Source organism: Cornus florida, unplaced genomic scaffold (genome assembly GCF_030987335.1).
Source record: "Cornus florida cultivar Cherokee Brave unplaced genomic scaffold, ASM3098733v1 CherokeeBrave_3.0.0_Hap2_Chr04, whole genome shotgun sequence".
Classification (NCBI taxonomy): domain Eukaryota; kingdom Viridiplantae; phylum Streptophyta; class Magnoliopsida; order Cornales; family Cornaceae; genus Cornus; species Cornus florida.
Window position 1 is genome coordinate 34,782,123 of NW_026775574.1, and position 144,179 is coordinate 34,926,301.

The window sequence follows — 144,179 nt, forward strand, 5'->3', positions numbered from 1 at the left end:
TGGATGAGGTGAAATATTTAATATATGGTATTTCAAGAGTTAGAAAACCATAAGAAATATATCGTATATAAAACTTCATGATTATCCAAAAGTTATAGGAGGATATTATCCATAGATGAAATTTGCTGCGAGTCACCTCATCTTAAGAGAAAAACTTATAAATGTGGGGGGTTTCGAGACCTAAGAGCTTTAGGATGGAACCAAAAATCATTTATAGTATTATATATAACAATAGTGCATGTTATATCCTATGAGGAAAATATTATGAAACAACTAGAAGAGTTCTTTTTCCAGCTGAAGAGCTGAGTTATTTGTTCTAAATGAAAAGTCAAGTGTGCAAACTTATAAGTCCTTGAGTGGATTAAAGCTACTACCAAGACAATGACATAAATGTGATGCATAAGTCATTGTATGCTTAAAAAAATTAATAATTTCCTAATTAGTATATTTGATATGAAAGATTTAATATCTGATGACATATTATATTCTCAATAGAGTGAGATTGAGATAATACTAGTTATGATAACAAAAGCTTAGCTAACTTTTGTACATGTAAATCTCAAATATAAATACTAGTCAAAGTATATCATTAGTTGAGACTGCAAGGCATCTTAATAGCTATGTTTAATTGCACATTTTCAATTCAAGATAGGATCACTGAAAAACAATAAATTAGGTAGTTGAGATACACCCTAAGTCCAATATTGCAAAGATCGAGGTATTTAACTAAATTGGAGGTGTAACAGTGATACAATCTGGATGAGGCCTTCAAATCCAAGAGTGGATAAGTCTTTAATATTAAAGGTGTAGTTGTATGTTCTTTTAAAGAATCAAAGTTAGAAACTTTAAATAATAGAAAAGTCAATAAACTTAACTTAGAGGACATTTCAAAGTAAGTCTACACCTGTGCCACTAAAGAAAACGATATTGCTAATAATAAGCAATTTTAGGGCACAAAGTATACATTTGCTCTCAACTGGTGAAATCTCTGCAGAGTATAATATATCTTTATACAACCTTGTGGCCACACATAAAATTGAGGGTTGTACTAGAGAGTAATTGTACAGATCATCGAGGGGAGTGCGATTAAAAGCTGAACGCTAATGAGTCATCTTAATGGAAACCCAACCTAACTGACTAGAGATCCCAAGATCTAGGTTCAAAGGGACAACAGATTTTTTGAATGACTCACCAGAAGCACTGGAAGATATAAATCTTCTACCAATTCCTATGATGAGACAATGCTACCTACAACGAGGATTAAGATAAGCTACGCTTTTAATAACTCTTATACCTTGAAAATTCAAGTAGGGTATGGTAGGATACTCTTAATAAAAAGTCACCAATATGAGTGTGAAGTGGGGTCACTTTATGAGAACTATAAAGGCTAAGTTTTCTAGAGCACTCATGAATATTAGGAGTTGTTCAAGGCCAAAATGAACACAACAATGAGAACCAACTCTGTGAGGAAAGGTACTATATGTTTACTATTGTCTTGGTTTACACAAATGGCTGAACATGTAATGACCCTGTCATTTTCCTTCCTAACTTTTTCTGAGTTTTCTTTATCCGTCACTTTTTCACTATCTTTTCATTTTGCGTAACCTATCGGGTCATGCTCGGATTTGATTCCGACCTTGCATGCATTCATTTTACTTGATTTCTATGTGACCCACCTTTTTTTCTTTTGTAGAAAAGAATACTAGATGTTTACTTTTGCCCCGTAGGAGTATAAATGCAAAGATTCTTGAAAATTATTTTCTTTACTTAGGGTGTTTCCGTAATTATCTTTTGATGAAATTTTGTATTTAAGGTTCCTTTAAATGTATCTTTTGAATGACACTTCATTTTGGGCTTTCTGAGAAATTCACTTTTTAAGTTATTCAGTGGGGGGCATTTATGTAATTATGGAAAGTTTTCAGAAAAGTTTCTCGTTTTGCGTTCAAACTTTCATGAGGGGTTTATATTCACTTTTTATTGACTCTGGCACTTTCGAAATTTTTTTTTGAACTTTTTATTTCATTTATTTTGAATTTTCGAACCCCGTTAGTTGTAATTTTGTCTAGGGCATATCTCCTCGCTCAGGATTAAGTTTTTGACCCTGTTTCTTCCGTTGACCTTAGAATTCCATTTATAAACTTTTTCGTTCATGGATCATCTGCATTTGAGCGCGTCTTCACAGATTTCACTTTTTGGACCTACACGGGGCCCGTTCAGACTGTTCGGGACACTTTTTCGACCTATTTAGGGTAGGTGGATGATAGAGAAAGTCATTTCACTTTTTCTTCCATATAAAAATAGACCTAGCCACCATTGAAGAAGCTTGAAGGCTGCCTTTTTTTCTCTCTTCTTTTCATCTATTTCTTCTTTAATTTACCTCTTCGCAGTTTAAACTTTTTTAATGTCCTCAACGACGCGGTGATTTTTAACCGATCGGTTTTCAATTTGTAGCACTTTGACTTTTGGGTTGGGAGTTCAAGCTTGGATTTGGGTCTTGTCTCTTGAGGATTTCTTGCTCTCCTTGTTGTCCCCGTTAAAACCCCGAAGTTTCATCGCATTTTGTAGAGTTTGATTTTGGTGGGATTTGAGATTTCATCCCAAAGTGAGGTAAGGGTGTTTCATGTTTATAATCTTAGTGTTTTATATGTTTTTGAGATTTATATAATTTGTATGCATGTTTAATGTTTAGATCTAGAAATGGTTTTTATTTTAATTAAATGATGATTTAATTTCATAGTTGAAGCATGCTTAGATTTAATTAATAATATGATATTTGGAGCACCCATGACTTGTTGTTTATCATATATTATTTTTGAAATTTTTGGATAACTTTTGAAATCCATAGATTTTTAATTTATTAAGTTAATTAAAAATATTAACTAAGTGTTTTAATGACTTAATTAAACTTTTGACTTGATATTTGAGTTATTCATGGTATGCTGCTCATTATGTGTTAATTTTATATCATTTGGTGATATTTTGATATCTAGAGAAATTAATTAATTCTTATTTAATTAATTTCTATTTAATGAAATTATGATTTATTTGCACCTTTGATGTTTTCAAGGTCTATTATGTTACATGCCATGGTAGTTGAGGACCTAGGGCATGTCTTGTGTGTTTTCACAATTTCATTGTGTATGATATTTGATTAAATGCATTTAGTATATATGTATATACTTATTGTGCACTATTTGTTGATTTTGGAAGCTTGGGGATGTCGTAAGATTGACTATGGCTAGGGCCCGACTCTAGTACGGGGGATTTGAGAGTCCTCTATTTTTAGTGCGCACTTGGGGGCAAGCACCCACAGGCTAGTAACCCAAATGATGCTTGGTATCAGTTTTATTCTGGCGTGATGTCCAAGTTTCCGTTTGTTTGATTTCACATTTTAAATTCCAAGTTGTGTACCTTGTGAATTTATATTTTGTTATTTGGAATTTGATGTTACAATGTTGTTTAATTGCTTATATATTATGGTTTATGATGTGGATGTTATAATGTAGCTTATGATGATCCTTTAGTCTCACCTTAGACTTAGACGTTAGGTAGCTTAAACCATATGGATTGATTTATATCAACTTATAGAGAATTACAAAACTTTAGGTTATACGCATGTTCATTTCCTACGAGTAACTTATTTACTCACCCTTATTGTTTGGGATATTTTTCAGGTAAAGAACCATGTACAACATCCTTGAGTTTGCTTGTGGCTTGATGAGATTGGAGTATTTCCATTCATGCACTTACTAGCATGATATTGCTTTATTTTGGGTTTATTATGTCAAGACTTGAAATTTCTATATGGAATATGTAATAAGTGTATTAAGACATCCTTTGAGACTTATTTGACATGTATGTGATGGGGCCAAAGGCCAATGACCTTATGCTTTACTTTCATGCAACTTGAACTTATGTTTAATTATGTGAAAAATAGAAAAATGCAAAGTTTTAGCATGTCATTTTTAACTTGGATGGTGGGAAGTGTGTTTTATCATTTTTTTATAGTGTTCTTATATCATATGTGACGTGTGGTCAAGGGTCAAGCGGTCTTTTGAATGCATCTATGATGATTGACTTCACAAAGTGCTTAAAAATGGTATTTTTCATGAATTTGGGGTTCAAACATATCATATTTTGCATTTGGAGTATTTTGAGGCCATGGGCCATTGGAATGCATTTTATTATATATATTACACTTGCTAGAATGTTCATGATGCATAAATTATCATGGTTGCATGTTATGCTCAATGGTAGGCTTCAAATTTTCCATTTTAAGGCATTTTTGATGTTTGATAGGTCGGATTTTGCATTGGGCATAATTGGGGGTCATGGATCATTCCCGCATATTTCAAAACACTTATTATGCTTGCGTGCACAATCGTTTGGCCCTGGTGCCCTTTAGCCACGGCGACGCCCATTTTTTTTTTCCGCCCGTTCTCCTCCGTCCGGTTTCCTAATCAAGTGATTTTTGAGGCTAACTTCGTTAATTTTTTGTTGTCTATCCAATGGTGTGCTCGGTAGCACCCATAACTTTTTAAAAATTATAATTTTGCCCCTAGGTCTAAACTTGTCCATTTTTAAAACTTCGCTTCCACATTTTGTTTTCTTTTAAGTTTCGTGGCTTCATGGGAAGCCATGTTTGTGTCTTAATGATAATGTATATCTCTTGAGACTTTGTTTGCATGTGAAATGACCATCTTTCCCTTAGGGGTATACTTGGTCTATTTTTGCCATTTTGCTTCCGCATTTGTTTTCATTTCACCGACTTTGTGTTTTATTTTCACTTCCGCATTCCAGATCCGTGATCGAGTCAACTTTCGAGTCACAATGACATATCCAAGTTGTGCAAATTCAGAACATCACAAGTGGTATTAGAGCGACCGGGTTCGAAAACTTTGGACGATGGGTTTTGGTGCATATCATGTTTTTGTTGCTATACTGTGATATGCTTACTAACTTTTATCTGTTTAGAAGTTTTATTTTAATGACATATATGCCTAGTTGCCTTAACATGTTATATATGGTTCCTTGTTTTAGCATGACTTATATGTTGCATATTGTGACGGCCCTGGTTTTTCAAGCCAGTGCGTTCTGTGATGAACCGGAGTTTAACCCGATAACAGATCCGAATGCGGAAGCAAAGACATAAAACAAGACTCTGGAGACGCAATGTATCTTTAAGAGGCCAAATTAACCTTCCATAAGGCCACGGATCTCAACGAGAACAAATGCGAAAGCAAAAGGTTAGAAAAAGGACCAAACAAGCCCCCAAGGGTAAAATCTTCATTTTACATTAAGTGGCGTCTTTAGGAATGTACATCATTCCCAAGACACATGCGTGACTTCATGGGAAGTCACGAAACTCAAAGAAAACAAAGCGGAAGTGAATTAAAATGAAAACCGGACAAATTTAGCCCCAAGGGCAAAATGGTAATTTTCTAAAAATATAAATTCGGGTGCCACCGGGCACACCACTGGAAAGATAGCAAAAAAAAAAATCAAGATGGATTCAAGAATTGCATGATTCGAAATCCGGACGAAGAAGAAACGGCAAAACAAAGGAAAACGAAAAAATAAAGCTAAAAGGGTAAACTGATAATTATCCAGAAATATCCAGGTGCAACCGAGTACATTGTTGGATAGATGAAAAAAATAATAATAATAAGATTCAAAAAACGAATCACCCCATTCGGAGTTCGGATGAGGGAGAAAAGCCCAAACGAATAAATGATGTCACGGCGGCCCGACGAAGGGCCATGACAGGTACTGTTGCTGTCAGCCCACTGCTGCTGCAACTGAAAGCAAAAACAGGCATCGAAACGGACTTATTTGGAAAAACTCAAAGAAGAAATCCCCCCTAAAATAAATTTTTCTGCCCGGCATTGTAAAAGAAAACAAAAAAAAAAACACTCTGTGAAATCCCTAAAATGCCTCTAGATCAGAATAGGTCAAGAGAGTTAAAAAATTGCTACATGCATAACAGAAAAGCTGAACTTCACAAGTGATTTCTGGTACCAAGATGACATTTTCTGGTAAAATACAAAGAAGAAACCCCCCCCCCCCCCCTAAAATCACGTTTTCTACCCGACCATGTAGAAAGAAAAAAATAAAACTGCTGTGAAATGTCTAGAATGCCCCTAGAACGGATTGTGAAGAAAAATTCAAAAATAAATCCATAGAGTGCTTATTTTATGAAATATGACTCTAAACCTGAAAACAATCATGCACGCAAACGTAAATAGTGATTTTGAGCGCACGGGAATGGTCGGCAGCTCCCGAAAATGGCCGATGCAAAATACGACCCCCTGACGGCCAAAAATGAACTAGAATGGAAAAATTAAAAACCAAATTAACAAATGATTTCAAATTACCGTTTGGCCCTTGGCCACACTTCATACATGATTAATGAGACTCTACGAAAGAATAAAAATAGAATTCCCACACCCGATGCAAATATGGTAAAGCAATGACTTATCATTTTTCAATATTTTCATAATATTTCATGAAGTCAAAAGTTACATGGGATACAAAATAAACGTTATTGGCCTCCGGTCTCATCTTATACATGTCAAATACATCATAAAAGGTGTACTTATGTACACGTTACATATATGGAGTCAAAGATACAAGTTTTAACATATAAAGCTACAAAATGACATTTCATGCTAACATTTGCATGAAATGGAAACTTAAAAGCTACAAGTCATCAAAGGAATGATGTGCATCTCGAACCAAGTCTTTGTACCTGAAACAGGTCACGTTCAGTGAGGGGTGAGTATCATGTGGTACTCATAGGGAATGAGCATGCATAGACCTAACATTTTACAATATTATCACCTTACGGTGAAACATGTCAAAGGGGCTCATGCCACCTAACGTCTATGTCAAGATGAGACTCAATGATCATTCTAAGTTACTTTAAAGCATTTCTAATAAAAACCATAATATTTATGCAAGTAAACAACATAGGAGCGTAGGGCGTAACGTAATAGAACATAGGTATCCAAAATTGTCAAATTGTAACCTAGAATGCGTTAATAACCAAAACGGTTTATGCCACCTAGAATCTAAGTCAAGATACTTGTGTAGGATCATTCCATATGACACGAAAATGTTTTAAATCATAAGGAATGCAACACTTGAAATTTAAAGGATGAAATCAATGACATGAAAAGGTTCTTAAGTCTTTAAGGAGTGGACACTTGAAACTTAAGGATGAAATCAATGACACGAAAAGGTTCTTAAGTCTTCAAAGAATGGACACCTTGAAACTTATGGATGAAATCAATGACACGAAAAGATTCTTAAATCTTCAAGGAATGACACTTGAAACTTAAGGATGAAAGCAATGACACAAAAAGGTTCTTAAGTCTTCAAGGAATGGCCACTTGAAACTTAAGGATGAAATCAATGACATGAAAAGATTCTTAAGTCTTCAAGGAATGGCCACTTGAAACTTAAGGATGAAATCAATGACACGAAAAGATTCTTAAGTCTTCAAGGAATGGACACTTGAAACTTAAGGATGAAATCAAACAATGTGGATACTCGGATATCGCCCGGATTAAAACCGTAATCTGTTGTAGGGAGCTCTCTATCTCCCATACTAGAACCAAGTCCTGGCCATTTCAATTCTTGTTTGATATCCCAAGTCCCAAAATCAATAAGTTGTGAAAATCAAGATATAATATATATATTCAATGAACTTAGTTAAGTACCATGCACAAACAAGTCATAGAGGTCACACAAGGTATACCCTAGGCATTCAAGCTATGATGGCATATTAAATGTCATATAAGTAAATGTGTATGCTAACAAGTCAAATCATAACTTCAACTCATAGAATACTATCATGTGATCATATAGCAAGTTCCAAATAATAAATTTGGCAAGAATTCAATATCAAAGCATAATTAACTCGGTGGAAGCAAAAAAAGGGAATTTAATCAACTTAAAGGATTAAATTCTCAAGACTACAAGGCAACTCAAAATATTCTACAAACAAGATATGTCAAAGGTACAAACAAGATATTAAGTTACAAGTTCATTCCAAACAAGATACAACCATGTGAATTAAATTCCATACAAAGGAAATAATTAAATATAAGTCTCAAAACTTATCTGATTATTCTCTATTTGATACATGCGAAAGAACTTGTTAAGGTAATCAAGAATATCAAGTTAAAAACTTAATCAAGTCCATGGAACCATTGAATAGATTTTTAATTAATTCACTTAATTAAAATCTCTAGATTTTGAAACTCATCCAATTGCTCTCAAATTAAAGTAAACATATCAAGACTTAATTTAATAGCATAATATAAGTGAATTCCATGCAAGATACAACCATGAGGATTAAACCTTTATACAAGAAAATAATTAAATGAAAGGTTTCAAAACCTAATCAAATATTCTCGATTTAATATATATGAAAGTATATGACATGCTTATCAACAATATCAAGTCGGAAATCCAATGAAGTGAATAGTACACTTGAAATAAAATCATTAATCTAATTAATTAATTATTACTAGATTTTAAAACATCTCCGAATTCTCTCAAATTCACGTATGTTAAAGAGTATGCTAGGGCCTAATTTAATATCACATTACATGTTGATTTTAAGCTAGATACGCCTATATGAATTAAATTTTCATTCAAGAAAATAATTAAATAAATGTTTCAATACTTGTCCAAATGCTCCCAATTTAATATATGTCAATGAACATATCAAGGTCTAATTTAATAGCATGCCACAAGTTTAATCCAAGCTATAATCAACCAGGAGAATTAAATCTTACACAAAGAAATAATTAATTAAAGTTTCTAGATTTGATACAAAGGCATGTAAATAAGTTGTATAAGTAGGAATTACATTCAATACAACAAACATATGAACCTAAGACATCCCCTACCTCAATTTGAGATGAAATCTCAATTCCCCACTGAAAGGAAAATGTTCCGAATCCGACAATACTCCTAGGTTATGTCGGGGACAACAAGGGAAGCAACTTTAACCTTTAAGGTCCCATGAAAATCCAAACCCGAGCTCAAAACCCGAACTCAAAAATGGTTAGAAATGGGTTCTAATAAGGGGGAAAGGTGCGCCTCGCCAAGGCCTTCGATAAACGCTAAGGCTCAAAGCAAATAACCAAGGGAAGAGAATGGAGGAAAAGAAAGAATGGAGGCAACCCAAGAGGTTGCCATGGCTGTCGGACAAAAAGGGGAAGAATAATGTTGAAATGTTGACTTTTTCATTTAGGGCATCCTATTTCTAGTAAAACCCTAAAAGTGCCTCGAACGGGCCCCGTCGGGTCCGGAAAAGTGGAATTTGCGCAAACGCGCTCAAATGGTAAAACAGCATGAATGAAAAAGAACCTAAATTTAAAAAAATGAATAACGAAAGAACTGGCGTCAAAAATCGAGTCTCGTGCAGAAAGATATGCTCCGAACAAGTTTGGCGGCAACCGGTGCCAAAAATCATAAAACTGGGAAAAACGGCCGGAAGGGAATTCTAAGAGTACATGACTCGAAGAAATATGAAAATGAATCCCATACAAGGATTCAGACTTAAAATGAGACATTTTGCAATAACTTTCGTTAATTACACAATGGCCCCTCCAAGAAAGGGTAACTTCAAAACTGTAGAATGAAAATATCCTCCAAAAGATACTTTCTTAAAAACCCTCGAAATAAAATATCTTCAAAAGATATTTATGAAAAACACCCCAAGAAAGAAGAATGTTTCTGAAGAAACTTTGCATCTATGCCCCTATGGACACCAAAAGCAACCAGAGTACTTTTCTACAAAAGTAAAGATACGTGCTTCGCGGAAACCACATAGAATGAAGGTACGTGAAGTCAAAAACCAACTCCGAGCATGAAAAGTGAGGTTGTGCCAAAAAGAGACGAACAGAAAAAAAGACGAAAAGTGAATAGTGTCGAAAAACAAAAGTGTAGGAATGACGCAGTCCTAACAAAAAAGTTGTCAATTCAAAGGAAAAAGTCTCGGAAGTCATTTCTGAGCACTCGAGATGACACCAAGTGATGAGAAACTAAACTCAAAAAAAGGAAATTCAACGGAAAAAAATTATCCGTAAATTTAAGAAAAAGGAAAAGAAGGAAAATGACCGAGTCATTACACATATATTAATGTGTTATGTGTTGCATACATTCATGGTGTGAGTTCCAGTCAGTCATAATAACGTGTGTTATTATTGATCTCTTTCCATTTCGTGCGTTCAACATCATGGTTTTGTCACGTAGAGAGTCTTCTCGCCACGCTAGCAGAGATGAGCAGGTGGATGACACAGAGTTTTTCAGGGGTCCTCCTAGGGGAGGCAGAGGCCGCAGTCGAGGTGCAGTTGTTGACCTACTGATAGTGTTGTTTTTTGAGGAGAGGATCGCCAATTCTCATTAAGAGTTGGTGGATCGGCAAGTGGCTAGAGTGCAGGCTCAAGGATGAGTATATGCTTTGCCTCAGGCCAATACCTCCGCTGAGACTTTGTCAGTACGAGGTATCTTCCCAGTCTTCAGTTCTTTGGCTAGAGTCATTATTGATACAGGTGCATCACATTCATTCATTTTTGTTTCATTTGCACATTCATTAGGTCTGGAGGTCACACGGCGGGACAGTTTTCTCTGTGTTGACACACCAGTTGGGGTTTCAGTGTCTTTGGCTCATGTTTATTAGGGTTATGGTATTGAAATAGCTGGGTGGATCTTAGAGTTCGATTTCATTGTTCTCGACATGACAGGATTTGACGTCATTCTCGGGATGGACTAGTTGTCCTTCTTTTGTGCCACAATCGATTACTTCCGCGAGAAGGTGACTGTTTGCACTCCCAAGGGAGACTATTTTCATTTTGTGGGAGATCGGAGCGATTCCCACCCCCGCGATGGCGTGCAGCATTGGTGACCAGGGTCGCCACTAGTCTTTCTTGGCCAGTCTGTTAGCTGAGGAAGATAGTGGTCTGGACCGTATTTTTCCAGTAGTTGTTGAAGAGTATGTCGATGTCTTTCTAGAGGAGCTGATAGAGTTACCTCCTTTACAGGAAGTTATTTTTGTCATTGATGTCATTCTCAGTACTGCGCCCATCTCTATGGCACCGTACTGTATGGCACCGGCAGAGCTAGATGAGTTGAAGGCTCAATTGGATGATTTAAAAGCCAAGGGTTTCATTAACCCTAGTGCTTCACTATGGGGAGTACCGGTTCTCTTTAAGAAGAAGAAGGATGGGTTTTTGAGACTTTGCATTGGTTATCGCAAATTAAATCATGCTACAATCAAGAACAAATATCCTTTGCCTAGGATTGATGACCTGTTTGATCAGCTGAAGGGGGCCACTTATTTCTCGAAGATTGATTTGAGGTCGGGGTATTATCAGTTGAGGGTCAAGGATGAGGATATATCCAAGATCGCTTTCCGCACACAATATGGCTATTATGAGTTCCTAGTGATACCATTTGGTTTGACCAATGCTCCAGCAGCTTTTATAGATTTGATGAACTGTGTGTTCAGTAATCACCTCGATCAGTTCGTCGTAGTCTTTTCTGACGACATTCTGGTGTACTCAGCTGCGGTGGGGAGCATGAGTATCATTTAAGAACAGTACTGTAAATCCTTAGGGATAACCGTTTGTATACCAAGTTCAAGAAATGTGAATTTTGCCTACCGGAGGTGAAGTTCCTTGGACATGTTGTGTCAAAGGGCGGTGTTGTAGTTGATCCATCAAAGATTGAGTCTGTGATGGATTGGGAGCGTCCGAAGACAGTATTTGAGATTCAGAATTTCCTTGGCTTAGCATGCTATTACCGGAGATTTTTTTGGGATTTCTTACGCCTAGCAGCACCTATGACTCGACTTGCCCACAAGGGAGTTAAGTTTGTATAGAGTGAGGCTTGTGAGTTGGCGTTTTGGGAGTTGAAGGTCAAGTTGACAACAACTCCAGTTTTGATCATACCGGAACGTGGTTTGGGTTATGTGGTCTTTTGCGATGCTTCTCCAGAAGGTTTGGGTTGTGTTTTGATGCAGATAGAGATGGTGGTTGCTTATGGGTCTAGACAATTAAAGACTCATGAGTTGAACTATCCGACACATGATTTGGAGTTGGCAATAGTCATCTTTGCCCTGAAGGGATGGAAACATTACTTGTACGGGGAGAAGATTGAAGTTTTCTCCGATCACAAGAGTTTCTAGTATCTTTTCTCTTAGAAGGATTTGAACTTAAGACAGCACAGATGGGTTAAGTTTATGGAAGACTAAGACTTTGAGTTGCAGTACCATTCGAGTAAAGCCAATGTTGTGGCCGATGCGTTGAGCAGAAAGTTACGGGGGACTCTGGTTAGTATTTCCATTCACATATGGAAGATGCTAGAGGAGCTTGCAGATCTCAGATTGCAGTTGTGTGAGGATGATTCTCTGACTACTTTGTTTAGCCTGGTTACCCAACCAGCTCTTGTTAGCAAGGTTATTGAGGCACAGTAGGAGGATGAGAAGATGAAATCCATTCGTGCACGGGTTTCTGGTGGTGAGGTTGTTGAAGGTTGGACCTTGCATTCAGATGGTGGTCTCAAGTTCAGGGGTATGATGTTCGTTCCTCTGTCTTGTCGTGATGACATTCTTCGGGATTTTCACTATTCTTGTCTTGTTGTTCATCATGGTGGTACGATGTATATCACAACTTATGGAGACAGTTTTGGTGGAAGGGTATGAAGCGTGATGTTTCGCAGTTTGTGGTTAAGTGCCTTACTTGTCAGCAAGTGAAGGCAGAGCATCAAAGACCGGCAGGATTGTTGCAACCACTACCAGTAGTAGAGTGGAAGTGAAAGCATATCATCATGGATTTTATGACGGGACTTCCGAGATCCAAGGCAGGGAATGATGTCGTTTGGGTCATTATTGACAGATTGACTAAGACAACTCACTTCTTGCCAATGTCGATGACAGATGGTCCAGAGAAACTAAATGGACTGTATGTGAGGTAAATTGTCAGGCTTCGCGGGGTTCCAGTATCCATTATTTTAGACAGGGATCCTAGGTCCACGTCTCACTTCTGGCAGGGCTTTCAAGAGACTTTTGACATGAGGTTTCACTTCAACACAGCATTCCATCCTTAGACTGATGGTTAGTCAAAGTGAACCATTCAGATATTGGAAGATATGCTATGTAACACCCCCAACATTTTCCACGCATAAGTTGATCAGGCTTATACACGAAAAACGAGAGATATCAAAAATAATTGGCAATATAAAAGCATGGAATACAAAATGATAATAATAAAAGAATTTAGACAGGAAAGGAACCCTAAATAATACAACATCCATCAATCCTTTATTTAATATAGTACTCCATTACAACTTGGAAATCCTATCTCAAGGATCCCTAAATAGACCTGAGAGCTCAATGTCAAAAGTAAATAAAAACTGAAACTGAAGTAATGCATAAAACTTCTACCCTGAACTGGATCGTAAGAGTAGATGAGTTCGGATGGTAGTCCTACACTGCTAACCTCAACCTTGGAACGGGTACTGACCGTATCCTGAAATAACAACAATGGTGGGTCAACCCCACGAGCAAGTCCTCTCTACTATGACCCAAATCAGAGAATCAAATAAATTAATCATTTATATCCGGATGAGTACTATATCTGTATACATCCTAATGGAACTATCCAATGTATAACATGACCTCAACCAGAATAGACGGTGATCACTTAGACTCACACTAAGTGGTTAAGTGTCTCCTTTCCCTACCCGGAAAATCAGCTATTATACATGGTGCACGGTACTGACAACACAGACTGTAAAGACTACACAGTAATAACTAATCTTAATGAGTTACTGAGCATAACAATTAGGCAATACATGCCAATAATAATACTAAATATACTGATTATGTTAATTAGGCAACACATGCCAATAATATGAATAAATATACTAAGTATATCAATTAGGCAACACATGCCAATAATATTAAACTACATACCCCGACAGCCACACATCTGTCTATAGCAACGAATGCATAAGGTATAAATGAGTCTAAACTTATTAGCCAGCTCACATGGTTCTATATGGCAAGACATAATAAACAGTCCATTTATTCCCTGAAATGCACACAGCATAATAATCATGGTTTATATACGATTAACAATATAAATATTCCATAATATATAATGGATCATTTATATGAATAAAACCAAGTACTAATTAATTTAACATTAATGGTTATTACAGTTTAATAAAATAATAATACCATTAATAGTCGTTAAATTAATTACATACATTTACTAGCGATTCGCACTTTAACTGATACAATTAATATTTAGAAATATTAATCGGACAATTATAATAGTTAACGAGAAATAAAATAATAATATAATGTCCCGTTAATTCCAAAAATGCCAACCCGAGGCCCCAAAATGTATAGTGAAGGTCCTGGTAATGACAAAACAGTCCCTATGGGTATTCTGAACTTTTCCAGCAGCTGCAGAGGCCCTTCACGCGCCCCCACGCGCCTCCCAGAGCTCCCCACACGCGCCGCCAAGCTTTCCCACGCGTGCACGCGCTCATACGCGCCGCCACGCGCGTGTGGCATACTCCACGCGCGCGCACGCGCTCCCACACGCGCACTAAGCCCCCCTGATGACGTGGCTCGTCCTGGTTCGTTGGCTGCATCATCCTGCTATGGGCGCGCTACACTGAATCATCTCACCCTATCTCCACTAAATCCAACGCTCATAGATCCGGGTGTACCGCGGTAACATGGACCGCGGTGCACCGGATCAATCACCCCTTTAATGGCCCAGATGCGCGCGCATACCATCCTATGGTGCGCCGCATCACACCGGATCACTCCGGTTATCTCCCCCATTGCCGGCGATTGGAAAACTCGCCGGAGAGTCGCCGGAAATTGCAGAAAATGCCCGAAAAATTCCTAAAAATTCTAAAAAAATCCCTAATGCCTTAAGGAATTATTTTTATCTATTTTGAACTTCATAGGATAATAACTAATTGTCTATCATCCTAAATAATTAAAAATTCATTAATTTAATAAACTAACTAAAAAATAATAATCATTTATTAAAATCTAAGCGTGCTCTCAATGCTCCATCATAATCTAAATAATTTAAACAACTAATTTATGGATTCAAAGGGGAAAATTAGATAATAACTTGCCTTCTGGATTTAAAATAAATCCACCGGTTGCGCTTAGTCGGGTAAATTTCTCCTACACCGGTCCAAGCTCCTTTCTTTCTCTCTCTTCCTTTCCACACTTTTACAATGGCTCACTGAAAGCTATAACTTTTTCTAACTCCCTTCCATTCCTTCTAACGTAGGCTAACTAATTTATATACAATTTATATAATATAAATATTACAAATATCTAATTTCACATTTAACTAATCACATTCCCAACCATATGGCTTTAAGTCTACCCATAAACATTAATGAAATCCTATCCTAATCTCTAATTTCATCATGACATTATGATTTAATACTATTATTATTATTATAACTATTATTATTATTATAACTATTATTATTATTAATAATAAACTATTATAATTATTATTATTACATAAGAATACATTATATCATCATAATACTTTATAACACAAATATAATACTTTAATTAACTAATATTGCTTAATTAAACATAATCAACAAATAAAATTATTAATAATAATACATGCACAATTAAATGAACTCAATATAAGAATGGTAAAGAAATCTACACATTAATTAATTCAAATAAACTAAACTCTTTAATAAAATACGGGGTATTACACTCTCCCCCCCTAATAAAGGAATTTCGTCCCCGAAATTCACTACATACCTGTAGTAAAAAGCTCTGGATATTGGGCACGGATAATATCTTCCCGTTCCCAAGTAGACTCTGTCTCACTATGATGACTCCACTGTACACGTACTAATGGAATAGTCTTCGTGCGCAGTATCTGATTCCTACGATCGAGAATACAGTAAGGTTGTTCCAAATAGGTTGCATCGGGTTGCAACTCAATTTCACCCACATCAATGTGTTGATATCGATCTTCTTCCCGTAGATATTTTCGCAGCATAGATACATGAAAAACATTATGTACCCTATGAAGATTATCTGGTAGAGCCAGACGATAAGCTACTGCCCCAATCCGATCTGTAATCATAAAAGGACCCACAAAACGAGGCGATAACTTACTTTTTGACCCAAACCGCATTACTCCCTTCATGGGAGAAACCTTAAGCAAAACCTGATCACCAACCTTAAACTCCAAAACACGAGTTCGACGGTCAGCATAACTTTTCTGTCTGCTTTAAGCTGTACGCATCCGATCCCTAATGATAGCGATCTTTTCTGACGTGTCCTTAATAAATTCAGGACCCAGGGAGCTGTTCTCACCAACTCCAAGCCAACAGACAGGAGACCTACACGGTCTACCGTACAAAGCCTCAAATGGTGCCATGTCAATAGTTTTCTGATAACTATTGTTATAAGCAAACTCTGACAGCGGCAAATATTCCTCCCAATTGCCCTTAAAATCAAGAACACATGCCCGCAACATGTCTTCTAAAATCTGATTAACTCGCTCAGTCTGTCCATCTGTTTGAGGATGATAAGCAGTGCTAAGATAAAGTTCTGTACCCAAAGCCTGCTGAAAGCTCCTCCAAACTCCTGATACAAACTTTCGGATCTCTATCTGATACGATGGACAATGGTACGCCATGAAGTTTCACCATTTCTGCAATATACAGCTTAGCATACTATTCTGACGTAAAGTTTGAACGAACAGGCAGAAAATGAGCGGACCTGGTCAATCTATCAACAATGACCCAAATAGAGTTGTGATTATGATGTGAAGTAGGTAATCCCTCTATAAAGTCCATAGAAATACTCTCCCATTTCCACTCTGGTATAGGAAGTGGCTGTAACGATCCTGGCGGTCTCTGATGATCAATCTTAATCATCTGACAGGTGCTACATTTAGAGACAAAGATAGCTATATCTCTTTTCATGCCGGCCCACCAAAACTGGCGTTTCATGTCCTGATACATCTTGTCTCCCCCTGGATGTACAGAGAACTGAGAAGTGTGTGTCTCTCTCATCACAACATTTCTCAAATTGTCAGCTGAAGGCACAATTAAATGTCCCTTGTACCTCAATCCTCCATCAGTCCCTATAGAATAAAAAGGAACATCTCCGGAGGCTAACTCCGAAACCCGATCAATACACTGTTAATCTGAGAGTTGCGCTTGAATGACCTGATGAATGATAGAAGGAGTTACTACCACACATGCCATAAAAGCGTCTGCTAACTCATCAACAGTCTTCAAAGCATCCCACTCTGTTGCAAACAAAGCTGAAAGGCTGACATAGGGTCGGCGGCTGAGTGCGTCTGCTACAACATTCGCTTTTCCTGGATGATACTGAATAGAGAAGTGATAGTCTTTCACGAACTCCAACCATCTGCGCTGTCTCATATTCAGTTCCCTCTGTGTGAACAAATACTGTAGACTCTTATGATCGCTAAACAATCGAAAAGTCTCCCCCAAAAGATAATGCCTTCAAATACGCAAGGCAAAAACCACTGCTGCGAGCTCTAGATCGTGAGTTGGGTAATTAAGCTCATGAGGCTTAAGCTTCCTAGACCCATAAGAAACTGGTCGCTCTTCTTGCATTAACACACAACCCAAACCCTTCAGAGAAGCGTCGGTAAATACTAAATACTCGATTCCACTCTGAGGTGTGGCTAAGACAGGTGCAGAAGTTAACTTACTCTTCAATTCAGCAAAAGCAGTCTGACAAGAATCATCCCATACAAATGGTACATTCTTCTTAGTCAAATGAGTAAGTGGACCCGCAATTTTGGAAAATCCCTGGATGAACCTGCGATAATACCCCGCCAATCCCAGAAAACTGCGAATCTCTGTCGGTGAGGTAGGCTGTCCCCACTCTATAACGGCCGCAACCTTGGCTGGATCTACTGCTAACCCTTCTTCTGACACTACATGACCCAGAAATTTGACCTCTTTCTGCCAAAATTCACACTTCTCAAACTTCGTAAACAACTGATGTTCTCGAAGTGTCTGCAACACTGTGCGTAAATGTCTGGCATGGTCCTTCTCCGACTTAGAGTAAACCAGAATATCATCAATGAAAACAATGACAAACTGATCTAAGTATTCTCTGAATACCCTGTTCATCAAGTCCATAAAGACAGCTGGAGCGTTCGTTAAACCGAAAGGCATAACACGAAACTCATAAGATCCGTACCTTGTGAGAAATGCTGTCTTTGGAACATCTTGTTCTCTGACTCGTAGCTGATGATAACCAGACCTCAAATCGATCTTTGAGAAGTAAGTAGCTCCCTTCAACTGATCAAACAGGTCATCAATTCTGGGCAACGGGTACTTGTTGCGAATAGTGACCTTGTTCAGTTCTCTGTAATCAATACACAGACGAAGAGATCCATCCTTCTTCTTGAAAAATAGTACTGGTGCGCCCCATGGTGAAGTACTCCTGCGAATAAATCCCTGGCTGAGCAGCTGCTGAATTTGATCTTTCAACTCTCGCATCTCCACTGGTGCCATTCTGTACGGCGCCTTAGCAATAGGCGTAGTGCCTGGAGCTAAATCAATGATGAAGTCTATCTCTCCACTCAGTGGCAAGCCTGGAATTTCCTGGAATACATCCTGGAATTCCTGTACTACCGGAATACTGTCAAGAGATACCGCAGTCGCTTCCTGTGAGTGCTCCTCAAGAACGAATAAATAAGTGCTAGGCCCTCCATCAAGTTGTGGTACAACAAGAAGATACATCTCATATCCTGGTATAGCAAATACAATAGACTTTTCGTAACAGTTAACCTGAGCATGGTACTGAGATAACCAGTCCATCCCAAGTATAACATCATACGAATGCATATCTAACACTAACAAATTTGCAAGAAATCGAAGCCAGCCCATATCTATAAGGATGTCACCGCTACACTCTCGTAAAATTGCGCCAACTCCCAATGGTGTATAAATATTAAGAGGTTGGTCACATAACTGAGTCGTCATACCAGATAAGATAACAAAAGATCTAGACACAAAAGAATGTGATGCACCAGTGTCAAACAGTATACGAGCAGTTCTACCATGTATAGAAAACATACCCTCAATAGCCTGAGGAGCCTGCGCATTATGTGGCATGAAGTTATAAACTCTGCCATGATGCAACTACTGTGGAGGTTGTCCCGGAGGAAATGGTGGTGCTGGAAATGCCGGAAAATTCTGAACTTGCCTACGTGGCATCGGTGGGGCCGGTAGAGGTAATGGCTGATTAGGTCTCGGCTGCCCATACTGTCCCTGCTTAGCTTTGGGACACATCTTGGCCGGATGCCCAGTCTCTCTATAGTGATAACAACGTCCCGTAAAAGGACCTGTCTGCCTTCTCTGTTGATTTCCCGACCACTGTTCCTGTCCGGTCTAAGGTACCCACCTTATCTACCCTGATTAGGGACTCCATCCCTCTGCACATCTGGGTTTCCTTTGTTTTTCTTCCAAGGTTGATGTCCTTGAAATCTGCCCCGATCATTGGACTTGGTACCACTACTGCTTCCTTTCTCCACTGTCTTGTAGTCTCGGTTAGCCCGCTTATCTCCCTTGAACTTCCGGTAATCACTCCTCATCTGGCAGTGCTGTAAAGCGGCATTAACCACCTGGATATAAGTAGTATATGCAGGACTACCTATGATCACCACTTTAATCGGCCATATCAACCCCTTCACAAAGCGGTCTCTCTTCTTTTCTTCCGTATTGACCTCCTCTGGTGCAAATAATGACAAATTAATGAACACTAGTTCATACTCAGCCACAGTCATATCCTCCTGTTGCAGATCCAGAAATTCAGTCTTCATCGCTGATCTTACTGACATAGGAAAATACTTGTCATCAAAGCGAGTCTGAAATTCAGCATAAGTCAATCTGGTTCTCTCTTCGACAGTACTAATAGACTCCCACCACTGCAATGCATTGCCTATCAGCATAAACATAGCTAGCATCTGTTTCTGCACTTCGGTACAGATTACCATCCGAAGATGACGCTCGCTCTCCTGTTTCCACTGATATGCTAACAGGACATCTGTGGACCCTGCAAATGTTGGTGGATTTCCCCGGATGAACGAGTGACGAATTTTGTCCCATGACATTGGCTGTGCCACTGGTTCAGGAACAGGTACTATCGGAGGAGGTTGCTGGTTTCGTAGAGCAGATGCTACTCCTGCTGCTACAGCTCGTGCAATAATATCAGCAACTTGAGGGGAAAATTCCTGATTCTCATTTTAAGTTGGGGAAATACTGCGATGACGGTTCGCATTCCTTGTCCCACGCCAAGACATCCTTCTTTTGGATTCAGAAAAATCTAACGTTAGTACATTATAATGGACCGACTAACAGAATACAAAGAACCCTAATACTTAGGCTCTAATTATCAGAATACACAACGCGGAAGTATAGTAATCACAGATCCCTAAGACACTCGAACCTGGAATGCTCTGATACCAACTGTAACACCCCCAACATTTTCCACGCATAAGTTGATCAGGCTTATACACGAAAAACGAGGGATATCAAAAACAATTGGCAATATACAAGTATGGAATACAAAATGATAATAATAAAAGAATTTAGACAGGAAAGGAACCCTAAATAATACAACATCCATCCATCCTTTATTTAATATAGTACTCCATTACAACTTGGAAATCCTATCTCAAGGATCCCTAAATAGACCTGAGAGTTCAACGTCAAAAGTAAATAAAAACTGAAACTGAAGTAATGCATAAAACTTCTACCCTGAACTGGATCGTAAGAGTAGATGAGTTCGGATGGTGGTCCCACACTGCTAACCTCAACCTTGGAACGGGTACTGACCGTATCCTGAAATAACAACAATGGTGGGTCAACCCCACGAGCAAGTCCTCTCTACTATGACCCAAATCAGAGAATCAAATAAATTAATCATTTATATCCGAATGAGTACTATATCTGTATACATCCTAATGGAACTATCCAATGTATAACATAACCTCAACCAGAATAGACGGTGATCACTTAGACTCACACTAGGTGGTTAAGTGTCTCCTTTCCCTACCCGGAAAATCAGCTATTATACATGGTGCACGGTACTGACAACACAGACTGTAAAGACTACACAGTAATAACGAATCTCAATGTACTAATGAGTTACTGAGCATAACAATTAGGCAATACATGCCAATAATAATACTAAATATACTGATTATGTTAATTAGGCAACACATGCCAATAATATGAATAAATATACTAAGTATATCAATTAGGCAACACATGCCAATAATATTAAACCACATACCCCGACAGCCACACATCTGTCTATAGCAATGAATGCATAAGGTATAAATGAGTCTAAACTTATTAGCCAGCTCACATGGTTCTATATGGCAAGACATAATAAACAGTCCATTTATTCCCTGAAATGCACACAGCATAATAATCATGGTTTATATACGATTAACAGTATAAATATTCCATAATATATAATGGATCATTTATATGAATAAAACCAAATACTAATTAATTTAATATTAATGGTTATTACAGTTTAATAAAATAATAATACCATTAATAGTCGTTAAATTAATTACATACATTTACTAGCGATTCGCACTTTAACTGATACAATTAATATTTAGAAATATTAATTGGACAATTATAATAGTTAACGAGAAATAAAATAATAATATAATGTCCCGTTAATTCCAAAAATGCCAACCCGAGGCCCCAAAATGTATAGTAAAGGTCCTGGTAATGACAAAACAGTCCCTAGGGGTATTCTGGACTTTTTCAGCAGCTGCAGAGGCCCTTCACGCGCCCCCACGCGCCTCCCAGAGCTCCCCACACGCGCCACCAAGCTTTCCCACGCGTGCACGCGCTCATACGCACCGCCACGCGCGTGTGGCATCCTCCACGCGCGCGCGCGCGCTCCCACACGCGCACTAAGCCCCCTGATGACGTGGCTCGTCCTAGTTCGTTGGCTGCATCATCCTGCTATGGGCGCGCTACACTGAATCATCTCACCCTATCTCCACTCAATCCAACGCTCATAGATCCGGGTGTACCGCGGTAACATGGACCGCGGTGCACCGGATCAATCACCCCTTTAATGGCCCAGATGCGCGCGCATACCATCCTATGGTGCGCCGCATCACACCGGATCACTCCGGTCATCTCCCCCATTGCCGGCGACCGGAAAACTCGCCGGAGGGTCGCCGGAAATTGCAGAAAATGCCCGAAAAATTCCTAAAAATTCTAAAAAAATCCCTAATGCCTTAAGGAATTATTTTTAGCTATTTTGAACTTCATAGGATAATAACTAATTGTCTATCATCCTAAATAATTAAAAATTCATTAATTTAATAAACTAACTAAAAAAAAAATAATCATTTATTAAAATCTAAGCATGCTCTCAATGCTCCATCATAATCTAAATAATTTAAACAACTAATTTATGGATTCAAAGGGAAAAATTAGATAATAACTTGCCTTCTGGATTTAAAATAAATCCGCCAGTTGCGCGTAGTCGGGTAAATTTTTCCTACACCGGTCCAAGCTCCTTTCTTTCTCTCTCTTCCTTTCCACACTTTTACAATGGCTCACTGAAAGCTATAACTTTTTCTAACTCCCTTCCATTCCTTCTAAGGTAGGCTAACTAATTTATATACAATTTATATGATATAAATATTACAAATATCTAATTTCACATTTAACTAACCACATTTCCAACCATATGGCTTTAAGTCTACCCATAAACATTAATGAAATCCTATCCTAATTTCTAATTTCATCATGACATTATGATTTAATACTATTATTATTATTATAACTATTATTATTATTATAACTATTATTATTATATATAAACTATTATAATTATTATTATTATTATATTATTATTATTAATAAACTATTATAATTATTATTATTACATAAGAATACATTATATCATCATAATACTTTATAACACAAATATAATACTTTAATTAACTAATATTGCTTAATTAAACATAATCAACAAATAAAATTATTAATAATAATACATGCACAATTAAATGAACTCAATATAAGAATGGTAAAGAAATCTACACATTAATTAATTCAAAGAAACTAAACTCTTTAATAAAATATGAGGTATTACATGCTACGAGCCTGTATCTTGGATTTTGGGTTAGTTAGGAGGACTACTTGCCTTTGGTTAAGTTTGCCTGCAATAACAGCTATCAGGCCATATTGGTATGACACCTTTTTAGGCGTTGTATGGCAGGCCTTACAGATCTCCAGTTTGTTGGACCGAGGTAGGTGATACAGTTGCCTTAAGTCCCGATATAGTCATTAAGACTACAGAGAAGATCAAATTGATTCGGCAGCGGTTGGCTACAGCTCAGAGCAGACAGAAAAGTTATGTCGACAGAAGGAAGCTATCCTTATCGTTTGAGGTAGGAGACTATGTCTTTCTCAAGATTTCTCCTCGTAAGGGGCTTTTGAGATTCAGACAGACCAGCAAGTTGTCTCATATGTTCATTGGACCATTTGAGATTCTGGAGCACGTCGGTGAGGTCACTTATCATTTGGCATTGCCGTCAGACCTGGATCGGGTTCATGACGTCTTCCATGTTTCTATGCTGAGAAAGTACGAGCCGGATCCATCTCATGTGCTACAGTGGACAGATGTGGTTGTTGATGAGGACGTAACCAACGAGGAAGGTTCAGTCCAGATTCTTGACTCTCGAGAGCAAGTTTTGTGAACCAAGACTATCCCATTAGTCAAGGTCTTGTGGAGACATCACGGAGTCGAAGAGGCTACTTGGGAGCTCAAATAGGAGGTTCACTCTCGGTATCCCAGTTTGTTTTCACCTTCAAGTACAACTTGATTTCAAGGACGAAATCCCTTTTTAAGGAAGGGAGGTTATAATGACCCTGCCATTTTTCTTCCCAACTTTTTCCGAGTTTTCTTTTTCTGTCACTTTTTCACTATCTTTTCATTTTGCGTAACCTATTGGGTCGTGCTCGGATTTGATTCTGACCTTGCATGCATTCATTTTACTTGATTTCTATGTGATCCACGTTTTGATTTTTTGTAGAAAAGCATGCTAGATGTTTATTTTTGCCCGTAGAGGTATAAATGTGAAGATTCTTGAAAATTATTTTCTTTACTTGGGGTGTTTTTCGTAATTATATTTTGATGAAATTTTGTATTTAAGGTTCCTTTAAATGTATCTTTTGAATGGCACTTCATTTTGGGCTTTCTGATAAGTTCACTTTTTGAGTTATTCAGTGGGGGGCATTTGTGTAATTATGGAAAGTTTTCGTAAAAGTTTCTCGTTTTGGGTTCAAACTTTCTTGAGGGGTTTATTTTCACTTTTTATTGACTCTGGCACTTCTGAATTTTTTTTTTTTTTTATTTTTGTATTTCATTTATTTTTAATTTTCGAACCCCGTTAGTCGTCAATCTTATCCGGGGCATATCTTCTCGCTCGGGACTCAATTTTTTATCCCGTTTCTTCCATTAACCTTATAATTCCATTTTAAACTTTTTTGTTCATGGACCATCTACATTTGAGCACATCTTCACATATTTTACATTTTAGACCTGGACGGGGCCCGTTCGGAACCCCCTTTTTGACTTATTTAGGGTAGGTGGATGAGAGAGATAGTTATTTACCTTTTTCTTCCATGTAAAAGCAGACCCAGCTGCCATTTAAGGAGCTTGGAGGCTGCCTCTTTCTCTCTCCTCTTTTCATCTATTTCCTCTTTGATTTACCTCTTCGCGGTTTAGACTTTTTTGATGTCCTCGACGACGCGGTGATTTCTATCCGATCGGTTTTCGATTTGTAGCACTTTGACTTTGGGTTGGGAGTTCAAGCATGGATTTGGGTCTTGTCTCTTGAGGATTTCTTGCTTTCCTTATTGTCCCCGTCAAAACCCCGAAGTTCTATAGCATCTTGTGGAGTTTGATTTTGGTGGGATTTGAGATTTCATCTCAAAGTGAGGTAGGGGGTGTTTTATGTTTATAATCTTATTGTTTTACATGTTTTTGAGGTTTTTATAACTTGTATGCATGTTTAAAGTTTAGATCTAGAAATGGTTTTTATTTTAATTAAATGATGATTTAATTTCATAGCTGAAGCATGCTTAGATTTAATTAATAATATGATATTTGGAGAGCCCATGACTTGTTATTTATCATATATTATTTTTGAAATTTTTGGATGACTTTTGAAATTTAGAGATTTTTAATTTATTAAGTTAATTAAAAAAATTAACGAAGTGTTTTAATGACTTAATTAGACTTTTGACTTGATATTTGAGTTATTCATAGTATGTTGCTCATTATGTGTTAATTTCATGTCATTTGGTTATGTTTTGCTATCTAGATTAATTAATTAATTTTTATTTAATTAGTTTCCATTTAATGAAATTATGATTTATTTGCACCTTTGATATTTTTAAAACATATTATGTTACATACCATGGTAGTTGAGGACCTAGAACATGTCTTATGTGTTTTCACAATTTGATTGTGTATGATATTTGATTAAGTGCATTTAGTATATGTGTATATAGTTGTTGTGCACTATTTGCTGATTTTGGAAGCTTGGGGATGTCGTGAGATTGACTATGGCTAGGGCTCGACTCTAGTACAGGGGATTTGAGAGCCCTCTATTTTTAGTGCGCACCTAGGGGCAAACACCCACGGGCTAGTAACCCAAATGATGCTTGGTGTCGGTTTTATTCCGGTGTGACATCTAAGCTTCCGTTTGTTTGATTTTGCACTTTAAATTCCAAGTTGTGTAATTTGTGAATTTATATTTTGTTATTTGGCATTTAATGTTACAATGTTGTGTAATTGCTTATATATTATGGTTTATGATGTGGATGTTCTAATGTAGCTTAGGATGATTCCTTAGTCTCACCTTGGACATAGACGTTAAGTGGCATGAACCACATGGATTGATTTATATCAACTTATAAAGACTTGCAAAACTTTAGTTTATACGCATGTTCATTTCCTACGAGTAACTTGTTTACTCACCCTCGTTGTTTGGGACATTTTTTAGGTAAAGAACCATGTTTTAGGGATGTACAATATCCTTGAGTTTGCTTGTGGCTTGATGAGATTGGAGTATTTTCATTCATGCACTTACTAGCATGATATTACTTTATTTTGGGTTTATTATGTCAAGACTTGAAATTTCTATTTAGAATATCTAATAAGTGTCTTAAGACATCCATTGAGACTTATTTGACATGTATGTGATGGGGCCAAGGGCCAATGACCGTATGCTTTACTTTCCTGCAACTTGAACTTATGCTTAATTATGTGAAAAATAGAAAAATGAAAAGCTTTAGCATGTCATTTTTAGCTTGGATGGTGGGAAATGCGTTTTATCATTTTTTTTTTTATAGTGTTCTTATATCATATGTGACGTGTTGCCAAGGGCCAAACGGTCTTTTGAATGCATCTATGATGATTTACTTCACAAAGTGCTTAAAAATGGTATTTTTCATGAATTTGGAGTTCAAGTATGTCATATTTTGCATTTGGAGTATTTTGAGGCCATAGGCCATTGGAACGCATTTTATTATATTTATTACACTTGCTAGAATGTTCACATTGCATAAATTATCATGGTTGCATGTTATGTTCGATGGTGGGCTTCAAATTTCCCATTTTAAGGTATTTTTGAGGTTTGATAGGCCAGCTTTTGCATTGGGCATAATTGGGGGTCGTGGACCATTCCCGCATGTTTTAAAACACTTATTACGCTTGCGTGCACAATTATTTTAGGTCACAACTTCATATTTAGTCATTTGAACACTTGAAGCAAACTTGTATTGTGATATCTTTCTTCAAAACTGATCTCAGGGGTATTTTGGGCATTTCAAGTCAAAAATAAATTTTTGTTTCGACAAGGTCAGCTTAGAAAAATTATTTTAAAGGGGGTTTCTTTTTCGTGTTTTTCCAAAAAAGGTCGTTTCGGGGTCCAAAAAGCCCACTATTTTCAGATTTTTCAAAGCATGTGCCTAGGTGTTAACTTCAGCGCACGCGCCCACAGAGGCGCGCGATCGCATGGGGCTTGGCCCTAGTGCCCCTTAGCCGCGGCGACGCCCATTTTTGTTTTCACCTGTTCTCCTCCGGCCGGTCTCCGAATTAGGTGATTTTTGAGTCTAATTTCGTTAATTTTTCGCTGTCTATCTAATGGTATGCTCGATAGCACCCATAACTTTTTGAAAATTATGATTTTGCCCCTAGGGCTAAGCTTGTCCATTTTTAAAACTTCGCTTCCGCAATTTATTTTGTTTTCTTTTAAGTTTCGTAGCTTCATGGGAAGCCATGTTTGTGTCTTAGGGATGACGTACATCTCTTAAGACTTTGTTTGCATGTGAAATGACCATCTACCCTTGGGGGCATACTTGGTCTATTTTCACCGTTTTGCTTCTGTATTTATTTTCATTTCACCTACTTTGTGTTTTATTTTTGCTTCCGCATTCCGGATCCGTTATCGGATTAACTTTCGGGTCACATTGACATATTCGAGTTGTGAAAATTCGGAACCTCATAGAACAGTTCAAAACATCACGTTCACTGGTTAGCTAGTAAATCTGATAGTAATACACTAGGGAAGGTTCCAGGCCAAAAGCTACCTATCCCGATGTAGTAACTTTCCGACTATACTCTATCTAGTGTCTGCATGATCATCTTTTACATTTAAGTAGCCAATTTTCATTCATGTGGGGGATTGTTAGAATTTTGAATGAAAAATGTTTCATCAGTAATCAATAGATGCCTTTGACTGAACAGGTGTGATCACTGGTTGGTTGTGGGATGAAAAGATGTAACTCAAAACCAAGAAAGATAACCTATTCAATGTGAACCTTTGCAACTTATTGCAATGGTTGTGTCTAATGTGAAGAGACACATATAAATGGTTGTGTCCAATGATGAAGAGACACATATAAATGATTGTGTCCAGAGATGAAGAGATACACACAATCCGAAAAGGCACCTCTATTTCTATAAATATCCCCTTGGGCTGCCATTTGCAAATAGTTCAATTCATTTTTCTTCTTTTTCCCTCTCTAGACTTGAACCCAACCCAAGTGAGTTCAAACCATAGATCAAGTAGTCCGAGCCACTTAGACCCTAATTCAATTTCATCGAGCCATATTAAGATTGGTCTGAACTATTTGGTTCGGATTGCACCCAATTCAACATTTATATAGTATAGATGTATTTTGAGTTAGAGAGAGTATTATACAAAGGAGGTTCGCCGTATCCATTAGTTTGTAGTGCTGTTACTGGTGGATGTAGACCGATATATTATGGGAGATAGACGTCACTGAGTCCGTTAGCACCATAACGAATCGAATTTATCTTAAGGACATAATATTTAATATTAGCCTCGATTCAGGTTCTTTATTTATTTATTATTATTTTATTATTTTAATTTACATGTTTAATTAAATATCGAGTTAAATATTTAATTAATTATATTTAGCATATTATTAATTATCTCATAACATATTAGCATAAAGTTAATTATATATTAAATGTCATTTGAAGTATATATTTTACCAACAATATCAAATCAAAGACTGAGTCCGACTGTTATACTTTCTCAAATGAATTGGATGGGGGACAAGCTAAGAGCCTAAGACTCACCAAATCGTACCGTGGCCTTCTAACAATTTTGACGTGCATTTCTTTTCTTTTCAACGTCATATTGATGGGACACCAATGTAATTATTAAAAAAGATTGAGGAGAATGAAAAATAACGAGATGAGAGAGAGGTACGGACAGAGAAAGAAAGGGGCTGAAGGGAAAATAAAATAAAATAAAATATTTATACAAACACTCAGAGTTGAGACCGCTCTGCCTGGTCCACCGTTGCTCGGCGGCGTTGTTACAGAACGGAAATGGCCGCAAGGTATAGGCTTACAGCTCTCTCGATCCCTCTTTCTCGGTGACACATATAGATGCACACACAAAACACACACAGACTAATTCTGATTGTTAATGATGAACAACGTACAGGCGAATGAGAGCATTCAAGCGGTGGATGAGATGGCAATGCATAGATTGCAGCGACGCATTGGAGTTGGTAGACGAATACGATGAAGAATTAGAGGAAGGAGGAGGAAGCATCTGTGTGAGAGCAGTCTGCGATTTACACGAAGAGGACTTGGTGGCGACCATACCAAAGCAGTCGTGTCTCACCATCAAGACCTCACGCGCTAGCCACCTGATCGAAGCCGCCGGTCTCGACGGGCTCTTGGGTCTCTCTGTCGCCCTCATGTATGAGAAGTCGCTGGGGGAGGACTCTCCTTGGTTTGGGTATCTTCAGCTCTTGCCTCACTCCGAGTACTGCACACCCTTGCTTTGGACTCTAGAACAAATTGACTCTCTCTTGTCTGGGACTGAGCTCCACAAGGTATGATTATTATTACTTTTTTTCACTTTTGTTCCCAAATCCCACAGTAATGAATGGGTTTCTTTTACAAATTAAGCAGACACACACCCACATATCCACTTGTGTAATATTAATTTCTTTAGGTGATAGTATGATTGTTTAATTTTTTCATTTGAGATTCATACATATATATATATATATATATATATATGTGTGTGTGTGTGTGTGTGTGTGTGTGTGTGGAAATCTTTGCAAAACAATCATCTCATGCTGCAATATAATTTTTGGGCAAAATTCCATATATTCGGCTCACTTTAATTTCAGCTGATTTTATTTTCTGTCTGCACTTCTTTTTTTTTTTTGGCAAATTGATTAGCTCCAGTGTGAGTTCTAAAAGTTGGTTAGATCAAAATATTATCTAAATTAGTGCTAGTATAATGCAAAATAAAAATAAAAATAATTGAAACTCAGTCAACTAAATTGAGCGAAATCTGCAGAAAAGGGATTTGCATTGAGGTTTCAAAAACTCTTAACCCTAATCTTTTTCGATTCTAAGGTCTATTTAAACACCCCAAGTTTTCTAAAAAATCTTAAGTATACACAACCGTATTGATTCTAACAAATCGATAGCAACAATAGCTTGAGTGGAGCATCTATTGCAGGTCCAGGTCAGAGGTAACTAGGGGATTTTGGGTTACAGTCTTGTTAACTTAGTGTGGAATTCATTTTCTACGAAGTAGATTTCATCATCCTGAACTAGGTCCGGTGATTTTTCCTCAATAAGATTTTCTATGTAAAAATCACGCGTTCTTACGTTTATATGCGTGTGGATGTTTTTACGTTTATATGCTTTATATTTGGAACATCATGTTTTTTACATGTTTATATTGTTAGTTGAAATTTGAGTGGTAGGTTAAATTTTTTAATTTCTAAGGAAACAACCTTTCCGCATGCGGAGTTACGGCTACGTACATCTAACTCTCCCTAGTCCCGGCAATGGCAGGAGCATCGTGCACTGGGTTTGCCCCTTTTAGTTTAAATTTTTGAATTTATGTGAAAGTAAGTTAATTTGTGTTCAATACCTATTTAACTTCTAGGTCTAGTTTAGGCCTTATGCTTACTTTGACTATCAGAACCTGAAGTTACAATCCTAATTCTTCATTGGAGTTTGGTGTCAACATTTTTGTGATTTCTAACTTATATAATATTTTGCGACTGAAACTTTTAAGTTATATGGGGTGAACTGTTCTGATCATGATAATTTTATTCTGTTGATCATTCTGATACATTGGTAGGCAGATTGTTGAAGAAGACAAGGCCCTCATCTGTGAAGACTGGAAAGAGTGCATACTGCCTCTTTTGGCTTCAGCTCCTTTAGAGCTGAATCCAGATTTTTTCGGCATTGAACAATACTTTGCTGCAAGAAGTCTTATTGCTTCTCGCTCTTTTGAGATAGATGATTACCATGGATTTGGGATGGTTCCTTTGGCAGATCTGTAAGTCATACATTTTTTCTGGGTATACCTTGAGCTTTTACCAAATCGTTATGTGGATTGAAAATAATTCAATGAATTTTACATGTCTGTCTAATCACCCCTGTTTGTTCTTTTTGTAATTTACTTGGTAGCTGGTACACTGTGGAAAGTGCATACTTAATTATTTTGGTTACGCTCTATGCAAATTATTTTTGTGTGCTTTTTGTTTTTGCATCCAGGGTGATACAAAATAAAACCATTTTATAATACCTCATGTCAAATTTTGTGTTTATTTCATAGAACCTTTACTTAGTCAATTATTCATTGTTGTGTTCTGTCTAGTGTGATATTTGCTGTTTGAATCTTTGGCTTCTGTTTCTTCTCACTACCACAACTTACATTCTTTACTGCCTCCCATTGTCCTTGCAGTGGTTTCAACTTGAACCATATTGCCCTTTATTAGGCTAGCAATTTGTCTTTCTTGCATGTGACTGAGCCACCTCAGCCATCTTTTTCCCCTATTATTACCTTTGATAAAATTTAATTTTCTTGCACATTGTAGTTTCTCTTTCTTACACAAGACTAGACCATCTTAGCCATCTTTGTTCCATATTATCTTGGATAAAATATCCAAATTCTTGTACATACATTCTTTTATGAGCTTATTCAGTCTTCCTATGGCACTACATATTCATTTTAATGGTAATATTATGTTTATTTTAATATTAAAAAACGTCAATTATAAAGCATTGCAAGAGGGCCATTTTGCTATATTTCTGGCTTACTATAGCTAGAATTTCTTTTGCTATATTTCCTGCTTACTATGGGTAGAATTTCTTTCTTCTTCTTTTGTAGGATATCATGATTGTTCCTGACTACTGGATGTTAATCTTCTTTATTTCTTCATTTTTAATACCAATTATATTGATATTATATATATAGTTTGTTAGTTCGCCTTAGGCTTGATTACGTAAAATTGTTGTGGCTCCAAAGAATCTCTTTTGCTGACATGGAAATTCAATGACATTGACCAATATCTGGATTAATCTCCCTCTGCCATGTTTGTCCCATGAGTGTTGCAGTGGAAATTCAATGACATTGACCAATATGTGGATTAATGCCCCTGTGCCTTGTTAGTCCCATGTTGCATGGCATCACATCCGCTCGGCACCCAGGTTCCAAGGAAGAACGGACCAAGAGGCTTCTGAACTCTGCGTCCGGTTATATGATGCATGGATGGCAATCACCCAATGCTCCATCCCTGCCTCGAGTTTAAGGTGCGGCCTTAAAGACCCCACCTCAGGGACTCTGTTGCATTTAAGAGGCATGGACCGGCCCCATGTCACTAGCTTTGGGATATCCTCTTGAACTTGGTCTGATGGCTAAAGTTGGGAGCAAGTTGAGGTGTCTCTTTACTTTTGGGTTGGTCTTGGGACAGGAGAGACATATTGGCTACTCTAGGAAAGAGTGAGAGTAATATGTACACGATGTGCGAATTGTATGCATGAGGTCTAATTATGATGACATGCTTATGTAAAGACAAAGTTTTATTGCTTTCACAAATTTCATTAACAAATTAAGAGTTGTAATGAGTTGATCAAAAGTCCTTTGTAAGTCAACGTAGGTCACTTGCCAAAGATTGGTTGAAGATATGTTGAAGACTGGGAGTTGAAGTTGGAATTACCGAAAGATCCTTTGCTTCATGAAATCCCATCACACTTTAGGTAAAGGTAAGTAGAGAGTAGAGACATTTGAGGATCTATGATCTAGCTTGGTTAATAGATAGATAGCTGGACCATCTGTGAACTAAGTTTTTTTTTTTTTTTTTTTTGATAAGTATCTGTGAACTAAGTTTTGAAGTCCATTAATTGAGGTTTGAGGCTTTATTTCAGAGTTGAAATATGATTTGAAACATTTTAGAGAAAACAACGCAAGGTGAACAGATACACCCTGAAGACCACATCAGTACACCCTGCTGAAATTGCCCAGTGCTGGATTTCAGAAACTTGTGTACCCAATCCATGTTCATTTTGGTCATGCTCATCAGCCAACGTTAGCACCAATGTGGGCTGTTTCATTTCTTATCATGGTGTTGTATTTGGTTTTCGTTGTACATGACCACACCATCTTACCCGGTTTCTTTTCATTTTAGGCTCCATTTGTTTCCTGATAAGAGGAGAGATGTAAAGGACAAAGTGGAACCAAGGGCGAATCGTGAATATGTTAAAGTAAAATATTTTTGAAAAATGTTTTCGGTATTTTCCAGTGTTTGGTTGCATATTAAAACAAGGAAAATGTTTTATGGTGAAATAATTTTCACTAATGGCCCGAAAATGACTTAGAGAACCAATTCACGCAAGTCAATTTCCAAACTTTAAAATTGACTGATCTTGCGTAGTCTCTCTAAAAGCGAGAGGGAGGGAGAGATCATAGGAAGAAGTTCGTTGGATCGAAGTCGTCAGATGGAGATTCAATATGAGTGAGGATAGAGGTGGCGGGGGGTGATTCAAGGGCAGGTGACGATGACGATGATGATGCACAGTGCGATGGAACCGACCATGGTGATCAATAGAGGGCTACAATAAAAGGGGGTTTGGACAGTCGTGTTGGTAAGGATGATTGAGAAAGGACGAAGGTTGAGAATGACAACGTGACCCACTAATAATATTTGCTGTGTTCTGGTGACTGAGAAGGCTCCTTTGTATCTGATCATCTGAGGAGTGCTTGCCATTTGATGGTGGATTTTTTTGAGGTTCTGTTAATGGATGCTATGGTGAGTTGCCCTAGTTGACTCACGACTGGTGTGGGTCTGATTTTGACTACTAAGTGTCCGATAAAATGCCTAATTATTTATATTTTATATTTTTATTTATTTATTTTTCTGCTTGTTCATATATTTTGCATTTGTTTTAGTTTTGGACATGAATTTGAAAAATCTCTTGAGGATTGTAACCAAACACCAGAAAATTTGAGGAAATATTTTTTTATAAAAATATTTTACTTTGAAACAATTGTCCAATTAGTGTTACTTTCTCACAAGTATGTCTATTTGTAATTTTACCATTCTTGCCTTGCCACAATAATAGATTATTTAATTATGCGCTTTTTTGAACATGTTTTTCCTTTAACTACCCAACATGTTGTCCTATAACATGTCTGGTGTTTTAGCTGCTTTATAGAATCTCTCTGAAAATTTTATAGTAACAAGTTAATCACACAATCAGAAAGTCTGCAGAGAGGTGAGAAGATGCTGAGGAGGAAAAATGACCAGAAAATCTGTAATGTTGTTAGTAGCTCAATTTGAAATAAACAGTTCTCTTACTGCAGCTTTAATTTGTTTGTTTGTTTGATTTTTTTTGGAGGTTTTGTTCTAAAAGCTGATTTCTATCTTTTAAGACTTCTGTTATTCCTAAATGTATGTAACAATTCATTAAAGAGTCTTTTTGTACAAATTGTTGTTTGAATTTCCCTCCCTCTGTCTCTCTCTCTCTTCACTTTCCTTTTCAATTTCTTGATATGTCTTCCTATAAAAAAGTTTTTTCATAAATTGTTGCTTTTATGATATCCAGCTTTAATCACAAGACAGGAGCTGAGGATGTACACTTCACTACTGTGTCTTCTCACCTAGAACCTGACAACGATGCAGAAGATGAGGACAAAAATGAGTATGACAATGCTGGCGATGGTGAATCATTAGATCAGAATTTGGAGGAGGATGAACCCACAGTTCTGGAAATGATTATTGTGAAAGATGTCAAAGCTGGAGCTGAGGTTTGTACCTTATTTTTTTCTTTTTCTTTTTCTTTTTTTTTTTTTAATAAATTCCTTAATTCTCTGATTTAAATATGCAGAGAGCTTGTTCGGTTGATTCTGAATTTGGATTTGTTAATTTTATTTTTGAGCAAAGGGTTATTGATATCGATTAACTGTTACATGGGGATATCATTGGAAATGGATTATCGCATAGTTTCTGTTTTAAGGCCATTATGAAACCTTTGAACTAACAATATCTACTTCTGTAACCAATTTGAGTGCGATACTACTGGTATCACAAACATGAAAAGGAAGGTTGCATCAGGTTTGCAGTCAGTTTTTACTTGTAACAAAGCTATATATAATTTAGTTGTTTACATACTGGAATGTAGAGCATGGTTCATAACTGACCTTGTATTCTTGTGATAAAGCTTTTGATTATTGAACATTTCATGGTAGTTTCGTTTCTAATATTAATGAGGCCTTTCTAATGTTATCTCTTCTTTCATGGCATGGTGCCACTGCTTTATATTTTTCAAACTGGATTTCTTTATATCACTAACAGTTTCTTTTTCCTGTTTAATTGATGTTGCCTTTGGTGGTTTTGTGGGCTGGGGTGTCTCTGAGACCTTTACAATAATTTCCTTCCTTTCATGGCATGTTATTTTTGGTTTGTACAGCATTTTTTTGCTTGTCTTTGAGGCTTTTGTTGTATTTGAAGTTGAATGTGCCTGTAATTTAACATGAAATTGTATAACTTATGTATCCTCTGGTCTTAGGCTTATCTAGTATAAAATGGCAGACAGTCCTCTCATTCTGGTTCCCTGTTCCCGTTTTAGGTCTTCAATACATACGGGTCCTTGGGTAATGCCGCGTTGCTACATAGATACGGATTCACAGAGCCAGATAATCCATATGACATTGTGAATATAGGTCTAGAGCTGGTACACAAATGGAGTTCATCTCTGTTTTCAGGCCGTCACAGTAGATCAAGGCTGTCTTTTTGGAGAAAATTAGGATACTCTGGATGTATCAGCCAGAACTCTGAGTACTTTGAAATCTCATACGAAGGAGAACCACAAGTCGAGTTGCTGATTTTACTTTATATAATCTTATTGCCAGACGAAGCATATCGTCAGCTAGACCTTGCAAATGCAACTATGGGGAACTCAAACAAATCTATAGGCATTATTATATCGAAAAAAGGCGAGATTTCAATGGAAAAAGCTCCAGAAATGAGCAAGGGTTTGCTGCTGACTGGAAGTGTGTGTGATGCCCTTTGGTCGCTTGCAGGTATGCGGGACAGTTGCTACGGTTCAAATTCAGTAGAAGATGACATCAGAGCATTGGAGAGGTGTTGTTGGGTTAGAGAGAGGAAGTTGTATTATTCTTTGGTGCTGCGTGTGAGTGAGAGGAGAATCCTTGACAAACTCGGAATTTATGCTGAAACTGCCAAGAAAGCTTCCATGAAGAAGTAGTTGAGGAAATCCTAGTATGTGGTACTCCAAATAATATTCACTGTGCTTTGCTTCTCTCCTCCCCACCCCAGCTGCGGTGAATATGACATCAAGCTATAGGAGGCCTGCTTGCTGTCATTTTATCCACCCAAAAGTGCGGAAGATTTTGGAACTAAGCAGAGAAATATGCATCTTACTGACAATTGAGGTAAAGGTATACCTAAGAGTTGAGTAAACACTGTTATTGATGACTGTAAAATTATATTTATGCTGTGTGTGTGTTTTTATTTTTATTTTTTTGTCAATGAGATTTATTGCAAATTGAAATTTGATTTATTTTGATGGAAAATTTTGCTTTACATATAGTTCTTGGTTTTTTATTTTTTTTATCTTCTCTTCTTGGTTTGTTCTTTGGGGTTTAGAATTTAGATGATTCACATGATGTATGTCCTTACCTTTTGTGGTAAAACTTTTTTACTATCATCTCTTTGCAAGAAATTAGGCATAAGAATAATTTTTGTAAAGATTCACAGAATTGTAAAATGCAAGGAATTTACAGCTACCACTTAAGTTCTTAATTTTTTTCTTTTTCTTTTGGAAATGCATAATCTCTCTCCTTAGAATTGGAAAGCTCAGGATCGGCTTGTTACAAGTTGGGTTGGGGTTCAGTCCAGGTTTGAATTCATATCAAGAGATTTTTAGTAGTTCAAATGAAAAAAATTCCATTGAGTTTATATCTCGGGTTTTTTATTATTATTTTATTTATATACATATAAAGTGTTGAGCTTCTTTTTTCACAATGAATTTTGCTTGAATGCTGGGGGGTCCGCTCTTTTATCGGTCTCGTACATGTTTGATGGGTCTTGGGTGAGGTTTAGATTCAGTCATGTCATCGCGAATATTTTTTGAAATCGAAATTATATGACAGAATGATGTGATTGAATCTAAATTAATATTATCCATCAATTTTTGAATTTGAAATTGCAAGTTGTACAAGAGAATGATGTGACTGAATTTAAACTAATGTTATCCATTGATTTTGAAGGAGAGGTTCCATCAAAGATATATGTTAGACAAATCACCAAGAAAAAAATCATCTAAAGGGACAATGACTTAGCGGGATCAATCTCTTACCTCCCAAAGGGAGGTCAAGGGTTAAAGTTTCAAAAGAGACAAGAGTGTGTTAGTACCAATTAGGCCAAAAAAAAAACCACCCTAAGCCTAAAATTTCTTTCATACAACTCCCTCCTTCCTTAAAACCACAATTTTTTTCTTTCTATTGAAGTGAGTAATATTACACATAATTAATTATCTTTACTCGTCTGGCACATATAGAGTGCTTCTTCCACGCATCTGATATGGGTGGGTATCCAGAGTATTCGCAGATTTTTCTTAATTCACATTTCAATGTTAATCTTAACGGTGGTTATCACGACAAAAAGAAAAAGTACAAAATGAATTTTGAAGCTGCTTCTGATGATGCAAAGAATAGTCATAGTGTATTCCAAAGTTTTTATAAGATAATAAGCTGCTCAATCAGGATGAGTTAGCCCTAGATAATTAAAAGTACAAACCTCGAAACTCTAGAAAGAAGATAATAGAGATCACAAGTAGACAAAAATAGACGCAAAGGCATAAAAAACCAAACTCATTGAAGCTCAGAGGATCAGACAGATCTCTATGGAAAAAGATTACATTTTTTTTTTTATAACCAACCAACCTCCTATTGTTTCTATCAATTAGGCATCTCATGCAGTTTACTAGAATCATAACCAGTCAATATCCCAAGCATAAGGAGAGCCAAAAAAGTAAAAAAGAAAAAAATTCCCTTTCTTTTTGGTAATAACCCATAATCATCAAGTTAAAATAGAAGGTATACACAGTAGAAGAAGAAATATTTCCATACATGTATAGTTTCATCTTTCAACATTGCGGCGAGCTGATGCAAAATGGGTTAGTGACCTCCCAAATCAGTATAACAAACTCACATCAGTGTCTACCCAGGCATTAATTTTTCAACCGCACAGATTAAAATTCAGTATCGAAACAAGCTACCATGACCTTCGAAACCATGGACCTTGCAAAAGGGATGTAGCTCAAGCTATACCTATTAAGAAAAACAAAGAAATGATAACATTGAGCACATGGAAAAGAAATGGGGTAAGTTTAGTACCACTAGAGTATTTACGACGTGATAGATAAAATTGTACAAGTTAGAAAACAAGGAGAGAGATTAATAATGATTTTGTGTATTATATACAATCGTTCTAAATTGAATAAGTGCTTAATCCCCACATGGATTATACAAAAAAGTCATTTGAGAACGAAAGATGAAATGATTCAAAATATACCAAGTCGTGAAGGTATATTTACAAGAGGTGACTTCATCGGTCATGTAGGAGATGAGCAAACAGCATACACACAAATTCATGGATGACATGGTTTTGATGAAAGAAATAAAGGTCAAGCACTCTTACAACTTGCAAAGGCTTATGATTTAGTTATTGCGAATACATTTTTTAAGAAACAAATTGATTATTATTTATTCCTACTTGTTAGTCAGAGGATATATATGAGTACAAAAAAAACAAAAAACAAAAAAAAAAACAAAAGGATATTAAAATATAAAATGGAGATAACTAGGGGGTAACATTTAAAGAAAAACATATTACAAGAACAACAATAAAATAGGAATGACAATGTATATATTTAATGGTAAAATGACCTATCATATTAGTAATGTGGCAAAAGGAAACTTTGAGAGAGACTTGTGAAAATAATCATGATGGTAGAGTAATGAAATAGAACAAGTGATATAAAATAAAAGAATCATATGTGTGGATAAATTAGTGAATCTTCTATAGAAGTTAGTTACACCAAGGGTCAGTGCGAGACCCATATCTATTTGTAATATATGAAAAATTTGGAGACATTCCTTGGTGCATGTTGTTTCTCGATGATATAGTATTATTGGAATACTTCTAAAGAAAAACCTAGCAATAAAATTAGAAATACGGAGAAATGCATTAGAAGCAAATGGATTAAGAATTAGTAAAACTAAAACAAAATAAATGAAATGTCAATTTAATAAAGCATCATAGAATAACAATATAACTACAATTCAAGACCAAAGGATTACTCAAAATAACCATCGGTGATATATATATGTATGTATATATATATATATTCTAGAAATATAACAATTGGTGATATTTACACATCAATAATACAAAAAGATGGAAAGATACATGGTGATGTAATTAGTAGTTGGAGCAGGTTGGACAAAATGGAAATATACTAGTGGAAAATACTGTTGAAAGACTGGGGTGAGGCCGTTCGAGATGGTGTTGAAGTTGATGGTGCAGTCGGTGTTGATGGCCCCTGGTTGGATCAGGCTGATGTTGGATCACAATTTCTCCAAAAGGAATACAGGCTACTAGTGGTGTACTGTGTGATATGGGAATCTTCTATAAAATAGTTATTAGGCGCATAATACTGAACGTTAAAAAGGAAATAACGACGACACATTCATGTAGCTGAAATGAGAATATCGTGTTCAATTATGGGATTGACTAGAAGAGATATGGTTAATAATCAACATGTGATGGAAAAAAATAGGAGTGACACCTATTACTGATAGGGAAAAAAGAAGAAGAAAAAGAACAAGCTTAGGTGGTTTGCACATATACACCTTAGCCCGTAAAAAAATCAATAAGAAAGGAAGATTAGGTCGCATAAAAGGTAGACAAAGAGACCAACCAGAATTAACATGGCATCAACTAATCAGAAATGATATTAAACAATTTAATATAATAGGATACACGGCTTGTCATAAAAAAATAATGGCAAAGATACTAAATGGGATAAAGGCCAGGATGATGATACATACAAGATGAAATGAGAGCAGAATTTCTTCATACTCATTAGAGGGCTTTAAATCCTCAGATGTACAGCAATCGTGTAGAGGTTTTATACCTTCCTAAAGTTTTTTATACCTTCTTCTGACTCCTCTATGGTATGCATGGAATACATTGTGGCAAACATCTTCACAGCCCTGCCACCACACTCCCATAACCTCCATAATGCACATTAAGTTCTTTTTTCAGCCACGCCATTTCCACGACAAAAGATCCTCATAGACCCTTGCACACCGGACTTGAATCCCAACTCACAAATAAGAAACTTTTTGCTATTGTCACATTAACTTATAATGAACGCAAACAACTCAAATCATCAAGCTGTAACCCTAACTACTGAGGTCGATTATATTGAACCATCTACTTCTTAGGACTGAGGTTTATAAGATGTGACTAAAAGTTTTACCCAAGAAGTCGGATACTTCTGAGGAGTGGTGTCCATGTGGAATAACAACATTTCTGTAACACTTCAGGAGTCAGGACATGTATGCATCACATCTTGAACATAACCATATTAAAAAAATATATGTCAATATATATATATATATATAATACTTGGACACAAAAGCTTCTTAAACAATGACCAGCATGTGACTGATGAACCATAGACATTGAGTACGAATTTTTTCAGACATTAAAAAACAGTATTATTCTAAGGAAAATTTAAATAATGGTTTATAGTAAAAAAAAAAAAAAAAAAGTTTGATAAAAAAGGTCAAATATTTAGATCCTTGTACATCAACGGAGTGAGCACGAAAAGAAAGGAGTCATCATAATTATTTGTGTGCATACATACCTAAATGCACATGCATTCAGATCCTTGATTTTTCATTGTCCATATAGCTTGGAGAATCATTAAATAATATGACACCCTTTAGAAATATGGAATATTCGATTAATTAATATTCAATTTACTTATTATTATTATTATTATTTTCCTAGTTGGTACTCATACACACATGCCTCCACTAAGGCTCGAACCCCTGACCTCTCTTTGAGAAGTAGGGGCTTGGTACCGCTAGGCCACTAGCGTGTTGGTTATTATTTAATTTACTTACTGTAAATAAGTATTCGTTTACTTATTTTATATTAATATTTGACACATATATAGTACAATTTTCTATATGGTAGGTTTGGGCAAACTGGTTGGTTTGCAACGGACCACCTATTCCTAGACTCAACCGATATATCTGTGAGTCCCCTGATTCTCAACGGAACCAGCTGGTTCCTCACACAAATGGCCATTTCTGGCTGTCTCCTGTGAGGTATCACCAATATCATTGCTGCCCAATCTTGCCACCTAAAACCGCATGAATGTATGTCTTGAATCCAGAATCATCTTTCCAACTCACTTCCCACCCTCTTTGTCTTAATGCTGTTTGATCTATCTCTGCTGAATGTGCTCTTAATATATACCACACAGTTCAAACCATAACTGGCTCTGAGTTCTGACCAGAACACTAAATACAGTTGGCAGAAATGATAAAATTGTTGGCTAAGTAAAATTAAGCAACACCACATCTGTAATTCCCAGCACCGTGAAGTGGGGTCAATCTGAAGCATGTATCGAAATATAAGGTTCAAGTGCTACTATATAGACTACTTTTTTTTTTTTATAAGTATGTGCTTTCATTTAGCCGAAACCTAGGGATCAAAGTGAAACATCCAAAATGATACTGTTTCCCAATTTCTAGTTAGTGATCAGCACATGAAAGTATAGTCATAAAAACAATGAATACAGGAAAGTCAGATTGAAAGGATATGAGCTGGAGAGGAACATCTCAGATTTCATCAACATCAAGAAATCTAAACAGATGGAACGTTGCAAGATGTGATGGAGAAAATACCAATTCAAATTGAATGGATTCAAAAAGATGTTACTGCAGGGATCGCGATTATAAATTTTCCCATTTTCATCCATTAAATAATATTTAAACTTGAAAAGCCTGTTTTAAATTGTGAGATTAAATTTGTAGAATGTATTTTCAGAAGGACAAGAAGAAGATGAAAAGAGGATAAATTGGACAAGAAAACAGCATTCTAGCTCATGTTTTCAAGATACTGTTTATATCATTTGGCTTGACAATAATACCCTGCACAGAATAACATAAATTTGGGTCTCTTTGGCATCGTTCTTGAGAATTATTTTCTGTTCTCAGAAAAATGCATGTTGCAGTGTTTTACAGCTATTTCTACGAAATTATTGAAAATATCATCTCAAGAAAATTTAATTTTCAGCGTTTTGAGGCCGATTCTTTTAGAGAAGAACCGCGCGCCGGGGGGGGGTGGGTGGGGGGTGGTTTCTGGTATGAGATAGGACCCCTGAATTACATTGTATTTTTAACATGAAGCCTGTTGTTTTTAAACATTCCGATAGCTTTTACAACATTTTAATCACACAGATTCTCTTCCCATAACATATTGAACAAGTCCAACTCTCATTGACACTTGTTCAAAGTAAGTGCCTTTCAGATTGCAGTTGTACAGGATTAAACCTCATATTTATTATAATACCTATTCTTCTCATTTCTATGTTAATAGACAATTCATCAATTTTCAAGATGAACTTGATCAGATACCATGCAGTGTGAAACAGAATCGTCTTATCTTCAGGAGTTTTCTAAAATGCCTCGTTATTGCATGTAAGAAAAAAATCCCTTGTGTTTTTGCAACATCTTTGGTGATTTTTGCGGTGATCATAAAATCGCGTCAGGAAATTTGTTCATTATGTTTACTAAACAGGCAATACTTGCGTGCCAGTCCAGGTGATGTTCCTCCACTAAATAAACAATGGGCAAAACATATGCAAAATTAGAAGAAATATACGAGAAATTTGACATACCAAATAAGTGCACCAAACTCCAACAAAATTGCAAGAAGTGTCAATAGCTTGTTATGGACCTACTCAGCACAATTGATGAAAAATAACACTACATTAGAAACCCAGAGGTTTTGCATATGCGTTTAACAGGGAAAATAGACAAACAAAGACTTACATAAAGAGCACAAAAGAGGGCAACTATTAGGCTTGCAAGGTACATGGCAGTTGCATAAATACGAACAGGGTCAAGCATCATTGTCACTTGCCGTTTGGGGCCTATAAGAAATGCTGTGCTGCCATACAAAAAAACTCCCAAGTAAGTTACCGACATAGACAACAGTGCCACAGATAACGAAAAAACTACTGGGACCAAACACATGGATATAAAAAAGGCCACTTTCATGACCATTTGAAAGAACCATAACCGATTCTCAATATGAAAATCACAAAAGAAAAGAGAAAGATAAGGCTTTCTAACGATTATTAAAATGGAAATCAAGACCAAAACTTCGAGTTCTAGAGAAAATGAATGACAACCAATGTTGCAAACAGAAGCATGAAAGAGGAATCCATATTTGAAAATGTGTTGGAAATATATGATAAACATAACTAAAACCAAGCCTCAATCCTATAAGTTGATATTTGATGTGTGACCAAAAAAAAAAAAAAACTCATCTGTTGATACATTCTTTATATAAATATATATACATATATATGATCACTGAATGTATCAACTCATCTGTTGATCCATTCAGTAATCAAACCATTACATTGAGATTGAAGATGGAATAAAAAAAAAACTTAATCGACTTGACCTTCAGTTTGATTGACATTCAGAATAATTGATCACACGGTTCACGTAAAGGTGAAGAGTGACTAGATTAGTTGGATGCTTCCATGACCTAGGCTTTTTAATTGATAATATGGAAACCAGAAACGGGACAATAGCAACTAGACCAATCAAATGAGAGGAATCAATAGGTTAAATTTTTTATGAGAATTGATTTATGTCATCAGTAGCTACTCCACTGATCTAAACAAGTGTCCAATTAATGGAATAAGAGACACAAATGGACTAGTTGAACTAAAGTAATGGGCTGATTGTCTTGGTATCAAATACATCAACCTCTTAAAAAAGGTGGTTGGACAGAAAAAATCAGTCCACAATTGTTTAAAGTCCTTTTGTTATATGTTGAGGGATTTATATATTTAAGTTACACCCTCTCTAATAACTTAAGCTTTTGGAGTAGACGGTAGTTAACATGGTATCAGAGCCAAAGGTCTAGAGTTCAAACCTCACCGTCACCCTAATTAAAAAATTGAAAACACGTGTTGGACCAAAAGAAGGCCACACGTGAGGGGGCGTGTTGAAGGATTTATATATTTAAGTTACACCCTCTCTAATAGCTTAAGCTTTTGGAGTAGATGGTAGTTAACATTATAAAACTTAGATAAAAAAAAAAAAAAAAAAAAAAAAAAAAAAAAAAAAAAAAACTATAAATAAGCATTCTAGGTACTGAAGAATACACTTTCAGAAGTTTTTCACACTTCTCAATACTTGGGCAATTTTTTTATCTCTCTGTTGTAAAGAAAATTGTTGTGTGTCAAATCACTCTTAGTGACCTACAAGGTTTTTGGTAGATGAAAACAATATCAACTTTGACCTTTCCATATTTTATACTCCAAAGCAATGCGGGTTGCACTTGGTGAAATGTGGTGGTTGCTAACAGAAGCAGATTGTAAGTAGCAGTTGCCTTGATGTAGAGAACAGCTGATGGTGATTTAGAGTCTGGACTGGCGAGAACACAGTACATCAAATTGAAACAACGGCTGGTGATACAGATATATATTGTATTATTTGCTGAGCTAGGTCTCATGACTTTTTCAATTCAGTTTTCTACATAAAAGATGCTGTGCATGCTACAATTTTGTGATTGGTTGCTCGAGTATATATGGTCCAAAATTGAGACTGAATGATTAATTAACATAACCAAACAAAAAGGGATGATTTTAGTTCTGAGACAGTTAAGTTCATACTCTTTCTAATTGAAAATCCAAGACAAAGCTTCCATTGCTCGCTAAAGCTGGTATCAAAGCATGCGTACTTAATTAAGAAAAATTCTTGTGAAAAATGATTTTGGAAACTGTGTATCAACTTTATAGCCACAAATGAAAGAGGGTGGTTCTGTTAGTCGACCTCCGATATTCTGTGACAAGAACTTCCGTTTTAGAAAGGTAAGAAGAGAGCCTTTTTCAAAGAAATTGATCTTGGACCCTGTTTAGGACTCTCTTTCTATGACAATAACTTCGTTTTTTCTCTCACGGGTCATGAACCCTGTCTAGGACTCTCTTGTAGTCCAGTATACAAGGCCATTTAGGGTTTGGAATGGAACATGAGAAAACACTAAAATTCGTAGGTGAGTGAGAGGGCTAGGGTTTGGGGGCTGAAACTTGTAGTCTCCTGTTTTTCACAGAGTCAAATATTTTGCCGTATCTTCACCGCGGACGTAGGGCTTTACGCTGGACCACGTAAATCTTGGTGTTCTTTGTGTGGCGTGTTTACTTTTCTGCTAGATTCTTGATTGTGTTCTTGGTTAACGGTATTTCTTACAACAGTATATTAGGCAGTATATATAGCAATTGATTGTGTAATGTGGCAATTAGTGACACCAAGTGGCTAAGTGCAGAATGCAGGACATATGGCACAGCTCCCCAATGTAAAGGTGGCAAATTGTCAAGCAAAATGGTAGTTAGCAACACCTAAATCTGATTCCTAGAGGAATTGAAAATCCGCTATCTATGAAGTCCATAACCGTCTGCAGCAGCAACCATATAGAGCAACCATAAAAAACTATAGAGGCTACTGAGGTAAAGGTCCACCACCACTCAATCCTAAAGAAACTCCACCAGTCAATTATCAGCGAATCCTTCCAGTTTCATGCAATAGGTTTGCATGTTGGTATTGCTTTATGGCCTCCAAGGCTGCTTGTTATTTTTCCTTAGCTTAGTTTACCCATTTACAGTTCCATAACTGTAATTCTTAGCTTAGTACATTATTGTTTGTAATTCCATAATTATACTTAGTCCTTAGCAGCATGCATAACTCATAATCTCCCATTCAGTTAGTTAAAGGAAATTTAATTCTGCTCAGGTTACTCTCATTGTTCTTCAGTACATAGAAATCAGTCAAGATGCTTTATTTGAATACCTATTATTCTAATTATGCCGTTTAAGGCAACTACTTTACTTTTCAGTTGCCACAATCCAGTTCAGCTTTCATCATTTTACTTTCAGTCAGTAATTTCAATCAATATACAATTCAGTTTGCAGTTTACTCTAGTAAACATGTCCAGTGCTTGTCCATATACAGGTTTCCAGTATTTCCAGTTTTCTACATTCTACTCGATCTCCCAATTTCAACCACGTAGCTGAAAATCAAGTCCCCTTCATCAAGACATCCAGAACCCATTTGAAGTGACAAATGCTAAGTGTTGGCAGATATGATAGCCACGATTTATGAAATGACTTACCATATTAGTAGAGATTTGATTTTGCTATAGAATATGCCATAAAATATTCTTTAGAATATGCTTTGATTTGATTTAGATTTGATTTAATTTCCTTTCTAGTAATACGACCATGTGCTCTTTTTATCTATAAATACCATAGCTATGAATGAGTGATTGATCTCATTCAAGTCTTTACACAATTCTCTCATTTTTCTTCTTTTTATATTTCTTCTTGGTATCAGAGCTATAGTGGTCCGACTGCAGTGAGGGCATTGCGAGTTCGGCACCACCCATTCGGGAATGGTCTAAGGCAACATCACCCATTTGGTAGGCTTCGGGTACGCAGGGTAGTCTGACCTCAATAAGGGCTATGCAAGTTTGGCACCACCCAGTTAGAAATGGTCTGAGGAAACATAGTTGTTTCTTTTTATGGTCTGAGGAGACATTGTTGATTCTTTCATCTACGTTGTTTAAACATATGTATGAAGGGGAATGGTCTTAAAAGACATTGTTGATTCTTCCATCTACATGTTTTAAACATGTGTATGAAGGGAAATGGTTTGAGGAGACATTGTTGGCTATTTACGGTCTGAGGAGACATGATTGGTTATTTATGGTCTAAGGAGATATTGTTAATTGTTTATGGTCTGAGGAGACATTTTTGATTTGTTGATCGGCACTTCATCCAAGAGAAAATCATCGCTAGTCAAATTTGCACTCGATTTGTCACAAGCTCTCAGCAGCTTGTCGACATTCTTACAAAGGGCGTCAGCAAGATTGTGTTTGAGAATGCATTGTCCAAGTTAGGCGTTTCAGATATCCACGCACCAACTTGAGGGGGAGTGTTAGTAGATATGATAATCACGATTTATGGAATGCCTTATAATATTAATAGAGATTTGATTATACTATAGAATATGCCATAAAATATGCTTTGATTTGATTTAGATTCCTTTCTTTAATTTCCTTTCTTGTAATATGAGCATGTGCTCTCTTTATTTATAAATACTAGAGCTATGAATGAGTGATTAATCTCATTTAAGTCTTTACACAATTCTCTCATTTTTTTCTGTTAGAACAGTTATATGTAAATAGGTATTTATGTTGGGGTCATATTGTAATTAGACATAGGGTTTGTGGCCATTATGTAAATAAGTCTTTCTTGTATTGTATATATATTTGTGTTATGTGTAAGGGTTTTTAAAATATGAAGAAAAGGGGCTGCGCTTCTCTCTCTCTCAGCCATCTCTACTCTCTCATTCTACTATCTCTCTCTCTATAATCTATAAATTTAACATGGTATCAGAGCGTAGATCCGGCCATTGACATTGCTACCACAGTGCTAGGGTGTGTACTAGCTCGTGAAGGGATCGCTATTCGTCGTCGATCGTTCGTCGTCAATCCGGCCACTCTTGGACGCGTTTTTTTTTCTTTTCCTTCATCGAAGACCATTCCTGGACTGTCGGCGAGGAGTTTGCAGTGTGAAGATCTCTCCGTTTGCTGACGCCGGTGGTTGTTGTGTGTAGTCACCGTTGTGACTGATTTTGTGGTCGGTGGCTTCGTTTGGAACTCAGTGTGGTTCGATGCCGCAGCAGAGAGCTTTGCAACGGCTTCGTTGTCTTCCTTTGGCCGTTAATTGATTTGTGGTTGGGGCTTCACCTTGTGGAGGTCTCGGATCCTTGTGTATTTGTTGACGGCGGCAGATTGTGGTCCTTGCTGGCGCTGATTGCGAAGAAGGGTAGTGTTTGGTTGCAGGCATGAGGTTATCCCAGATCAGGTTAGGCTATCCAGGTTCACTTAAACCAGTTTTGTAGAGATCCGGTTCAGATCCGGCCCGTTTTCAAATCCGGGTCTGGTTCGACCATTTTCCCAGATCCGGCTTTTTTTTTAAATTTGTTTCTCTTCTGTTCCTCTCGGGACAGATTCGGCATCAGCGGCTTCAACTTGGGCCAAATAAGTTTTTTTTAGTTTACATATAACTTTCCAGCGACTACTTCTGTTGTTCGTGGCATGGATTTGGATTCCTCAACTGTTTATTCTGAGTCTATTGGAATTAAAACTCCTGCAACACATGATCATGTCGGGCTGCAAATTACAACTATGAAATTGAGTAATTCAAATTACTTACTATGGGCTCAAGTAGTGAAGACCTATTTAGGAGCCCGACGAAAGCTGAAGTTTATTACACAAGCTCCTCCACCTCAAACATCCACAACATATGATGATTGGGAAGCTGATAACTATATGGTTATGTCCTGGTTGTGGAACAGTATGGAACCTTCCATTGCATCCACTTTTATGTTTGTCACCACTGCAAAGGGAATATGGGATGCAGTTAAAGAAACCTACTCTATGGACACAAATGTCTCTCGCATATACTCCCTGTATGAGAAGATGTTCCATTCTCGTCAATCTGACCCCTCTGGTCAAGGCATCGGTGAGTATTACAATACTTTCAAAAGCTTGCTAGATGAGGTGAATCAGTACCATCCCTTAACTACTGATCTTGACGTTCTCAAGAGACAACGTGAGGAATTTTCAGTTTCCATTTTTCTTGTTGGTTTGCACCCTAGCCTTCAAAATATTCGGGATCACATCCTTGCTGGTGATGGAGGACTCCCATCTCTGGGTAACATTTATGCCCGATTTCTTCGTGCTTCAGAACAATCACATGGGACGTCCACTGTGAAAGAAAATTCAGCTATGATGGTTCCTTCTATCTCTCCACAGTTGTCTAGAAGCCGTGATATTCCCAGTAACAACAGAGGGTATGGAGGAACTTCGAGTGGTTCTCATGGCGGCGATGGTGGCCGTGATAGAGGTCGCAGTCGCCGTGGTCGTGGACGCACTGATACTCGCTACTACAGCCACTATAAGGGTACTAACCATTCTGTTGAGCATTGTTGGGCTCTTCATGGTAAACCAGCATGGGCAAATCAAGTAGTGTCTTCTTCTGACATTGCTGGGTCTCATCTTTCTCCTAACCACCACCACCCACCTGCTCAAAACTTTGTACTACCATTATCTGCACCTACTAGTGACAGTGTGATACTCTCACAAGCTGAGTTCAGTGCCTTGGTCAACCGGACGCATCCCCACTCTACTGATACGGTTAACTTTGCGCAATCAGGTAATATTGCCTGCTTGTCCGATTTACAGACTTCAACCTCCCCTTGGGTTATTGACTCTGGGGCGTCTACCCATCTCACAGGTGATGAATCTCTATTTTCTAATTTTCAGAAGTCTCGTTTCTCATCCTTTATTACTTTGGCTGATGGTAGAACATGTTCCATTATTGGCCAGGGAACAATTAAACTAACCCCATCCATTTCTTTATCCTCTGTACAATTGGTTCCAAAATTTCCTTTTAATCTGTCAGTAAACTGACTCAAGGCACTCAATTGTTTTGTCACTTTTTATCCTTCGTTTTATATCTTTCAGGACCTCAACACAAAGAAGACGATTGGTGGGGGCACTAACAGAAATGGCCTATACTATTTGGATTGCACACCTTCCACTAGTGGTGTTGCTTTACATTCCTAGGTGTCTGTATACCAGTGGCATTATCGGTTAGGTCATCCCTCGTTGCGGTACTTGAAGTTTGCATTACCTTTCCTTGAGTCGGTGTCTACTTTAAATTGTGAGTCTTGTCAGTTGGGTAAGCACCATTGAGTGTCTTTCCCTCCTCTTACTATTAATCGTCGGTCTTCTTTATTTGAATTGGTGCATACGGACATCTGGGGTCCTACTCGTCAAACTAGTCAATCAGGTTTTTCTTATTTTGTTACCTTTGTTGATGACTATTCAAGGATGACTTGGTTGTTTTTAATGAAAGACCGTTCTGAACTTTTTCCCATATTTCAATTATTTTTAAAAGAAATTGAAGTTCAATTTGGTTGTGTTATACGAACTTTACAATCTGATAATGCTATGGAATATGTCAAAGGTGCTATTTCTACCTTTTGCGACTCTCGTGGCATCTTGCATCAAACTTCTTGTTCTTATACTCCCCAACAAAATGGTGTAGCCGAACGAAAAAATAGGCATTTAATTAAAATAGCTCGGACATTGACGATCCATATGCATCTTCCAAAGGCATTTTGGGGAGATGCTGTTTTAACTGCTTGTTATTTAATTAATCGTATGCCATCTTCTGTTCTTAATTGGAAATGTCCTTATTCCCTTGTTTTTCCTACCCGGCCATTATTTGCATTACCACCTCGTGTTTTTGGGTGTGTGTGCTTCGCTCACATATTACGCCCTGGCACTGATAAATTGTCCCCTCGTGCCATTAAGTGTGTCTTTATCGGATACTCTCGGACTCAAAAGGGTTATAAATGTTGGGATTCTAGCACTCGTCGTGCTTTTGTGTGCATGGACGTTACCTTTTTTGAGGACACTCCTTATTTTTCTTCACATGGTTCGTCTTTAGATACCGAGTTCTTGCTTCCATTGCCTGTTGTGTCACACTCATCAGCCTATGTCCCACCACGACCACCTCCAGTACCACTGCCACCTCAAGTGCCACCACCACTTCAAGTGTATAGTCAACAATCACAGCTAGCACCCCCCCAATTGTCTACTTCTATTGAGGCTCCTATTGCTGCTAATGATCTTCCTATTGCCTTATGCAAAGGTATTCGATCTTGTGTTACTACACATCCTATTTCTAACTTTGTCTCATATACTCATGTTTCACCCACTTTCTCTTGTTTTTTATCCACACTATCTACTATACTTGTTCCCAAGACTTTGCAAGATGCTCTTTCTCATCCTGGTTAGCAACAAGCCATGATCGATGAAATGGATGCTCTTCATCATAATGGGACATGGGATCTTGTTCCCTTACCTCCTAGTTCCAAACCGGTTGGTTGTAAGTGGGTCTACACTGTCAAATATCTCCACGATGGTTCTATTGAGCGTTTGAAAGCTCGTCTTGTTGCAAAGGGGTACACCCAAACTTATGGTGTTGATTATGATGAGACTTTTTCCCCTATTGCAAAGATTTCTTCTATCCAGGTCCTTATTTCCATTGCTGCCAATCGTAACTAGCCATTGTTTCAATTAGATGTGAAAAATGCTTTCTTACATGGCGACTTAGTTAAAGAAGTTTATATAGAGCAACCACCTGGGTTTGTTGCTCAGGGGGAGTATCGTCATACCGTTTGTCGCCTTAGAAGGCCCTGTATGGATTGAAGCAATCTCCAAGGGCTTGGTTTGGAAAGTTCTCTGCGGCAGCATTAGCATTTGGTTTTAAGAGATGTCAGACAGACCATCGGTGTTTCACCAGCACACTAAAGCTGGTTTCATTTTCCTTGTGGTATATGTAGATGACATTGTGATCACAGGTGATGATTCTGAAGGTGTTGTTAAATTGAAGTTGTTTCTTCAAAATCAATTCCACACTAAAAACTTGGGTCAACTCAGATATTTCTTGGGTATTGAAGTTGCTAGATCCAAGGAAGGTATAAGTTTATCTCAAAGGAAATATGTGTTGGATTTATTAGAAGAAACAGGTATGTTGGGTGGTCGTCCTGTTGATGCTCCTATGGATCCAAATACAAAACTCTTATCAGATGAGGGTGATCTATTTGATGATTCTGGCAGATATCGACGGCTTGTTGGGAAATTAATTTATCTCACTATCACTCGACCGGATATGTTATATGCAATTAGTGTTGTAAGTCAGTTCATGGGATCTCCTAGGATACCACATTGGAATGCAGTTCTATGGATTATCCGATACCTCAAGCAAGCTCCAGGTTTTGGGTTGCTATATAAACCAAATGGACATCTTAGGGTAGAAGGTTTCACAGATGCTAAATGGGCTGGTTCTCCATCAGATAGGAGATCTACTACAGGCTACTGCACATTTGTTGGTGGAAATCTTGTTACATGGAGAAGTAAAAAGCAAACAGTGGTAGCCCGGTCTAGCGCTGAAGCAGAGTACAGGGCGATGGCCCATACCTCTAGTGAGTTAACGTGGATACAACACTTTCTTGAGGAACTTGGGTTAATAGTCAAGACTCCTATTCCATTGTTCTGTGATAACCAAGCAGCTGTTCATATTGCATCCAATCCGGTATTTCATGAAAGAACCAAGCATATTGAAGTTGATTGTCACCTCACCCGAGAGAAAATATTGAGCAAGAACATCTCTACTCCATTTGTGAAGTCAGAAGATCAATTAGCTGATATGTTTACTAAGGCTCTTGGTCATAATCGGTTAAAAGCAATTTGTTCCAAGCTGGGATTATAAGATATATATTCTCCAGCTTGAGGGGGAGTGTTAGAACAGTTATATGTAAATAGGTATTTATGTTGGGGTCATATTGTAATTAGACATAGGGTTTGTGGCCATTATGTAAATAGGCCTTTCTTGTATTGTATATATATTTGTGTTATGTGTAAGGGTTTTTAAAATATGAAGAAAGGGGCTGCGCCTCTCTCTCTCTCAGCCATCTCTACTCTCTCTCTCTCTATAATCTATAAATTTAACATCTTTTTATATTTCTTCTCTAAGAATCCTAAATTGCCTGAAGCACATATCGGTTGGTTTGGTGGTGACTAGGCAGTAGATTTTTCTAGATTTTTAGCCTTCATGTCTAAGTCAGTACCAGGATTAGTTGGATTAATCCAATTCAAGCTTACATGCTCTGGGCCTCTGGTGCACCCTCACGGTAGATTTTTTTTCTTTATGCCCAACACAGCATCAGTACCAATGGATCTTAGTCCAAATAGAGCTTATACGCTCTGGCACACATGCAATTTTTTAGCCAAATTAAACATAGGTCCCTAATGATTCTTAGAAACAAAACCTAGAAAGTTCATGAGGAGGTAAAGGCTCAGTCGCACAGGTCAGAGCAACATTAAAGTTGGACAAATTTGTTTGCTTGCAGCTATGTAAGGAGAGACTGAAAGGTAAGCAGATATTAAGCCTTTTCATTATAGTCCTTTCAATATTCTGAAGAAGAATGACTTATCAGAGAAAAAAATTATTAAAAAAAAAAGATTAGAATGCATTTTAAATTGTCACCTATTTATGCAGATGCATGAAATTATCAATGCTAAAAACACGAAACTTTCAAACTTCCCTGTCAGAGGAAGGGACAGAGCAAGATATTTCATTGCCTACACTTGGTGATGTATTCATTGAAAAGGAAGATCCGCAGGCAGATGATTGCATTAAAAACATAAAGATCATAAAGTCGTGACAAGGGCACAATCAATCTTTCTGTATCAAGAACAAAACGTTTGTTACCTAGTCTGACCAAGTAGTTCAGCAAAGAAAAGGAGAAGCATGATTTCTCCCACCCGAAGTTCCAGTTTGGTGGGAGCTAAAAAATACCAAACGGGATAATCCATGGTGCAGGAGGATCATCATCGTGAAACTCACAGAAAAAAAAGGGTTTTTTCTTTTATTACATGCATTGTAAGACCCCTCTCCTGTTATTCCCGCTATTCCCTTGGCGTCCACGAGCTTAACCTTGTCGTTAATGTTTCGGAGTGACAATTTTCGGAGCCCCATCAGCTCTGACGACATCTCAACCACGAGCAGCAGCTCTGTCGAGATTCCGACGGCTGTGGTGACCAAGGTAGTGGCCACGGGGCCATTGGGATCACTGGCAACCTGACGGTGGCGTCGACGGCGACAGTGACGGCAAGGCAGAAGTAGTGGCGAGGAATAGTAAGGGTGTCACCTGTGGGTTCACTTTGGTGATTAGGCAGCAGAGAGATGGAGGAAGCCGTCGCCATCATACTAGCGTTCAAATCTTGAATTGTATGGAGTTGTACTTTTGAGACTTTTCAAAGACACAACCAAGAAAACTAGAGTAAAATTCAATATAATATGAGCAGAGAATAAGAGATGAATGAATTCAAATTACAAAGGCAGAGAAAGAAGTTATATATTAATGTACATATGTTGAGTGACCTATGGCAAACAAGGAAGAGTATGAAGGAAGAAGGGGTTTCCGTAGAGGACGACGAGGTGAATAGACAATTTTACATTGCAATTTTTTTTCTTTTTCCTGGTTTGGGTTTTGATAAGATGTAGTTTGATAAATGAATTAGGTATATGTATTTAATACAACAAGCATTTCTCTTCTTCTTATTTTTCTTTTTCCTTTTTGGTTTGATTTTCTGAAAAGTAACGTGTTACTGATAGGGGTATTTTGGAGAAAATTCAATCCATTCTAGGTTTAGAGGTGGTGTAATCAAATATTGGAATGGTAATCATTCCATTCCTGCATCATTCCATGTTTGCAACCAAATAGTAGAATAAGAATGACCATTCCATTATTTTCTCATTCTCATTCCATTCCCACCTACATACCAGACGTAGCCCTTAGGGCTTGTAGGCATGATCCATCATAGCAATATGAACTTGATAGGTCTTCTTACAATTTGATAGAAAATCTTTTTCCATCCCTGACTAGCCTTTCCTACAAACACAGAGGAAAGCTGACATTTCTCAATGAATTTAACTGCATCTATCATTTATGAGATTGTCATGTCAACCAGATATAGAGCATGGCTTAAATTCTGAATCCTGGTTGTCCTGTAGTCCTGAAGAAGAGGACGAAGATGGTCGTAACAAGCTACCCAGAAATCTTTGAAGTTGAGTTTTATCCTTGATTTCATCTGGAAATTTAGAGGCAAACTCAATACTGCGATCAATAGGTCTAATTTTCCCATCACAAATTTCATGACCAAGAAATCTGACCTTAGTTAAAAACAGTTTTAGTTTAGGAGCAGAAACTACTAAACCACTTCGGTAAATGACATCTTTGAAAATTTTCAAATGTTTATAATGCTGATCAATTGAGTTTGAGAATATGAGAATATCATCAATATAAACAATAGAAAATTCAGTGAAAGGATTAAATATGTCATTCAAAATATGTTGAAATTCTGAAGGAGCATTTTTTAATCCAAATGGCATCACTGTCCATTCATACTGTCCGAAAGGTACGCAAAAGGCTGTCTTGTACCTGTCTTCTTCTGTGATTTGTACCTGGTAATATCCAGATTTAAGATCAAATTTAGAGAAGATCATAGCAGATTGTAACCTATCTAAAAGATCTTTGATGTTGGGAATTGGGTATCGGATCCAACTTAAAGTAAGATTAAGTGGCCGATAATCAATAACCAATCGAGGAATTCCTCGTTCTTTTTCAGCATTTTTATTGACATAAAAAGCTCTGCAACTCCAGGGGGAGTAGCTAGTAGTGACAAGCTTCTTAGCCATTAAAGAACTGATTTCAGTCTTACATAATTCCAAGTAGTCAGCCTTCATGTGGCTGGGGCTAGCTTTAGAAGGAATCATGCTATCGGTAAACCCCTTTACATAGGGTAAAGAAACAATATGCTTCTTTCTAGCCCAAAAAGCATTAGGAATCTCACTACAGATTTCTTTTAGAAAGTGTTGTCTGAGTGACTCAATTTTCTGTTGCTCAGTGGGTTGTACCAATCTTTGATTAATTGCTAAGGAGGATACCTCCTTTTGCAAATAATTCAGTTGCTTTTCCTTAAAGATAATGTTATCTTTAAGAGTATTGATATGCTTATTTACTGGTGGGGTCAAGAACTGGAAAGTAATTGACTGGCCATGTAAAGTAGAGCATATACCATGAGAATCAATTTTCTCAATTGGCATAATCAAAGCTAAAAAGGGAGTGCCCAAAATAACTTGTTGTGCCATGTTTCTGATGAGTAAGAAAGTAGATGGTAGACAAATACCTTCTTTACAAATGAAAACATGATTAAGTTTATACTTAATCTGCATCTTACCGCCACTTGCACTGGTAAGACCTTGAGTGGTTTTCTCAAAATATTGAGTGGGAACCAATCCTTCCTGTATGCAGTTCATGTCTGCACCACTATCAACTAAGGCAATTGCATTAGTGATTGTGTACTCCTGATTAATTACCAAATTGATAGATATATACCATTTTTGGTAAGTAACTTGATTCAAGAGTTGAAGATAATTAGTACCTTCGGATTGAGGAACTTCATCATTGGATGATGAAGATGGGATTGCAGATTTTGCTTTTAAAAGAGTAATTTCCAAATCCATCTTAGTCTGACTAGACTTTAATTGGCGAATTTCTTCTTTTAAAAGATTAATCTCCATTCTAAGGTCAGGGAGATTAGCAGGACGAGAGTTGTGTCCTTGATGTTCTAATCTGCTTAGAACTTCTTTCATACTGTAATGATTTTCTGCTCTCAGAAAATCTGGATTATCCGTATCCTCTGTAGATCTTGCCAAAGCAGAACCTATTTCAAAGACTTTCATCTTAATTTGAGGATCCTGGATATGATCTATAAGATCCAATAAGGATTGTTGAGTTGAAGTTAAAACATTTAAGCTTAACCCATTCATCTCAACAATTGCCTTATAATAACTATCATGTGAAGGATTACAGGAACATCTAGGGTTTTCAATCTCTGCTTCAGAGGAAGAAGAAGACTGTAATTCCATAACAACATCTCCGTAATCACTTGATGATTCTGGTTCAGAAGAACTAGTATTAAGTAACAATTTACTTAATTGAAGTCTCAGTTCCTCTTCTATGTGAAGACTACTGAGCTTTTCCTTAGTTCTGCATTTGTTTGCATAGTGGCCTATACGTCCACATTTGAAACATTTAGCCTCAACTTTGGGCTTTCCTTTACCCTTTGCTTTAGGAGTATATCTCCTTTTAGGCTTAGTATACTGTCTAGAATTATCCTTTTCTTTTGAATAATTCTTTCTTTTGGAATACTTCCTTTTATAAGGTTTTTCAACCTTATTTCTTTTCCTAGGTTTAGGATAAGATAAGGGAGTCTGATAGGCAAATTGATCACAAAATTCACCTACTTCCTTTCGACCAGTTAATCTTTGGGATTTTAACTGGGATTGTAACTTCAGATCATTACAGAGAGCTAGACCTTCTTGGATTACAATGTTAACTAATCCACCATAGGTATAGTTTCTGTAAGGGATAGAGATACCATTATTCATATCTCTAAGCTTTTTCCTGATTCTTTCAGCAAAGAAGGTTGGTAAACCATCTACAAATTTGGCTTTCCAGTGCTCATGATTTGCATCATTAAGTTGGAGAACCTTTGCCAAGAAGACATCTTTATACCACCGGAAATGAGTTAAAGATGGACATCTTAGATTTTGTAGGAGTTCACGACTCCGTTCACTATTAGCACCTTCAGGGCCAACAAAATGTTGGATAATAGTGGTAATGAGTGTATAAACCGCATCAGGAGCAGGGCCTGATTGTTGAGTAGCTTCATCTTTAACAATCTTGGTAGCAGCAAAGATTTCAGCTTTCTGAATGTCAGTGAGAACATTATCCCACCATCCTTTAAGGATTCCTGTAAAACCAGCAACGACAAACTTAGCAATGGTTGGGTCAGTATTGTGGTTGATTTTACAAACTTGGCTATACATCAATATTTGATGAATAACCTCGTAAATCTGATAATCAGATTTGCCATCTATGTTCCATTCATAAATGGTCTTGCCATGAAAAGATTTCTGTGTATGAAAATAATCTTCTTCATACAAGATATCTTGAGGTGTGGGTCTGGGATAATAATATCGACTCGGAGCAGGGGCTGTATTTGAGTGGATATTCTTATCATAGACAATTCTGTTGAACTCAGGTAACTGAGTAAGATCCTTTAGGACTTCCTCAATATGAGGCAACACATTCTCAGAATCAGAACCAATTTCAGATTCATCACGGGATAAAGTCTGAATTTTAAGTCCTTGAATTTTCTGAGTAAGAAGAGTAAGAAATTCTTCATTCTTCTTAGGATGTGTCAGATTGAAGCCTTGAACTTCAATTGCAGGTTTCACCAATGCTTTGGATAAGGAAGCTTCTGGAGGAGAAGTTTTCACAGAAAGACACTTAGTATTAATTGTATTTAATACCGTGTCTAGTCCCGTTTCAATTCTCCCAAGCTGGGATCCTATCGTTTGTAAGCAAACATTGGTATAATTGTTCTGCTTGTAAACATGAGTAATGTCCTTTCTAGTAGCAGTACTAGTTGGATCAATTACTTTTGGTTGGCTATAAGCCTTGGTTTCCACTTTAGAACCACTGTCCGGGTCAATTCTTTTTAGAATTAGATGGTCAGGGGGAGGATGGACAGAGTGGAAAACCTTATCTTCAGATGTGGTCCATGGTTTGAGGAAATCATCCAATATGTTAATATTAACAAGAGAATGATTGGTCATATAGAACCAAGAGACAAAAGGTATAACCATTTTGTGTTCTTGTATGTAGTCATAAAATTGGGTTTTAAAAAGCTGTAACTGATGTTGGTCAAAACTTTTGAAATACCAATTTCTGAATTCTTTATATTGATCCTGTTGAAATTCAGTATTAATGGCAATTCTATCAGGGACAAAATCCATTAAAACTAATATTCCTGAGGGTCATTGATATCTGTGGGATCTTCAAATTGATCCTTAACAGATTCGTTTCCGATTCCCATTTCAGATGGAGTTGGGCTGAATTCAATTCCAAATTGGCGACGAGACATACCTATTGGTGCTTTCTCGTATACCCCTCTTGGAATTTGATTCGGAGATTGTTGTATTCCTTTCAGCTTGAGCTTGGAATCAACTGCTTCAGGGAGTCCTTCCTTTCGGTAATCGGACGAGATCGAGTGTCTAGAAGGAGGACAAGAAACGCGATAAGGAAGATGACTTCCTTTGGATGATGTAGATCTGGATAGATCTAAGGATTTTCTGAAATTCAGAAAAACATCACCATCCTGGTCCTGAATTACACAGTCTAGGCTATGGTTAGCAATTGGCTGTGCTGGAACGGCATTAGAAATCGTCCAGTGTTCAGGAAATGTTATCTCACTCCAAGGAATCATCCTTTTCGTGGCAACATTTGAGGTGTACATGTTAGTATCCCATAACGCTGTTACTCCTTTAGAGTCTTTGCGTATGGCCTTGGGACACATAGTATCAAGTACTTTGTAATGGATGCGATAAATAACACTTATCACTTCCGATCCAGGTAAGTAATCATATCCATAAGTCTGCACCCTAAGACTAACGGCCTCATGGATATTTTTATCGGTTAAAGATAAATTCAGACTAGGATAGACATCAAAATAAACCGGTCCATGACATAGACTGGTTTCCAGTGCACCCATCAAAGAAGGGTGAAATTTCAGACATCGAGCATCCCTTAAGGTTGCTTGAATGCAGGCATCCATACCTAACAAGGTTAAAGGTTTAAAAGCAATTTGAATTAAACCTATATGGATGTACTTATATTTATGCATGTGCCTCTGAAGGTCACGGGGAGACAATAACTTAATTATTGTATCCTTAGTGCTTAATTGCATGGTTTGTTCCATGGTCTTGATAGTCCATAGATCAGCTAAATTAAGCATTCCGATTTTGTAAATGCTTTTTGCACTTACTGGAGGGATAGTCCATTTGTTCAATTGATTTTGAACATTGGTCCATTCCACGACTTCAGTATTTTTTACCAGTTCTGAATCCTGGTTGTCCTGTAGTCCTGAAGAAGAGGACGAAGATGGTCGTAACATGGCTGTTAATTATTGTTAATGCTTTAAGGTCTGAGCAGTCTAAATATTATAATATTATATAGTGAACAGTAAGTTACTATTCTGTCGTCGTTCTGCTTAAGAGAGATTCTATTACTCGTCTGTCAACGATTTACTGGAAACAATACCCTGTGCAGCAATCTAATGCAAAAACGGGTTAAACATTCCAACGCGACTTTTGGACGACCCATAATTGAATCTGTGATAAACATAATTTGGACAGAATAATATTCATATTGTTCATTATATAATGACGATAATATTCATGCTACCAGAACCTAAAAAGCATTAACAATAAGAATTTAAGCCATCATAGCTCTGATACCAATAATATGCAAATATAATAATTATAATAATTATAATAATTAATATGCAAAGGATCGATAGATTAACAACAAGTATTGAATAGACTTACAGAAAACTTTCTTTATTCAACTTCAAACTTGTACAGAGAAATATTACAGAGGAAAGAAAAGAAAATTGAAAGATACATTGAAGGGAAACATTGCCTTCTATTTATACATAAAATGGACTTAAAATTAACATTTTGAAGTCCGCATAGTGCATGGGATCGTGTGCTAGAATAATGCAGTCGGTCGGCCCACCACTAAGTGTTGTCTCCTTATCTGATGGAAAGTAGACATCTGATGAAGGGAATACTGTTGAATCAAAGACTTTTGGGAAAAGTTCTTTGTCTTCTTCTGTCGGTAGGATAAGAGGAATCTTTACTTTTTGGGTGGATTCATCTTGTCCTTCAAATGTCCTGTGAGAGAGTCCCAATAATCTGCTATTGAAATCTCGTCTTCGGAATTAAGATCTTCATTGGGATCTTGAGCATAACCTGCGAGACAGGAAAACTGATTTCCGTCTTGACTGGTCTGGCTAGAGACTGACACCATGGATGCATCATCTCTTACTGTGGGAGTTCAAAGGATTTAACAAATTTGTTCCTCATAAAATCCATGCATTTAACCATTAAATCTGCTTCGGTAATTAATGGTTGTTGTTTTCTGATCATATCTTTAACAAGTTCAAATGGGTTAAAGATTTCAGGTTCTGGAATAGTTAACTTTGACAAAAATGGAGACTAAATACTCCTAGTTAAGAGGAACGATCAGTTCAAACTTCAAATGGAAGGCAATAGAATCTGTCAACAAGAGAAAGGTTAAAAGGTATGCGAGTCAATGCTAAGGACATGACAGTTCGTTGTAGAGTGATCTAAGCATATGGAGACCGATACATACATTTGGACCTCAAATCCTGAGTTTTAATATAAGTCTACATTAAATCAACTAAATCTGTTTTATCTTGGTGGACGCTATGTTCGGTAGCATGGAAATGGAATTGGAGAAAAATTAGTTCAAACATTAAACTATTTTTTCTCCGATTCCAATTCTAAGGCACCAATTCCATGCTATTTACATGGACTTGGGTACGGGTCTCGGCCACGGGTATGCATCCATTTGTCGGACGTGTCAAATCTCGAAACAGAAGGACACACGAACACGGCTAAATATTCATTTTATTAATTATTTTATTTTATTTTCTCGAGTAAAGTGATGTTTTTATCTAATATAATGTTCAATATAGGCATTAAACTCTTTTTAAAGTAATAATATAATGTAATTGAATAATTGGATATGTTTTTTAAGTACATGTCTAACCAAAAGTGTCGGACACATATCCCATACCCACGTCCGAGGGAAATGTGTTCGGATACTTCACTTCTTTTGAAGAGTCCATGTAACAGAGATTCCATGCTTCCGAACATAGCAGGAAAGTATTTCCAAATATAATGATTTAATTAGTTATATTGTTACAAATCTCAATAAAGAACAGCATGAAACATACAATATACAAATCTGTAGACAAACCTCCCAAGTGAAAGCAAATTGCCGAAGGTGAATGTTATTCCAAACTTGATTGGATTGAAGAAAACAAGAATTGACTGTCAAATATGAAGAAAGAGAAATGCAAGTTAGTTCCATTAAAGGCTAACAATATCTCTCCCCATCAAATTAAAGGTTTTCAATAACATAAAAATGTGAGACCTCTTTGGCTATGAAGCCGTACAAACAGAAAATGCAAGGCAATAAGCATTGAAATTGAGTAAATGTAATTTCAAGTAAATCTCTGAAAGAAATAAGTCAATGGACCCAAAGGGAAACAAACCATTCAAAAATGCTCTAAAAGTTTTTCATCGAAACTGTGAATCAAAATATGAGTGCGCGAGTAGTTTTGAAGATGTTAATCAATAAAAGGTCATTATTCAATCTCCATTCTTCCATTGCTGGGAAGGGTCACATATCAGTTACTCCTTCATTAACTTTGTCAGATACACTTCATGTTCCACAGTTAACTACAAATTTTATTTCTGTTAGTAGCGTTACCAAATAATTAAATTGTAGTGTAACGTTCTTTCCCTCTCAGTGTATTTTCCAGGATCTGGTGTCGAAACAGACGATTGGCAATGGGCGTGAAGTGGACGGTCTATACCATTTGGATGCTCCTTTGTCACCTCAAGCACATTCAGCTTCATTTTCTAATTTTGTTTCATCTAATAAAGCCCAGCTTATGCATTGGCACATGCGTTTGGGACATATTTCTTTCGGTTATTTAAAACATTTATTTCCTTCCTTATTTTGTAATGTGACAGTATCAGATTTATCTTGTGAGACATGTCATATGGCTAAACATGTTCGTTCGAATTATCCTGCTAGTAATAATAAATATGCTTTAACACCTTTTGATCTTGTTCATTCAGATGTGTGGGGTCCTTGCCCAGTTACTTCTAGTCTTGGATTTCGATATTTCGTGTTGTTCATTGATAATCATAGTCGTGTTACATGGGTTTATCTTATGAAAACCAAAAATGAGGTATAAACCATTTTTAAAAAATTTATGACAATGGTTCAGACTCAATATGGTCGTACCATTAAAAATTCAGATCTGACCAGGGTACGGAGTACACTTATGGGAAGGTACAGCGATAATGTAAAGAATTTGGGATTGAGCATTAGATGGCTAATGTTAAAACTCCTCAACAGAATGGCCGTTTTGAGAGAAAGAATTGCCACATCCTTGACTTAGCCAGAGCAATCTGCATTGGCATGAATGTTCCCTAGTCATTTTGGGGAGATGCAGTTCTTACAGCTGTTTACATCATTAATAGGACTCCTTCTAGGGTTCTTAACTTTGCAGCCCCACTCTCAATCTTACATCCCAATTCATCTCTTTTTTTTATTCCTCCGCGAGTCTTTGGGTGTGTGTGTTTTGTTCAACAATTGGGGCAGATTCGTACAAAGCTTGACCCCAAAGCTTTGAAGTGTGTGTTTTTGGGCTATTCTCACTCTCAAAAAGGTTATAGGTGTTACCATCCTCCCAATCGTCGGCGGTATATCCATGGATGTTTCTTTCTTTAAGCATACACCATACTATAGTAGTTCAGTTGGTTCTCAAAGTGAATGGTTCCCATTGAATATAATGGATGATCACTTTCTTCCGTCTTCAACTACTCTACCTTTACCTGTTTCGTCTTCTATGATTCCTCCTCGTGATACCCCTTTAGCAGGGGGAATTGTTCCTTTTTCACAGGTTTATAGTCGGAGACAACAGGTACAAGCTTCTACTCCCACGATCGATTGCCCTATTCCTTCAGCACCAGCTCTGCCTTCTCAAGCTATTCTTTTGCTTGATGATCGCCCCATTGCTCTTCGAAAGGGTAAACATTCTTGTACATACCCTACTTCTAATTTTGTTTCTGATCATGCTCTCTCACCCTCCTATCGGAGTTTTCTTGTTTCTGTTGCCTCGGTTCTTCTTCCTTCTAGTGTTGCAGATGCACTAGCACAACCTCAATGGCGTGATGCTATGACAGAAGAACTACAAGCATTTGAGAAAAATCAGACTTGGGACATGGTTCCACTTCCTATTGGACGAAAGGTTGTGGGTTGTCATTGGGCGTTTACAGTTAAGCATAATCCAGATGGGTCAGTTGCTTGTTACAAGGCCAGTTGGTTGCCAAGGGTTATGCTCAAACTTATGGCATAGATTATCAGGAGACTTTTGCCCCTGTTGCCAAGATGAATACCATCCGTGTATTATTTTCCGTTGCTGCGATTTGATCTTGGCCTCTATTTCAGTTAGATGTCAAGAATGCCTTTCTTAATGGTGATTTGCAGGAGGAGGTGTACATAGTTCCTTCTCCGGGCTTTCGTTCTCCTGCACATTCTGGTATGGTATGTCGTCTTCGTCGTTCTCTGTATGGCCTCAAGCAGTCTCCTCGAGCTTGGTCTGATCGCTTTGGCACTGCCATGCTCAAGTTTGGTTTCCATCAAAGTGCAACTAATCATACCTTGTTTTTATGTCATTCAGGGGGTAAGACAGTTGCTCTCATTGTGTATGTCGATGATATTATTCTTACCGGCGATGATACTATCGGAATTGCCGAGGTTAAGAGCTATCTTGGCAGTCAATTTGAGATTAAGGATCTTGGTCCCCTACAGTACTTCTTGGGCGTTGAGGTGGCTCGCTCCAAGGCTGACATTTTCATCTCTCAACGCAAATATGTTCTTGACTTGCTTTCTGCTTCTAGTCAGCTTGGCACTCATCCTACTGATACTCCGATTGAGCAGAATCATCGGTTCGCTGATTCTGAGGGGGAGTTGTTGTCAGATGTTGGACAGTATCAACGACTTGTAGGGAAGCTCATCTATTTATTCATGACTCAACCTAGCATTGCTTATGCCGTGAGTGCCATGAGTCAATTCATGCACTATTCTCCTACCCCTCACCTTGATGTAGCAATTCGGATCCTTCGCAACTTAAAAGGGTGTCCGAGTCGTGGTATTTTGTTTGCCAATCATGGTCACTTACGTGTTGAGGCTTGGACAGATGCTGATTATGCAAGATTAGTTTCAAATAGGAGGTTAACTTCAGGTTATTGTACCACTATTGGTGGTAACTTGGTTACTTGGCGCAGTAAGAAGCAAGATCTTATCTCTCTCGATCTAGTGCAGAGGTAGAGTATAAGGCTATGGCTTTTGGGGTATGTGAGTTGCTATGGCTGAAAACCTTAATGACAGACTTGTGCCTTCCAGTGTCGCTTCCATTCTCACTCTACTGCGACAACAAGTCTGGCATTAGCATAGCAACAAATCCCGTTCAGCATGACAGGACTAAGCATATAGAGGTGGACCGTCACTTCATTCGAGAGTAGATCATCTCTGGTCAAATTGGCACTCAATTTGTCACAAGCTCTCAGCAGCTTGCAAACATTCTTACAAAGGGTGTTAGCAAGATTATCTTTGAAAATGCATTATCCAAGTTGGGCGTTTCAGATATCCACGCACCAACTTGAGGGGTAGTGTTAGCATATATGATATCCACGATTTATGGGATGACTTACAATAATAACAGAGATTTGACTATGCCATAGAATATGCCATAAAATAGGTTGTGATTTGATTTAGATTTGATTTAGTTTCCTTTCTTGTAAGAAGAGCATGTGCTTTTTTTATCTATAAATACTAGAGCTATGAATGAGTGATTCATATCGCCTTTACAAATTATAAATCTCATTCAAACCTTTTACATATTTCTCTTATCTTTCTTCCATATTGTATTTCTACTACCCTAGCTTATTCAGGCGGTTTCCGGGCTGAAAGTCAACGTGGCTAAGAGTGTGCTTGTTCCGGTAGGGAATGTTAAGAATATTTCTTCTTTAGCTACAGTCCTTGGGTGTAGGGTGAGTTCTTTTCCCATTCCTTATTTGGGTTTGCCCCTAGGGGTTTCTTCCAAGAGAGTGGGGAGTTGGGATCCTGTGATTGACAGGTATGCGAAAAGATTGGCAGTATGGAAGAAGCAATACTTGTCTAAGGGGGGTAAAGTTACTCTTATTAAGAGCACTTTATCGAGCCTTCCCACATATTTTTTATCTATGTTCCAAATCCCATGCTCCATTGCTGATAGGATTGAAAAAATTCAAAGGGATTTCCTTTGGGACGGAAGAGGAGAAGAGTTTAAGTATTACCTTGTCAGATGGGAGCAAGTTTGCAAGCCCATGAAGTTGGGTGGTCATGGTATCAAAAGATTGGTTTCTTTTAATCAAGCTCTCCTGGGTAAATGGTTGTGGAAATATGGGAAGGAAATACATCGTTCTTGGCGAAGGCTAGTCTCTTGTCGGTTTGGGGAAGAGATTAGCAGATGGTCTACCCGTCCAGTTTCTCTTGTGGGAGGAGTCGGGGTGTGGAAATCCATCAGGAAGGGATGGGATGTCTTCTCCTCTCATATCAGATTCAAAGTTCGTAACGGCAGATGCGTTCGTTTCTGGGAAGATCTTTGGTGTGGTGATCAGTCATTATCTCTTACATTTCCTAGATTATACAGTATTGTAGTTGAAAAACACGCCTACGTAGCTGATTGTTATCGGCTTGATAATAGTGGGATTACGTGGGATGTGCATTTTCTGCGTTCCTTTTAAGATTGGGAGTTGGACGAGGTATGTGTTTTTCTGGATCAGTTGTATCGGCAGGAGGGAGTTGGCAGAGGTTATGACGTTCTGACATGGATTCCCTCTTCCCATGGTCGTTTCGAAGTAAGATCTTTGTTCTTATGTCTGTTGAATTTTGGTAGCCTTGACTTTCCGTGGAAGACCATTTGGCGTTCTATGGCTCCAACTAGGGTGGCATTCTTTGTATGGACCGCTGTAAGGGGTAAGATATTGACGATTGATAATTTGAGGAAGAGGGGAAATTGTTTTGTTAATTGGTGTTGCCTATGCAAGTAAGATGGTGAGTCAGTTGATCATATCCTTATGCATTGCCCCGTGGCGCACGACTGTTGGAATCTTATTCATTCATGCTTGGAAAAGATGTCGTGTGAGAAGGGGTGTACGCGATTACTGGAGAATTGTCCCACATTGTGTTTGGTGATGCATCTGGAAGGAGAGAAATAGTAGAATGTTAGAGGGGAAGGAGTTATCTACGGCAACGCTGAAACTTTATATTATTCGCTCTCTTTTCAATTATGTGAAGAGGAGTTCTTGCTCCTCTTCCGATGATTTAATTATTATTTTTTGGATTCTTTAGGGCCTTAGCCCCCGTTTCCACTTTTGTATAAGGAACGCGTTCCCCTTTTGAACGCCTTTTTATTTATTTCTTACTTATCAAAAAAAAGGAATTGTAACTTATCAAAAAAAAAATTAAAAAAAAAAAAAATGAAATTGTAATCCTTATCCAACAAGGAATTGTGTTTGTAACTTTATAAATAGGTACATATGTTGTAAGTTGAGACTTATGAGATTGAGAGAGATGAGTCTCATGAGGGAGTTGATGGGTAGAGATAATATGCGGGTTGGTAGAGTAGGAAAAACACTGGTGACGCTGATGGGTTTCGAAGAGAAATGGAGGAGATGGATCGACACGTGCGTTTCCTCGGTCAGATTTTCTGTGTTAGTGAATGGGTCGCCATCCGGGTTTTTAGGCAGTTCTCATGGTTTGAGGCAAGGGGGCCCACTCTCCCCATTCTTGTTCATTATTGTTATGGAGGCTCTTAGTAGGTTGATGAGAAGGGGTGTGGATTTGGGATTTATCAGGGGCTTCAAGATTGGTCCAGATTCGTTCAACAGATGGAGATCTCTCACCTGCTTTTCGCGGATGACACTCTAGTTTTCTGTGAGGCAAATGTGTCCCAACTGAGATATTTGAGATGTGTCCTAGTCTACTTTCAGGCAATCTCAGGTTTAAAAGTCAACGTGGGCAAGAGTGTACTTATTCCTGTGGGGGGGATTCAGAAGGTGGCTTCTCTTGCAACGGTTTTAGGGTGTGGGACGAGCTCCTTCCCTATTTCTTACTTGGGCTTGCCGTTAGGTGATTCGTCAAGGAGGGTGGGAAGTTGGGACCCAATGATAGAGCATTTCAAGAGAAGGTTGGCTGGGTGGAAAAAACAATATCTTTCGAAGGGAGGGAAAGTTATTTTAGGGAAGAGTACATTGTCCAATCTTCTAACTTATTTTCTTTCGCTTTCCAGATCCCCTCCTCTATTGTTGGAAGACTTGAGATGCTTCAATAAAACTTCCTCTGGGGCAAACAGGGGGAGGAGTTTAAATTTCATCTTGTCCGGTACTCTGGTGGGAGCAAGTGTGAAGGCCCTTTAAGTTAGGCGGTCTTAGGATTAGGAGATTGGCCCCTTTCAATAGAGCGCTCCTAGGCAAGTGGTTATGGAGATTCCGTAGCGAAAGACATAGGTTATGGAGAAAAGTTGTTCCATGTCGTTTTGGGGAAGAGATAGGGGGATGGTCATCTAGGCCGGTCAGATCTGCTGTCAGCGCGGGGGTGTGGAAATCCATTGGGAAGGGATGGGATGAGTTCTCTAAGCATATTAGATTTAGAGTTCGGGAAGGAAGGGACGTCTGGTTTTGGGAGAATACTTGGTGCGAGGATCGCCCATTGTCTTGTTTGTTCCCAAGGTAATAGACATGCTTTGATAGTTGACTGTTATCAACTCGATAGCGGTAGGTTGTCTTGGGATGTGCAATTCCAACGATCCTTTCAGGATTGGGAGTTGGACGACGTCACTGGCTTGCTGAACCTTTTGTATAGACAGGAGGTGGATGGTACTCGTTCGGATTCCTTGACTTGGGTGCCTTCTTCGTAAGGGACTTTTCAGGTCCATTCCTTTTTTCTCTGCCTCTCCGGGTTTCACGGTTCCAATTTCCTATGGAAAACGATTTGGCATTCAAAGGCTCCTCTTAGAGTGGCCTTTTTTGTTTGGACTGCACCTTGGGGCAGGATCTTGACTTTGAACAATTTGAGAAAGAGAAGACAAATCATAGTCAACCGGTGTTGTCTGTATAAGAATGATGGAGAGTCTGTGGATCGCTTTCTTTTGCATTGTCATGTGGTTCATGACTATTGGAGTCTTATTTTGGGTCGGTCTGGCGTCGAATGGGTTGTGCCCCAGACTTCAAGGGATTTGATTAGAGTATGGAGGGGCCAAAGGGTGGGGGCTCATGCTCGTGACTATTGGAGGGTGACCCCCCTTTGTGTTTGGTGGAGTCTTTGGAAATAGCAGAATAGAAAATCTTTTGATGGGGAGGAATTCTCTATTGGGGCATTAAAGTTTTCTATTATTTGTTCTCTTCTTAGTTGGGTTATGGAGAGAAATTGTATATCTAACCATGGACTTTTTGGGTTCTTTGGTTCCATATGACTCCCTTTTTTGGTTTCGGTATTTGTATAGCTCTTGGAACGTGTTCCCCTTTTGAACGTTTTCTAATACAATTTTACTTATCAAAAAAAAAAAAAATCTCTATGAATCATAGTGGAATCTCTTGGATGTAGGCTAGTTTTGGCTGAAGTGTTGAACCATGTATATCTTGTGTTTGTCTGTGATTAATATTGGCTTTTATTGGATCCTAATTTGTCTTAGTTAGTCGCCTGCTTCCGCTGCCCCAACAACATATATATGCAAAGTAGAGGTACATAAAGAGTAGGGTTAGTAGTGTTTTAAAAAAAAAGGAAACTAAATTTCCGTAGATTTAGATAGGTAGAGGGGTTGGTTGACAATCAACACAAATATAGTGACCATAGATCGATAGCTAGATTGATTAAAGTTTACTACCATTATACTTAGAAAATTTTAGAATAGGAAGTTTTCAAACACTTTTATGCAGATTTGGAAAGATTTAAGGAATCAAATCAAATCATGAAATCTTAGAAACCTAATGCATGTACACATGAACCCTAATTTGGCGAGTGCATCCAACTATTATATTACCTTTTCACCCTTGTGGTAGAAGATAACACATTTACTCGTGTGTATAGCTTGAAGTTCCTTCTTCAATCATTTGAAAGAGGAAACAAATATCACTACCTAAATTTTCAAATTTCTAATCTATATTAAAAACAAAAGTTGCACACACCAATAATAAACTATAAGCTTACTCTTTAAGGTTACAGGATATATACTAGCCACTAAATGCTTATTCCTATTATGTTACAGCTAGGCAGGGTCTGGAAGAGAAAAAGGGAGCTCGAGCAGAGCAAGAGCACGTAAAGGACTGAAACAATTGGTAGAAGGGCAACCATGGAGCTAGCTTGTGATGTAGAAAGATGATCTTGGAATTTTAGGAGATACATTCAAGACTTAAAAGCACTCACATAAATCATTTATCCATGCATTACTATTTTGTTCTTGGTAGCTTTAAAAAGGCATATAATATTGTAGAATACGGATACAGATATAAACACATAAAACTAAGTATGCATTGTATACATACATATAGAGTTGCTTTAAACGTGATCAAAATCCTAAGGCATTTTAAAACTGCTGCTCTACCACCTCATCCATTCTCTATGTTTATATCACATTCACAATACCACAATAAAGTAGGTAGAGGATCATTGCATATGATTTTTAAAAGATTTTCTATTTTGAAGAGGGACCAAATCATACCAGAACATGTCCCCTCAAAACTTTGTCCATAAAGGGCAAAAGTTATAAAAATTATGTTTGCCACACCTTTCTTAGGATATGTGCAATATATGTCCTTTCATATGCTTTATTGATTAAAGTAAAATTTTGGATCTGAAATGTTCACCTGGACTAATGATAAACAAGAGAAGCTGTGCAGGCTAAAAGGTCTAAGAACAAGGCTATAATGAGATGAATAAAGTACTTAAAATGGCATTTAAAATATTAAGGACCAGCTAAGGATGTTGTCACTTGACAGCTGCCACTGCTGTTAATTTCAAATGTTATTATTATATACTAGCGCCACTATTCCTACTGCTTTTAAGCATACTATAATTGCTTATATAGGGCTCGTTTGGCAACCATTTCCATCTGCATTTCTGTTTTCATCCGAAACAGAAACAAAATTTTTGTTGTGAAGCATGTTCATTTGTGATTCGAAGCATGTTTGGTAACATAAAATTTTTTGCAAGATTTTTGGAAGCTAAAACATGAAAACATGTTTGGTAAAAAAGTGTTGCATGATTGATTTGACTTAATGGCGACTTAAAAAAGGCCACCTAGAGTTTTTTTTTTTTTTTTTTGGTGCTATTCACCACTACAGTTTTTTGCTACAGCGCAAAAACATTAGGAAACACCAATGTTCCCTATTTGGGCCTCTTTTTTGGCAACAAACATGGTAATATTCAAATGGCAACAAAAAAACATGTGGAGGTGTAACGGTGTTTTGCTTCACTACAATACACTACCCGCAACACAAAACATGCAACAAAAACTGTTGCCAAACAGGCCCATATATATTATTACAAGTGTTTACGTTTCAATTAAAGGAATTTCTTAACATCTGCTTGTTCTTGGACACACAATCTAGATAACTTTTAATAATGAGCGAAACCTAATGCTTTCACCAACTACCATTACTTATATAATCTTATTGGAACCTAAAAGTAGAGACGACAAAGGGGGGAAACACCTCATACACTATAGCTACTAATACTAGGGTTTCAACACGAATACAGGGCTTTAATTAAGTTTTCAAACCAGAAAAACTAAGAAATTCCCATTCATTATTGCAGAAAGAGCACATTTTCCAAGAAAAAATATTCTTAACTGACAATGAAGTAAAAGTATGACTTAAGTATTCATTGTTTGAACTTACCAAGAACGTACAACTTAAACCGGTAACGAAGCATATGACAAAACCGTAAAGCCTCTGCAAGAGAGAAAGAGTAATTAGTTAAAAGTTATCAAGGCCTTTGACGTAGACTGCCAAAAGATTATGATAAAAATAGTACAGAATCTACATATAACTTTTGATCCTACACAAACACCACTTTTTTATTACTAAAACTGTCTTAGATAATGTAAACCTAAAATAAATTCATAGTTAATGCCAGCTGAAGCAGAACTCCTAACCCAATTAATCTTTTTGGCTCAAGCAAGTAACATAGCGAATTTCATTAGTGAATCTCCATTGTTAGATTGCCTTTCAAACATGCCAGTGCGGCAAAGCACACACTAGAAAAGAACGTTAGATCTATTACATGGTTAGTGACTGGTCCATTCAAAGCAACCAATTTTCAAGATAGAAAAAGTTACCATAATATTTTTCTTGGCATTAAAATTGTAAATATTAGTACTTCTAAATGACTCTTGTCAAACATCTTTCTAATAAACTAATTCATGAATAGACTAATCGGGTGATCTTTTTTACTTAATACTTCACATAGCCACCAGCATATAGAAACTGCTATGCTCGTAACGCTATTCATCCAATTCACAAGTTAAATATTTTGACCTCATCCCACAGTTCTATATCAGGCTGCTTCTATTTTCTCAATGAGGCATGTCGATATATACTTCTTTGTCGGGCAGAGGATTGCCTACAATAATGAGTTTGTCTCCTAGATCCTAATAAAAATTGAATTACACTCATCATCGACAGCAACTTCTAGTAACGACCCCAACTGGGCATGAAATATTCTACTTACTGGAAATATATATATTTATTCTACTTTTTTTCAAAACTTCAATTTTGGTTGCTCTCATTATCTGGCAACAATAACAATAATAAAAATTTACATGAACTGGTTCTAGACTGCAAACAGTTAGTAAGGTTAACTTTCTTGTCACAAGATACATCACTTCATCTCCGTTTACTACAATAGATATTGTTCGACATTCTATGATTTTTCTTCCTGCTTCTCCAATAGATTTAGTTTAAGGTCATCCCAGCGCCTTCTCTTCATCAAACCAAATATCAAAGACGAAATATATTCATGTGAAATGTGTTGTTTTTTTAGTAAATATAGATTGGTAATGCAATCTTTTAGTTTATAAAAAGGTGAGGATGAAAAAAATTCAAACCCTACATATGATGACAATTTGAATGTTTTTCACAGCACCTAATAAATTATGGCAGGAACTACGAGTGTATATCCTGCCTAAGAAGCTGAAAGGAGTAGACTAGATGTAGAATAAAATCAACATGAGCCTTCAAGCTTGTAAGATCAAGTTTTTAACATTCCACAAGGCAATGACCCTTAGGCACTAATTACTAAAGGATAAATACAAAATGCAATAAACAAGAGAAATTATCTCTCACGTGTTACATTTGTTCAAATTTGAATTTGATATAATTTGATTAGACAAATATATATTATAGATGCCTATTATTTGCCGAAAGAATGTCATAATACAGAATTGGTCGATTGTTTCATGTGTTTAAATTTGAATTTGATAAGATTTGATTAGACTAATATATATTATAGATGCCTATTATATGCCAAGGTTTGATTAGACAAATATATATTATAGATGCCTATTATTTGCCTAAAGAATGTCATAATACAGAATTGACCAAGGTGAACAGGTAACGCAAGGAAGGTGGTGTTAGGAAGTAGGAAATTAGGAATGACCCTTTAAGGTATTTTTTGACCTTGGAAGCACGGACTTGATTCAACTTAATAATGTTGATAAATCCCTCAGACACACTTTTCATTTGAAAGTTGTAGGTGCCGAGTTCGATATAACGAAAAGTCATGTTTGTTTTTTTTTGATAAGTAAGAAGTCATGTTTGTTCAATGGGCCCACAAGTGGTCAAGAGCCTAGGTTGAGACCTGAGCTGTAACAGAAGGGTCTTCAAGGGGGGTGAGGAAGAGTGCGAGGAACTGATCTTGATGGACTCTTATCAAAGTTATGGAGTGCGAGTTCTCTATAATTGTTGAATCCCTTTAAATGACACCTTAAGTCATCCTTTATACTATCTATCCATGGGTAAAAAATATAGGGTAAAGGAATTAACCACCGGTACCAAAAGGAGATGTCTGATTAGCAAAATTATAGGAAGAGCTGGATGGAACATTGTCTCATGGCTCAAGGCAGCTTGTCATGTCGACAGAAGAGTATGCATTTATTGCGATTGATCCAGAACGAGAATCTTCATTATATGCTAACCTTCAGCTGTGTGTGCACTGGCCTTCATCAATCTTTGAAGAGGAAGAAAAATCTAAAGCACATCATTTTCAAGATCTGCGTTGCTGCCACAGTTTACAGCATATGGAAGGAGAGAAATGAAAAATTATGCTCAAACTCCTCCAAGGATGCTTTGGTTTCTCAAAAGCAAATTCTGGATGTTATCAATCAGGATGTGGCTTAAGAAGGCTTTCAAGTTGTCTGCTGAAATCCAATGGTTACAGAGAGACTTAGTGATGCAGCAGCGGGTAGGGGCGATTCGAAAGCAGAATTCAAGTAGAATAAGAAAGCGATTGAGAGAGAAAGGGAATAATAATAGAGGGAAAGAAATCATAAGAGAAGAAGAATTTAGAAGAGGAGAAGAATTCAGAGGGAGAAGAAATCACAAATAATCTCAAATTCAATATCAATAATAATCATAAAAAATTGACTTTCCCAATGTCTAAACCGACATATAAATAGACATCAAAGAAAACCCTAATCAACCTATTACCATAAATAAAACCCTAAATTGCTGAAATATCCCATAATAATAATAAATAAACAAAAATCCCTAATTCTATCTTTCTTTCCCACGTCTCCAATAATAGGCATGGGCCGTATGGATTTCAAGCTCTCGGGCCAGGCCCGGTTCTTCATCATTCCCTCCCGGTTGAGAAGAACTCTCCTCCGGAGAGTAAATGCATAAGTATATCTCCAAAAAGTATGGGTCAATACTCTGTCTGGTATTTAAAACTGGAAAACCCTTCCATCGAACAAGGTAATAGTCAATATCTCCAAGATGAGGGCCATCACTCTGATAATCAACAATATCCTTTGTCCAAGCCATATAATGCGACTGAAAAGATAGATGAACTAATGCCGATGCTGAGGAAAATGTAAATCCACCTGTAGGAACACATGCCAATAAAATAGGAGGCTCAAAGGTGCCTCGGTTATGTAACAGATACTTCACTTCAAAAATTGAACTAGTACTCATATCCAAAGACCAATCAAAGAAATACGCATTAGGTCCTGATTTTTGAATGATGTGGTAAAGTCTATCAATCTTGGCATGTTTCATCTGGAAGGAGTTTTTATGACAAGGTTGAGGTAGTGCACAAATTATAGCATAATCTCCTTCATTAAATTCATGATTCCTATGACGAGCATGTGCAATGAGTTCATAATTCTTTTTACTTAAGACAATTTCTTGTCGCATATCGGCATAAAAATCATGAACAAGCTGAACGAAGGAATCAACAAACTCAAGTGAATACATACATGGAGGTGAAGGAACATGATCAATGGACTGGCATGGAAATGAATTATAGACAATTTCGAAAAAATAATTGCCAGTAAATTGATTTGTTAAACTTGTATAGGCATATCCCATTATGGGCAATAACAAATTCCAAGTGTCTAGGTGCACATTAGTAAGAAAACTAACCAACTTTCCTAGACCTTGTTTCACAACCTCAATTTTTCTATCAATCAAAGGACGAGATGCAAAAGGAAACTTCAAATTTGTTTCTAAGAATGTCCAAAGTGTCTTCCAAAAATTAGTATTGTACTTGACATCCTTGTTTGACACAATAGACTCTTTTTCAGACACATCTGGACCAATAGAAGTGACTACTTCAGCAAAATCAATGGACAAAAGGACCATGGATGGTAGAGCTTTTGAAAGACAAGACTTGAGAATTGTGGCACAATTGTTCAAAACTTTTTCTCCTAACTTGTAAGATTGAGGTGAAATAGTTTGATTTCTTCCCTTAACACTAGTTAGAAGAGGACGAAGTAGCTCTACTGATATATGGTCGCTTTCTTCGAGGACAAGAGTCATAATTTTCTCCATGGATGAAAAGACACTATCGGAGTGATAATAACCTATTTCCCTTAAAAAGTGTTCAAACATCTCAACAATTAATGCATTACAATCCAAATCAAGCATAACCAAACGTGACTTGACATTTGCAAATGTGTGGATAATTTTGACCCTTTTACCATAAGATGGACTAGATGTACCAGATAAATTTTCAAAAGATGATACAATCATCTGAAATACTTCTACCATTTGATCATCATTGTAAGGGAAATCTGGTGCTGTAATCCTTGTTAACTCACTAAGGCATAAGGCCACTGAAACCCTAACATCACAATCTGAATGCTTTAGAAATTCTTTAGCAATTAAAGCCTTCATTATTGGAGAGAGTGCAGCTTGCATTGAAGCACATGGGTCCTGATTTACTTTGCAAAGCAAGTGATCAGTTTTGGTAAGCAACCAAAGGAGCTCACTGATCGAGGATGCAGGTTGAAAAAGCCTATTTCCAATTTTCAGAAGAAGTTGTTCCAAATTTATTTTCAGTGTTGTTTTTGTTTCCCTATCATTTTCACACCAGTTAATTCTATTTCCATAAGATGGGAAGCTTGGTTTGGACTCAATAATCTTAACCTTGCTTGGCTTAGAACAAAGCCATCGGGGACATGAAACAATGTTCTCCTCCGACATCGTTGCGTACTAATGGAATGGAAGAGACATAAGAATGGTTGAAGATAATGCTGATATAGGATTCAAATTGAATTAAGGAAATCAAATTATAAACTGACACAATGCACAAATAAGAAAATCATAATGCAATGAAATCGATTATGTTAGAAATCATGCATGTGTGAGTATTTAGATGCAAAAATAAAGTTTAATGGACCTTTTGCAATTTCTAGACTAATCAATTGGATAAAAGTACTAATAACAATTTTCATTTGAAGTATGTGTACCTTTTCCTTAGTCCTCTGTAGCTCCCAAGTGCTGAATATTACCCAAATGTGGCTGTGAGAACTGAAACAAAAAATCTAATTTTTTTTTTTTCCTGGTATTCTGCTGAACACTGTTGAACCAGTCCTGGACAGATTCTACTCTTTTTCTGATTCTGGAACTGAAATGGTCATCCAACTGTATTCAAACAGGGCTGCACTGATTTAAATAGCCGGGTCTGACTTCTGATCTGGTAAAATAATAACCTGAATAAACTTGGGCTGGGCCAAGAAATATAATCTGTTTTGGATCCAAGTCTGGGCTTTTGAAAGAAAAAAAAAAATTTCTTTCTGGATCACTATTGTACTGGGGTGGGCATGTTGTGAAGTTGGGCTGTGATTCAAGTTGTGCTTCCTGGACCAGATCAAATCTGACAGTTTTGGGATTGGGTCTAAGTTGAATCTTTTAGTAAATACTCCAAATCTGAACTTTCCAAACCTTGGATAATCTAAAGTTGACTTTCCAAAATTAGTGGCGCTGAAATTTTGGTGACAATACTGCAATAATCCAAAATTCACTTTTCAAAATCAGTCGCGCTGAAATTTTGGTGAATAAATATTCCAAAGTTGACTTTCCAGAATCAGTTGTGAAGATAATGCTGAAATCTTGGTGACAGTTGCAATAGAGTGCACAAAGTTCTTGGCTGAAGTTAGAATTACTAGCTACGCAAGGCTTGGATGACGTGAGGATGGCATCAGTGATGGGGAGAGAAAACTACTGCGACTGATTTCCAGCGACGGCTATTGTTGATGACTACAATCACACAAGGATTTCTGATGGCGAGGGCTAAAAACGTGGATCTGTCTTTGTTTTTATTTTTATTTTTGGCTTGGTTGGGTTTAGGGTTGATGTTGGGATAACAGTTGGTTGAGATTACAGTGAGCAGTGGGTAAATACTATGATGGTTGTGATGGATGATGGCAGCGGCAGTGGTGGCTAGGGTTGAATGGGGCTGGTGCTAGGGTTTATGTTTGTCTGGTGATTTAGGTGAGGGTGAGGCAGCGGTGGAGTGGTTTTGAGAAGGATAAACAGTATGGTTTGATTGATTGCTGAACAACTTATGAGTTCTCTTACAGCTCTCATTGCTGAACAAGCAGCCATGACTGTTGAGCTTAAACAGCTTTGCATCCAGATCTGTCTTACTATTGACTGGGAAAAAGATTTTTCTTTATCTCAAATTAATTGTTTTCTTAAGCTTGCCCAATTAGTAGGAGAACAAGATTTTCCAGAAAATACGTTTGCCAAAATCAATCGTATATGTCTTCTTGAAAAAGCAAGAAACGATTTTCCTCCTGATCTCTTTCGGCTCATCTATCGAAAGATTGAAGATCATTATGACATCATCCGATATTACTATTAGACATTACATGAAGATATCAATACCTTTGATATGCTTTATAATGGCAAAAGAGTCCCAAAATTTGACTTTTTTATCATTCCTGGAATTGAATGGTCCATGGAACCTATTGATTGGGGATTTGTGAACAAACTCACCTTTACCTCTACAGATTCATACCGGTCCTTTCCTGCCATGATCAAATCCATGGTTTACAAAGTCAGTAGACGTTGGAATTATAGCCGTCACCTTACTTTTTGGATTTCCAGTACCATTGGTAGTCGAGAAAAAACTCGATTTTTCCAACCTTATCAAATATGGTATCTCAAACTCACCGCACAAGATGAGTACGAGCATAATCGACTGCTAAACTCAGAGGAAATTGCTAACAGCATTGTTCCTTACTACTTCGAAATTCACAGTTTCTTACACCTCCAAGATACTGCTCGACGTCTTCTTGATGGCACTTATCACAATCAAGAGCCAATGTTCTATTGTTGTGACGGGCGAAGACTCTTTGTCACCACCCTCCGCATCTATTATGATGACGAAAATGGAGAACATCATATCCAAACAGCCAAAGCATTTCTAAAAGAAATCGTTAGCATGACCACACTGGATAACCCCTCTCGGGTCAAAGATGGCGCAGAACGACTTAATCTGGAATGGGATATTGCTGATGCACAATCACCAGCCAGCACTCCTCCACTTGATGAATATGAACTCCATAACATCATTAATGCCATGGAAGGATGAACCGACACTCTCTACTGATCGGCTGCAATCTATCGAGCACACGACAAGAAGAGCTGTCATGTCTACTTTTTCCAAAAGTTAAAGTAACCGAAAGCTGCCGACAAACTATTCATCAACAGTGAAAGTTGCCGACAATCACTTTTTCAAACAGTAAAAGAAAGATTCGTTCTTATCTTCTCTGGAACTGTTTATCTTTTGTAATGCTATTTAAACCCTAACCTCAACATGGTTTCGGTATTAGGTTCTAGTATCAGTTTTCATATCTTTGTTTGCTCTGTAAAATTCTCAGTTCCTATTTGTGTATTTCATTTCCGCATTGCTGTAATTGGTATCAGAGCCATACATCGAATCTGGACCACTATTGTAAGTTATAAGTTTTCAGTATCTATTTTGTGCCTTATTACTGTTATAATTCTCATATGTTTGATTACTGTTTTAAGCCCATATTATCCTGTATTTGCTTATTTGTCTGTGTCTGTACGACTTTTACGACATATATTAAGCTCCCAACAAGAACTCTTGGTTTTAGGCACCATAACAGAAATCAAAAGGTCTTAAGAACCAATAACTGTTTGTATGGCACAACCTAGCTCTGTCAACTGTATCCGTAATATACATGGTCAAGATCCCAATGGCTACCGTCATATTACTCATTTTCTACACACGGAACCACTTACGTTTAATCAAATCGGTGCAGGACTAAACTTCCTGATAGATATGATTACTGATTGGAAGATCGATTTCCAACATAATCTAGAGGCAACCAATACCCATATGGATTCCTCTTTTGAAGATGTCCAACAAGGAATGATCTCCTTGAATGACAAACTTGAAACTCTTACCCAGATTTTCACTCTTTCCAATCCTCAAGACATATCCGCTCTTCAGGAACAAATACATCAGATGACTATAGATCTAGCCAAGCTCCAAAAAGCTAAGATGTCAGATCTTTACCCACCAGAACCAGATCCACCCGATCTTTCTAAAGGACAATCTAATCCTTCTCAACAGGAAACTCTCCTCCCGGAAAAACCCCTCTCCGACGAACCACCTCTTCGTTATAAGGTTAAACCCCTTTTTTACGGCCATGAAGAATTAAAAGTCTTTACTGAATCTACTTCTTCATTTAAATACCGACGTGATGACTATGACAATATCATAGATCAACTCAATTGTTTACAAGCTCTATATGTAAACCCACAACTTACTTTTGATGAAAGCACACATATCATCAATCACATAAGACAGATCTCTTTACAAAATGAAGATCTTCTTACTCACTTTGGTTACACACCAAGTGAAAGCAGCAGTGATTCAAACAACGAAAATCAATCCGACGACGAACAAATATATGTCTTTTCAGACAAATCAGAATCCTCTGAATCCGTTGATGAAACCATCGAAGCAGACCCTCTTCCTGATTCATCTTCTGAATCTCTCGATGACACCATCGAAGCAGATCCTTTACCTACCCCAAGATCTAAATCGAAGAAACGTCAATCAGACACTGTTCTTGATGAATCTTTTTACGGAGACTTTCCTACTGAAGACCTTCTCCCAGCAGAAGAAGTTCCTCCCTCTAGCAGCCAGCCTGCAGATGGTGAAAAAGGAGAACCCAAAAAGCCCTCTGTTTATACCTCATCCTATAAATATGATTTTTCTACAGTCCCTACCTGGACCCGAAAAGATGACCTTAATAAGTTTCCTATTTCACAACATGGAACTTATTTAGATCTTTCAAATGTCCCTTATAAAGATCATTTGAAAACCATTGATGAATGGGCACAATCTTTGGCCATCCTAGTCAACAACTATAAAGGAACTTGGCAACGCGATCGTTTCCTTGACTACATCTCAGCAACCCTACAAGGTGATGCTCTTGATTGGCTTCGACAATGGGATCAGACTACTCAAGGTCAACGCCAAAAAGACGAACTCTTAAACAACTTCGATAAGATCGATGGCGTCCTAAGAGGCTTCGTTAAAATTCTTAAAGAAGAATTAGTCGGACATACAGGAGAACAACTCTTAACCGACGATGCAACGTGCGCACTTTCGAAAATCGAATTATGCGACATATGCAGCTTTCCAGCCTACGTCAAGATTTTTACCAAATACTTTCGTAGACTTCCACCAAATGCTATTGAACATTGGTTACCCCAATTTTTTCATAAGCTTCCAAATCCTTGGGATGAACTTGCAACAAAAGGATATCCTGATTTTCTTGTTCGAATTCAGAAACCCGATAACATATGTTTTCGTACGAATTTTGTCTATTGTCTCATTAACGAAAAATGTCTTGAGACTAAAGCTAAAAAGCAAGTCAAAAACCAGATCAGCAATACTGCTGACGGCCAACGTTGTTGTGACAAGATTCTACAACAAACTTAGAAGATTGGTTGCGCACCTTACAAAGCTGCTACCCGTTCTCAACAACCTAAGCGAAAAAACTTTCGTTGGAAGACATGGAAAGCTGGCAAGCGCCCAGTCCGCGCGTCCAAGAAGTATGTTACACCCGCTCCTTCTCCAAAACCCAAAAAAGGGAAAAAGAAAAAGGGTACAAAGGGTTCCAAAAAGACCTCCAAAGCCTCCAAATCTTTGGAAACCAAAAAAGATTGTAAATGTTACATTTGCAATGAAACTGGTCATTATGCAACCAATTGCCCTCAAAAAGGCAAAAGTGCAATAGCGGGTAGGGGCGATTCGAAAGCAGAATTCAAGTAGAATAAGAAAGAGATTGAGAGAGAAAGGGAATAAGAATAGAGGGAAAGAAATCATAAGAGAAGAAGAATTTAGAAGAGAAGAAGAATTCAGAGGGAGAAGAAATCACAGGTAATCTCAAATTCAATATCAATAATAATCATAAAAAGTTGACTTTCCCAATGTCTGAACCAACATATAAATAGACATCAAAGAAAACCCTAATCAACCTATTACCATAAATAAAACCCTAAATTGCTGAAATATCCCATAATAATAATAAATAAACAAAAATCCCTAATTCTATCTTTCTTTCCAACGTCTCCAATTATAGGCATGGGCTGTATGGATTTCAAGCTCTCGGGCCAGGCCCGGTTCTTCTTCACTTAGGGCTTCCTAATTCCATTTTAACCAGATAAATGGTTTTTTATTATCTTTATTTTGAAGGCCTCTGATCACACATCCAAGGAGTGTTATGGATTGCTGTAATTTATCTGGTTTTCTGCAATTTGTTATGGAGGTTGCATGGTGTCCTTTATGAGCTATGACCTGCAGCAGCTATGATAAAGGTGACATCCATCGCAGTGCTATGATGTCAGGATTGGATGCTCTCAGTTTATATAATGTTGTATATTGATGGGACATGGTATATTTTTGTGAAGACAAAGTTCAATTGCTTTTCTTTGTCTCTAAGTCCAGATTTTCTGTTTAGCTAACTCTCTTAGACCCTACAGATTGGTGGTATTGGGATTTCACTGACTTCCCTAGGGAATGCCCCATGGATGATATATAGTTCTTCTAGATTAAATTCCTACTCTTACTTGCCAAAAACAAAAATATACAGCAATCAAATTGAGAGCTATGAATTGGATTTAAAAGCGCAAAGCTAATGGAATATTTCTGGCATCAAAGCCCAAAATTATGACAGAAAACAAAAAATTCTACATCACATATTAGGTTTCTGGATGAATGAGTGTAAATCAAGAATAAGGACTAAATGAAGAAACTGAGATATAATAGATGTGTGTGTGTGTGTGTGTAAAATTCTACATCACATATTAGGTTTCTGGATGAATGAGTGTAAATCAAGAATAAGGACTAAATGAAGAAACTGAGATATAATAGATGTGTGTGTGTGTGTGTCTAAAGAGAGAGAGAGATGACCTGCTTGGTGGACAATGTGCAGTTACGATTGAAGTCGTCCATGAACGCGAAAGAGCTCTCTTCTTCAGCCGCTGGTTCATCGTCCGCTTCCATTCCCACCAGCATCTTCACCTTCTCAAATGCCAGGTTCATCTTCTCCATTTTCCCTTCAGACACCAGCGTTACTGTTACTCTCTCTCTCTCTCTCTCCTCTATATGTGTGTGCGTGCGTGTGTGTGTGCGCGCGGATCTGTGGGTTCTTTACAAACGATCAATTATGACAGTGGAGGTGAAGAATTTTCTTCAGGTTCAATCAATTAAATCATAGATTTTGAAAGCAATTTTCAGTCGAGATTTAGGGTATAAGATAAGTCTGTACAATGGCTCAATTCAATGTTTAAGGTCAATAAATTAATAGTATTGTGTTTGGTACACAGGTGAATATTTCATATCTAAATATTAGAATTGAAGGAAAAATAATTTAAGATTTGGACTTATTTACTCCCGTTTACTAACGCTTTCAATTTTTTATTTCTACTTTATTCAAGAGTAAAATTATAATTTTTATTTTTAAAGTTGAAATATTTATATTTACTAATTTTTAATACTTTTAATATTTTCAAAGTAAGAAATTAAAAAGCAAATTTAATAATTATAATTATAATTTTGCTTTTTATCATCGCTGCTGCAATTGACGTCGGACCGCGTCGGACCGCCACCAGCCACCAAGAGATTGGGATGAAGATAACAAAATTTCAGATCTGCCTTCTAGAATGAGAGAGTTCACTGTATATGTATATATATATATGAAGAATCATGTTTTGTATAGATATATATATATATATATATATATATATATATATATCATCTCCACCAGTCTCCTCCCTTTGGCTTTCCATGGCAGATCAATCAGCTGTTCGTGCAGCCCCCAAATCAGTTGCCATGGTCTTCGGTATTTCAGTGACTGGATGTTCAGTTGCTAATTGTCATCAGCGTCGTTTCTTTGATGTTATTGGTGATTCTGGAGAAGTACCGCCGACGCCTTCATCCTTGCTGTTTTGGTTTCGAATGCTTCAACCCTATACCCATCAGCGATTCCACGTTTGTAATACAAGCATTGTTGGGTACTTTTAAGCCTGCACAAACCCAAATTCATGAAGGGCATCCCTTTTCTGGTCGGACCGATATGGAATCTGAAGACTTTTCTTATGGTCTTTCCAGGTCATGGTGGGACTGGTGTTGGCTGCTGTTTAGGGAATTTTCTCAACGATTGTCGTTGGTTATCTCTTGGTCATGGATTTGCTTTTCCAATTCACTTGTCGACATTCTCTCTTTCTTTGTCGTTTAATCGTCGGCGATGGGTCTCGTTCTCCATCGCCGAGGTGGGTGGAGGAGTTGTGGTGAGAGATGGTTATAATTTTTTTTTTTTTTTTTTTAAACATGCTACAGTAGAAGAAGTAATTTTCGTGAACAATGTAGAAAATAGAGAAAGTAAAGATTTCTCACTTTCTCTTCTCCGCATAAAATTAGAAAATAATTTCTTAAAATAAAGTATTTTATTAAACATGATTTTTAATTTTAATTTTCAATTTTAGGAATTAAAAATAGAAATAAAAAATTATTCCTATTACTAAACAGGCCCTTAGTCTTTGCATCAAAATGCTCCATTGATTACCAAATGACAGTGCAATTTAAATATTATTTTTAAAAAATTTAAGTAAATAAATTTTAGAGCAAAGTATAGAAAACCACCCTATACTTATAACCTTTTTCAGTAAACCCTTTATCTATTTTTTTTGGTCAAAAAATCCCTTTCAACTTGTAACCTTTTTTCCAATAAACTCCTTTGTTTAATTTTTTTACCAAAGAACCCCCCTCAACTAGTTGAAAGAGGTAAAAGAGTTGATATTTGGACCAAAATGCCCTTTTATTTAAATCTTAATTCTTCCGAACTTCAAAAATTCATCTCATAAACCGTATTTTTAAAATTATAAATAATAAATGCACGAAAAGCTTATGAAATAAGGATTTCATAAATATAAGATTTATTCAATAAACCTTCATAACCAGAGAAAAATAAGCAATCTAAAAATCTACTCCAATAATCTTATTTTATTTTTTTAAAATAAAATACTCGAGATATTTGTAAGAAAAATTTCAGAATTATTTATTTACATATGGAGCCGAATATATAAAAATTTTAGCCTCAACAGAGATCGATTTCATGAAATATTATATTTTGCGTCAAAGTATTTTCATTCTTTTATAGACTCGCCATTTTAAAAAAATAATAAAAATGAATATTCGGTTTCTATTGAGGCTAATTTTTTTTTTTTTTTATATGTTATGCTCCATATGAAAATGAATAAATTTAAAAATTGTCTTGCAAATAAGCCAAGTATTTTATAAAAAATAAAATAAAATAAAATTATTGCAATAGATTTTTAGATTGTCTATTTCTCTTTGGTTATGAAGTTTTGTTAAATAAATTATATTTCTGGAATCCTTATTTTAGAAGATTTCCGTGCATATATTATTTGCAATATTTGAATGTATGGTTTGTGATATATGAATTTTTGAAGTTTAAAAAAATTAAAATTTAAATAAAAGGGCATTTTGGTCGAAATATCAACTCTTTTACCTCCGTAGATAGTTGAGGGGAATTCTTTGGTAAAAAATTAAACAAGAGAGATTTATTGGAAAGGGTTACGAGTCGAGGGAGATTCTTTGGTAAAAAATTAGACGAGGGGGGTTTACTGGAAAATGCTACAAGTCGAGGGGGGTTTCTATACTTTGCCCTAAATTTTATTTCTCACAAAACACTTGCATTTTAAAATAAATATTAGATTCTCATTTTTAAGTATTAATTATTAAAAGCTCAACAGTTAATATTAAAAAATCATTTTTGTTATTTTCCAATTTTGATTGTAAAATAAAACAACAAAACCTTTGCGGGTGTCATTTATTAGGCGCTGACATGACATGATTGACAAGTCAATACGACGCTAACCAAATCCCCTGTGGCAATTTGAAAAGTCAAAAACCTCGAAGGAGTAACCCTCGAGCACCCTAAGCCCTAGTATCGCTCCAAGCCCATCAAGCCTCCAAGGGCAAACTTCGAGCACCCTAAGCCCTGTCATCGCTCCAAGCCCATCAAGCCTTAAAGGATCAACCTTCGAGCACCCTAAGCCTTGACATTGTTCCAGACCCATCAAGCCTCGAGAGACCAACCCTCAAGCACCCTAAGCTCGGGTGTCGCTCCAAGCCCATCAAGTCTCGAGGGGCCAATTCTCGATCACCTTAAGCCCTAGCATCGCTCTAAGCCCATTCAGCCTCAAGGAATTAACCGTCGAGCACCTCAAACCTTGGTATGGCACCAAACAATATCACTTTGAAAGGTTGGAGCCCTAGGGGGCTCGCCATCAAAGATTTATATACATAGCACGAAACGAAGGTAGGGTCTTCGCAGCTATAAGAAATCTATGTTTGGGAAACTTAGGAGGATTTTGGATTGGTGGATAAGAAGTCAAGAGGTGCCTTCGCTCTTAGCAAGGCCCAATTAACAAGATGATGGGATTATACACATTATGACAGCGAACCTTAAAATCACATTTAATGTTGCGTTAGGCTTGACCAACCGGCGGCCAAGCAACATTTAATGCCTTTGATTAAGGGAGAAGTGACATAGCAACGTAGTGCAAGGCTCGATGAGAGGATTAGACTCTTCAGACTTCTAAACCTCCAGGATTACCCACGTAATCCTAATTGGGAGCAAGGCATGCAAGGAACCATGCACGGAAGAAACCATTGGATAATAACCAATGGAATCCAAGCTTATAAATAGTACTGTCCTATGAAAGAATAAAAAGCTAGAAAAAGGAAAGCTGTCATAAGAAGCTGTATTCTTACCCTACCACCATCTTAATCTTGGCAATTGATCTTCTTCTCCTCCTCCTACACTGAGTACCTCCTTTGTTTCCTTCGTATTTGTATTTCTGATATCACTGTTGTATACTTGTTTACTGTTTGATCAAAAAAGAACCCCTACAACCTTCTTTTTTTACCTTTTTGGTTCAAATTTGACTTACTGCTCTCTAAAACCCATATATATTCAAAACCTTATTAGCAACTTTAAATCTTCTACTTCATTCATCAATGTGTGAAGATAATGTGTAATTGTCACGGTTTTTGAAACCCTAGACCAAATAATATGTGTAAATCCATCGTCTACAACTTTTATATTTTGAATGGCTTGCAAAATATATTTATCCTCTTGGATTCAAGACACAACAACAAGAAAAAAAATTTATCCGCAACAAAAAGAAAAACGAACCCTTTCCTTTCCAAAAATTTTAAAGCCTAATTCAAAAAAAAAAATTCTTAATAGGGCATTTTTTTTATAAATATTTCAAAATAGTACAATTACAACAGGAGGACAACCTCCAGTACAAGCCAAGAAATGGACTAAATCCATTTTCAGACACAGCAAAAAAAAAAAAAAAAAAAAACACACACACACACACACACATAAGAAAGCAACTAATATTCAAAACTAATCCCAAATAAAAGCTGATCTTGAATTTTAATAAAACCAGCCCATTATGATGAACCAAACTCCAAAAAATCAAACTGAAGACCATCCGTTTGATCCAGAACTTGATACTTCTGCATCAGCTCTGCAACAAAATCACACAAACTGAACAATCCCCAGCAAAACCAAACTGTCAAGAAGACCAGAAAAAGCTGCATCATTAAAAAATGAGTAGTAAATCTTCTAGTCGAATCTTGAGGTATGACAAAACCTCCTAAACAATAGCTTGTGCAACATGTGTAGCTTAATCTTAACCTCCCTTGTGCAAAACTTCATTTTTGATAGCCCAGATTTTCCAAATAGCAGTTGAAAAAATTGCACTCAACACTTTTGATTTAGTAGAATTAGTGGTAGTTTACAAATTAAACCACTCCACCAGCTGCAGCACAGTATTATAACCTGTTATTCTATATGTAGCAGATAAAAGCTCTCTTGCCAGACCTTGTTTGCATAGTCACAAGTACAAAACAAATGATCATTGGAATCTATATTCCTCAGACAATTGTGACAAATAGAAACTAAAGTAATGCCTCTTTTTTGTAAATTTGCCAAAGATAAATTCTTGTTGTGTAAAATAATGCAAACCACCATAGCAATTCTTGGTTTGCAATGCTTCCAACAAATATCACACCAATCCACAATTTGATTTGTATATCTATATATTTCCCAGCTGCTTTCAGAGAAAAACCACCATACTTCCAGCCAATAATATCTGAACCAGTTATAATTCTTATCCTTTGTATAACACTGAAAACTCTCTCAGGAATATATTCAGGCATTTCCTATCTACCATTAACAATGAGCTCTGCCAGTAAAGACTGTTTATCAACCTGTCTAAGCAAAGTAGCCCCAAATCTTTGGATTAATGTTTAATTTTCACACCAAGGGTCTGTAATCAATTTGAATTTCATCCCATCTCCTATTCTAAACTTAATATTTTGTAAAATCAATTGCCTAACCCCTAAAAGTTGTTTCCAAATAGGAGAATTAGTAAATTTTAGGACAACATTCCAAAAAGAAACTCTTTGTAGGTACATTACATGCTGCCATTTGATCCACAGCTTATCCTTCTTCTGAACAAAATCCCAACATAAAGTCATTTTTGCAGCCACATCTATGTCTTCAACTCTTCTAAAAACCTCACTCTAAAATTGGAAGAGTCACTTGACTCCATTTTTATTGAGAAATCTTTTTAACATCTTGTTTTCCACTCCATAAAAAGTGTTTGAATCTCCTTTCTAAACCAACCTTAACCTTCCAAGGAATTTTAAAACCAAATACCCAGTGGTATAGGTATGAATATAACACTGATCTCAACAGTTTAATCCTTCCTACAATAGACAGATTTATAGTGTTCCAATGAGTTAGCCTCCCATTTATCTTATCTAAAAGCATTCTGAAACCACCAGCTCTCATATTATTGTGTTTCACCTTAAATTAAAATTTTCTGTTCAGCTATGTGTTACATGATATGCCGAGATTTATTACTCTCGAACTCTTCCTATTTAACGATAAAAATAAATTTCGTTAAGAGAGTAACTACCAAGTATAAATCTGTTGGTGTATGTGTTATCATTTTATGTGGTTTGATTAAGGGATATGCATATACAATGATGTTGTTTTGAAGGAATTCAATTACAAATGGGTTTCCAATTTGAATTTACTCTGAGAGACGTGGCAAAAATGAAGGAAGAATGGATCAGTTATGGACACGTGGCGACATGAGAAAGAAAGAAGGGAGAAGATACATACTGGTGGAGTTCAAATTCAAAAGTGGTTGTTAAGCACAATTCTTATCTGCATCAGTATAAATATAAGAAGATTGAGTCATTATAGAGGTCGACAACCACAAAATCTGCAATTTCATATTATTCCTTATTGCACTGTATTTCCCTTTTCTAGTATTTTCCTTTCCAAGTATTTGCTTTAGGAGTAGTTTTCTAGTTTGCGTTAAATTCCTTACTTGCAATCCTTGTAACGGAATTTTGCTTACGAAATAAAATTACGATGCTTGACCCAGTTCCCTCCTTATTTTATTTCTTGAGTTTATCTTTTCAAGTTGATGAACGCTTATGCAATTTACTCTTTTCATCAATTTTATCCTCTATTTTAAAAGTCTTCTTTATTGAGGCATTGAAGAATCCAAAATGGAAAGTGATAATTCTTGCTTTCTAAAATAATCGCCTGAATTTCTTTAAAGGCCGATTTCAAGTTCGGTTATAATTAAGAAGATAGGTTTGGCTATTCTTTAATTGAGTTACAAAACTCTAGCACGCCACAAAATTTTACAACCAAACAATTGGCACGCCCGGTAGGATAAAATAGTTTTAAATTCGAAGCGTTGAAGTCAGAATTGTTAGTGTTTGAAGATCATCAAACATGGCAATTACTCGTTCTCAATCCTAGAATCTTTATGATCGACAGCCTCGTTCCAATGAAGAGCAAGAGGTTGAATTTGAAGTCAATCAATAACCAAACGGCCAAGCGGTCGAGAGTGTCAACAATTTGGCATAAAAGATTGAAACTACAAATCAGTATTTCTATGGTGAAATTGAACCGATTCACAACACTATGGCCAATTTGACTGATTCTTTAGCCATTTTGTCAAATAGGCTTGATCAATATTTGGTTACAAGGCCAAATAATCCATCAACAAGTGCACAGTCACAAGGTCCAACACCTGTTCAGCAGTATGGTTATCATCAGCAGCAATAACAACAACAAGGGTTTCAATCCCTCCAACAGCAACAGTTGCAAAATTAGTACCAACTGTAGGTGCTTCAACCGCAGGCATTTCAACTGCAAATTAACCAGCCGCCGGTTAACAAACCACCAATTAGTCAACCGCAGCAGTTACTTACGGATTTTCAGCCTTATCAAGTAGTAGGAGGGACTGGCAGAATGATAATTGGAGGCTTCTCAACCATCAAAATCCATAGGTAAATGGGGGGTAAGAAAAATTGAATTTTAATGTTCTTATTGGTGTTAATTATCAAGTCCCTCAAGCACAAGCACCGTATATACCACAACCACAAGCATAATATATGCCTCAGCCATAAGTGTTAAATGCACAACAGCCTCAAGTGCAACAACCAATGATTGTAAATAGGGAACAATTGGCTAATATTATTCAAGAGACATATGGGCCTGCCAAGAGAAGGGTTGGTCGTCCAATCTATAGAAAGCCATATCTCGACTATATTAACTGAGTAGAATTCCCAAGGGGCTATAGAGTTCTTGAATTTTTTACTTTTTCGGGAGAAGATTCTATTTCAACCATTAAACACATAGGATGCTTTACTGTTCAGTGTGGAGAGGCTAGAGGGAATGATTTTTTAAAATTAAAATTATTTGCTAATTTTCTTACTGGAGTTGTATTTTCAAGGTACATAAGTGTTGCCCAAGTATAGACTCTAGAGGGGGGGGGGGGTGAATAGAGTCTATGGCAAACAATGGCCAATTTTCAGTTTTGCAAATTCTATTAAACCCTTCTAACAATTTTGCAATAATCAAAATATAAACATAAGCAATTAATAGCATAAATATAAAAAAGATAAGAGAAGAGAGATTGCAAACATTCACATGGCGATTTTAGCGAGATTCGAAAACTCCTATTCCTTGGCTCAAGACCCCTTTTGAGACTTTCCAATCCACTAGTGCACCTCCTTATGGGTGGAGAACAAACATTTACATGAAGTAACTCCTTGCTTCACCTTGCTAAGAGACAACCTCTCTTAGTCTTCCTTTTGTGATACCCCTCAGATCTGAGACACGGGTTGATCAGGCCCAGGCCCAAACCCGAGGGAATATCAAACAATTAATATTTAAAAATGAACACGGAATACAAAATGAAATAAGAAATAATTAACAGTTGGAAGAAACTAAAATAAAATCCTTTAAAAATAAATACTTAAATCCGGTAATCCAAAACCTTCAGTAGTTTAAACAACTCGAGAATCCATCTCTAGTGGACCCCTAATAAAAATCCAAACTGAAATGAAACTACTCAAAGAACATCCAGAGTAACCCATGGAGAGAAGTCCTACGTCGTCGGAAGAGTGAGTAGTAATATTTGCTCAGCACGGTTAGGACTAAGTCTGGAACTGACGAGTACTTGAAAAATAGAAGGGGGTCAGGCCCACAAACAAGTTCTATCCTACTACAATCCAAGCAGAGACTCGATACGCATATATATTCTAACCAACTCAACAATAACTATATAATCCGTATATATATATATATACACACACACACTATGGGACTCTCACTGGACTATGATGAGGGTCTCAACCTGAGTAGAAGGCAATATGCAAAACGCACCCGAGTGGACATGATTACTTAAGCCTAACAGGGTATACCTCAACCAACATAGCCAACTACGCATCCTACTGCATATACGCTCCCTAACCGTTGACTCTGAGACTCAAGTTCATATCACGGTACCATAAAAATATATTTAAAGTCCTATCCTATCCATCCACAAGAAATCCAGTTAGTCATTCAGCAGCTTCTTTGATTTAACATAGATTACAAGTAATCCAGTTAGTCATTCAGCTTGTGTAGCTTCTTTGACTTAAGTATAAGTAGGATTTATTTTATAATCCATTCCCTTATTCCATGTAGGTAGGATTTAGTCTTTGGAACTAATCCAAACCTAGACATGCCACCGTCCCATACCAGTGCATGTAATCGAACATCCAACAGTTGATAAAACAAGTAATAAATGAAGTTATCAACTATTTCATATATCCAGTAATTGATCATATATATCATACATATAAACATCAATTTAACTCCAAGATAGCATAACAGAATATACAAATTCACATGCTTACTTTTATACCAAACCAACACTAACTGAAACAAGTTAAATTATATATGTCAGTTAATCCGTAGCTAACAGTAGTTAAAGTTTAAGCATACTTGTTCCTACCACTGTTCCATGATTAACATGGTGTAACCATCCATAGTAATCTGCTAAATTAATTTTAAGCAATTAAACTCTTCATCTCCAACGACAGTATCCAGATTTTCATATACCGACTTATGTTCTGTCTCACCCTGAACAATGGTGTTTTAGTAAACATTAATCAACTCTTAAAAGTTTTAATATGGAGTTAGATCATCTCAAAACACCTCAATACAGCTCCTACCAGAACTTAAAAATCCCAAAATCCGAGCACCACAGCCCAAACAGTCGCCCAAAAACCCAGAAAACTGAAGAATTGAAGAGAGCCTGCTCCAAACAAATTGGAGCCGCCTCCAACCAAGATAGAGCTGGCTCTAAACCAGTTGGAGCCGCTTCTAAACCCTTTAGAGCTGGCTCCATGATTCCATGGAGCCGCCTCCTTCCTCCTCTCTTCCTATCTGCTTGTTTTCTTCAACTGCGTCCTCTCCGGTGACGTCCAGTTCATCCGTCCTAAATTGCTAAGGCAGCTACTAGTTTAAGTTATGTCCTAGTGTGATCCAGAAATAGTTTAATGCTTTAGTTATTCATCAGCAATAATCGAAACAAGAATTATGCAACAAGAAGTTAGAACAAGCAGTTTACTATTCAAGAACACGCACTGTTCTATGTAAATCAATCATGCGAACCAGAGTAATATTAAGGCTTCCCAGAGTGTTATAAACTAATTCAACTCTTTATACATCATTTTACATGAATATACCTTAATATTAATGCAAAGAAGAAGTTAAAACAACATTATGAAATTTGTGAACACATTCAGTTTTAAACATCATAGACCACAACCGAGATTAATTTTTAAATCTTTCAACATTCCTGGAATTGTGTTAGACATGCAAAGAACACGAGCCAAGGGAAAAGAGTTAGGATTAGAACTTGCCTGTAAGATCGTCAAGTAAAATCTTTACGCTGTCTCCCTAGATTTCCCGGTGGTTCCTACAATCCTGACCCTTCTGTTGCCCTCTGTTTCTCTCAGTCTCACTATATACGTGAATAGGGTTTTTGATGTGTAAAACCCTAAGCTAACGTCCAATGATATATTTATATAAGCTTAAGGAAAATCTAATTCTATTATATTAGGATACAAAACTCTCAACTAAATATAACCCTAGTCGGCTAAATTGTGAAACATAAAAACCCTAGAGTTATAATGAATACGAAAATCCTAAATAACAATCTAATAATTAATAAAACTAATTAAATCAATTAGAACAATCAAGACATTTAAATAAAAGAAATACTACAATTCCAATGAAACAATTAAATCAAATTTCCACGTAAGCACATATTTAAGACAAAAAATAATCAAAACAAATATGCAATTAAATAATTCAAATAAATACCACAATTAAAACAAATAGGCAACCAGCCAAATAAACACTTAAAAATGCAAAAATTACAATAAAACCATAAAATAAATTACCGAGACTATTCTTTTAAAATTAGGGGTATTACACCTTGGGTTACACCAACCCTTACAAATTGAAGCTAACTTGCTTCTTCTTCCTTTGCTAGGAGAACACTTTCTCTTAGGCTTTACAACAGATTTGAAGATCAAAAATCACAATAATCTCTCACAGATTTAAGGTACAACTTTCAGCTCACAACTAGAGTATATATGAATAGATTGAAGCTCAATACTCTATGAATGATATGGGATGGATGAATATAAGAACAAAAACTCTTTGGATGCTAGATGATGTTTTTCTATGGTAGCAACACTTAATCCCGAAGTCCCCAGCTCTATTTATAGAGTTTTGATGCAGCTAATTTAAAAATATAGTTGTTGTGCATATGTTTCAAGGCAAAATAGCCATTTGAATCAGATATAAACTTACATCGGTCGACCGAAATAACTTAAGGTTTGCCGAATGCCCTATTTCGGTCGACCGAAATAACATTTCGGTCTGCCGGTTGTGAGTTGCAACTTAGCATGACTACTGCCCAAACCGGTCGTCCAGAATGATTTGCCTATACATTTCGGTCAGCCGAAATGAAACTGCTGCTTCAAAAAATTGTTCTAAGTTAACAGATGAGACAATGTTTGTATAGGACATTCTATAGCATACCACATTCTATAGCATACCTTATTTCCATTCTAAACATTTAAGTAAATGTCTTTACAGTATTTATATATCTATTTACTTTAAGTTTACAATGTAAATAAGGAAGTACCTCCCATTTGGATTCAATAGAAAATATAAGAAAATTGAAATCCAACTCAATCAAAATGTAGAAATTCAGTTTTAATATAAATTTGGATTTTCGACAATTTTGGTAAAAATGAATCCTTATGTAGACCATTGTAGACTTGGTCATAAATTCTAATAAAATCAGTTTAGGCTATTTGAAGTATAAATAGTTATTACCGGGAAAAATTATTTTGAAATAATCATTATTTCAAAATTTCATTTTTCATACTTAGTCAAAAACACAATTTTTCATGACGCGCATTCTGGGGTCCTAATGTCCGTTACCAACTTATGGTAATGAAGGCTTCTCATGCCTTAATTGTTGACAAATATGAATTATATCATTGATGTGCATGGTCTTAGCATTTCTAGCACAAGTGATTAGTTCTTTCAAAGCTTATGCAAGCTTGAACTAACTCACTATTTAGCAATGACTTCATGTGCAATTATATATAAATGAAGTGCATAGTCTATTGCTACTATATATAGGAACATATGAATGATGATATGATATGCATGGTCCTATAGAGATGAATTTCAAATGGATTCATAAATACTTTGACATTGAATCCTAAACACTCACCATCCTATTTACCCCTTTCTTCAAGCTTTAACATGATCGTTTAGGCATTGAGGTATTTTTATTTTCTTCCTTCTTTTGAGTTCCTTTCTTGCTCATTATAGTCAAAGCTATCTTTGGATGGACTTTGCATTTGGTTCCTTACAACTTCATGTTTCTTTGTCTCTTTTGCTTTTTATAGATGTGATCTTGAGTAATGGAATACTTGGAATTGACTTTATAATCTTCATTGAGGTTTTTTTTTTTAATGTGAATAATCTATATAACACTCAATGTAAACATTAATCCTTAAACACCATTAATGGTTTATTATCATCAAAACATCTAGATTGTCCTTGGATGAAATCCTTAAGGTCAACAATCTCCCCCTTTTTGATGATGACAAAACATTGATGTGTTCATAAGCAAGTGGAATGGCATTTGAAAAATGTTTGTCCTATCAAAGTGCATACATTAAACATAATGTCATAACATAGCATGCTTGATATATCATTAGTTATTTTGAACATACACATGCATTTAAGATCATTTTACTCTTCAAGAGATTTCTACAAATCTCCCCCTTTCAACATGCTTCTATCAAAAGATATGATAACATAATGGTACATAGCATGAAACATCTAATCCAACAATTGGAGGCATCTTCCCCCTTGATATGAAACAATATACCATTTCACACATCACACTTTTCTCCCCCTTTGTCATCTTAAAAAGGTGGGAGGCATAAACAACTTCATTAAACATTTATCATTTAACATAGTGAAGTAATGATCATCATGAAATGGCAATATAGTGCTAATGACTGTAATATACTTTAGAGTGCAACATATAAGCAATTATATCATAAGATACCAATTTCATTTACAGCATGAGTTCAATAGATCATAAAGGTTCATGGTATATCCAAAAGTATACATAAAGCATAAACCAAAGATGAAAAATAATCTCAATTAGGCAAAAGTATACATAATAAAGTGTAACCAAAAAATAAAAATGAAGCATTGACTAGAATAAACCAAAAGGCAAAAACCTTGTAAGGCAAATCTAGGAATTTAAGTGTGCTTCAATTCTAATATATTTTTCGCATTTGATGTTTTCAAGAAGAAGGGAAGAATAATCAAAATCATGAAAGCTCATGAGTATGAATATGATGATCAGCAAGTCATTTTGTAGCATGCTTGACAATTTCCAAAATAAGTCAATTAAGCATAACAAGTCATGCAATAAACATTCATAAGAGATTATCAATAATCTTCCCCTATGAGTGTGCTTTCATTTGCATCATATATCATTTAATGGATACACGACATTAAAAGTAATAATATACAAATTAAGTCTTTTATACCAAAAGATCATCTTTTACAAGCATATAGTTGAATGATAAAAATCACATGTGGCATGTAAAGCACAAGGCATATGCAAGTATTATTTAAGAATTTTCAATAATGCAAAAGCATATTTTCTTGGACATTTATGATTAGAAATAATTGGCTACATGATTGTACATGTGGATGAGCTCAATATTTCTCTTATACATTTTTCTCAAGAGATGATGTCAAGATATCTCATGAAGTGTATAGAATGAGGCATTGATACCAAAATGTCTTCTTTAATAAATGTGGTGAGATTGGCTGCATGACTTTCCATGTGGGTGAGCTTAATATCTCTTTTAAACACATTATTTAAGAATTGATCAAGAAATATCATATGAAGTTTTAAAGTGCTAAAAAATGGATATATCAAATAAATTAGCACTTATGATATCTCATTAGTCATCTAGGTTAGAACAAAGTGTTCTTTGAATAATATAATTCCAAGACTAAAGAGTCAAATAGATATATGAAATTTAATTTTCATGTTACTTGAGGAGTTTCACTCCTCAGAAAAATTCAATTTACTCATCATACTAATTTCAATTCATTTTGCATGCTAGTGGTAAATTTCTTTGTACAAATCATAAATGTTGATTCAAGAAAAGTATACAAGTGCAATCAACATATTTTCATTAATGGTTTTGAAAACACATATATATTAATTATGTTAAAAACCATCATTCACAATAAAATCACTAAAGCCTTTCAAAATGAGCTCTAAGAGCTTGTTTAAAAGTGCATAAGGCAATTGATAATTTTAAACATGTTGTCCAAACTTTTTGCATTTCAAGTTCAGGTGATTTTTCTTCAAAAGACTTTTTAGATATGAAGTCAATAAGTCATGCATTTGATAAAAAATCATTTCATGCAAAAACATGTAACATTCTTATTGCTTTAATCGAAATCATATGTGCACAAAGAGATATATATTGAAGGCATTTTATTAGTTAAAATCTTGAGAACATATTATAACTTAATTACCAATAATGACCCACAATGCATATCATGATGTAGATTTGAAAACCCTATAAGTATTTGTAATACTCCTAATTTTAAAAGGATAGTCTTGGCATTTTAATAATTATTTTATTGCATTTTTATTTGCGTTATTTGTTTATTGGCCTGTTTATTTGAATTAATTGATTAATTATTTTATTTAATTGAATTATTTGTTTAACGTGTTTATTTAATTGTATTTTTATTTTTTCTTTAATTGAATTAATTGTATTATTATTTTTCTTTAATTGAAGTAATTGTTTTAATTATTTAAATGAGTTAATTGGATTAGATTAGGGTTTTATTAATGTTTCAGTTAGGTTTTGTTATTCTTTTATATTTCACGTTGTGGCCTGCTAGGATTTAGTTAGGGTTTTCTGGCTTTAATTATAAGTGGACTAGGGTTTTATATTAGCTTATAAATATATGGTGATAAGTCTGCAAAGGGGTTGTAGAACCTATTCACGAACAGAGATATAGAGAGAAACAGAGAGGGAATTGTGAGAAAAACAGAGAGTTTACAATCGGGGTTCGGCTGTGGATTTAAAGGACGAATCTAGAAGGAGGGAAGGTTGAGCAGTAGGAGGTTGAAAGTGATCGAACGTTGTCGAAAAACTTAGGAAGACAGCGACGATGTTTTTGATTCAAAAATCTCATAGGCAAGTCTCTATTCTAACTTCTTCCCTTAAACCTGTGTTCTGTGCATGCCTAGGTAGACTCCAGGGTTTAAATTAGAGCTAAAACATATCTTGTATGCATGTTTGAACTGTATGTAATTTCGTTGAATTAAACTGGTTTGAGATTTCTTAAAGTTTCTAATTGAATCCTGCTATCGTTGATTGTAAGCTTTGTTTAATTGATGTTGTTGATGCATATTACTGTCTTATAAATAATTTGGGACAATGATTGAACCCTAAAACAAGTAATAAAAATATTACAGAGACTCTGAGTACCACCGGAGGCAAAGAAGATGAAGGAAAAACAGACGACGGCTCTTAAGGGAGAGAGAGCAGGCTCCCAAAAGGAGAGAGCCAGCTCCCTCAAGGTAATAGCCGGCTCCCACATGGAAGGAGCCGACTCCCAACACCTTAGAGCTGGCTCCCATTGTTTTGGAGCAGGCTCTCAACTTGTGAGAGCCAGCTTTCGTCCAGAAACGCATATTAACTGTTTTAAGGTTTTGTTTGGGCTGTACAGGGTATTTTTAAGCCGTTTAAATTGCATTAAATGTTGTAAATAATTTCTATGGACCTGTAAAAATATTGGGAAGCATTATTTCATAGATGGATTAGTGAATGGAGCAACATAAATTTAAGGAAAAACCTACACATTGCACACTGTTTTGTTAATTAATTTACTTACTAGAACTTAGCAAATCTTTTAAATATGATTTAATTATATTTAATCATATTTCCACAGTGTTATAAGTATAGTGGATTATATGCAATTAACTATACTTGGTTTGGATCAAATTGATGTTTAATTTGTTGTAAATTGCATCAATTCATGGACTGTTTGGAGGATTTAAATGCTTAGCTTTATTTTGGCAATTAAAAGGGTTGAAAAATGATTTTTAGGTCTTATAATGAATGCCTACTATCGTCATATATGTATTAAACTGTATTTATGCATATCCTGGAGAATGGTTTATGAATACCGATTATTGTTTTATCAATTATGTTATTTGGAAGATTGTATGCACTGGTATGGGACGGTGACATATTAGGGATGGATTAGTTCAAATACTAAGTCCTACCTATTCTGGATTGAGGTGTGGATTAACCATAAAGGTTAAGTCCTACTCATATTGGTGTCAGGTCAATAATTAATTGAATGACATACTTTGGTTTCTAAATGGATTGTTATACCTATGTCAGGCCACTATATCAGATAGATGATATTTGATATTAGGTTTATATGGACTTTATATATTTATGGTTATGGTGCCATAGTATGAGCTTGAGTCTCAGGACCATGGTTAGGGTGCGTATATCACCTAGGATAGATAACTGGACATAGTTGCTGTTCTCTGGTAGGTTTTGGTACACATGACCACGTTATGTGCGATTTGTATGGTATCTCTACTCAGGTTGAGACAGACCTATTGGGCTAGTGAGCGTCTTATAGTGTGTATTTATACATATTTGGACTATTCTAGTTATTGTTGAGCTGTTTAGGATGTATCTGCGTATTGGGTTTCTGTATGGATTATAGTAGGATAGAACTTGTATGTGGGTCCGACCCACTCTTATTTTTCAGGTGTTCGTCAGTTCCAGGGTTAGAACTTGATCGTGTAGAGCAGATACAGTCACTCACTCTTCTGACTACGTAGGACTGCTTTCCATGTTTAGCTTTATATTGTGTTCTAGTTTGGGATTTTATTAGGGGTCCACTAGATGGATTCCCGAGTTGCCAAATTAATGAAGATTTTAGATTATTGGATTTAAATAATAGTATTTTTGAGGATTTTTAATTTAGAATTTTTTCAGCTTATTATTTTATTCTTATTTATTATTATTTTTTTTTGTATTCCGTGCTTATTTACATATTAATTGTTTGGTATCCCTCGGCTTTGTGCTCAGACTTGATCACCCGTGGCTCTAGAATCGAGAGATATCATAGTTGGTATCAGAGCACTCCAGGTTCAGTGTCTCTAAGGTTCTATCGTATAAGACTTCCGCGTGGCATATTCTCTTGTTTAGAGCTTAAGTTTAGGATTCGTTGTATTCTTTTACAGTTCAGATTATATTGTATTGATGTCTGTCTTTCTTTGTTCACAGAATGGCTAATGTCAGAACCAGATGGAATAATCAACAGTGACGGGAAGCGGCACGTAGGCAGCAAGACCTTCTACGGCGTCAACAAATGGAGGAAGAGTAGCAATTGCCTGGGTTTCAGGATGATGATGGTCAATTCTATGAAGAGCAGGAGGAAGTTCAGCAGACTCAGGATCAAGGAGGAGATCCAAAGTATCCTTCTCATATCGATGACCTATAGAAGTAGGGGTAATAACTGTACTTCGAAATATACCACAGGTTCAGCAGACACCTATACCAACACTAGTGGTTCTGACTGATCCTTGGGAAAAGGCTAGGAGTTCTTTCATAAAGGGGAGCCGGCCTGAGTTCATAGGCTCCACCGATGCGAAAGCAGCTCATCAGTGGAAGAAGGATTTCGAGCGACATCTTCGATTGGTTCAGTGCACGGAGGTTCAAAAGTAGATGCTTGCTATGTTCAAGCTGGTCAGAGATGCACTACAGTGGTGGGAGTCAGTTACCACCACAGAGGAGATGACTTCATTGACCTATGATCAGTTCAGTGCTTGCTTTGATGAGAAGTACTTTCCTCATACAGTCAGGGCAGCTATGAAGATAGAGTTCCTTAATCTGCAATAGGGGAACATGACAGTGGCAGAGTATGAGTAGCAGTTCACACGCTTGTCTCTTTTTGCTCCAGAGGAGGTGGATACAGAGGAAAAGAAGCGTAATAGTTTTATTAAGGGACTCATGTGGTCTATTAAGCGATCTATTACCCGTTGTCCTGCGTATACTACTTATGCTTTGGTGGTAGACGCCACTCCACAGCAGTATCAGTTGACCGTGGACTTCAGACAGGCTAAGGGGGAGAAGCGGGGTGATAGAGACTCTGCTAATCAATCAACTGAGAAAGGAAATGGCAATGGACACCGACAGAATGATAAAGGCAAATTCCAGGGACAGTAGTATTGGAAGAAGCACAAGGGTGGTTCAGATGCTCATAGGGATGGGGCACCTATTCAGAGGCAGTAGAATGAGGGACCATAGGCAGGACAGGGTCAGCCATAGGCTAACCGACAGAGGAGGCCATTTGGCACTTTCTAGGGTAGTTGCTACACTTATGGAGAATATGGTCATACTTTCAGACAGTGTCCTAAAGTAAGACAGAGACAGGAACAACATGTGCGGCAGGGACAGAGGGCATCGGTACCTTTACCCGCTCCACAAGTTCCACAGATTTAAGGACAAACATATCCGGCTTTACCAACACCACCACAGCCTCAGGGACAGGCACCGTAGCAGTTGTATTACGATAGGGATTTCAACCCCGTGCCACAGGATATTCAGGCACCTGAGGCTGTTGAGGGTATGTTTCCCATACATAGTACAAATGGTCGTGTTTTATTTAATACGGGTGCTACACACTCATTTGTAGCTAGATCTTTTGTTGCTTTATTTGGGATGACGACGCGGGTATGCAATAGACCTTAGGGTATTTCTATAACGTTAGGCAATACTGCCATTTTACATGAGAGTGATGGGCCTGTGACACTAGCTATTGTTAGACTCAGACTTCTAGCCAATCTTTTGGTCCTGGGCATGCACGCTTATGACGTGATACTTAGGATGGATTGGTTATTACACTACCATACCTAAGTTAATTGTTATGATAGGTCTATTGTGTTCACCATACCTGGTCAGGATATGTACGTTGTCGCTATGCCATGTTCTAACGAGGTTACTAGCACATATTTGTTCCATATGGAGGAGGAAACAGAGAAGGGGAATACTGTATTATTGGATAACATACCAATCGTACAGGATTTTCCGGATGTTTTTCAGGAGATTCCAGGGTTTCCACCTAGTTGCGAGATAGACTTTGTGATTGACTTAGCTCTAGGCACTACGCCTATTGCTAAAGCACCATACAGGATGGCACCAGTGGAGATGCGAGAGCTGAGGGATTAGATTCAACAATTATTCAGCCAAGGTTTTATTCGTAGGAGTACTTCACCCTGGGGAGTACCGGTTTTGTTTGTGAAGAAGAAGGATGGTTCATTTCGCCTGTGTATAGATTACAGGAAATTGAACAAGGTTACTATTCACAACAAGTACCCTTTGCCCAGGATTGATAATCTTTTTGATCAGTTGAAAAGAGCTACATATTTCTCTAAGATTGATCTGTGTTCTGGATATCATCAACTTCAGGTTAGGGAGCAAGATGTTCCAAGGACAACGTTTCTCACTAATTATGGTTCTTATGAGTTTCGTGTCATGCTTTTCGAATTGACTAATGCATCAGCAGTCTTCATGGACTTAATGAACAGAGTCTTCAGGGCTTACTTAGATCAATTTGTCATTGTCTTCATTGATGACATTTTGATTTATTCAAAGTCAGAGGACGATCATGCTAGACATCTTCGCATAGTCTTGCAGACGCTTCGTGAGCACTAGTTATATGCCAAGTTCAAGAAGTGTGAATTTTGGCAGCAGGAAGTGAAGTTTTTGGGTTATGTAGTGTCAGAAAAAGGAATAGCGGTAGATCCAGCCAAGGTTTCAGCAGTGGTTGAGTGGGGACAACCTACTTCACCTACCGAGATTCGAAGTTTTATCGGATTGGCAGGATATTATCGTAAGTTCATCCAGGGGTTTTCAAAGATAGCAGGACCACTCATTTACCTAACTAAGAAAGTGGTACGATTCGTGTGGGATGAACATTGTCAGAAAGCTTTTGATGAGTTAAAGACTAAGTTGACTTCTGTGCCGGTTTTGTCTGCTCCACAGAGCAGGATTGAGTATCTTATCACAGATGCTTCTTTGTAGTGTCTTAGATATGTTTTGATACAGGAGGAACGACCGATTTCGTATGGATCTTGTAAGCTTAAGCCTCATTAGCTTAATTATCCAACACATGATTTGGAGTTGGTAGTTGTAGTCTTTGCCTTACGCATTTAGAGGAATTATCTGTTGGGAGAATCCTTCAGATTATTTAGCGATCACAAGAGTCTACAGTAGTTGTTCACTCAGCGGGAGCTGAATATGAGACAGCGTCGATGGTTAAAGTTTGTGAAAGACTATCATTTCTCTATACAGTACCATCCTGGGACAGTGAATGTGGTGGCAGATGCACTCAGTCGCCGACCCGCTGCTAGTCTTTTTACTCTATTCACTACTGAGTGGAATGCTTTAAAGACGGTGGATGAGTTGTCGGATGCTTTTGTGGCTTTCATGGTACTCTATTCATTCACAAAATGTTGAAGGCACAACTCACGGATCAGCAGTGCATTGACAAAATTACAGAGATAACTTCTGGGGAGGTCCCATTTTACTATGTTGGGACTGATGGAGGTTTGAGGTACAAGGGACGTTTAGTGGTACCTTCTACTGATGATTTGAGGAAGGATGTGATGACTAAGACTTACCACTCTGAGTTTTCTATTCATTCAAGAGGAGATAAGATGTATCAAGATATGAAATGGCAGTTTTGGTGGGCAGGTATGTAGAAGGACATTGCTATTTTTGTCTCTCAGTGCAGTACTTGTCAGATGGTCAAGATTGATCATCAACGGCCGCTAGGAGCTTTACAGCCACTACCTTTACCAGAGTGGAAATGAAAGAGCATTTCTATGGATTTCGTGGAGGGATTGCCTAATTTTTTTAAGGATCACAATTCCATTTGGGTCATCATTGATAGATTGACTAAATTAGCTCATTTTTTTGCCTATTCGCACTGATTTCATTTCGGAGCAGTTGGCGAGACTTTACATTTCAGAGATTGTGAAGCTACATGGCATTCCGTTGTCTATTATATTAGACAGGGATTCGATCTTTGTCTCAGGATTTTGGAAGAGTTTTTAGCAGGCTTTGGGTACAAAGTTGCATCTTAGCACTGCTTATCATCCTCAGACTGATGGACAGACTGAGAGGGTTAATCAGATCATGGAGGATATGCTTCGTTCGTGTGTTCTTGATTTCAAAGGCTATTGGGAGAATTATTTGCAACTTGTGGAGTTTGCATATAACAATAGTTTCCAGAAGACTATTGGTATGGCACCATTTGAGGCATTATACGGCCGACCATGTCAATCGCCTGTTTGTTGGATGGAGGTTGGCGAGAGCAGATTTTTGGGTCCTGAGTTCATTAAGGATACTTCTGAAAAGATTGCTCTTATTAGGGATTGCATGCGAACAGCTTAGAGTCGGCATAAGAGTTATACCGATCGTCGCACTTGTGCTTTGGAGTTTCAGGTTGGGGATCAAGTTTTACTTAAAGTGTCTCCGATGAAAGGAATAATGCGCTTTGGGAAGAAAGGGAAGTTGTCACCGCGGTTTGTCGGTCCATTCATGATTATGGATCGAGTTGGCGCTTTAGCTTATCGGTTGGCACTTTCGGATGATTTGGATCACGTACACAATGTGTTCCATGTTTCCATATTGTGGAAATTTTTGCGAGATGAGGATCGGTATAAGCATATCGATGTTGGGGAGATTGAGTTACAGCCGGATGCAACATATTTGGAGCCACCCTGTCGTATTGTCGACCGTCAGGATCAAATTCTTCGTAATAAGGTTATCCCTTTAGTGCATATTCAGTGGAGTCATCACAATAAAACTGAGTCTACTTGGGAACGGGAGGATGTCATTCGCTCGCAGTTTCTTGAAATATTGGAAGAAGGTAAGAGAGAATTCTGAGGACGGAATTCCTTTTGTTAGGGGGGAAGAATGTAATACCCCTAATTTTAAAAGGATAGTCTTGGCATTTTAATAATTTTTTTATTACATTTTTATTTGCGTTATTTGTTTATTGGCCTATTTATTTGAATTAATTGATTACTTGTTTTATTTAATTGAGTTATTTATTTTACGCATTTATTTAATTGTATTTTTATTTTTTCTTTAATTGAATTAATTGTATTATTATTTTTCTTTAATTGAAGTAATTGTTTTAATTATTTAAATGAGTTAATTGGATTAGATTAGGGTTTTATTAATGTTTCAATTAGGTTTTGTTATTCTTTTATGTTTCACGTTGTGGCCGGCTAGGATTTAGTTAGGGTTTTCTGGCTCTAATTATAAGTGGACTAGGATTTTATATTAGCCTATAGATATATGGTGATAAGTCTGCAAAGGGGTTGTAGAACCTATTCACGAACAGAGATATAGAGAGAAACAGAGAGGGAATTGTGAGAAAAATAGAGAGTTTACTATTGGGGTTCGGCTGTGAATTTAAAGGATGGACCTAAGACGAGGGAAGGTTGAGCAGTAGGAGGTTGACAGTGATCGAACGTCGTCGGAAAACTTAGGAAGACGACGACGAGGTTTTTGATTAAAAAATCTCACAGGCAAGTCTCTATTCTAACTTCTTCCCTTAAACATGTATTCTGTGCATGCCTAGGTAGACTCTAGGATTTAAATTAATGCTAAAACATATCTTTTATGCATGTTTAAATTGTATTTAATTTCGTTGAATTAAACTGGTTTGAGATTTCTTAAAGTTTCTAACTGAATCTTGCTGTCGTTGATTATAAGCTTTGTTTAATTGATGTCGTTGATGCATATAGATGTCTTATAAATAACTTGGGATAATAATGATTGAATCCTAGAACAAGTAATAAAAATATTACAGAGGCTCTGAGTATCGCCGGAGGCGAAGAAGACAAGGGAAAAACGGACGATGGCTTTTAAGGGAAAAAGAACAAGCTCCCAAAAGGAGGGAGCTAGCTCCCTCAAGGCCAGAGCTAGCTCCCAACACCTTAGAGCCGGCTCCCAAGGGTAGGGAGCTGGCTCCCATTGTTTTGGAGCAGGCTCTCAACTTGTGAGAGCCTGCTCTCGCTCAGAAACGCATATTAACTATTTTAAGGTTTTGTTTGGGCTGTACAGGGTATTTTTAAGCTGTTTAAATTGCATTAAATGTTGTAAATAATTGCTATGGACCTGTAAAAATATTGGGAAGCATTATTTCATAGATGGATTAGAGAATGGGGCAACATAAATTTAAGGAAAAACCTACACGTTGCACACTGTTTTGTTAGTTAATTTACTTACTGGAACTTAGCAAATCTTTTAAATATGATTTAATTATATTTAATCATATTTCCACAGTGTTATAAGTATAGTGGATTATCTGCAATTAACTATACTTGGTTTGGATTAAATTGATATATAATTTATTGTAAACTGTATCAATTCATGGACTATTTGGAGGATTTAAATGCTTAGCTTTATTTTGGCAATTGAAAGGGTTGGAACATGATTTTTAAGTCTTATAATGAATGCCTACTATCGTCATATATGTATTAAACTGTATTTATGCATATCCTGGAGAATGGTTGATGAATACTGATTATTGTTTTATCAATTATGTTATTTGGAGGATTGTATGCACTGGTATGGGACGGTGGCATACTAGGGATAGATTAGTTCAAATACTAAGTCCTTCCTATTCTGGATTGAGGTATGGATTAACCATAAAGGTTAAGTCCTACTCATATTGGTGTCAGGTCAATAATTAATTGAATGACATACTTTGGTTTCTGGATGGATTATTATACCTATGTCAGGCCATTATATCAGATGGATGATATTCGGTATTAGGCTTATACGGACTTTATATATTTATAGTTATGGTGTAATGGTATGAGTTTGAGTCTCAGGACCATGGTTAGGGTGCGTATATCGCCTAGGATGGATAACTGGACATAGTTACTGTTCCCTGGTAGGTCTCGGTACACATGACCACGTTATGTGCGATTTGTATGGTATCTCTAACCAGGCTGAGACAGACCTATTGGGCTAGTGAGCGTCCTATAGTGTGTATTTATACATATATGGACTATTCTAGTTATTGTTGAGCTATTTAGGATGTATCTGCTTATCGGGGTTCTGTATAGATTGTAGTAGGATAGAACTTGCATGTGGGCCTGACCCACTCTTATTTTTCAGGTGTTCGTCAGTTCTAGGGTTAGAGCTTGATCGTGTAGAGCAGATACAATCACTCACTTCTCCGACTACGTAGGACTACTTTCCATGTTTAGCTTTATATTGTGTTCTAGTTTGGGATTTTATTAGGGGTCCACTAGATGGATTCCCGAGTTGTTAAATTAATGAAGGTTTTGGATTTTTGGATTTAAATAATAGTATTTTTGAGGATTTTTAATTTAGAATTCTTTCAGCTTATTATTTTATTCTTATTTCATTTTTTTTTTTTGTATTTTGTGCTTATTTATATATTAATTATTTGGTATCCCTCGGATCTGTGCTCGGACTTGATCACCCGTGGCTCTAGAATCGAGGAGTATCACAGTATTGGTGTTGCACACACATTAGTCGACCGGAATGATTCCATCAGTTGGCCAGATTACATTCCTGAAGCAATCCATGCATGCTTATTTTAAACGGCCGGTATACCTTTTTTGATTGCCGAAATGGCCATTTCGGTCGTCTAATTTTCCTCTACCCAGGCGATGTGGCACTGTGCCTCATACCAATTGGAGTGACACACTTACATATAAGCACTTCACCCTTCTTCTACCCTGGCGATGTGGGACTGTGCACCCTTAGCTCGCCAGTATGGTAACCTGACAGTGTCTCTCGTACTCGCCCACAAGGTTATCACAATCCACCCCCCTTGGAGGCCCGACGTCCTTGTCGGCACACTTCTGGCAGGGTCAGGCTCTGATACCATTTGTAACGACCCACTCCAACACATGGTATGATATTGCCTGTTTTGGGCCTAGGCCCACACGGTTTTGATCTTGGGCTTCACCCCAAAAGGCCTCATACCAATCGGAGATGACACCCTTACATATATGCACTTCACCTTTACTCTACCCAGGCAATGTGGAACTGTGCACCCGTAGCTCGCTAGTGTCTCTCGCACTCGCACACGGCACACCCGCCCACAAGGACATCACAATCCACCCCTCTAAATTAATCATTAAATAATAAACCCTCTAATAAAGTAATCTCCAATAAACTCTCAGTATAGGAATAAAACATCCAAAGTACAACTTGAGAATCCATACGGTGTGGACCTCGAATCAAAATCTCAACTAAAGACAAAATAAACAAATGTTTAACTCAAAATAATAAATAATAATAAAACATAGTGGAGATCCTACGTCAATGACACCCGGAAGAGTGATGAAGTCTGGCCTCTGCTCTGCATGAACTGACTCTATGTCTGGAACTGCCGAGGACCTGAAAAGATAACAATAAAGGTGGGTCAGAACCCACGAACAAGCCCTTTCTACTACATCCCAAACAGAGACCGGAGAAACGATACATCCAAGTCTGACTCATGCAATAATTACGAAGGTCAATATACATAAGTTTACACACTATAGACTTTCACCAGATCATAAGATAGCCTCAACCAGATAGTAGGTCTCATGCAAGCGCACACAAGGTAGTCATGAGTACCTCTTCTACTAGGGCACACACATTCTTATAACCAGCTACTCATCTCATCTGGCAATATACGCCAACCCTAACCAGCGATCCCGAGATCTTAAGCTCGTATCATGGTAACCAATTAAAATATTTTTATGTAAGTAATTATAGCCATATCCTGACAATGGCACAATTTAAGGTCATAACCATATCCTGACAATGGTATGACAAAACGTATGGTCTAGGCTTATTAGCCAGCCCATGTATGTATCAGCAAGCCATATCCTAACAATGGTCCTCCCTTATACATGCATACAAATAAACCCTATTACATTTTATACTAACTTAGTATCATTAAAATGGTTAGTAAACAAATAGCTACTACTGTCAACATATAAAGTAATCTATGTCTATGTTATGACTTTACTATACTAGGCCATAGCATGATATTAAAATATCACATATTTGTAACGACCCACTCTAACACATGGTATGATATTGTCCGCTTTGGGCCTGAGTCCGCACGGTTTTGATCTTGGGCTTCACCCCAAAAGGCCTCATACCAATTGGAGATGACACACTTACATATAAGCACTTCACCATTTCTCTACCTAGGCGATGTGGAACTCTACACCCGTAGCTCACCAGTGCGGTAGCCTGACAGTGTTTCTTGCACCCGCCCACGATACACCCGCCCACAAAGTCATCACAGTCCACCCCCTTGGAGGCCCGACGTCTTTGTCGGCACACTTCCGGCAGGGTCAAGCTCTGATACCATTTGTAACGACCCACTCTAACACATGGTATGATATTGTCCGCTTTGAGCCTGAGCCCGCACGGTTTTGATCTTGGGCTTCACCCCAAAAGGCCTCATACCAATTGGAGATGACACACTTACATATAAGCACTTCACCTTTCCTCTACCCAGGCGATATGGGATTGTGCACCCGTAGCTCGCCAGTGTGGTAGCCTGACATTGTCTCTCGCACCCGCCCACGGCACACCCGCCCACAAGGACATCACAATCCACCCCCCTTGGAGGCCCGACATCCTTGTCGACAAATGTAATATCCCGATATTTTAAAGGATTTATTAATTAGAATTAATTACTTTTATTTTATTTTTAAATAATTTATTTGATTCAACTTGAATTAATTGCATTTATTTTAATTTTTAATTGATTTATTTTATTGAGTGCTTAGATTAATTGTTTTATTTTATTTATATTTCGTGAATTATTGATATGATGATTGTTGCGTGTGTGCTTAATTATTGATTGAATTGTTGGCGTGTTGATTTTATTGGCATTGTGTGACTTTATTGTAATTTATTGTTTTGTTTATGTACTTAGTGTAATTAGTTTTTTTTTTTTTTTTAATTTAAGTGTTTATTTAATTATTTGATTTATTTAAATTAATTGAATTTGGGCTTAAGGGAAGTTGGACCAAAAGATATGGTCTTGGGCTTGTATGAAGCCTTATTGGGTTAATTAATAAAGACCCATTGTTACTTAATTATTTAAATGATCATTTTTGTATTAATTATAAATATATATATATATATATATAAGCCAATAAAGCTTATACATGCCCAAGACCACATCTTTTGGTCCAACTTCCTTTAAGTCCAAATTCAATTAATTTAAATAAACCAAATAATTAAATAAACACTTAAATTAAAAAAAACTAATTACACTAAGTACATAAACAAAAAAATAAATTACAACTAATTGTGATACCCCCTAATTTCGGAACAATGGTTGATCAGGTCCGCGCACAAAGTCATGGGATATCAGTCAATCAATAATAAACAAGCACAGAACACAAAGGGAATAATAATTAAATAAATAAATAACGCTGAAAGGAAAATCTAAATTAATCATTAAATAATAAACCCTCTAATAAAGTAATCTCCAATAAACTCTCAGTATAGGAATAAAACCTCCAAAGTACAACTTGGGAATCCATACGGTGCGGACCCCTAATCAAAATCTCAACTAAAGACAAAATAAATAAATGTCTAATTCAAAATAATAAATAATAATAAAACATAGTAGAGATCCTACGTCAATGACACCGGAAGAGTGATGAAGTCTGGCCTCTGCTCTGCACGAACTGACTCTATGTCTGGAACTGCCAAGGACCTGAAAAGATAACAAAAAAGGTTGGTCAAAACCCACGAACAAGCCCTTTCTACTACATCCCAAACAGAGACCTGAGAAACAATACATCCTAGTCTGACTCATGCAATAACTACGTAGGTCAATATACATAAGTATACACACTATAGACTTTCACCCGATCATAAGACAGCCTCAACCAGATAGTAGGTCTCATGCAAGCGCACACAAGGTGGTCATGAGTACCTCTTCTACCAGGGCACACACATTCTTATAACCAACTACTCATCTCATCTGGCAATATACGCCAACCCTAACCAGTGATCCCGAGATCTCAAGCTCGTATCATGGTAACCAATTAAAATATTTTTTTTATAAGTAATTATGGTCATATCCTGACAATGGCACAATTTTAGGTCATAACCATATCCTGACAATGGTATGACAAATTGTATGGTCTAGGCTTATTAGCCAGCCCATGTATGTATCAGTAAGCCATATCCTAACAATGGTGCTTCGAAGACCATATCCTGACAATGGTCCTCCCTTACATATGTATACAAATAAACCCTATTACAGTTTATACTAACTTAGTATCATTAAAATGGTTACTAAACAAATAGCTACTACTGTCAGCATATAAAGTAATCTATGTCTATGTTATGACTTTGCTATACTAGGCCATAGCATGATATTAAAATATCACACATTATATAAATAAAACAATACAAATTAGTGCTTGCATATAATCTGTAATAGCACAGCAATTAATAATGATGCCACATGCAAACGAAATACTAATTTACCATACAGTGTATATACAGAATTGGTGCTTGTTTGATTTATAAAATCTCATGGCAGATTAACAAAAGATATACACATGCTATATAAAAATAGTATAGACCACATAACATCTAACTGTCCTATTTAAACCTGTATTGCCAATGATTTTTGCACGACCCAAAGACTCATTCCTTTGTTGCCACAAAATCTCGCAAAAGACCCAAAGAAAGAAAAAAAAAAAGAAAAAAGAAAAAACAAAAAGAAGCCAATGAGTGGAGAAGGCCGAGAAGAAGTTGGTTTCTTCCTTGCTGCTCTAAAACTCCATAATTAAATTTCTAAGATTTGCAATTATGTCCTAGCATGTCCCAATAGCCCATAATAGGTTCTAATATCCTTGAATGCATTAAGGAAAATCATAAAACATAACTATAACCAGGTGTGTATATTTATACATATACACCTAGTCCTCATTGTTTTGGTCCGTTCAGAGCCTGTAAATTATTCAATTAATCTTAGATTTACTTTCCTAAAATCATTCTAAGGATGAATCGATTATGAACCAAAGAGGATGAATAGAACAAAGACTTGCCTTTAGAGTTTCGGGTTGAAACTCTACACCGTTCTTTTCTGATTTTCCCTTGACGCCGGTGGCTTTCAGGTCGCCGTTAACTACCCTTACTGCTCCAGTCTCACAAATCTCCCTTTTCTTTCTTCCTCTTTCCTCTCTTTCTTTCCTCTCTTTTCTCCCTCTTTCTCTCAGCTTTTTCTCTGGCCGCAGCTCAGTTTTTTTTTTCTTTTGTTTTGTAACTCCTAGTTCTGCTAGAACATAACCTATATATATATAATGTGATTGAACTAAACCTATTTCTAACCTATACACTAACAGGCCCACCACAACACCACTAATCACAACTAACTAATAAAAACTAATCCTAATAACAACTAAAGTTACACAGCAACATATGTCATTTAATGGTTAAATAAATAGTCATTATATAGTTAATAATATAATAACTAAATAATACCACAAACAGATTATATACCTTTATATGTAAACATATATATATAGATTCATTAATATAATTTATATTTATATATTTAAAATTTACCAAATAATTTCTACTAAATGAATAATTTAAACTTTACTAAAGAATTTCTACTAAATAATGACATTTAACTAACACATAAATAAAAACTCCACGAAACAAGTCAATTAACCAGCTAGATAAAAAATAAAAATAAAAATAAATAAAATAACACTAAATACTTAGTATTTAAATTACAAACAAATAAAATCCTAAAATAAATACACAAACAATTCAAATTGCCACGTAGATAAATAAACTGAAATAAAATAAATAATTAAAACCTTGAAAAATTAATGACAAACAAGTTAAAACCCTAAAGCAAATAAAATATATAATTAACCAACTAATTTAAATCTAAATCTAAATTAAAAAAAAAAAAAACGTTTTAAATAGGGGTATTACACTAAGTCTAACCTTAAGGGTATACATACATTCCAATGATCCGAAACAAGTTTAAAACATACTTGTGAACTTTAAAATTAATGGCCATTGGTCTCATGTTATACATACACATAAAATGAATGTCAAAAGGTGTGCTCATGCACACATTACATGTTTAAAATCAAATATACACATTTTGACATATAAGGCTATAAGCGGCATTTTAAGCCAACCTTCACAAGAATGGAAACCTTCAAGTCCACAATTCATCCAAGCATAACGAGAATCTCAACCTTGATTCCTGTATCTGAAAAATGTCCCCGGTAACTTTGGGGTGAGTAACATAAAGTTATTCGTAGGAGATGAGCATGCAAAGACCTAACATTTTACAAAATTATTACATTAACTTGAAACAATTCAAAGGGATCATGCCAGTTAATGTTTATGTCATAAGTGAGACTCAGGAATCATCCTAAGCTACTTTAGATCATTTCTAGCATAAAATACATCATTCATGCAATTTCAACAACATAGGAGCATGCTATACAAAGCAATAAGATATAGATTCTCAAAGCCATCAACTTGAAATCTAAAATACGAAAACGACAAAAGTGGGTCATGCCACCTAACGTCTATGTTTCAAATGAATCTATAGGATCATTCCTAAGCTACATTTGAACATTTTAACATAAATGTATTTAACAACATCAAAGTTTGCAATGATTCATTAAAAATTATAATGCCTGAATGTACTTAACAACATCAAAATCTGTAATGATTCATTAAAAATCACAATACTTGAATGTACTTAACAACATTAAAACTTACGATGATTCATTAAAAATCATAATGCATAAATGTACTTAACAACATTAAATCGTCAATAACCAAAACCACAAGTCACAATTAAACATTGATTGTCAACTTGGAATTGAATGCGAAATCAAATAGTGGAAGACTTGGACATCAAATCTCGGAATAAACCAAGACCTAAACGGTTATTCCAGGCATTAACCCACTGGGAATACCACCCTAGTGCGCACTATAAATTAGGGAGAACTCATACCTCCTTTACTAGAGCTAAACTCTAGCCACGTCTTTGTAATAATGTCGCAAGTGACTCAAAAATAAATAAATAAGTTCACAACTTATACGTAATTTAAATAATACACGAAACTATCTCATTCACAAGTAGGTTGAAACCACACAACACATGCTCTAAATCCACAACTACTATAGGATGAAAAATGTTAAATCTTCAGAATGCGATTTGTTACACGCTATAACAACATCACATGTCAAATCTTCAGTGTGCGATTCGTTACACACTATAACAATATAATTCAATATTGAAAACATAAACTCATTAATCTATTACAAGTCTAAAATCATAATTTAAACATATTACCAATGCCAAACACATGATTAAATTAGTAATGCAATAAAAACATAAATTAATTAAATAAACTAATTAATTTCTCTAGGTTTCAAATTTCAATCAAATGATCCCTAATTAATATATGTTAAACAACATAGCATGGTCATTACATACATCTATTCAAAATCTTAATTAGGCCAATGGAATCATTAAATAGATTTTAATTAATTCTCTCTAGATTTTTAAAATCATCCAAATGCTCTCAATTTAATATAGGCTAAAGAACATACCAAGAACTATTCTAATATCACATTACAAGTTGATTTTATGCAAGTTACAACAATGTGAATTAAACTTTCAAAAAGAAAATTATAAAATAAATGTTGCAACTCTTATCAAATAATCCCAATTTAATATATGTTAACAAACATACCAAGGTCTAATTTACTAGCATGCCACAATTTAATTCTAAGTTTTATACCATCATGAGAATTAAATCTTAAACATAGAAAATAATTAAATTAAATTCTAGAACTTGAACTAAAGCATGCATACAAGTTGTATAAGATTCTAAAACAATCAACACAACATTAATATAAACCTAAGACATCTCTTATCTCAATTTGAGATGAAAATCTCAAAAGCCACCAAAATGAAACTGCTTCGAATCCGACGATACTTCGGGGTTTTGTCGGGGACAACACGGTGAACCATAAACCCCAAGGAAGTCTTATCAAAATCCCAACTTGGTTTCAAACCCGAACTCAAGAAATGGCCAAAACAAAAATCCAATAAGGGGGAAAGGAAGATCTCACTAAGGCCTATAATAACCGCTATGGCCCTACGGCATTTACCACGAAGAGGTCGGAAAAAGAAGAAGAAGAAGGGTGGCAGCCGGCCAAGAGAGGGAGAAGATGATGAAAAATCTCATTTTTCATTTACTAACCCCATATTTATAGGAAAAACCCTAAAAGTGTCCCGAACGGGTCCCGCCGGGTTCGGAAAAGTTGAATTTGCCCAAACGCGCTCAAACGGCAAAACTCTATGAACAAAAAGGAACCGAAATGAGAAAATATGAACAATGAAAGAAATGGCATCAAAAACTGAGTCCCGAGCAGAAAGATATGCCCCAAAAAAGTTCGGCGACAACCGGGGTCAGAAACCCTAAAACTGGGGGAAAATGACCAGAAGATAATTCTAAGAGTACATGACTCAACAAAAAGTGAAAATGAATCCCGTACGAGGATCTAGGCTTAAAACGAGACATTTTTACAGTAACTTTCATTAATTGCACAATGGCCTTCCAAAAAGTGAAAACTGCACTAATGATTCAGAATGAAAATATCTTCCAAAAATATTTTCTTAAAAACCCCTGAAATAAAATATCTTCAAAAGATATTTATGAAAAACACCGCAAGAAAAGAAAATGTTTCTGAAGAACTATGCATCCATACCTCTATGGACACCGGGAACAACCAGAGTACTTTTCTACAAAAGTAAATATACGTATTTCGTGGAAACCACTTAGAACGAATATACATGAAGTCAAAAACTAACTCCGAACATGAAAGGTGAGGTTATACCAACAGTGTGATAGACGGGGAAAAAGACGAAAAGTGAATAGTGTCCAAAAAGTGAAAATATGGAAATGACTCGGCCTTAAAGGAATTTGTTAATCCAAAGAAAAGAGTCTCAAATACCATCCCTGAGCACTTAAGATGACACTAAGTGACAAAAAATCGAACTCAGAAAGGAAAAGATTAACGGAAAAAAAATATCCGTAAAAATCTGAGAAAAGGAAAGGAAGGAAAATGACCGGGTTATTACACATTTGGGTTACAATCAGATTTATATCGCTGAAGAAGATGTGGCTAAAATAGCTTTTAGATGTCCAGGAGCAATCGGTACTTTTGAATGGGTTGTAATGCTGTTTGGGTTGAAAAATGCAGGGACAACTTACCAAAGAGCTATGAATTTTATATTTCATGATATGATCGATCACTTCATGGAGGTTTATATCGATGATGTTATAGTGAAATATCCTTCCAAATTCAAACATTTGATCGATCTTAGAAAATCCTTTGACCGTATGAGAGCACATAGGTTAAAAATGAATCTGCTGAAATGTGCTTTTGGAGTTACTGCTGGAAACTTTCTGGGGGTTTTTGGTACATCAGAGAGGGATCGAAATTGATAAAAATTAAGCTAGAGCTATTATAGAGGCTCAACTGCAAAAAAATAAAAAGGTGCTTCAACGACTGCTTGGACAAATAAATTTCCTTCGACGTTTTATCTCTAATTGTGCAAGAAAGGTGTATGCATTCTTACCATTGCTGAAACTAAAGAAAGAAGAGAAGTTCATTTGGAAGGATGTACATAAAGAAGTGTTTAAAGCTATTAAGTCATATCTTATTCGACCACCTGTGTTAATGCCACCAAGGAAGAATTAACCCCTGAAGTTGTACATTTCAGTAGCAGAAGATTCAATCGGTAGCTTGTTGGCCAAGAGAATGAGTGGGGTATTGAACAAGCAGTGTATTATTTAAGCCATGTACTTACTCCAATTGAGCAAAAATATACGCCGATTGAGAAATTATGTTTAACTTTATATTTTTCAGCACTTAAGCTAAGAGTTTTTATGAAACCAGTACTTGTTTATATTGTGTGTCAAACTGATTTAATTAAGTGCATGTTATCAAGGCCGATCATAAGTGGTCGAATAGGAAAATGGTCATTAGCTCTCATGGAATTTACTTTTCAATTTTCTTCTCAAAAATTAGTAAAATGGAGAGTTTTGGCCGATTTCCTTACTAATCACCCATGCGTTGAAATAAGTCCTGAAATTTCAGAGTTAGGTGAAACATGTTCAATCAGCCTAACTCCTTAGACTTTAATTTTCGATGGTTCAAGTACCAGAGATGGTGATGGATCAGGTGTTGTTATTATATCTCCAAAGGGAGTAAAAACAATTTTCTTTTTCTTTTTGGATTTTAAATGTACTAATAATCAGGCCGAATATGAGGCGTTAATAATCAGTTTTGAAATACTGCTAGAAATGAAAGCTTCAGCCGTTAAAATTATTGGAGATTCTGAACTCGTACTTAAACAAATTTTCAATGATTGGAATCTTTGACCTCTACATTCAATTGTTATACAATTATTGGATCGTGTTAACCTTAATGATTTCATCCAAGGACAATCTAGAGGTTTTGATGATAACAAACCATTAATGGTGTTTAAGGACTAATGTTTACATTGAGTGTTATAGATTATTCACATTCAAAGGATGACCTCAATGAAGATCATAAAGTCAATTCCAAGTATTCCATTATTCAAGATCACATCAAGGAAAACAGTGGATACAAAGAAGACATGAAGTTGCAAAGAAGCAAATGCAAAGTCCATCCAAAGATAGCTTGGATTGCAACGAGCAAGAAAGTAACTCAAAGAATGGACAAAGCTTGAAGAAAATGGTAGATAGGATGGTGAGTGTTTAGGATTCAATGTTAAAGTATTTATGAATCCATTTGACGCTCATCTCTATAGGACCATGCATATCATATCATCATTCATATGCTTCTATATCTATTAGCTATAGACTATGCAATTCATTCATATATTACACATGAAGTCATTGCTAAAGAGTGAGTTAGATTAAGCTTGCATAAGCTTTGAAAGAACTCATCACTTGTGCTAGAAATGCTAAGACCATGCACATCAATCATATAATTCATATTGGTCAACAATTAAGGCATGAGAAGCCTTCATTACCATGAGTTGGTAACGGACATTAGGACCCCAGAATAAGCGTCATGAAAAACTGTGTTTTTGGCTAAGTGTGAAAAATGGATTTTTGAAATAATGATTATTTCAAAATAATTTTTCTTGGTAATAACTCTTTATACTTAAACTAGCCTAAACTGATTTTATCAGAATTTTTGACCAAGTCTACATTGGTTTACATAAGGATTCAATTTTACTAAAACTATCAGAAATCCAAATTTGTACTAAAACTGAATTTCTACATTTTGATTTAGTTGGATTTCAATTTTCTAGTATTTTTTATTGAATCTAAATGGGGGGTACTTCCTTATTTACATTGTAAAATTAAAGTAAAGACATTTACTTAAATGTTTTCAATGAATATAAGGTATGTGCAGATGTCTTGTGCACAGACTGTCACACCTATTAACTTAGAACAATTCATGAGGCAGCATATTTATTTCGGTCTATCGAAATTCAGGACCATTATATTTCGGTCTACCAAAATAAGCATGGCCAACTTGAACCATTTCGGTCTACCGAAAAAGAGAAGGGTTTTACTTCGGTCTACCGAAACAGAGATACTGAGGATGATGACCAATCTTAAAACCATTTCGGACGACCGAAACACAAGGGTGTTTCATTTCGGTCAACCGAACCTTGCCCAGATCTGAATTTAAACGGCTATTTTGCCTTGAACTCCGTGCACAACAGCTATATTTTTGAATAGCTGCATCAGAACTCTATAAATAGAGTTGGGGACTTCGGGATTTGTTGTTGCTACACTTGAAAGACATCTTCTAGCATCCAAAGAGCTTTTGTTCTTCATTCATATCATACTCTCTCGTCCCATATCATTCATAAAGTGTTGAGCTTCAATCTATTCATATATATACTCTAGAGTGAGCTGAAAGTTGTGAGCTTTGATTTGCATATCAATCTTTGAGAGATATACTTGTATGCAATAAATTTGATCTTCAATTTGTAAGGACTAGTGTGGCCCAAGGAAGAAGAAGCAAGCTAGCTTCATATTTGTAAGGGTTGGTGTGACCCAAAGGAAGACTAAGAGAGGTTGTCTCTTAGCAAAGTGAAGCAAGGAGTTGTTTCGTGTAAATGTTTGCTCTCCACCCGTAAGGAGGTGCCATAGTGGGTTGGGAAGTCTCAAGAGGGGTCTTGAGCCGAGAAGTACGAGTTTCTGAACCTCGCTAAAATCGCCGTGTGAATGTTTGCAATCTCTCTTCCCTTATCTCCTTTACATTTATGCTATTAATTGCTTATGTCCATATCTTGATTATTGCATAATTGTTAGAGGGTGTTAAGTAGAATTTGCAAATCCAAAAATTGGCCATTGTTTGCCATAGATTCTATTCATCCCCCCCTCTATAGTCAATACTTGGGCAACAGATCGCTTTAATGATATAATAATTTAACATGTCCTAAGAGCTTATAATAAAGAAGCCAATGATTTGGCTCAACTTGCATCCGGTTTAAGAGTGCCAGATGAATTAATGGTTAGATTGGTAAAAATTTTAAAATGATCATTACCATCAGCCCAAGATAGAGGTTGAATCTTATAATCCTCAAATTAAAGAGGATGATTGGAGGCAACGATTATAAAATATCTCAAGAATCCAACACCTGATGTTAATCCAAAGGTTAAATGCCAAGCCTTAAGTTATGTTTTATTGGATGATGTGTTATACAAGAAGAGTGCTATAGAAGAGCCATTGCTTAAATGCCTTGGAAAGTTTGAGGTGTTGAGAGTTATGATAGAAGTTCATGAAGGGTTGTGTGGGACACATCAGGCAGGGCCGAAAATGAAATGGTTGATTCATAAACATGGATATTATTGGCCCAAAATGTGGAAAAAATATATGGATTATGCAAAGGGTTATCAAGCATGTCCAAAGTTCGGACCTATTTAAAGAGTTCTAGCCGAAGACCTTCATGCTATTTTTAACCTTAGCCATTTAGGGGTTAGGCAATGGATTTGATTGGTAAACTTTGACCATCATCGTCAGAATAACATTACTATATTGTTGTTGCGACAGATTATTTTATGAAATGGGTTGAAGCTGTACCAGCTAAATCAGTCACAGGTGATAATCTTGTGCAATTTATTGAGGAACATATTATTCACAGGTTTAGTATTCCTGAATCAATTACGGCTGATAGAGGTTCAGTCTTTATTTGCCATAAAGTCGAAGTAATGGCTTAACAATATAATTTTTGAATATTAAATTCAACACCTTATTACGCTTAAGGTAATGGGCAGGACGGGTCATCAAATAAGTCAATAAAAGCCTCCAATGAAAAAATGGTTGACAAAAATCCAAGAAAGTGACACAGATTATTATCAGAGGCTTTATGGGCATTGAGAACATCAAAGAGATAAAGCACATGAGTTACTCCTTATGCTTTGGTATATGGGCATGATGCTGTTTTACCTATGGAGATCATAGTTTGGTCCCTAAGGGTAACACGTCAAATGGATTTAGATCCTGAAGAATATACACAAGCTATGTGCATGGAATTGGAAGGGCTGGATGAAGTTAGAATGGAGGTGTTAGATCATTTACAGATGTAGAAAAGAAAAATGGCTGAAACTTACAACAAAAAGGTTAAATACAAATCATTTGCTGAAGGGGGTCTAGTTTGGAAGGCTGTCTTGCCATTAGGGAAAAAGGATTCGGAATCGGGAAAATTGTCTCCTACTTGGGATGGTCCCTATATCGTTGATCAGGTTCAATCATGAGGTGTTTATAGGCTAAAGGATTCTTATGGTAAGGTATGTCCTAACCCTATCAATGGTCATTACTTAAAGAAATATCGTCCTTCATTTTATGAAGTGTATATGAGGGATCAACAAGCCTCGGATCAAAAAGGGGGAATTTGGGTGAAACTTAGTGAATTTTCATTAACCAATCATTTTATTAAGGTTGAAATTTATGTTTAAAATTCATTTAGCCTTAATCAAGTCGATTGGTTATTGATTGGATACCAGTATTCATTGCCAGACAAAAGTTATCTCAAAATAACAAATAAGATTAGACTTAGCATGCAAAAAAAATAAAAAAAAAAATTGTTCAGGTCTTATGGTCGAATTACAGTCATCCAAAACTTCAAAAGAAATTTAAAAATCATAGGATTTCTTTAGTTGCTCTCATTCAGATTGAACCAAAGATAAAATGTCTTCAGCATTTTTTTTTTTTGTTTTTCCAAAGTCTTAGCAGCTTCCAACGCTTTTTTCCAAAGACCACTATGTTTTGACAGCTTTGCTTGAGAATTTGACACTTCTTCTGTGGCTTTTTCTTTAACACTTGCTAACTTGTTCAATTTAACACTCAGCTGATTAATTTCTTTGGATATCTCATCCAGGCCTTTTGAAGGTTAACATGATCAATCTTCACCTGTTTCCCACTCTCTTCCTTATCTTTGTTGACATCCACTAGCTCAGCTTTAATTTCATTAAGATTATCAGAAGAAGACTTGAACTTATTGATGGTAGTTGACAACTGTAGTTGAAAATCATTCATTCCATTGAACACCTCTAGACCAAATTCTTCTGAATTGATAAGTGTTAAAAGAGAGCTGTTGAACCGATCAGAATCATTCATCAAATCCTTAAAGATGCCAGAGAGTATAGTCATTACAATTTTTTTTTGGCTTCACTAATGGAATTCTTTGAAATAGAAACTGTGATAAAGTCAATAGACTCTGAATCTTGAAGTGTTTTGGTTTCTACTGAAACAATGGTCAAAGGTTTGGTCCTTGGGTGTGGCTACCAAGTAATAACAGCCGTGCACTCGATGGAGCTCAGACCGGTTAATTTGAGGTCCTAACTCATGAAAATAAGCTTGTAACCAGAACTGCAACAACAAGAAAGGTCCACTAGCAGAGGTAAATTTAGTATGAACAAATTCATAAATCCCTCTGTATAGATGAGAAATGACTAATGGAGCTAAGGCAATTTATCTTTCATTAGCAAGAGCTAGAGCAATTTTTATGAAATCCTTAGTAATACTCAACGAGGATACACAAAATATGATATGGAGCCAATAAATGAGAAAAAAAACATATTCATCATACTGAACTTCTCCTATTTTCATCCAATAATATACAAAGGGGCCATGAGCAGAGAGGTGTTTGTTTTTCTTTTTGGATGAAGGTGATGATTTGGGTTTGGCTTTTGTTTTACGCTTGGGTTCTTTGGGCTTCGGTACATATGTGTTTTTTCCTCCAGAGACCAAAATTCCACTAATTTCTTCTCCATTGGATAAAAGGCCAGTGAGGAAACAAACATCTTGGATGGTTTAGGCCATCATGCCATAGTTGAAGTGGAATGAATTGATCAAACAGACCAAAACATTAAGGCTGAAAATACAAGAGGTTTATCTAAAGAAATTAAATTTTTGTTGAACATGATTGCATCATAAATCCCTAGTTTCTTCTATGAATTTCCTTTAATGGGTTCCATTCGGTCTACCCAAGCTACCCAATCAGGTGTAGCTTTAAGCCAATTCTTGAATGAAAATGAATGAGTTCTTAATTTTCCTTTATAAAAAAAAGGGAGATATTCATGTTCAAAGGTTAACTTTCTCGCCACTAATGGATAGAAATGAGAAATTTTTTAGACTATATTATCAATAAAACATGGCCCTAATCCTAGAGAGGAAGTCGAAGCTTTGAAAAGTACCTTTTTTTGGGTATTTTCTTTAGTGATGAATGGAGAAATTTGATTACTGTGAGATGCTTTATTCCCATCAAACGGATGTGCCAAAAGAGTGGATTCTTCGGAATTGTCATCATCTTCAATCGCTTGACTTGTGTGAGACGAAGCCATTAATAGAGCAAATGAGATAAAACTTTTGGTTTGCAAAGTAGAAGTGTAAAAGCCAACAGGTAAAATAGCCTAGAAGCTTTGGAATGTTGAAATGGGTAGTTAACAGAGTCTAACGGCATTTATGAAAGTATGTGATTTTATTTCAAAAGTAATTATAATCACATTTATCCAAGCTGCTAGCTGGGTATTGATAAGATAAAATTTGTTTGAATTATTTTAAATAATTTTTCTTATCATTTTAAAAGGCCGAAAAATTATTTAAATGGGGGGCATTGTTTGCACCTTAAATTAAAATTTTCTATTCGGTTATGTGTTACATGATACGTTGAGATTTATTACTCTCAGACTCCTCCTATTTAACAATAAAAATAAATTTCGTAAATAGAGTAACTACCAAGTATAAATCTGTTGGTGCATGTGTTATCATTTTACATGGTTTGATTAAGGGATATGCATATACAGTGATGTTGTTTTAAAGGAATTCAATTACAAATGGGTTTCCAATTTGAATTCACTCTGAGAGACGTGGCAAAAATGAAGGAGGAAGGGATCAGTTATGGACACCAGTTATGGACACATGGCGATATGAGAAAGAAAGAAGGGAGAAGATACATACTAGTGGAGTTCAAATTCAAAAGTGGTAGTTAAACACAATTCTTATCTGCATTAGTATAAATATAAGAAGATGGAGTCATTATAGAGGTCCACGACTACAAAATCTGCAATTTCATAATATTCCTTATTGCACTGTATTTCCTTTTTCTAGTATTTTCCTTTCCTAGTATTTGCTTTAGGAGTAGTTTTCTAGTTTGCGTTAAATTCCTTACTTGTAATCCTTGTAATGGAATTCTGCTTATGAAATAAAATTAGGACGCTTGACTCAGTTCCCTCCTTATTTTATTTCTTGAGTTTATCTTTTCAAGTTGATGAACGCTTGTGCGATTTGCTCCCTTAATCAATTTTATCCTCTATTTTAAAAGTCCTTTTAATTTATTGAGGCATTGAAGAATCCAAAATGGAAAGCAGTAATCCTTGCTTTCTAAAACAATCACTTGAATTTCTTTAAAGACCGATTTCAAGTTCGGTAATAATTAAGGATAGGTTTGGTTATTCTTTAATTGAGTTACTAGATTATGGCACGTTGCAAAATTTTACAGCCAAACATATTGTTAGACAAAGGCAACCTAAGGTATTTGAAAGGAAAGTTTACAGTCTAGAACGGCAAAATATTATAGATCCTTCTTCTACCTCTCATTGATTTAGAGAAAATAATTGAGTTTTTCTCCTTATTTACCTACAAACTAGTAGCATTTTAAAACTACTTGAACACTTTATCAATAGCCTTAACAGTTGAAATGTCTACTTTTACCACCATTAATAGATCATCTGCATAAAAAGTGTGGGAGATCTTTATGTTTGCCTGTGACACAGCCTTGGACAATTTGATTCTACCCTCTTCAATAGTATTCTCCATCAAAGTACTGAAATACTCTGTGACAAAAGAAAATAACAGTGGAGATAAAAGACAGCCTTGCCTGATGCCTCTGGAAGCAGAAAAGAAACCAGTAGGTACTCCATTGCACAAGACTGAAAATTTTGGAGAGTTGATACAAACATAAATCCATTTGATCCATTTATCACTAAAGCCATGCCTTTGTAACACTCTCTGAATAAAATCCCAATCAACAGAATCACATGTTTTCTTCAGATCTACCTTCAAAGCAAAGGTTGGATCACCATGTTTCTTACCAAACCCCTTGATTAAATCTGAAACTAGACGAATATTATCATGAAGCCTCTTATCTTTAATAAAAATAACTTGCTCAGGCCAATAATATTGGGGAGAACTTTGCTCAGTCTGTTTGTGTAATACCCTTAATTTTGAAAGGATAGTCTCAGTATTTATTTATTTGTTTTTTTTTTTTTTTTTTTGCATTTTTAATTGTTTAATAATTATTCGACTAATTACTTATGTGTTTAATTGAATTGAGTGTTACTTGATTAATTGGCTATTTATCTATGTGTTTTTTTTGTATTTTGGCTAAGTGTTATTTGTATTATTTGTTGGTTAGATTGTGTGCTCAAAATAATGTGTTTGATTAATTGTAATTAATTGTAGATTAAATGATTAAATGTTTTGTTTTATTTTATTTTATTTTATTTTATGATATGATTATGGTTAGTAATAATGGGCCAAAAAATTATGGTCCCATGGACTACTTGGATAAGAGGTTTGATGGGTATGAATAATTACCCATGGATAGTTGTATATGTATATATATATATATATATATATATATATATATACATATATAAAAGGAAAGTAATTTATTAATTACTTTTATGGTAACTTTAGTATTAATATTTAATCTGATGTATATATTTTTATTTATATAATAAGGATATACATAGATTTTATACGTATCATGTTTTAAGTTACCTTTTAATATTATGGTAATTTAAGTATTATTAAATAATCTGTTAATAAATAATGGGATGTATATAATTTATTTATTTAATAAGAATATACATAAATTATATACGTAACATATTTTACGTTACCTTTTTAATATTTTAATATTTTTTATTTTTTTTATTAAGTTGACTTAGATTGGGAAAAAGAATATAGGGTTATTATTTAGGCTATAAATATATAACTATAGGTTTGTAAAAAGGGGTTAGAAGTATATCACGTAATATATTTTAGAGAGAGAAGGAGGAAGAAGAAGGAAGGAGGAGAAAAACCCTTAGAGAAGAAGAGCAAGGAAGAAGAATTTTAACTTTCGATTCGAAAGTTTAAGACAAGTTCTTCTTCTATCACTTTTCCTTAGATTTGTGTTTCTATACATGCCTAGGAGATTCTAGGATTATTAAACACATAAAACTAAATAAATATGCATGTTTAATTGGATTAGAACATAGGTTTTATTGAATTTGGTTCATATTTGTTCTTATTGTATGAATTGTTAAATTCATGGATTTGATCTGGTTTCTTTATGAATTTTTACATGTTTTAAATAATGTAATTTTTCATATCTGTGGATTGATGGAACATAGAAACATGCCTAGGAATTCTTAAACAATAAAGATTGAGGTCACAGTAGAAATTTTGGGTTGATTCGACTAACAGTGCTCGGACCGCTGTTATAGTGCTCAGACCGCTGTTACAGTGCTCGAGCCTTGGGGGCAAAGCTCGAGCCTTGGATGAAAAGCTCGAGCTTGAAAGGAAAAGCTCGAGCAATTGGACGAAAAGCTCGAGCCTGAAAGGAAAAGCTCGAGCAATTGGATGAAAAGCTTGAGCCTGAAAGGGAAAGCTCGAGCAATTGCGTGAAAAGCTCGAGCCTGAAGTTAGATACTCGAGCCTGAAACAGGATGCTCAAGCAATTAGGAGAAAAGCTCGAGCCTTACCTAGGGAAGTTTCGTAAACAGCGTTAAATAGATCTTAATTAATTTTGGAGGGTCTTGGACATTAAATAGGGACTAGGTATGAGTTTAAATAAATTTTAAATAGACTTTATCATAATGATACTTGTTATTTGAATGTTTTAAAAAAACGAATGGATTTAATCTTTTAAATTGTTCAAGCAATTGAGATTAAATGTGTAGGATGAATTGAATATGGAGAATTCTTATGTGATTATATAATAAAATATCAACATGTGTAAGATTCAGTTTGTGTAGGATATATGATATACGAAGATTAAATAAATTATAAGTTATTCCTATTCTGTGATAGCATACATTATGTTATTATGTTTATTTTTGGATTATTTGATGTATTTTCTTAATTGTTACATCAACTATTGGATTGTGTAGATGTAGTGCACCAGTATGGGATGGTGGCATTTTAGGGACGGATTAACTTATCAGTTAAGTCCTACCTATTTTGTATAAGGGAATGGATTAACTAAAATGTTAAGTCCTATTTATATTCAAGTCAGGTCAGCTGAACAAGTTAAATGACTTATAGAGGATTACCTGTAGAGGATTAATTTATACTGGATAAGACGGTTACTGGATTATATATATATAATTATGGTGCTATGATATGAGCTTGAGTCTTAGGATTAGTAGTTAGGGCGCATATATCGCCAGGGATGTGTAGCTAAATATAGTGTAGTTGTGTGCCCTGGTAGGTTTAGGTACTTGTGCCCATTATATGTGCATTTTGCATATGCTTACTATTCAGGTTGAAGCAACCCTACAGTCTAGTGAGGTTCCTTTAGTGTATGTGGCCCAAGAATGGACTCTAGAGGGGGGGTGAATAGGGTCCTTGTCCAACTATAGCAAAATCAAAATTTTCTTGCAATTTCAATGAACAACTTAAGCAGATAAGCAATCAGTAAATAAACACAAGTATAAACTGAAATGTAAAGAGGAGAGTTAGAGAAATTGCAAATATAGACACAGCGATTTTAGCGAGGTTCGGAAACTCCTACTCCTCGGCTCAAAGACCCCTCTTGAGACTTCCCAATCTAATATGGCTCCTCCTTATGGGTGGAGAGCAAACCTTGAATAGAAGGGATTCCTTTCTTCTTCTAGCTAAGAGACAGCCTCTCTTAGTCTTTGCTTAGGGCTAAACCAGCCCTTTACAATAACCTTGCTAAGAGAATTTCTTCTCTTAGTTTTACAATGAAGTGTAGAAGTGTTTTACAAATATCTCACTTTCTTAACTTGTAATTACAGTGAACACTCTCTAGAGAATCAAATGATACAATTGAAGCTCACTCTCTCTAGATAAAGTAAGTATAAGAGAACAAATATCAGAAGTTTAGCTTAGAGAATCAATGAATGGAGGATGGCCAAACTTTTTACTTAGCAAGATGGTATGAATAGCTCGTTGTAGACTCAGGCTCAAGCACCCTTTGCAGCTAACTTATCACAACATATACAGAACTTTTCCATAGTCAATAGCCGTTGTAAACCCTCTCTTGATTAAGACTTGACATAGCAACATTTGGCAGAGAAGCTTCTTATGACAGAGATACCTTGTTTGACAGAGGTGTTCAGTGTATAGAGCAGGTATCAAATTTGGGATCATGTGTATGGCTCTTTTATAGATAATATAGCTATTGACCTCAAAACAAGAACATTAACACAGCTAGAAGATAGTTAATATGCCAGTATACACATGTGAATCAAACTGCAAAGACATAAAATGAGTCACGGGTTAAAAGATGAAGAATTTCTACAGCAGAGTTGTTTGACCAACAAAGAAGTCGACTTAGTTGAGAACTGAGTTGGCTCAGTTCAAGAACAAGTCGACTTGGTAAATAACCAAGTCGGCTAAGTTGAGTGTTTTTCAAGGATCTGAAAGTGATAGGCCTTGGTCTGACTGAGTCGGCTCAGTTGAGAAGGAAGTTTGCTCAATTGTGAATTGAGTCGGCTGGATTATAAAATGAGCTGGTTGAGTTTTCTTTTGATCTTGATGAGCCTCGGCCTAATTAAATTAGCTGAATTGGGGATTGAGTCGGCTCAGTTGTGAACTGAGTAGGCTGGATTGCTAGCTGAGTTGGCTTAATTGACCCTAAGCCTGTTTTCTTGCTGTTCTGTGATGCCTCAGTAATTGGATGCTCAGTGTGAGTGATTGGCAACTTTAATTTACATGAATGTAATGATTCGAAGTATGTGAGTGATGCATGATCTTAAAATGAGCTTCAAATAATCTCACAGATTCTTTACATTTTGTTCCTAAGTCACTCACCAACCTGTCTACCCCACAGGCAAGCATCCTATTCTTTGAAGATGCATAAACTTCCTTGTGCTAGTTGCATTTTTCTTTGGTGACAAAATCCAGAGAGATTTCAGCTTCAAGGATTTGGAATTGTTCTTGAGTTTGAGTTATTCTTTCTTCCTCACAATGATCATTTTGAACATAATTAATGGTTTGTTATCATCAAAAATCCCAGATTGCCCTTAGGAGAAATCAGAAGGGTCAACAATCTCCCCCTTTTTGATGATGACAAAACATTGATGTGTTCTTTTTTAAAAGAAAAACATTGGAAGGATGCTCCCCCTGTCAATAAGCATTTATTTGAACTCATTGTATAAGATATGCTTTAAAAATGGGACAGTGAGTTATAATCTTTAAGTATGGCATTTATAGAGATTTGCAATCTCCCCCTATCATTATGCAAACCCATAACAAATTTTAATGAAGTACATAAGATCATATATATCCAAAGTCTTGTCAATTTATTTAATATGGAAATCAGTGCATGATTGACATTGAAACAAAACAACTAGCATTTTCAAATAAAAGATCCTCAAAACATCCTAAGCTAGTTCTGAACTAAGATTGCCAAGACTACCATAATACTAGCCGAACATACTTATCACATCAACCACTCATTTTTCCCCCTTTGGCAACATAAAAAAGGAGGGAGGTCCAAAGCGCCACGAATCTTAGCGAGGTTTGCTTGCAAATCGTCATAGTGAAGAGCCAATGTGTCAACACGATTAGTGAGTGCATCCATCTTAGATTCCATCCTACGTGAGATAGCAAGCTGCTATAGTAAAATATCTTTTGTGGAGGGCGCATCGGATGGGATGGCTGCAACAGCAAGTGCAGGATCATCATTATCATCAGTACCGTGACGCTTGTCAGCGTCACTGTCCTCATCAATTGGTTCTTCTCCCCTAGCAATGGCATCTTCCCACATTTTCTGCCTAGGGTAGAACCAGGTGCCCTGCTCATCCTGTTCAAGCCCCATGAGTCTCATTTGAGTGGGACTGAACTTGTCTTTTGACCCAAGTGTTTCGGATTCTTCAAATTCAAGAGGATAATTCCATCTTATGAATAAAAGAGTCAAAGGCACAGCATAATAGAGAAATCTGGATTTTTTATCCTTGCACTTGAGCATATGATGGAGCATAACAAAGGCAAAGTCAAATAATTTGCCATTAAGGACACACCACATAAGAAATACCTCCATTCCAAAGACAGTCGAGTGACTCCCAGACTTAGGGAGAAAAGTGTAGGTAATGATGTTGTGGAGGACTCGGGCTTCAAGAGTGAGCTGGTTGGTTTTGATGCAGGAGATGTCAATGAGAGTCTTGTTATATCAAATTTGATGCACTGCCTCATGCTTGTCAAAGTCAGGTCCATCATACCATTTGTGAGAAGAGTAATGTTGAATCCCTCCGCGAAAAATTTCCAATGTAGCACGAAGTTCTTCTGTATCGAAAGTGTGTGTGGCAAAACCTAGAAATGTGCGAACATTTCTTGTTCTTCCAACTTGTTCAAGATGAGTATAGAATACTTTCACAATATGCGGGTAATAGGGAATCCCCAATTTCACAAATTGTTCTAACCCAATATCTTTGAACAACTTGTAGATGTTGAGATTAAAGGCATCACAGACCTCCTCTGTTAGACATTTGCCCTTGGCAACCTTTAGATTTCCAAAAGTTGTTTTGAATGAGGTCTTGTAGGTTGGCCCTCTGAAGAGACGGTTGTAAGGAATAGGCATGCCGCGAACTTGGGCTTCTGTGGGTTGTGGAGGGATTGGGTTGCTAGGGCCTGATTCAGCATCGTGAGTGCGCCTAGATCTTTTAGGGTTTCGGAGAGGTGAAGTGCCAGCAGACATGGTGAGTTAGGGTTTGGGATGTGGAGATAGGATAAATCGGGTTGGATTTGGTGAAGTGAGGATAAGGGTATTGTGATACCCCTCGATTCTAGAGCCATGGGTGATCAAGTCTGAGCACAGATCTGAGGAATACTAGACAATTAATATGTAAATAAGAAGGAATACAAAAATAAAATAAGAATAAAATAATAAGCTGAAAAGAATTCTAAATACGAAAATCCTTAAATGATTATAGATTAATATAATTTAAAATTTCCAATCCGTACAACTCGGGAATCCATCTAGTGGACCCCTAATAATCCCAAATGAAAATAAAATACAGAACCAAAATCCAAAACTAAAATAAGAATAGAAGTCCTACGTAGTCGGAGGACTGAGTGACTGTATCTGCTCAGCACGATCAAGCTCTAAGCCTGGAACTGACGAACAACTGAAAAATAAGAGTGGGTCAGGCCCACATGCAAGTTCTATCATACAACAATCCATACAGAAACCCAATACGCAGATACATCCTAGATAGCTCAACAATAACTAAAATAGTCCATATAGATATAAGTACATACTATAGGACGCTCACTAGCCTATAGTGTAGTTTAGTCTGAATAGAAGGTAACATGTAAATCACACATTACGGTGTACATGTGCACCTAGACCTACCAGGGAACATCAGCTATATCTAGTTACTTATCCTTGGCGATTTATGCACCCTAACCCTGATCCTGAGACTCAAGCTCATATCACGGTACCATAAGTATATATATCAATCCTTCCTAATACAAAAAAATAAAACAACCATCTGATCTGTTATTCAACTGTTTTAGTTGACAAGACATGCATCCATGTATAATTTAACTGTTTTAGTTAATCCATTCCGTATGTATGAATAGGTAGGACTTAGCGTTTTGATCTAATCCATCCCTAATATGCCACCGTCCCATACTAATGCATATAATGCATATGATCCATAAATGATGCACACTTATTTGAACATCAAATACATCCAAAGACAAACATAATAGAAATCAGATATAAACAAGATCCTATTATGCATCCAGTATATGATTATAATCATAGAACCACCGTTTAAATTGCTAGAGTAATGATAAACAATTTAAACTATCCATATCCATCCAATTGACAAAACAGAATAAGCAGTTTACTAATTATAATCCAGAACAATATAATGATAATCAGAACCATTACTGAGCACATTATAATGAAATTCTTAAACGTAAATTTCATATAAATCCATAAATCCAATTATTGATGAAATCTAATCAGTTAAAACATCAATTAACTCCATATAAGCATACAACAGTTTCAGATAGTCAATTATATTTATCAAGTGCTTAAACATGATTAATACTGTTTAATCATACATAAACAAATTGCTAGAATTATAGTAAGCAATTAAATCCTTTATTCCATATTCAACATGCCAGTTTATTATTAGAACACATGTTGTTCCACTCCTAAGCATGCTAATATAACCCTGCTTCTAAGTATTTTTAAATGTCTAAAACAATTATTTAGACCCTTTATTGCAATTTAAAACAGCTCAAAAAAATACCCCAAACAGCCAAACAGTACCCCAAAACCAATTTATGCAAGTTCCAAGGCGAGAACAGGCTCCCAAACATTGAGAGCTGCCTCTGCCCTCTTGGGAGCCGGCTCCCCACAAGTGGGAGCCAGCTCTGGAGTGTTGGGAGCCGGCTCCCTTCATGTGGGAGTCGGCTCTCTCTTTGTGGGAGCTGGCTCCCTCTTTTAGAGAGCCAACTCTCTTCCTCTGAGAGCTGTATTCTTCAAAACTGCTCATCTTCTTCGCCTCCAGCGAAGTTTAGAGCCTCCGTATTATTTTATTTAACTACCTAGGGTTCAATTTATGTCCTAGAATTAATTATATGCAAGTGTCATACATCATCGACATGAATTAAAACCAGTTTAAAATCAACTAAATCTTGATTTAAGCAAGAACATGTATAAACCATTAAACCTTTTAATTCAATGTATTTAAATTCAATACAACCATACTTATAAGATCAGTTTTAACATTAATTTAAAACCCTGGAGACTACCTAGGCATGCACAAAACACAGGTTTAAGGGAAAGAGTTAGAATAGAGACTTGCTTTCGGTTTCAGTTTTGAAACTTTAAACCACCGTCTCTGAGTTTTCCAACATATTCTAGACTGTCGTTCAACACCTCCATTGCTCTTAGTTCAATCCAGAAGCAATCCCTTCTTGGTTCAGCCCTTTTCCCTAGCCAAACCCTAACTTTCCTCTCTCTGTTTTCCTCTCAAAACTCTCTGTATTTCTTCGCCTCCACTGTTACGTGACTTGGGTTCTAAAAACCCCTAGTAGACTTATACAAGTATTTATATAGGCTTATACAAACATAACCCTAATTCTAATAATATTAAGAGATGGAGAAAGAAAAACAATTAATTATATAGCTAAGTCGGCTACTACATAAAAATATAAAACCCTAAAATCATTATTAATAAACACAGTATAAATGTAATTATTAATAAATCCTAATAGTTAACTTAATCCTATATACACACATATATATATACATTTATATCCATCCATGGGTAATAACTGTACCAATAAAATCCAATATCCAAGCCCAACTCCGTTTTAAAACATTTAATTTAACCATTCAATGTAAGTTCACCTAAGCACAAAATTCAATTAAAACAAATCATTCAGTTAAACAAATAGAACAAATAAATCAGTTAAATAAATAGAACAAATAAAACAATTTATGACATTCCACATAAGCATATAATTCAAGTAAACAACAAAATCAATTAAACAAATAAATTAATTAAGCAAAAATCCAAATAATTCAAATAATTCAATAAAAATGCAATAAACACATTAATTAAACTACCGAAACTATCCTTTTAAAATTAGGGGTATTACATGTATGAAGATAAGATATATAAATAGTGAATTGATTAAGAAATTGAAGGGATTTCAGTGGGCAAAGGGAATGAACGTACCTTTATTGAAGGAGAGAAGAGGAGTGGAATCGCCGCCATGACATCCCCCTTTAGTTTTCAAGGAGGAATGAATAAGATGAGAAGAAACCCTAAACTAAAAGCTTTGACCAGTTAAACTGAGTCGGCTTAGTGACCAACTGAGTCGTCTCAAGTAGCAATCGAGTCGACTAAGTTAAAAACTCAGTCGGCTGAGTTAGACCGAGACAAGTCATAATGAAAATCAAACTTAGTTGGCTCAGCTTTCAACTGAGTCGGCTTAGTTTGGAACTGAGTCAACTTAGTTAACAACTAAGTCGGCTGAGTTGGACTGAGGCACTAGATTTTGAGAGAGAAGGGTCTTGATCACTACAGGCTCACTTGTTAACCCATTTCTCTTCTAAGGGTGCAAAACCTATCTTCAAGGAGAGGTTTAGTGAATATATCCGCTATTTTTTTGTCGGTGGGAATGAATTCAAGTTCGATATCGCCTTTAGGCACATGATCTCTAAGGAAATGGTATCGAATTTCAATATGCTTGGTCTTTGAGTGCTGAATGTGATTTTTGGAGATGCATATGGCACTTGTGTTGTCACATTTGATAGGAACATGATCATATACCAGCCCAAAATCCTCAAGTTGTTGCTTGATATAAAGAGTTTGAGCATAACAGCTTCCCGCAGCCACGTATTTAGCTTCTGTTGTTAATAAAGCCACTGAGTTTTGCTTTTTACATGACCAAGAAACAAGAGAATGACCAAGAAGATCACAAGTTCAACTGGTGCTTTTCCTATCAATTTTGCACCCGACAAAGTCCACATCGGAGTAACCTACTAGTTCAAATGAGGTGTGTCTAGGATACCATAAACCAAGATTGATAGTGCCACATAGATATTTAAAAATGCGCTTTACAGCACTTAAATGAGATTCCTTAGGACGTGATTGAAATCTAGCACACAAGCATACACAAAACATAATGTCCGGCCTACTTATCGTTAAGTATAAAAGGCTACCAATCATTCCTCTATACTTTTTGATATCCACTTCTATGCTTTTCTCATCCTTATCAATTTTCAAGGGAGGACTTATAGGAGTTTTGGCATGTTTGGCATACTCCAAGCCAAATTTCTTTAGCAAATCTTTAACGTACTTAGATTGGCAAATGAAAATGCCATCAAGTGTTTGTTTGATTTGCAACCCTAAGAAGAAGTTGAGTTCTCACATCATGCTCATTTCAAACTCGTTTTGCATGATTGAAGCAAACTCTTCACATAGCAAGTTGTTAGTTGAACCAAAGATGATATCATCAACATAGATTTGAACAATTAACAAGTTGCAATCAATGGTTTTGGTGAAAAGTGTATTATCAATTTTCCCTCTAACAAAACCATTTTGAAGTAAAAAACCACTAATCCTTTCATACCAAGCTCTTGGAGCTGGCTTCAAACCATAGAGAGCCTGGGATAATTTAAACACATGATTAGGCCAATCAAAGCTTTCGAAGCCCGGTGGTTGTTCAGCATATATTTCTTCATCTATGAAGCCATTTAAGAAAGCACTTTTCACATCCATTTGAAATAATTTGACATTTTTGTATGATGCAAAGGCAAGGAGCATTCTAATAGCTTCAAGCCTAGCAACGGGAGCGAAGGTTTCTTCATAATCAATGCCTTCTTCTTGATTATAACCTTAAGCAACAAGTCTAGCCTTGTTCCTCACAATGTTTCCGGACTCATCTTTCTTGTTCCTAAAAATCCATTTAGTGTCGATGATAGTCTTTTCTTTAGGTCTAGGTACTAATTCCCATACTTTATTTCTTTCAATTTGATTAATCTCTTCTTACATGGCCAAATCCAAGACTCGTCATTTTCAGCTTCATGAATGTTTTTAGGTTCAAGATGAGAAACAAATGCCGCATAATGACAAAGATTTTTAAGTTGTGACCTTGTGCGTAGCCCTTTGGATGGATCACCAATTATTTAATTAATGGGGTGATCATTGGCAAACTTCTATTCCTTAGGAGGGTCATCAATAGAGAGATTTTCATTGCATTACCCTTTTGAGGATTATTAAGTTTGAGATTTTCAATGTTAATGTTGTCAACATTTTTGTCAATGTCAATCTTCTCATCGTCATCATTTAAGGGGATATTTGGCCGTGGAGAATCAGATTCATCAAAGACTACATGAATCGATTCCACCACAACTTGTGTTCTTTTTATTGAACACTCTATATGCTCTACTTTTAGAAGAATAACCAAGGAAAATGCCTTCATCCGATTTAGGTTCAAATTTTCCTAAATTATCTTTATCATTGAGCACAAACACTTACATCCAAAAAAATTTAAAATAGGCAATGTTGGGCTTCTTTTGATTCTAAAGTTCATAAGGAGTCATGTTGAGAATTTTCCCAACAATTACCCTATTAATGACAAAACATGAAGTATTAATGGCTTCAGCCCAAAGAGATCTAGGAGATAAATGCTCATTAAACATAGTCCTAGCCATTTCTTGAAGAGACCTATTCTTCCTTTCAACAACTCCATTTTGTTGAGGAGTCGTAGAAGCCGAAAGGTTATGATCATATCCATTTTCATCACAAAACCTTTCAACATCTTGATTGTCAAATTCTCTTCCTCTATCACTTCTAATGCATTTGATCTTGCATTCCTTTTCATTTTCCACTCTTCTACAAAATCTAGAAAAGATTGAGAAGGTTTCATTTTTGTGTGTAAGAAAAAATACCCAAGTGAATCTAGAGAAGTCATTGACAATGACATAAGCATATCACCTACCACCAAGACTAGCAACTCTTTCTGGCCCAAAAAGATCCATGTGGATTAACTCAAGAAATCTTGAAGTAGTTATATCCTTTTTCTTTTTGAAGGAAGACTTGTTTTGTTTGCCTATTTGGCAAGCACCACAAGTTTTGTCCTTGACAAAGTTAGTCTTTGGGAGGCCTTTAACTAACTCTAATTTAGACAATTTAGAAATTGAGTCCATGCTAGTGTGACCAAGCCTTCTATGCTATAACCAATTATTATCACTAGATGAGACGAAGCATTTAACATTTTGGTCATGCAATTCACACAAAAGTAAAGTGTATAAATTTCCATTTATAACAGTAGTAAAAATTTAAATTCCATCCTTTTCAACAATGCATTTATCCGATTTAAATATCACGTTAAAACCTTTGTGACATAGTTGGCTAACGTTAAACAAGTTGTGTTTTAGACCTTTAACAAGAAGCACATTGTCAATGGATAAAGTTGAAGATATACCTATAGTTCCGATACCGATTACCTTTCCTTTGGAGTTGTTGCCAAATGTAACATTTCCATCGTTGTGAGGTCATAGAACTGAAAATTTAGAACAATCGCCGGTCATGTGACGAGAGCATCCACTGTCAAGGAACCATTTGTCCTTGAAAGAGGGAGAGGACTTTATGCACCCCTGCAAAATAGATTAGTGTGATCTTCCTTTGGTACCCAAATGTTCTTGGGTCCATATGGGTTAGTTTGACAAACATAGGATCCTTTGGGAACCCAAATTAGTGTGGTTCTAAAAGTCTTCCATTTCTTTTTCGGAGATCTCTCATTTTCATAACAAGGAGAAGATTGAGTGGTACTCTTAATAAAATGCTCAAACAAGGGCTTTTTTTATTTTAGTAGGCATGCATCTTTGGAGTGAGGAGTGTATCCTAAACCATTTTTGAAAAAAGCACTTTGTTGATTTCCAAGCATCCTTCTCAAATTTTCTTTACCTTGAGTGAATTTAGAAATGGTGTTTAATTGATGTTCAATGATTAAATTTAATAACTCATTTTTAGAAATGAGATTACTAAGTACATTAAGAGAGATCGACTCTATTTCCTTTTTCAAAGACTCATTTTCATTTTTAGCTTTTTCAAGATATTTTGAAAGAGCGAAGTTTTCTCTTTTGAGATAAGCACATTTCAAAACCATTTTTCCTAGATCTTTATGAAGCTCTTGACAAGCTTCTTGTAATCCATTATATTCATCAAGTAAATCACTAAAGGACATATCTTGCTCAAAAGAGGAGTCGGAGGAGGAGTTTACCTCACGTCATTAGCCATAAGGCAAAGGTTTGCTAAGTTGTTTGTAGCAAGATCATCATCACTTTCGGAGGTGAGAGAGTCATCATCTTCCCATGAGGCTTTCATGGATTTCTTCTTGGATTTTTCTTCTTTTTCCTTTTTATAGAGAAAGCAATCAGCTTTGAAATACCCTAGTTTTTCACAATGGAAGCATGTGGATTGCTCCTTTTAAGAAGAGTCACGTGATGATGATGAGGGACTCTTTCTGACAATGCCTCATTTATTGTATACTTTTTGTACGAGAGTGTGGCAAGAGCAATTTCTTCATCATTTTCAATGTCATCTTTGGACACTTCTTCATTTGTAGTGGCTTGGAGAGCAATTGTCTTGAGTTGAATGGCTTCTTTTGCTGATTGGTCCTTCATGGTTGTTTCATATGATAGAAGGGACCCAAGGAGCTCATCTAGAGGTAGCTTCTCAATGTCTTTGGCTTTTTGAATGGCTATAACCTTTGAGTTCCAGCTTTTTGGAAGTGCCTATAAGATCTTTCTAACATGATCGGAAGAAGGTTACACACTACCAAGATTCTTGAAGGGGTTAATAATGTTAGTAAAACAAGAAAACATTTCACTAATGGATTCATTTTCATTCATGCTAAAAAGTTCATATTGATACACAAGTCTATGAATTTTAGTATTCTTGACTTGACTAGTTCCTTCATAGGTAACTATGAGTTTGTCCCAAATTTCTTTGGTCGTGTCACAATCACAAATTTTATTGTACTCATCTTTACTTAATGCACAGTAGAGATTGTTTTTGGCCTTGGAATGACATTAAACTAGTCTACGGTCATTGGCATCCCATTCGGATTTTAGTTTGGGAACTTTATTCCCTTCTATTGTTTTAGTTGGAACATTGTTTCCAAATTCAACATCATCCCATATTTCAATGTCAACATTTTTAAGAAAGACTCTCATTCTATTTTTCCAATAGTTGAAATCATTACCATCAAATAATGGAGGTCTATTGTTGGACTATCCTTCTAAAGATGACAAAGAGCCGATGTTGGACATGATCGTATTCTATTAAGTCGAATAGATAGAGTTTAGGCTCTGATACCACTTGTTGCCCAAGAATGGACTCTAGAGAGGGGGTGAATAGAGTCCTTGTCCAACTATGGCAAAATCAAAATTTTCTTGCAATTTTAATGAACAACTTAAGCAGATAAGTAATTATATAATGACTGACTTAAGCTAAGTGGATCAGTAAATAAACATAAGTATAAACTGAAATATAAAGAGGAGAGTTAGAGAAATTGAAAACATAAACACAGCAATTTTAGCGAGGTTCGAAAACTCCTACTCCTCGGCTCAAGACCTCTCTTGAGACTTCCCAATCCAATATGGCTCCTCTTTATGAGTGGAGAGCAAACCTTGAATAGAAGTGATTCCTTTCTTCTTCTAGCTAAGAGACAGCCTCTCTTAGTCTTTGCTTAGGGCTAAACCAGCCCTTTACAATAACCTTGCTAAGAGAATTCCTTCTCTTAGTTTTACAATGAAGTGTAGAAGTGTTTTAAAAATATCTCACTCTCTCAACTTATAATTACAGTGAACACTCTCTAGAGAATCAAATGATACAATTGAAGCTCACTCTTTCTAAATGAAGTAAGTGTAAGAGAACAAATATCAAAAGTTTAGCTTAGAGAATCAATGAATGGAGGATGGCCAAACTTTTTACTCAGCAAGATGGTATGAATAGCTCGTTGTACACTCAAGCTTAAGCACCCTTTGCAGCTAACTTATCACAGCATATATAGAACTCATCCATAGTCAATAGCCATTGTAAACCCTTTCTTGATTAAGACTTGACATAGCAACATTTGGTAGAGAAGCTTCTTATGACAGAGATACCTTGTTTGATAGAGGTGTTCAGTGCATAGGGCAGGTATTAGATTTAGAGTCATGTGTATGGCTCTTTTATAGATAATATAGCTGTTGACCTCAAGACAAGAACATTAACACAGCTAAAAGACAGTCAATATTCCAGTATACACATGTGAATCAAACTGCAAAGGCATAAAGTGAGTCATGGGTAAAAAGATGATGAATTTCTACAGCAAAGTTGTTTGACCAACAAAGAAGTCGACTTAGTTGAGAACTGAGTCGGCTCAGTTCAAGAATAAGTCAACTTGGTAAATAACCGAGTCGGCTAAGTTGAGTGTTTTCAAGCATCTGAAAGTGATAGGCCTCAGTTTGACTAATTCGGCTGGGTTGAGAAGGGAGTCGGCTCAATTGTGAATTGAGTCGGCTAGATTATCAAATGAGCCGACTAAGTTTTCTTTTGATCTTGATGAGCCTCGGCCTAATTAAGTCGGCTGAATTGGTGATTGAGTCAGCTCAGTTATGAACTGAGTCAGCTGGATTGCTAATTGAGTCGGCTTAATTGACCCTTAGCCTATTTTCTTGGTGTTTAATTTGCATGAATGTAATGATTTGAAGTATGTGAGTGCTGCATGATCTTAAAATGAGCTTCAAACGATCTCACAGATTCTTTACATTTTGTTCCTAAGTCACTCATCAACCTATCTACCCCATAGGCAAGCATGCTATTCTTTGAAGATGCGTAGACTTCCTTATGCCAATTGCATTTTGCTTTGGTGACAAAATCCAGAGAGATTTCAGCTTCAATGATTTGGAATTGTTCTTGAGTTTGAGTTATTCTTTCTTCCTCACAATGATCCTTTTGATCTAATATTAAACTCAATGTAACCATTAGTACATTGAACATCATTAATGGTTTGTTATCATAAAAAATCCTAGATTGCCCTTAGGAGAAATCCGTAGGGTCAACAAAGTGTATTTTTATATATATATATATATATATATACGGACTATTAGTTATTATTGGATTGACTAAGATGTATATGTGTATTGGATCTCTGCTTGGACTGTAATAGAGTAGAACTTTTTTGTGGGCCTAACCCACCATTATTTTTCAGGTATTCTTTAGTTATAGAGGATTGTTCGGTCTACTTCACTCTTCCGAGTTTATTTAGGAGATTCATTTATGTTTCATGTAGACAGTCATTATTGTTACTTGTTCTATTTTGGATTTTTTTTTCTAGGGGTCCACACAGGATGGATTCCTGCGTTGTATTAATGGAGGATTAATTATATCAGAATGTTTTTATTATTAATAAAAATTTATTTTGAGTATTAGATTATTATTTTAGTTTTCTTTCAGCAAATTATTTATTCCTATTTATTCTTTTGTACTCTATGTTCGATTATTACAGATTTGTTTTTGATATCCTCAGGTATTCGGGCGTGGGCTTGGCCAACCCGCATTCGGAAATCCAGGGATATCATAGTTAGTATTAGAGCACTCCAGGTTCAAGTGTCCTTAGGAGTGTCTTTCGTTATAGGACTTCCGCGTTGCGTCTCTTAAAACTTAGAGCCATATTAGGATTAATTGTACTCTATTTACGGTTCATTAGGAGGAGCTGATGTCAATTATATTCTGTAGTCACAGAATGGTTGGCACTAGGAAAAGGATGGGGTCCAGGGCGAAAGCTGTAATACCCCTAATTTTGTAAAGGATATAATTGGAATTTACATTTTTATTTTTTGTGCATTTTAGGTGCTTACGTGACTATATGTGTTATGTGGTTTCTGTTTTGTGTTTAATTGGTTAATTGTTTTCTTTACTTGGATTGGTTGTGTAATTGATTATTTTGTTTTTGTCTAATTATTTGCATTAATTGGTTAATTGTTTTTTTTTTTATGTTCTTTTATTTAATTAAATTAGTTGTAAATTTTTAAATGTTTTGTTAGGTTAAATTATTAATGTATTTCATTTTAATGTAAATTAGGGTTTTAGTTTGATGGACCACGTTATTGGGCCGATTAGGGTTTAGTTGGGTGTCCATCTCTAATGTAAATAGACGTAGGGTATATATGCCTATATATACTGTTATAAATCTGCTTAGGGTTAAAGGCACCAACCCTATTCACGAACAGTGAGCATATAGAGGGACGTGAAAATAGAGAGAGAAAACTGTAAAGAAAATAGAGGGATTTGTTGTTAGGGTTTCTACTGCAGATTAAAGGACGGGCCTAGGAGGAGGGAAGGTTGCACAATAGGAGATTGACAATGAATTGGACGTCGTCGAAAAAACTTAAAAGACGGCGACAAGGTTTTTATTCAAAGACCACAGAGGCAAGTTCTATTCTGTCTCTCTCCCTTTGCCCTGTGTTCTGTGCACCTAGATAGTCTCTAGGGTCTAATTAATCATTAACTGAAACCATATATGTTCATTGTATGCTATATTCATAATTTGTATGTGGTGAAATTAACTTTGTAATAATTCGCACATGTCTGCGTTTAAATTTTGGTCTTTAAGTATGCTAAATCAGTACGGTTGTAAATACTGGAATTGGTTGCAACCATTAAATACAAAATATGGGAATGCTACTGGGATTATATATAAAACTCATGGGGTCAGTATTATCCTGTTTAAATATGTGTTGCAATTTATTCTATTTCAGTTCGTGCTTATTGAATTTCAGTGTTAGTCTTTAAGCATGTTTAATCGGTAGGTGTTCTAAGATTTTTCAATGATGCTAACTGGTGTAGCTAATGGATTAAATGATACTGGAAACTCTTTGGACCCTTAAGATTAGTTTTAAAACCAAACAGAAAAGTTGCAACTGGTCGAAGTTGAAGCAGGGGTCAGAAACGGAGTGCAGTTGAGCAGGGGGCTCTCAGAGGAGGCGAGAGCCGGCTCCCACACTCTTAGAGCCGGCTCTAAGGTCCTTAGAGCCGGCTCTAAGGTCCTTAGAGCCGGCTCCCATGCACAAAGAGCCTGCTCCAAGGACCTTCTAGGTAATTAATGGGACTTCACAGAGGGATTTATTGGGTGATTTAGGGTGTTATTAAGACCTTAAATTGATTTAAGTGATCTTTAAGTCAAGGGGACAAATAGTATATAATTAATGAACTTCTTATGCTGTTAACGGAGGGAAGACGGATTAATTGCTTAACTAAATTTTAGCAATTTAATGGGGTTGAGTATGTTTATAAAACTAAATTTTAAATGCATAAAAAGGTCATTTACTTATTAGTTTTGATCTATGCATACTCTGGATGCTAATTGTGGAAGTATTAAATCTTTCTCTACAATTAGATGGATTATTGGTTGGATTTAAATTGCTGGAATGTTAAACATTGTTCTGCAATAATTTGGGTAATGGTTTGGACTGTAAATTGCTAAATTTTTATTTATATGTTGTAATTTACATGAATTTGGATTTAAATTGCTGAAATACTAAATACTCTTCTGCAATTATTTGGAATGGTTTGGACTGTAAATTGCTAAACTTTTATTTATATGTTGTAATTTACATGGTTTTGGATTTAAATTGCTGAAATACTAAATACTCTTCTGCAATTATTTGGAATGGTTTTGGACTGTAAATTACTAACTATTATGTGTTTGTTGTAGTTTACACGGATATGGAAGATTGTATGCACCGATATGGGACGGTGACATACTAGGATGGCTTAGCTCAGAAACGCTAAGACCTACCCTATTGGAATAAGGGAATGGATTATAAATAAATCCTACTTATATTTTTGCTAGGTCAAAGAAGCTGCACAAGCTGAATGACTAGTTGGATTACTTGTTATCTATGTTAAGTCACAGAAGCTGCACAAGCTGAATGGCCAACTGGATTTCTTATGGATGGATAGGAACAGATTTTAAATATATTTTTATGGTACCACGATATGAGCTTGAGTCTCAAAGTCGTTGGTTAGGGCGCGTATATGCAGTGGATGCGTAGCTGGCTATGATGGGTTGAGGTGTACCTTGTTAGGTCTAAGTACTCATGCCCACCTTTGGGTGCGTTTTTGCATGTTGCCTTCTATCCAGGTTGAGACCCCCTATATAGTCCAGTGAATGTTCCTTAGTGTGGATATTTATATATATATGGACTAGATAGCTATTATTGAGATATCTAGGGTGTATCTACGTATCGGGTCATTGTATGGATTGCAGTTAGAATAGAATTTGCATGTGGGCCTGACCCATTCTTATTTTTACAGGTGTTCATCGGTTCCAGGCTTAGAACTTGATCGTGTTGAGCAGATACAGTCATTCACTCCACCGACGACGTAGGATTTTATTTTCATGGTTTAGCATTGGGTTCTTCAGTTGTTATTTTTTCCAGTGTTGGAGTTTATTAGGGGTCCATCAGATGGATTCCCGAGTTGTATTAAAAATAGAGAAGTTGAATGTATCAGAATAATTCTTTATTTATAAAATTTATTCCAAGGTTTCAGTTTTTGGGATAATCGTTCTAGTTTCTTTTCAGCAAATTTTATTTATTCCTGTTTATCCTAATTGTATTTTGTGTTCATTTATTGCTAATTGGTTTGATATCCTCGGGGAATCGGGCGTGGGCCTGGCCAACCCGCATCCGGAGATCCGGGGGTATCACAAAAGCGATAAAGACCTAAAGGAGTAAAGGAGTACATTATCGATTTCTTTACCATAAGGCAGAATTTGAGATCGAAGGTTTAGTTTCGGGTTAGCGTTATTTTAAAAGTATAAGCCAAGGAAGGATTTAGGTGTACGTGATAAGTCACCGCATATCGA

At 36.4% G+C, this 144,179-nt stretch overlaps 2 protein-coding genes across 5 annotated transcripts; one reads left to right on the forward strand and one right to left on the reverse strand.

Moving 5' to 3' along the window:
- The first annotated feature begins 28,914 nt into the window (after window positions 1-28,914).
- LOC132303137 (ribosomal lysine N-methyltransferase 3) lies at window positions 28,915-36,540 on the forward strand. The gene is made up of 5 exons (XM_059800256.1): window positions 28,915-29,013; window positions 29,121-29,517; window positions 30,796-30,992; window positions 34,541-34,742; window positions 35,564-36,540. Exons 1-5 carry the CDS (start codon window positions 29,003-29,005, stop codon window positions 36,200-36,202), a joined length of 1,446 nt encoding a protein of 481 aa, XP_059656239.1. The 5' UTR covers window positions 28,915-29,002; the 3' UTR covers window positions 36,203-36,540.
- Window positions 36,541-37,990: 1,450 nt separating this feature from the next.
- On the reverse strand, window positions 37,991-83,164 carry LOC132303138 (uncharacterized). 4 transcript variants are annotated; one of them, XM_059800258.1, is made up of 6 exons: window positions 82,719-83,157; window positions 71,654-71,707; window positions 61,873-61,969; window positions 43,095-43,207; window positions 42,941-42,999; window positions 37,991-38,288 (listed from the first exon to the last, which is right to left on the reverse strand). In XM_059800258.1, the coding sequence occupies exons 1-6, from the start codon at window positions 82,857-82,859 to the stop codon at window positions 38,210-38,212; spliced, it is 543 nt and encodes a 180-aa protein (XP_059656241.1). In that variant the 5' UTR covers window positions 82,860-83,157; the 3' UTR covers window positions 37,991-38,209. The 4 variants fall into 4 exon arrangements, with proteins under 4 accessions (XP_059656241.1, XP_059656242.1, XP_059656243.1 ...); XM_059800259.1 differs by having other exon boundaries at window positions 43,095-43,212; window positions 61,896-61,969; window positions 82,719-83,148; XM_059800260.1 differs by lacking the exon at window positions 71,654-71,707 and having other exon boundaries at window positions 82,719-83,164.
- Window positions 83,165-144,179: the final 61,015 nt, after the last annotated feature.

What these genes read in the sequence shown, in the direction of transcription:
- LOC132303137 (XM_059800256.1), top strand. An exon ending in ATGGTTCCTTTGGCAGATCT is followed by an intron (nt 30,993 to 34,540) that starts GTAAGTCATACA and finishes TATGATATCCAG; the next exon opens with CTTTAATCACAAGACAGGAG. An exon ending in ATGTCAAAGCTGGAGCTGAG is followed by an intron (nt 34,743 to 35,563) that starts GTTTGTACCTTA and finishes TTCCCGTTTTAG; the next exon opens with GTCTTCAATACATACGGGTC.
- LOC132303138 (XM_059800258.1), bottom strand. Translation starts at nt 82,859, where the DNA reads ATGGAGAAGATGAACCTGGCATTTGAGAAGGTGAAGATGCTGGTGGGA. An exon ending in GTTTAAGTTGTACGTTCTTG is followed by an intron (nt 61,970 to 71,653) that starts GTAAGTTCAAAC and finishes CATATTTGACAG; the next exon opens with TCAATTCTTGTTTTCTTCAA. An exon ending in TGTCTACAGATTTGTATATT is followed by an intron (nt 43,208 to 61,872) that starts GTATGTTTCATG and finishes ATGGCAGCACAG; the next exon opens with CATTTCTTATAGGCCCCAAA.